The 120,163-nt window shown below is 40.4% G+C and overlaps 1 protein-coding gene and 2 pseudogenes across 1 annotated transcript; all 3 read left to right on the top strand.

The window, feature by feature from the left end:
* The first annotated feature begins 18,847 nt into the window (after positions 1 to 18,847).
* LOC137282254 (beta-1,3-galactosyltransferase 1-like) lies at positions 18,848 to 20,896 on the top strand (annotated as a pseudogene).
* Positions 20,897 to 26,496: 5,600 nt separating this feature from the next.
* LOC137282253 (platelet endothelial aggregation receptor 1-like) lies at positions 26,497 to 47,951 on the top strand. Its single transcript, XM_067813985.1, has 6 exons — positions 26,497 to 26,519; positions 28,202 to 28,378; positions 32,169 to 32,227; positions 32,835 to 33,830; positions 45,553 to 45,667; positions 47,651 to 47,951. The coding sequence occupies exons 1-6, from the start codon at positions 26,497 to 26,499 to the stop codon at positions 47,949 to 47,951; spliced, it is 1,671 nt and encodes a 556-aa protein (XP_067670086.1).
* A 2,416-nt stretch (positions 47,952 to 50,367) lies between these two features.
* LOC137282250 (uncharacterized) lies at positions 50,368 to 110,033 on the top strand (annotated as a pseudogene).
* The last annotated feature ends 10,130 nt before the right edge of the window (positions 110,034 to 120,163 follow it).

Below are 120,163 nucleotides of genomic sequence, written 5' to 3'. Positions count from 1 at the left end.
GAAACTGAGTGCGCGGAAGCACTACTCCTACATCCTGTGTGTGAAGGAGCGATCTCCATAGCAAGCGGTTCAAATACATTTTGAACCGACACTGGCTCTTCTAAATGTTGAAGAGACCTAGTCTTCTTTTTTAACTTTTTCTTTTCTTTACTCGTTAGTTGAGCAACGCCCTGAATATCTGCAGATGATACAGTCGCAGGTAGTTTTTCTGTCTGTGGCTCTTCAGTCTGGGATGCTGAGGAGCGCTGACATGTTTGTGACGTCTGAGTTGTGCCATCCAACATTATCTGAGCTCCAGTGACCCAAGATATCACAGTTTGACAAGAAACTGAAGAAGTGTGTTTAACAACAGAAGTTGGTGTAGGAGAAGAAACAGTGGCTGAATACGTGATGCTGGTATTTGGTCTTGTTGGAGCAGGAACTAATTTCTTAGCTTCAAAGTATGAAATATTATGTGTACTTTTCAGTTTGAGGATTTTACTTTCATACTCGAATTTTGGGCAGGACTTAGATGACGCCAGATGCTCACCACTGCAGTTTGCACACTTCATGGCATTGGTACATTCTGTACTCTCATGACTACCACTACAGCGTGAGCACACTGACTTACCAGTGCAGGACCTCGCACCATGTCCGAACTTCTGGCAGTTGTAACACCGGAGTGGATTTGGGACATATACCTCCACTCCAATATTGCAATAACCGGCTTTAATGAACTTTGGACGATTAGTCAGACCAAACGTAAACAGATAAGTGTTGGTTTTTATAACATTTGATTCCTGTTTCTTGATAAAACGTTTCACAGCAGTAACTCCTTGCGCTTTCAATTCAGCCACAATTTCTTCTTCAGTCATATCTGAGAGACAGCGGGCCCTGTCTCTAACTATTCCTCTGCAAGTGTTCAGGGTTTTATGTTCCGAGACAACAACCTGTTTGTTCACAAAATGTTTTAGTCCTAGCAGATTGACTGATTGCTGCCTCCGTACACATTCTATCAAGAGAGAACCATTCCTGAGACGTATGACATTTTTAACCTCCCCGCAGATACCTTGAATGCCCTTGGAGATGGCAAAAGGGTTGATGTTTAAAGGACTTCTATCAGCACTTTCTATCACTAAAAACCTTGGCCAGGAGTCCTTGGCATATGAAGATATCTCTTCATCAGAGGAAGAAGACATATGTCTGCGTTTTGATGTTTTGATGGAGTGTTAGTAGTCATGGTAGATAAATATAATTCGGCAACCCTGCCCCCCATCCGCCATCGAATGTCAACAAGGACGGTAATACAGTGGAAACCAGACTGCAGTACCAGGGTTACAGGGTTGTTATACTCCAGAAAATACAGACTTGAAAAGCCACGATATCTTACAGAAAATGTGTCAAGCTGGTTCTGCCTGTGACACAGTTCCAAAGAGCACGGAATTCAGAGGTCTTTATATCCAGATTGGCCCATGAGCCACCGCCTTCTGGCATAGGACCCTAGGCAGTTAAATATATCAAATATGTTTGCTAAATATCAAAAGGACCAATACCCGTAAATATATATGTGCAAATAGTATGCTATGCACAGGGCATGGCGTGACCAGCCGATTGATAGAACCGGGCCAGTTCTACCACCCGTCTAGGTGAAGTAAGGGCCAAAGTGATGTGTTAGGCACCAGGAACATAAGGTCCTAGTCCAAGTGCCCTCAATCACCAGGATCCCGTCCTCCACCGACACAGGGGCGCAACCCACGGCCAACAGGTTGGTGGACCAAATATTCCCCCGGGTCCACAACGGGGGGTTGGCAAGCACTTAGCGTTACCCAGCACCCACCACGAGGAGGTGGCTTGCCACGGGTGCCATATGAAAATGTAAGCATGAAATAGGGTATTGAATAACTTCTTGAAAGCTATTATCCTAAGTGATGGGTATAGACATACAACGTATGAGAAAAATCCTTGAAACCGGGAGTCTGGTTTGTTTGGGAAGACTCGGATCCCGCAGATAACGTTGATCTGCACTAAATGCGTAAATGCGTAGGACGTAGGACGTAGGACGTAACCATATCGTACCGTAGAGTAAGAACCTAGCCGATTTGAACAACTTCATCTGATAAAAATGTATGTCTGATAACATCACATAGATTGCAATACGTACTCAGTATATGAAACCATGACAAACGTGAACACGACAATTCAGTGACCGGTGAAGATACAACATAACTACTAACATACCTCGCATACACAAGAATGTCCTTCAGAAGTTCACATACACAGTTCACGGTGAGAGTCAGAACCAAAGTTCACAGATATGGTCACAAACATCGGAAGAGACTTATAGATGATTCTTGAGGTTTGCCGAGGTTGACTTGATTTTGAAAGTTGATTCACTCACTTGATTGTCCAGAAGGAGTTGATGATTTGTTGGTAAACGGCTGACATCTTGATGATGTTCGGGTTGTAATGGCTTCTGCTTCTGGTCTCCTATTGTTATCCATGATGACGATCGAGGTGACGCTGTCTTTGTCGTCCCTAATGTCAACCGGCTACCGGTGCTTCACTGCGAAGTGGACACTTAGGACGTAATACCCACAGATCGTGACTAGGGGGGTGGGGGGTGGGTGGGTGGGGGGGGGGGGGGTGGGGTGGGTGGGGGGGTTCCTGTGGAGTTGGTGCCCGGGGCAGTGGTTTGTATGATCCTCCAGTTGCTGGTCTGTTCCACCCGGTTCTGTGGTGGAGTCAGGGGGTCGTCTGTGGATGGGTCATCTGTGGATGGTTCGTCTGGGTCCTGCGTCCGTTGTTGCCATGTGTGTGGGTTGGTGAGCCGCCATGGCCACTATTGGCCCTCTGCCGCCCATCAAGAACGAGCTGAAGTTTCAACTCGCTCAGCAGAGGTGCCAGTGGCACAACCAACCCACACAACACACGGGACCCTCTGAGTGAATAAACAAGGAGTTTATTACGCCACAGTCACAGGATGATTTGTTGTTAAACGGCTTCTGCTTCTGGTTTCCTATTGTTATCTATGATGACGATCGAGGTGACGCTGTCTTTGTCGTCCCTCATGTCAGCCAGCTACCGGTGCTTCACTGCGAAGTGGACACGTAGGACGTAATACCCACAGATCGTGACTGGGGGGTTACTGTGGTGTTGGTGCCCGGGGCAGTGGTTTGTATGATCCTCCAGTTGCTGGTCTGTTCCACCCGGTTCTGTGGTGGAGTCAGGGGGTCGTCTGTGGATGGGTCGTCTGTGGATGGGTCGTCTGGGTCCTGCGTCCGTTGTTGCCATGTGTGTGGGTTGGTGAGCCGCCATGGCCACTATTGGCCCTCTGCCGCCCATCAAGAACGAGCTGAAGTTTCAACTCGCTCAGCAGAGGTGCCAGTGGCACAACCAACCTACACAACACACGGGACCCTCTGAGTAAATAAACAAGGAGTTTATTGCGCCACAGTCACACGATGATTTTTACATAATTAGGTACAAATAATTATTGGATCATATTGACACGGTAATCAGGTGTCAAAATACATTATCATTATAGGCCGATATACAAAGTACATAATCATCATACGTCGATGTACACGACACATACTACATAAATCAAGATACATTTCTAACAGATAACATCAACACAATTTCGTTCATACATCTTATAATACTAGCATATCCAAAACAACATTACGCAGTACATAATGAAATACACAGTGTCGAACACACTCTATACATTATACCAGGATCATTCAACACGGGAAAGTATTTACTCAAAATACAATAATTTAAACAATACACGACACGCTCTACGACAGCCACGAAACCACTATTATCAAACAGACAAAACATGAACAGCAATACAGGGAGCGATTTGGGTTTTACAGCGCTTTTAACAATATTTCAGCAATAGCTTAGGACACCAGAAGTGATTTAACATATTGTGCCCACGTGGGGAATCGAACCTGGGCTTTCAGCTTGATGAACAAACGCTCTAACCACTAGGGTACCTAGCCGCTCCTGAACAGAGCAATAGAGAGTAATACAGTCTAAAAGATATTAACGACTACGTTCCACATAAACATAACGACCTTGCCAAGGATCTTAACATGTGGTCATGATAGCAAAAATGTATTGCAGAAAACATTGAACAGTAATGGTAACGATTTGCCAAGGTAGAAGAAAGTAAAGGGTCTTACCTGAGTGAATAAACAAGGAGTTTATTGCGCCACAGTCACAGGATGATTTGTGACTGTGGTCGTCCCTGTTTTATACCCTTTCCCAGTTGTCATAGCTAATCGGGTTTACTGATAATATTGCTGATAAGTTGTTGTATCTCAATCCTATTGCCTAATTCGAGTACCGATAACGTACCTACTGCGAAGTTAAGTTACTCTATCTGTCAGAATTACATAAAGATTTTCATAACGTATTTGACCACAACGGCGTTGACAAGCGAAAGACACGATGCATCTGCTGACACATACAAGATATTGGTCTTGGACATTCGTTATCGGTGTGACCACGAGTGAAGTTCACGATAAATTGGATTAGCCTATCTCTATCTGTTAACACTTACAAGATACTGGTCTTGGACCTTCGTTATCATTGTGACCCTTGGAACCCACTGAACCACTGAAGATGTGGAACGAGTAGCATTTCAATATTTCAATAAAATATTCTGTCATAGAATCTTTATAAAATATTGTGCATTTCCACCATGTTAATAGATGTAACAGTCGATGGGTTCTCGTGTTGAGTTTGTGAGGGAGTATCAGTCCGTATGATCCCCGACGTTATGTTATGTCAGAGCACACACATTCTGTCAACACGAGTTTACCATGAGGAACCTGATGTGGTGTGAAACATCTGTGGATGGGTCGTCTGGGTCCTGCGTCCGTTGTTGCCATGTGTGTGGGTTGGTGAGCCGCCATGGCCACTATTGGCCCTCTGCCGCCCATCAAGAACGAGCTGAAGTTTCAACTCGCTCAGCAGAGGTGCCAGTGGCACAACCAACCCACACAACACACGGGACCCTCTGAGTAAATAAATAAGGAGTTTATTGCGCCACAGTCACACGATGATTTTTACATAATTAGGTACAAATAATTATTGGATCATATTGACACGGTAATCAGGTGTCAAAATACATTACCATTATAGGCCGATATACAAAGTACATAATCATCATACGTCGATGTACACGACACATACTACATAAATCAAGATACATTTCTAACAGATAACATCAACACAATTTCGTTCATACATCTTATAATACTAGCATATCCAAAACAACATTACGCAGTACATAATGAAATACACAGTGTCGAACACACTCTGTACATTATACCAGGATCATTCAACACGGGAAAGTATTTACTCAAAATACAATAATTTAAACAATACACGACACGCTCTACGACAGCCACGAAACCACTATTATCAAACAGACAAAACATGAACAGCAATACAGGGAGCGATTTGGGTTTTACAGCGCTTTTAACAATATTTCAGCAATAGCTTAGGACACCAGAAGTGATTTAACATATTGTGCCCACGTGGGGAATCGAACCTGGGCTTTCAGCTTGACGAACAAACGCTCTAACCACTAGGGTACCTAGCCGCTCCTGAACAGAGCAATAGAGAGTAATACAGTCTAAAAGATATTAACGACTACGTTCCACATAAACATAACGACCTTGCCAAGGATCTTAACATGTGGTCATGATAGCAAAAATGTATTGCAGAAAACATTGAACAGTAATGGTAACGATTTGCCAAGGTAGAAGAAAGTAAAGGGTCTTACCTGAGTGAATAAACAAGGAGTTTATTGCGCCACAGTCACAGGATGATTTGTGACTGTGGTCGTCCCTGTTTTATACCCTTTCCCAGTTGTCATAGCTAATCGGGTTTACTGATAATATTGCTGATAAGTTGTTGTATCTCAATCCTATTGCCTAATTCGAGTACCGATAACGTACCTACTGCGAAGTTAAGTTACTCTATCTGTCAGAATTACATAAAGATTTTCATAACGTATTTGACCACAACGGCGTTGACAAGCGAAAGACACGATGCATCTGCTGACACATACAAGATATTGGTCTTGGACATTCGTTATCGGTGTGACCACGAGTGAAGTTCACGATAAATTGGATTAGCCTATCTCTATCTGTTAACACTTACAAGATACTGGTCTTGGACCTTCGTTATCATTGTGACCCTTGGAACCCACTGAACCACTGAAGATGTGGAACGAGTAGCATTTCAATATTTCAATAAAATATTCTGTCATAGAATCTTTATAAAATATTGTGCATTTCCACCATGTTAATAGATGTAACAGTCGATGGGTTCTCGTGTTGAGTTTGTGAGAGAGTATCAGTCCGTATGATCCCCGACGTTATGTTATGTCAGAGCACACAAATTCTGTCAACACGAGTTTACCATGAGGAACCTGATGTGGTGTGAAACAACTTGGTTGGTTTGTTTTTTGCTTAACTACACACTCAGCAATATTCCAGAGGCTATCTGTAAATAATCCGTCTAGTGATCAACATCATGAGCATCGATCTGTGCAGCTGGGACACGATGACATGTGTCAACAGAGTCGGCGAGACTGAGCCTGATAGTCACACCTTGCTGCAAGCATGGCTTGCTCAAGACCAATATCAACCCGGATACATGCGATTTGAACTAGTTTGGGATAGCTGTAAATGCGGGGTTGTAACTATAGAACATAGAGGAGATAATACCCCATCCTGTAGCCTCGGAATACTGATAAGAGTGTTAAACCACTGATGGTCGTCGCTCACACGCAGCGTGGAATATTTCCTGATGTGAGCGCTGATTAAAGGCAGGGTTTTTCACTGTGTAAAAACGAGGCCTCCCGCCTGCCATACTGAATCATCAATTCAGACGCATAAAAACATTTCCTTCATCAACGTTGACTAATTATCACAGGACATTCCTTTGCATTTCAACATGAGATCACCATCATCATCAACTCATCGAAATTTACACTAATAGACTGTGAAGTAGCCATGTCAGATATAACCCTATTTGATCCCTACATGTATTAAACAACGAGGAAGTAGAAATGTCATCACGTGCAGCCACAGTGTCGTGTGTTTCTATTTGTATGCATGTCAGTACCACCCCGTTCTTCTATGACCGAAACGCAATAGAAAGAGAGGTTGTATTAAGCAATTCAACATGAGGTTATTTCAATGCGCGTCACACTGTCGTTTATGTAGCAGCTATATATAGCCAGCCAGGCAGAGAACTTTAACTGCATGAGCATAGAGCATCTACAGACCTACACCAAACTTAGATCAGCAGGTACACAGATACACATACATAAACGCACATACACTACCCATCAAAAGTTTAGACTCACGTAAAGCCCTCATTATATGTTATGTACATATAGGTGGTTAGATTGGAGATGAATTTCTCCACTAACTTGGGCAACCAGCTGCAAACCCCATGTAAATGAACTCCATGGGGATCATGCAACAAACTGCTGAAAAGCATGTGCAGAACAGCTGAGTTTGGGTGTAAACGTTTGCAAAGAACTGGCCAATTTTCACTGATGTTCATCATTTACTGAACTCATGACACTAATATTTCTCATCGGTACCAATTTGTCTTACAACAAATCAGTTCATGCATAAAAAATACCTTTAAGCAGTATGGAATATTTTGTTAAATCCAGTTTAGAACTGTTCACTTAAGGAAATGGCTACATTTACACTAGTGAGTCTAAACTATTGATGGGCAGTATATATGTTATAGATAATGGTAACAGGCTTCTTTGTAATCGTTATCAATGCTACGTACCTTTGTGGCCTTAATTTTCTTAATGTACCCATGTATACACATGCAATGTTACAACATATGTACTTCAAATACATATACAAGGACATTGGCTGTAGGAGTAGTAGTAGTAGCAGCAGTAGGAGTAGTAGTACTCGTCGTAACAGTAGTAGTAGTAATAGCAGCAATAATATTAGAAGCAGCAGCAGCAGTAGACGTAGCAGAAGTGTTAGTAGTATCAGTAACTGTAGCAGTAGCAGTAGCAGTAGCAGTAGCAGTAGCAGTAGCAGTAGCAGTAGCAGTAGCAGTAGCAGTAGCAGCAGCAGCAGCAGCAGCAGCAGCAGCAGTAGTAGTAGTAGTAGTAGTAGTAGTACCAGGCAGGTTCCGGTGGATTGCACTGATAGTGAGTGATTTAATATGTAACGTCACATCACCAATATCTCAGCTATATCGTGACGAAAGCAATTTATATGAGAAAAACGAAAACATTTTGAAGAGTGTAACCTGTGAAGAATGGACAGTAAAATACTAGGGTATCACAGATATGGTACTGCTATACTGGAAAAAAGGTTCTTAAAGTGAAAAATCAAGAAATATAATGACATGGAACGCTGAAGATAAGTAATACAAGACACTATTGTGGATGACAACTTCTTTAATTCTCATCCACCTGACGAAGGGGCAAGAATTAGCCTTGAAACGTCGTGTTAAAAGAATAAAAGACGTTGTCATCCATATTAGTGTCTTGTATTACCTCACCATCTTCTAAATGCCGCTGAAGCTAAGGAAATGTAGACTTGGCACATTTTCTAGACTTACGTAGACTTTCTTGGATATATATACTTCAGGGTCTGTACGGCAGACTATGCTGATGGCTGTGGACCCTGATGGTACGGTAGACTATGCTCATGGCTGTGGACCCTGATGGTACGGCAGACTATGCTCATGGCTGTGGACCCTGATGGTACGGCAGACTATGCTGATGGCTGTGGACCCTGATGGTACGGTAGACTATGCTGATGGCTGTGGACCCTGATGGTACGGTAGACTATGCTCATGGCTGTGGACCCTGATGGTACGGCAGACTATGCTGATGGCTGTGGACCCTGATGGTACGGTAGACTATGCTCATGGCTGTGGACCCTGATGGTACGGTAGACTATGCTCATGGCTGTGGACCCTGATGGTACGGCAGACTATGCTGATGGCTGTGGACCCTGATGGTACGGTAGACTATGCTGATGGCTGTGGACCCTGATGGTACGGTAGACTATGCTGATGGCTGTGGACCCTGATGGTACGGTAGACTATGCTGATGGCTGTGGACCCTGATGGTACGGCAGACTATGCTCATGGCTGTGGACCCTGATGGTACGGTAGACTATGCTGATGGCTGTGGACCCTGATGGTACGGTAGACTATGCTGATGGCTGTGGACCCTGATGGTACGGTAGACTATGCTGATGGCTGTGGACCCTGATGGTACGGTAGACTATGCTCATGGCTGTGGACCCTGATGGTACGGTAGACTATGCTCATGGCTGTGGACCCTGATGGCGCAGTAGCACAAGTACTGGTAATGCTGGACCTCTCGGCAGCGTTCGACACAACAGACCATTCAATCCTGCTGTCATTGCTGGAAGACCGAGCTGGACTGACTGGCCAGTTTTTATCATGGTTCAGATCAAATCTTAGCAACCGATGTCAAGCAGTTAGCACTGAGGGTCAAAGTAAAGAAAGATGGTGCTACAGTAAGGGGTATTGCATGGTTCTGTTTTGGGCCCCATACTGTTTAGCCTGTACACTTTACCTGTGGGCAACATAGTTAGGACTCTAGTTAGATCTATATGGGATTCAAACCGAAACTCTACAGCACTAGGTGACTCATTAACTACATGTGTCAACGTGAGATTGACACCTCACTTCTGACAACTGAAAGCAGATAAGTCAGAGCTTCTCATATCTGGATCAATGTCTACACTGTTATCCCAGTACCACCTCTGTAACTCCTTTCGAGTGCTAGAAATTCCACTGACAAGAAAAAAGGATTTTGGTGACAGAGCTTTTTATAAGGCACGACCATGAACTATTCAAACATGTCCTGAAAACGCATGTTTGTATATGGCTGAAATATTCCCGAAGTGACTCACTCACATATCGTAAGTGCTCCAATTTTAACTTCCGTGTTTATTCATTATAAATTGTAAATAGGACTGCCATACAAAATTCCAATACAACGTTTGAAAGTGGACACTTGTTGTGTAACGCCACTGCATGGCAACAACAAGAGATTTACACAGGCAATGAATACACTAGAGTCATAGTTGAATAAGCATGGGGAAAAATACATGAAGAATTGGTCAACGAGTTGTGAAAATCGGTCCATCGCGATTAAAACATCTGAAATCCATGCAGTTATTTTGGAACACTCTTAACATTGAAACTTATACCACTGACCGTAGGATCACTAGGATGTAGTATTTCCTTCTGTATCTAACATTCTAATATCTGATCTCACAAGCTATGTGATGCTTTGTTGAAAAACACAGCAATTTCTAACATACAAATATTACACTAACGACCTAGATGAAGCGGTTTATGTATCTCTATTTAAATGAGTATAGATATTGTATATGTAAAACGTCATGTTGGAACTGAGCCACACACTGTTCACACTCTTCCAGTGAATTTTTCGAGGAATATACTGTCAGGGCACTAAATACATGGCTATAAATGTATCAGGATAGAGATCATAGACTCTGTGTGTTGCTGAGTCAGGCTCGTGTGTAATACATGACACAGTAAATATTATTGATAAAGGTGCTGAAATCTGTCATTTCCACAGTGAGCTGATGCCAGGGTTTGATGTAGAAATCGTTTACACGGTGTGTGAATTAGGTAACAATGAAGAAAAAACATCGATCTATACCGGTTCAAGCATCTATAACGAAACATGTAGAATAAAAAAGTCCATAAGCATACACACTTGTCATTCCTACAACATGCATACAACGCGTACCCGATTGCAACGTCCTAAATAGCATCTCTCAGTGTCAACTCAATATGTTAAACACTTATATCATTACAAACACGTACATCAACACTGAGTCACATATTACAAAGTTTCGTGTAGATTTTACGGTCTCTGTCAGGTTAATCACGACAATAGAGCATAAAATAACATCCATACTGAAACATAATGCTTCTCAGACAAGTTGCTGAAGATGTCCGACCCACACAATCCTATCCATATAACATCACTAGTTTCAACATGTTGTCTCAAATCATTTGTCTTTAGGATTTACCAATCATTACTTGATATAAAACTGAACAATTCTTTCAGACTATGCTGCATATGTTTCAACGTTAAATGCCATTTGATATGCAGAGGAGCCGAAAATGTACAATCGAGCTGTTACAAAACCACTGGTAAATGACATCAACTTTGAGGTTGTCAGAAACCTGACCATACTTCAGCGATAGTCAGTTTCTATCAATTCATGTTGGAAAGTAATAAACCGAATACTAAACTCGCTTCCGTGTAAAACTATTTTCATTACACTCTTGGAAGATTTAGTATCAAAATTCTCAGCAAAGGAGGCGACAGATACATTGGGGAAACCTTCGGGCTACAGATTCAAGACCACCAAACATCCGTCAACAAACTCGAAATCAAATCAGATCTGCTGTTTCTAAATGCATCAACAAGAACAAGAACCACGCCTTCGTATGGGGAGCCACCAAAGTCCCATCTGTCAACAACTACTGGCGGTAACGAAATTGCAAGGGGTCATATACATCAGGAGAAGCCAATGTCGGAGTCTGCTAACACCTGTAGGGAACGCACTTGAAGCCGGCAGTCTTATATGAGAACCTGTACGTACCAATGGTTTTCAATTTTACTGCTTTCAGTCCTTCATTAGAGAGGTATGTTCTATGGAGTATGCACTTTTGCCTACAGCTAATACGAATCAACGACTTTCTGTGTTGATGAATCATTTATTCGTCATTCATTTTGTGTTTCATTCAGTTTTCGTACATCTTTTTCACTCCAAGTTTGAACATCTACAAAATTACAAAATTGTAACAATTATTTTATCCCTAATTTTCACACATTTTCACACAGTCAAAACATGAATGTTTTACGCAATTTACATATATTTACGCCTAATTAAGTGCGCGGCAGCTGACGGGAAATCCTGTGGTGTCTTCCCTTGAGATGGTGCCGATCCTTGAGTCGTGTGAGCCTCTTGTTGAGTTCTATATGTACTGTTTCTTGCTTGGTGGAGGAAGGGCACCATGCACCATTTGGACCAACTTGTTCCCCTCAACTTCCTTCATCCTATGTAACACTATCACAGAGGAGAAAATGTTCGGTTGTGTTGGTTCGACGATCTTGCTGAATCTTGAATGGCATCCCTCGAAATGATTATTCGTACTTGGGAGTGAGTGAGTGAGTTTAGTTTTACGCCGCACTCATCAATATTACAGCTATATGGCGGCGGTCTGTAAATAATCGAGTCTGGACCAGACAATCCAGTGATCAACAACATGAGCATCGATCTGCGCAATTGGGAACCGATGACATTTGTCAACCAAGTCAGCGAGTCTGACCACCCGATCCCGTTAGTCGCCTCTTACGACAAGCTGAGTCGCCTTTTATGGCAAGCATGGGTTGCTGAAGGCCTATTCTACCCCGGGACCTTCACGGGTCTCGTACTTGGGACTTGGGTCTCATGGTGATCAGACACGAAACTTGGCATGATCGTCCACCCAGGTGATAGTCACCCAGACATGGAAGTCATCTTTCTGTCAAACGGCAGGGATGTCGTCCATGATCGCATCTCGGACCAAGACCACTGGGGTGGCGGTGGGGAGGGATTGGAAAGGGATGCCGCACTTGTTGCATGGCTCTAAATCCCCAGATCCTGCTGAAAGGCTTCATCGAACCTAAGGTTCTGAACCTTCCTCCAGAGTGCCTCTGTGCGGTGGAAATAGCACCCACGGAAATAAGCGTTGGAGAAGACAGTCTGGAAGACGTCAGGCTGAAGGAGCGATCCTGTTGTCAGCTGCACCTTGTCATTCAGGAGACGTAGTAGACGTTCTTAGATTGACAGAGGACCAGCTGGGGAATCTCTCCTCCGACTACAGCTACAGATGATATACAGCTGATCTCAGAGAGGAGGACAGGAGTATAATGATCCTTCCGTGTAGATGATGGCGGTAGGGCAGTCCACCAGAAGTCTCTCTGAAGCAGTCTGGTAGGTTGACCGTCTGTGGAAGTGGTGGCATCATCGTCTGCTGGTAGAGTGTGCTGTTCATGGAATGGAAGGACTTTACTATTGCCGCTTCATCACTGTCCAGTCTCGAAATTTCCTCATTATATATGACTTGGGCCTGTGGCAGGGAAGGAGAAATCTTCAGAGCTACTTAATCTTCCTATGAGTGGTTGTGTCGTGACTTATTCCGGACAAACTATCCGACATGAGTACACTTGTCTGGGCAGTCGCTCTGGATACAACTCCAGTACGGGCAGATCTGTCGTCTATTGTTGAGTTGATTTGGGCGTCTGTCCATGATGATCTGCTGTGATTTCTGTGATATGAAATAGTCCACTTACTTTTGATTTGTCTTGATTTGCTTGCAAACGTTTGGTTATAAGAATTTTAAAGCAATGCATTTCCTTCTCATTTTGAATAGCCTCAAACATTCTACTCTTTAGTATCACTCTTGTGGGAGGAGGTGCTTTTAAATTATATGCGTGTATGTGTTCACAACATAAATGGACAATTAAACTTTTCTCTCCTAGTCTCATTGTAGGCATTAGTGTACACTAATTGGACAAGTCCACTTGTGTGCAGGTAAGCGTATCGCTGTCACAAAAGAAATGTAGATATTATTCCCTGTAGCTATATAAGTAGACGTACCCTGAAAACCAGCGATCAATCGGGAGCAGGAAACATACTTGCCTAGTGCTTTGGGCCTATTTAGTTATTTTTAAGCATTACTGCTGGCCTCGTGATTGTTGTAATTATCACTGTCAGGCCCGAGTTAGTATCCCTGTTAAATGCCACTATTGTTACCTCATCAACCGTGCCTGGATTAACTGGATTAACAAACCCTGGCTTCCATTTGTCCATCTACCATTTAGCGCTAATTTAGCTACTGGTTTCCAATGTTGTAACGGTTGTGGTATTACACGTATTTGTTCCCTAACTGTTTCATTCACCCGATGAAGGAGAGCATACCTGAAAACGTGTCCTTCAAAATATATCATAAGTTCACATATCCATACAATTCTTGCCTTTATGTATTTCACTTTTAAAATTCCATTTTAATCATCTCTAAGGATCATCTGAAAATCGTGTCGAAGAGGATATTATTAAAGTGAACAATAACACAGCAAATAAAGATTAGAATGGATAGTGATACCCCACCGAAAACAGCCAAGCCCTATCAACCCTACCCCACCGAAAAGAGCCCAGCCCTATCAACCTATTGTCTCCCTTGTGCTCTTTGTGCATTATCGATTACAACCCAAGGGAGGTCACCCATTTAGCGCTGGCTTGGATCTGTTAGAGCACAAGGGAGACAATCCATGCATGCAGGCAGCCACTGTGAGAAGTTTCTGTTGAATGTGGGGTAGGGTTGATAGGGCTGGGTTGTTTGGGGTGCGGTAAGGTTGATAGGGTTGGGACTGTTGGCGTGGGGTAGGGTTGATAGGGCTGGGGTTGTTTGGGGTGGGGTAAGGTTGATAGGGCTAGAGTTGTTTGGGGTGGGATCGTGTAGGGTTGATAGGGTTGGGGCTGTTGGAATGGGGATAGTTGATAGGGCAGGGATTGTTGGGGGTGGGGTAGGGTTGATAGGACTGGGGTTGTTTGGGGTGTAGTAGGGTTGATAGGGCTGGGGTTGTTTGGTTTGGGGTAGGGTTAATAGGGCTGAGGTTGTTTGCGGTGGGGTAGGGTTGATAGGGCAGGGGCTGTTTAGAGTGGGGTAGTGTTGATATGAATGGGGTTGATTGGGGTGGGGTAGGGTTGATAGGCCTGGGGTTGGTTGGGATGGGGTAGGATTCATAGGGCTGAGGTTGTTGGGGTGGGGTAGGGTTGATAGGGCTAGAGTTGTTTGGGGTGGGGTGGTGTAGGTTGATAGGGTTGGGGCTGTTGAAATGGGGATGGTTGATAGGGTAGGGCTTGTTTGGGGTGGGGTAGGGTTGTTTGGGCTGGGTTGTTGGGGGTGGTGTAGGGTTGATAGGACTGGGGTTGTTTGGGGTGTAGTAGGGTTGATAGGGCTGGGGTTGTTTGCGGTGGGGTTGGGTTGATAGGGCAGGGGCTGTTTAGAGTGGGGTAGTGTTGATAGGGCTGGGGTTGTTTGGGGTGGGCTAGGAGCGTCAGCGGGTTGTTAGGTATTGGATTATTTAGGGTCAGGTTGGTAGTGATGTGGCTGATTTGGGTTGGGTCATGTTGTACTCTTGTTAATAGCTGAGGCTCTGAGGGAACAGTCCATGAATGTCATAATATAGCTAGGCTGATATTCTTTGTTCTGTATTCAGAATATGTTGCATACCCGCCCAAAGAAAGGCACGTATAAAATATGATATTTTACGGGAACTATATGGAGAGGAGATAAAAGACACGCATAGAAAAGTAGTCACACTGTGGGTGAGTCCTTAAAGGCGGCAATAACGTACGTTCACTACTCATGACAATAGAAATTGACAAGCATGTCCTTGGCCATAGGATCATTCCCGCATAATGATCTGACATAACTGCAGAACACGAAAACGATATGCCATTTGTTACCTCTGGGATGAAAAGTCAAACAAAATGGGGATCGTGAGGCTGGAACTTAGTGAACCATTTTGCTTGAGGTTGACAGATATTATGTAGAAAAAGAAAACATAAACACAGCTGCATCATACCATTGTCCTGGTGAGGGTCGCTACTTATCGATATCCCCTCTTAGGTACAGTTGCTGATAATATCAACGGTATTGTCATTATTGTGCACCACCACCACCATCAACACGAACACGATTACTCTCAACCGCACCTGAACCACCATTACCTTCACTTCGCTGCCACCCTCACAACCACCACCATCCTCACCACCACCGCCGCCACCATTCTCACCACCACTACCACCATGATTACGCTCAACTGCACTATCACCATTACGTTCACCCACAATACCATCATTAACCACACCATCATCACCAACACCCTCACCGTCACGACAACCACCACCATTACCGTCATCTGCACCACAACCACCACTACAACCAACATTACCCTCACACCTACCCCCAACACCACCATCATAACTACCATCACCACTACCCTCACCACTACCCTCACTCACAACACCACCACTACCATCACCAAGATCACCCTTACCACCACCGGCATTAACCTCACCACAAACACCATCACCCTCACCACCATTAACCTCACCACCAACACCATCATCACATTCACCACCACTAACCTCACCATCACCCTAATCGCCACTAACTTCACCACCATTATCACCCTCACCGCCACTAACCTCACCATCATTACTAACTCATCACCACTTTCACCACCACCGTCACCCTCAACACCTCATCACCCACACCACCACCACAACCATTAACCTCACCACAGCAACCACCATTGTCTTCGCCACCTCCCTCTCCCTTTGTCCATATACACACGTCTGGCAATATTAGGGTCAGATAGGGCAGTGAAACTCCTGTAATACATAGTGTGAATGAGTGATGCAATACGAAATGACCATTACGTGCAGGCGTTTTAATGATATTTCTATCTATTTAAGCTATAAAGCAAGACATTGCCCATCAATGAATAGTCACAATTCTGCTCATAGTATAGCAGTTATTGCACAACGTATTGCACCGTCAGAAGACAATGCTCATACAGATTACGAGGCCATTCACTTCAGAATGCACTGAGCATTATCCTGCTGTGCATTAGACTTGTATGGTGGTGTACTGAAACTGAGTGGCGATACCCACCTGACAAGCGTTCTTTGCAGACCGTCACATGCTGGCACTTTTGTTAGTTTGATAGTGAGCTGGAGTGTAGAACGTCGTCAGGATAAATTTTCCTTTAATGCTGTGAGTATTTAGTTTGACATTTTACTTGTAAAAATGAGACTTTGTCTTACATGCAGTGCTGTGAATCGCTTAAATTGCTCCAAGGTACACGTTCGTTAATAACATCACCCTTTACTGACCACGACCGTGTGTTGAAATGTATGACTAACAGAAGAACTGCTCTTTTTCACAAGTACCAACATCGCGTTGTGAGTGAATTAATGAAAATAAATAAATCATTATAATTGTTAATACTGAATATTTATAGAGCGCACTTATCGACGCCCTAATGCTTGCTCAAGGCGCTGGAATTTTTCCCTCGAACACTGGATGTCAACCTCAAAGGTCATATCCTATTATCAATGTCAGCACCCTGGCGCATACGGCTCTTGCTACCATAAGTTTTGATAAAACCTATCAGCGAAGGACAGTACAATATACAGATATGAATATAAAACTGGTATGCAAATCTAATTTATCTAAAATTACGGAAGACAATACAACATTAAACAGTTTATATATTGTACAAACCCGTGAAGGTCCCGGGGTAGAATAGGCCTTCAGCAACCCAAATTTGCCATAAAAGGTGACTATGCTTGTCGTAAGAGGCGACTAACGGGATCGGGTGGTCAGGCTCGCTGACTTGGTTGACACATGTCATCGGTTCCCAATTACGCAGATTGATGCTCATGTCGTTAATCACTGGATTGTCTGGTCCAGACTCGATTATTTACATACCGCCGCCACATAGATGGAATATTGCTGAGTGCGGCGTAAAACTCAACTCACTCACTTATATAATGTACATAACAACTGAGGTGGTCAAATGTAACATATGTAGTATCTGAGATTACACTTTCTAAGTGAAGTACCCGCGTGGGACCCAACCTAAAGAGTACTAGAATTTGTACTTCACTAAATAGTGTAATCCTAAATATGACATATGTTAAACCTACATTTACTCTGTAGTTGATTCAGTGATGGCTTACACTGTAATTCATTAGTTTCTGATTTTCGAAATGTTGTCAACGTTACGTCAACCTGTGGCCTAACTAATTTCCAAGTAGGATAAGAAAGAATAAGGGCATAATTTCATGTTCAATGTTAGCAGCAGAAGCAAATGGCCGAATACCTGTGAAATAAGCAAAGATTGTTTAAATACAGGTCCTCATATTGCGGACTCAGTTGAACAAAGTTGTGTAGCTTACTGATAACTAATTACGGTGTTGGTTAAGTTAAAGTTCGTTTGCTGTACAAAACTACATTTCAGTTGATTACTTATTATGCGTTCTGTGGTTTTGCATAGACAACTTCAGACGGTGAAATTGGTCTGTAAGGTCACGTCCAGGTTTAGGGATGGTTCCACGCCATTGAAATATCCAGGTGTCTAAATGTCACAACAAATATGTGTCAGCGTCTGTAATCATGATTCTGCTAAGTGCTTCAGGAGTTGATAATGTATGATATCAGCTCCCGAAGCAGTGACAGGAGTCTACTCACGAACAGTATTAAGCGCATGTATCGGAAAGGTTTCGTTGTAATTTTCCCCAATCTCAATTGAATAGATTTCTTTTCTTGTCGTTTTTGATATTCTACGAATTCAGATACATGGTTAGATGATGAATATTGTTTCGCCACCTTTATTGGTAATATCTGATTTAATAGTCAATAACTTGCTACCCTTTTTCAGATAGTGAATGGAACACTTGGATCCCATCAGCTCACCTCACCTCACCTCACCTCACCTCACCTCACCTCATCATATTGCATACCTTTGATATGGATATGCGAATTAATTTTGGATACATAGTTGCGCCACTTTGGCGTATACTTTGCATGAAAGTACGCCGTGCTTTGGCTTTAAGAATTCTGAATTTGTCCATGTGGACCATGGGATGGCGACTGAAATAATGTCCAGCTTTCCTCTGTGCCTTCTTAGCCGGTTTGCATTCACTGTTAAACCATGGCTTTCGCTCACGAGGCATTTCACCTTGGGATACACTCGTCAGCTATGTTAGTTCATCTGAAAGGTATGTGATGGCATCAGGAATATCATTAAGAAGTTCCGGTTTCATGTAGAGACAAGTTAACCTTTTCAAGATTCCATCTTGATGATGAAGGAACATCGCACGGCTGAATTCACGGTTTTTGATATTGTTGGGAAATGGTTACTTCCACAGAGGTCGTCATATACTCCTTGACTGCGATCCAGCAACTGACAAATCAAGCACAGAATGTATTCCTGTCCCAGGATGTTAGTACTTATTTGAACCGTTATTATGAATGCATGAATCATTACTTGAAATGAAATATGCTGTAATACAAACACTTTCCCTTTGATTGGCTTCTAATTATTGCACTGAATCCTGCAGGAACTGAAGGTGTGGCGTGGCGTGGCGTATTATATAAAAAAAATTATGCATAGTATACTTATGTATATACTTTACTTCCCCTACATGGGCATTATGTAGGAAGCCCATGTTTGGAGTCCACAACATATGGGAAGCCCATGTTTGTAGTCCACAACATATGGGAAGCCCATGTTTGGAGTCCACAATATATAGGAAGCCCATGTCGGGAGTCCACAACATATGGGAAGCCCATGTGTGGAGTCCACAAAATATGGGAAGCCCATGTCTGGAGTCCACAACATATGGGAAGCCCATGTGTGGAGTCCACAACATATGGGAAGCCCATGTCTGGAGTCCACAACATATGCTAAGCCCATGTTTGGAGTCCACAACATATGGGAAGCCCATGTTTGGAGTCTACAACATATGGGAAGCTTATGTCTGGAGTCCACAGCAGTCGTATTGCTCTAACATTAAAAAGCGACGTAAAAATATATCTACTCACTGACTCACACCGTTACGTCCACTGGTCGTGCATTTCTCACATAGACATTAAAGCCACACCGTTTAGTGTCGTTGGATCCAGTGACAAGTATCAACAATTCTGAAAATGAAATCAGATTTTGTCGAATGTCACAAAGGTTTTATCGAATACTAATTAATCTCTTCCAGGATGGCGAGCACCATCCGACTGAGTACACACAGAAGAAAATCATTTCGATGCACGTTGACACTGATGTTTTTTGTGGCCACTCTGATCTATTTGCTGAGCAGAGAAAACGTTTCTGTCGCCAAAGATGATATGACAATGGCAATCACGGGAAGCTTAAGAAAGACTGTGCATGTATCGAGTCAAATAACTATTCCAAAGACTATCAGTAAACACATGGCTGATATTACTAGATCTTCTACAAGAACCAAAAGCGTTGTCTGATCCCATACTGCGATACTTAAGCATTACACAAAATAGAGATGTTTGGGATAATATGCATATGTACAAATTCTCAATGAACGTCGACAGTTGTAAGGGTGGGGCCCCCGTAGTTGTGATAGTGCACACTGCCATGTATAATGCACAGAAACGACAAAAAATTAGGAAAGGCACAAGTGGCGAGGAACCATTGTTAATTGTTGTGTTTTTAGTTGGAGAAAGTACCAACGCAGAAGTTGAAAAAGAATCGCAGAAGTATCAAGATATTGCACAAGGGAATTTCACAGATTCTAATCATAATCTGACCCACAAGCACATCATGGGTTATCACTGAGTTATCAATCATTGTAAAATTGTTCGCTATTTTATCAAGATTGACGATGATGTCGTTGTCCACGTTGACAATGTGTTGCGGTACCTGTTGCTGAACCCATTACCTGAGGACCATAGTATGTGCCACGTGGAGAAGTCGAGCAAGACGAAAAATTCTGAACAGGAATACCCCTTCATCAGGTACCCCCGATATTGTGCTGGATTTGCATACATAACAACGCTGTCAGTTGTCAAGAGACTACACGCGGCTTCAACATGCATCTACGCAACTGGCCTTCTTGCACTTGCATCCAACCGCACACTGATAGGCTTTCCCAGTGGACAGCACTATAACGGGATGAGGAAGCCGCCTACACGATTTGAAACAGAAGGAATGTTTTTATTGTACCGTAATTAATTGCGTCACAAGTAGAAGACACGAAGGGGATAATATAACTTTGTTCACTGGTCACGAGGGGACCGTGGGTTGAGGTACCCTCGATGTTTGTTTATGTTCCCTGAGCCTGATGTGCGCTTCGAAGATATACAAACATCGAGGATACTGCGACCTATGGTCTCCGAGGGACGAGTATTTATCTTACCGAACACTTCCAAGTTAACTGTAACTGAATATCGGATCGTACACTTCAGCCAACCTGTGTAAATCAAAAGATTTGAATCTTGCATCTTGCTGTTTTTTTCCGTAAGTATTGCCTTAGTAAACTTAATAAAGTCGCCGCGATGTAATTCGCCTTCTAAATATTCACAGGGATTACATTTGCACGTTTTGCCACAATTATTTATAGGAAAGCGAGCCAATGTTTTCATAGCCATCGCTAGATGTTTAGAAAACATTACAGTAATCCCCCTTTCATCGATTTCCATTCTACAGGTGATTCTGCTGTTATAAAGGAAGTATGTACACAAAGGTGATTCAGATAGTATAAATCACATTAGGCATACATGTGTGTTGTCTGTGTATGTGTGTGTTTGTGGGCAGGTGGGGGTGGGGGGAGTGTTGGGGGAGATGTCGAGCCGCAATGTTTTTTGATAAGGGGTGGACTTTCTTCAAAATTAGGAGCATGTCTTTCTCGTGCTTTCTGATTTAATTAGGTATTTCATTTGTAGCAAACATCTTTAATATGAACATATCTACAATATACAGATTAATTCCACTTATAAAGGGCAAGCATGATCTGTTGGATCATTTTAAGGTAAATCGGCCTGAATGGTAAACTAGCAAATACACATGATTTCAGTAAATATATTTATTTCATTTTATGATCGATATATATCAGCGGAGCATGAAGCAATATAACAAACCCCACACAAACGTGAGAGACAGTAAAATGATGTATATTTCTTGAGAAAGTTCACATAAACACTATACGTACTTTGATTTAAGCCGGTTGACATCAATACCGTGCAGGGACCCTGCTGCTGATGGTTTACTTAATATTGTGGCCAGCAATATATTTTTTAGATGGACATTTGACCAAACCAAAGCATCTTTTGCAATGAGCATATCTTCAGCTATATCATCTGAAGATCATACGTACGTTTGATTGGCACTGTATGCATGAAATACCATTACCAGGAAACCAAAGTTGGTATTTTCAACTTTTTTTTGTATTTAAACCACCAAAGTGTTAGATAATTTCAGTTCCATGTTTTACAAAACGTCACCCGTACCAAATATGTGGAAGATTCTGTTGGACTGTCATACAAATTTACTTTTATTGACAGTCTGGAAGACACAGGTCTGTAGATGTCAGAAGGTTTTGTAACACATTTGTGTCACTTGAGGCTCCACTGCACTTCACTACATTAACATGCTGTAAAACCATTGAAGCTGATGGATAATAATATAACATCCTTATGGAAGGTTTCGATGTGTCGTGTTATTATAGCGTGCAGCTCTTCACTGTTCACTGGTGGGGTGGAGTTGTCTATGGGTGTCAGGGGACTCATAGGGTGATATGATTTGTTGACTGGTTGGGATACGTTTGGATATACTAAGGACAAGGGAGTGTTCTGCCCTACTGGGGGGTCTATATATAGTGAAAGAAAAGTGCCCAAGTCTTAACCATTACGTTAATACACAACGTCGTCATTGTTTTATGGCGCAAATTGGGTGCTTAATTATTAACGACGTCAGCGATTGGTTGGTCATTATCACACACATATATATAGGACCATCAGCGTTCAAACCACTTGTGCGTTCCACGTCGTCATTTTGGTCTGAAATTTACGCTAAAATCGACCAGATAAGAGAGAACCTCACCCAGGGGTCTGCTGGTATTATTTGTATCTACACGAGTTGATAAAGTTACAAATATTCCAGGCTTGCCGAGGACAGTTTTAGGTTTAGCAACGGGTGTTGGTATATGTGATGTCAGAAGAGACGAGGATGAGATTATATTTATCATCAAAGATCACTTTTTACTGATTTTCTTTAAAGGATGTACATCTCTGAACACCGTCAAGTTTATAACGTCAAAGCATTGTGAGTCATGTAGCTGATGACTTCAGGGTAGTGCACAAAATCTACTGTCACAACGACATCTTTTGATCTCACACAAGCAATACGTCCTTTGGAACACAGTAGCTTTTTATGACAATTATATTGTACCTATGTACGGATGCATATAGGAATGTGTGTATGTGTTTTTGTGTGTCTGTGAGCGTGTGTGTGTGAGAGAGAGCGAGAGCGAGAGAGAGAGAGAGAAAGAGAGAGAGAGTGCATACGTGTGACTGTGTTGTAACGGACCCTCCTCACGGTCGCAACGTGCATGCGTGCATGGATTGTCTCCCTTGTGCTGTAACAGATCCAGAATATTAATACCGTTAAATGTATACGGGTCCTCCTCTGTGTTGTGAGAGATATTCCACGAAGTCACCATCGATACACGCGATCGTTTATGCACGCGGCGAGGTTGGAGTTGCATGGGTGGGGCGGGACTGGTAGGGATGGTGTTGCTTTGTGTGAAGCGGGGTTGGTAGGGATGGTGTTGCTTTGGGTGGGGTAGGGTTGGTTTTGGTTCACCTTAGGTAAACACGTCAAACACCCAATCGACACAGAACGGAGCTGAAAGGAACCGTATAACCAACTCGAATTTAACTCGGTTACAATTTATTGGGGATTTTTTGTTCGTATGTTATGTTTTTAGTTTGTTCTGAAATATTTTACTTATAATCAATAAAGTTTCATCACAACTGAGCTGAAGCTCGGAGGTGTTTGAACTGAAGCTCTGTGATATTGTAGATGCACACGAGGTCTTATAACCTTCAAAGGGGCAATGCATATTAACTAGCCTGATACTTTCATTTGAATAAATGTTGATGTAGGTTTCTTACTATTTATAAGGATGTAAAATCGAAAGTGAATCATCTTTAAAATTTTGCTTAATCTCTGACCATAATTAAGTTTCAAAACAACTTGAAATGTTCATCTTTCAGTTTCCTCATCACGTACATAAATGAACGCATGCTGACAATGTTTTTCTCTAGATTCCAATAATTGATTTTCACAACTATTCAATTAAGGTCCGTATAAAAATGTCCTTACTCCATCTCGGCTTGGTTTCTATTAGCGTTGGTGAGTCATAGATCCAATACAAATACAAATGATGCATGGATTACACGCGGGTGTAAAGACATTACAGAGAGAGAGAGAGAGAGAGAGAGAGAGAGAGATGAGATAGAGAGAGAGGGAGAGAGAGAGAGAGTTAAGTTTTACGCCGTACTCAACACTATTCAAGCTGTATGGCGGAACTCTGTAAACATTCGAGTCTGGACCAGACAATACAGTGATCAACAGGGTGACCATCGATCTACACGATGTCACCTGTCAGCCAAGTCAGCGAGCCTGACCACACTATCTCATTAGTCGCCTCTTACGAAAGGATACTGAAGATCGACTCTAACAAAGAAATTCAAGGGTCAGTCCTGAAGAAAAAGTGTATTGAAAATGGAGATATGATATTGAGAAAATACACGGGCAACACATAAACCATACTGAGAGAATACATGGACATAAAGAGCTAATAAACAGAAAATACACTGGAAATGCATAGACCATACATAGAAAATACATGTATATGGCATCGACCATACATAGAATTTCAAAGTATTTCTTATGTCAGGGATAAGTCATGCATAGAAAATTCATGTATAACCTACAGTAAACTCATACATGGAAACTAGGTTGAAACCTTCAATAAACTCGCACGTTGAAACCAACTGGATCCCGCTTGGAGGAGTGGGTAATGGAACGAACTGGAAACCATCCTGAAATGGTGCAGTTTCAGTTGCATGAAAACCACAATGAAACTATAGGAAACTCCCTGGAAACCAACTGGAAATGTTGGTTTATATGACGTTTCTTCTCGGTTTCAGTGTTCCGGAAACCAGCTTATTTTTGCTGTGAACGTCTTAAAGCTAAATTCACGTACACAAAACTTTTGAAAGGTGTTCACTTCCATTCTGGTTCCCGTCAATATTAGGACTAAAATGATGCATACAGTGACTAAGGCGCTGCTACGTCTTTTATGCAGTTGTTAGTACAGGACAGAATAACGTGTGAAGGACACATGCACTTTGTTACCCGTATTTATAGATAGTCCAAATATAACCGTTATAACAATACATGCCTAAACGGTCACAGTGACAGCATTCTGGTTGTTCTTAAGCTGCTCTTTCACTCGTACACATTCTTACAAACATAACCCACACCTCCCGGCAACATCAGGCATAAGTGTGTTCTCCAACACTCAACACTGCCACACTCAAATGCATTGAATGTTGCATAACCCACAGTCAAAACTTCTCGGGAAGAAAGCAGACCCATTTACAAGTAGAACACTACCACAGCTCAGCTTGGGGCTATATATTTACACTGTACCTGTACAGAACTAACGCTGTACACTTGAGTTGATACTCCCTGTACCATCAGTGTAGATGGTACATCTTCTTTAGCAGTGAAACGGTGTTGAAATCTGACCTGCAAGAAAACATTTTTCATCAGCATAACTAGTGTTTATGCTAGTTATAAATAAACAATTTAACCTCACCACTACCGATACCGCCATCATTACCACCACTACTACTACGACTACGACAGACACTAACACCATCACCACAACTTCCACTGATACAGCCACAAGCACCACCACCAACATCACAAACGCACACACTACTTATGCAACAGCAGTAGTGTGTTGCCCACATTCACACAATCTAGCAATATATATGGGTCGACCACTGACACTAGTATAGCATGCACGTGTAAATTCTGTGTAGTGACCTATACACACAACTACCAGGAAAACGGTGTCGCCGTCTTTGAATGTAGTCACTACCATCGTCACCAAAACCACACATAATCAACATATCGGCAACCACCGTAATATATATGTGCAGTGTCTTCATACACAGTCTCTTTGGAACTAATCAATTAAATCTCTGAAATATTTCCAACCATGTGTGAAATTATGCTATGTTGGAACATCAGATTGAGTGAGTGAGTAAGTTACGATTTAACGTCACAACTGCAATATTCAGCTATATCGTGACGAGAGCATATTTGACATTTAGGTGAAACAAGTTTATGAGATAGAACCTGTCGTCAAAGGACAGCAAAACAGCAGGAATAGCACAATTACAGCTATACACTAATATGAGAGGTTAAAAATGAATAGGTTTATTTGGACTGTTGGGACATGTATGTAGTTGTTCAATGTTTCTGTGTTTGTATATACACAAACACAATACATAGGTTTCTGTTGCTACAGTCACACCCACGTCACAGTGACAGAGGCGGTGTTTCCTGTACAGCGGTCGGAGAGTATATTGAACACACCACAGTACCACTGCATAATCCACGGTCATAGCTGAAACTGAAACTGTCTTGAATATCACTTAATACGAATGAATTTTAAACTGTATAGGCTTTAAGGAAAACTGCAGTATGCATTCCCCATCTGACATCTGATTCATAACTACGTTATAATTCACAAGATGTTTCTGGACTACTTCATCGGGTGAATGACAGAATATGATTTACAAACAAAATATAAAATGCGTAGATAATTAAAGGTCAAGTCTCCCTTCATCATTTCGTTATTCCATTAGAGTCAAATGTCATATTGCGACGTCTAGACTTTAGCTACTTCTATGTAAGGTCTTTAAAAGGGACTTGGAAGGGAACACACACAGGAAGAAATGCCAACCTGTTTTTATGAGGAAATGCACGTTTCGCAGAACATTCTTGAAAGTAGAACATGGCCACTTGTACATTCTTGGATACAATAGAGGTGACCTGTTGTGAGCGCATAGAACATGATGGGCACTGGATACCCCATGCGAGTCAATTGATTTATCCCAACGTGTACCCATTTTCTGCTAGGTGTACAGAAGCAATATTGAACAAACTCAAATATGTGTGCCTCGTTGTTCGGCATGACAGAACGTTTAGAAACTCTCAGGTGTCAAGCTACCAATCCAAGTACTCTCCGTGACCAACGTTGCTTGACTTTAACTGATTTTGCGACCTGAACTTTATGTATTAGATCACACACCACCTCATTTCCCTTCAGTTTGAAAACATCATATTCCTTTTAACAAAGAAGTTGGTATTCACAGGTCCCCAGTTACCTGTACGATAGTTATAGATGGTCCCACATGTCATCAATATTTATTACAATAGTATGTGCTTATCATGGGTACTATTCTACCAGTTATTGTGCTTGTCTTATCATTGATATAATATATGTCTATACTACCACCTTTTTTAAAATGTTTAATATCAAACTATCGCGAATATTGTCACATGTGTTTTGATTCAGAGATCACAAGGACATAGGAATGCGTCATCGCAAGTTCTGTGTTCGTGAATCACATGTACAGATGTGACAAAGTCGAGAGTACAGTATTTTACAGAGTGCACAGCTCCATTTCGTTGAAAGGGAAATACACACTGAATTAATGTTGTCATATATACATAATGAGTAATTATGAACACTATGAGGTCGAAAGAGAAGTTAATTTAAATTAAAGACATGTTTCAGCCTTGACCATGAACACATTTACAGTCAGTCTTTAGGGATTTCACCAGGACGTGACACAAGAAAACATTATTCAGTTGCATTCCTCGTAATAGACATTGAAACTATATTCAAATACTGTCAGAAAGTTTATCAATACACAATTTGTATTACGTCAGTGCGTTCAGTCCTTGAAATATTTCCTCCACACTTGTCAGTTGCCTCACATCAATCATGTCGGACGCGTTAAAGCTCCTAAGCATGACTTTGATAGAACGCATACTTGATCCCTTTTAGACATTCATTTATTGAGATCGTTCTGAGTCTCTTTGCATGTTTCCTCCCCAATACAAAGACATGCTACATAAGCCACCAACATTGTTGTTGGGAGTTGTGGCCTAACTATACGTCAATGTTGTAGGTCATAACACCCTCTCTATTTGTAAATGTTCCCTGGCTGTAGGAAAATACATCTGAAGAGGTCGCAATTGTAGGGAGATCACAACTGTAGGAAGATCACAACTGAAGGGGGATAGCAACTGTAGGGAGATCAAAACGGAAGGGATATTCTAACAAAGTGAGATCACAACTGAAGGGAGATTTCATCTGGAGAAAGACAACAACTGTTGGGAGATCACAAATGAGTGGCGATCTCAACTATGTGTACATCACAACTGCAGGGACATTACAAATGAAGAGAAATATCAAGTGAAAGCAGATCTCAGCTTAGGGAGATCACAACTGAAGGGAGATGTGAACTATAGAGAGATCTTCGGAACTGAAGGGAGATCAGAACTTCAGGAAGATCTCAACTTACGAAGACCTCAACCGTCGGGAGATTTATTGAGATTAGAACCGTAGGTAGACCTCAACTGTAGGCAGACGTAGGGAAACGCAAATGATACAAATGAACCTATGGAGATCTCAACCGCCGGAGATCACAAGATGAATCATTAGAATGAAATCAAATGAAACAATTCACACACAAAAATGACCATCACAGCACACAATCCCTTTCCAGTCAGTCTTAATTAGTATGTTTTCATGTCAGAAGCCAATGAGATAAATCTATTTGTGCATACTTTCGTAATAGAGGCCACTGGCTGCATTTATATACATGTCTCTATGATAGCAGTTTGTGTTTTAGTGTTTGAAAATGGACATACTTTAACAGTAACGTAACAAGGGAATTAAAATCTAATCAGATGGAGTTCTGTCCACTAGAGGGCTACAAATAAGAGGGAAGGGGAGTGGGAATGTTCAAGAAAAATTGCATATGGTCGGTGTATGACGACAATGGACAAAGGAGAATCCAGTTCTTGTTACATCTCACAGTCATCAAGTCATATTTCAATTAAGATGCATAAAGATGATGCTGTTCTAGAGTGATGCTCTATATGGTTACATGCACCAAGATACCAGAATAGTGCATTAGTTTTTGAGATTACTTTGAATCATTTTATTACTCCTCTATAAGGAAAAAATACAAATGTCTGTTTAAAAAAATAACTGTATGTCATTTTTGTGCTTTTGTCGGCAAAATGCAGACATTTTGTTCTATGGGATTTTGTCTGGGTTGGATATTATCCTACCCTCAGTTTGGAAAACATTGTATTTCATCTTTCATTGGCGTCTTTGAAGTTGAGGAGATGAAGGATGAAGGCAATTTTTATGGATAGAGAACTTCTTTACTCTATTTAGGTGACGTTTTGACATTTTGTAATTATATTCTAATGCCTAATGCAGATATCCCATCCTCATATGGAAATATTGATGACATAAATTAACACTCCCAGTTGATTTGGTCACCATAGTACAATCAGGAAGTTAAACATGAAGAAGACAGGGAAGCTCATGCAGCGATTTGAATGTTTGTCGACACCGGGCGTGTCAATAGCAGTATGCGTGAATATGTCCTGTATGACGTAGTTTGAATAAATCTTAGCTGTGGAACATATTCCCAGGGAAAGAATTACTACTTTGATCTCACAGCCATATCCAGCTAGCACGTGGTGAAAAAATCACCTTTTCATTTCAGTCTTTTTCATTTTTGGTCATTAATAAACAAACAAACAAAAATAGATAAAAACTATCTGATTTCTAATCGACAATACGTTATAATTCAATCAGTGTTACACCAAAGATAATGTTTTGGTGCTTTTTAAATAAATCCAGGTTAGAGCAGCCAAATGGCAATTGTCAATAAGCAGCCAAGCGAGATCCCATCACAAATGTGTATGTGTAGGGGTTTACATACGGTTCGATACAGATTCTTGTATCGTGCTTGAAAACGGTAGAAATAAAAACGTCTCGAAACGTCGCACTCACGAAATAAACAAGTTGTTATCCATTCAGTTTGTTCTCTACTTCTAAAATACCTCTCAAACAAGATGTGTATATTATTGTCACCATCACTGTATACACAGACAGTCCTGAGTGTGTCATGTTGGGAATATAACACTGTATACACTGACAGACCTGTCTAGAGTTGAGTGTGTCCTGTGGGGAATATAACACTGTATACACTGACAGACCTGTCTAGACGTGAGTGTGTCGTGTGGGGAATATAACACTGTATACACTGATAAACCTGCCTAGAGGTGAGTGTGTTGTGTGGGAAATATAACACTTTAAACAATGACAGACCTGTCTTAAGTTGAGTGTGTCATGTGGACAGAATAAAGAATCAGACATATAAACGTTTTCATCTTACATTCATGACATAATTTACGTATAGGTACACCTCAAAAGAAGAAAGTATTAAAATATCACCGCAAAGAAAATCAAACATATGACAGCGTACATTATCAGATGATTAACCTCGCAAACTTGAACATACAGTTTTCCTTCGAGTTGATTGTCGACGGCAAGTCGAAGAAAACTGACTATTGGACTCAAAGTTCGAAACAAACAGTGCTTATGGTGGATAGATATACAGTATTTAACAGGCCTTCATTATTTCAAAAAGACATAAATCGAGACAGGATTAATTGACAAACAACAGTAATGCCTCTGCTTCTGTCTTCACGCATACCCGTAACAGGCGTGTGAACAATTAGTAACTATTGTATACACAGGTTAAAAGGTTACACTGCTTAGGTAGCATTAACCAATAACTAATAACTAAAATTGTGTAGCAATATTGGATCAATATCACGATGCGATGCGGGACTCTAGGATTGGGCTTCACACATTGTACCCATGTTGGGAATTGAACCCAGGTCTTCAGCTCGACGAGGGCACAGTTATACTAGTAGCCTACCCAATGCTCAAGGACGTGAAAAGAACAAGTACATAACCTAATTCATGAATACATACGCCTCGAAAATATCATTGCAAAGGTTTTGGTTTATTTATGTTTAATGGAGAAAAACCACAATAATCAGGTCATATGGCGGTGGTCTGTAAATAATGGAGTCTGGACCAGACAAGCCAGTGACCGCATAACACGCAATTAGGATGCGACTGGGTTGAATTGGTTGTTGTTTATTCTAGCCGACAATCCAGTGATCAACATCATGTACCTCTATCTGCGCAAGTGGGATGCGGTGACATGTTGAACCAAGTCAACAAGCTGTTGCTGAAGACCACTTCTAGTCATTGCAAATGAAAGAAACGAAAAACACCCAACTAACTAATCTCAAAACTGTCATGCACAGTACTATGACGTCATTGCCCTTACCCACGTCAAGATCATATTGACTCAAATTCAGCGTCCATAACGGAACCTGCGTTGGTGACGTCAGCAGTGGCAGCAAGTTGTTGTCTCAGGTATTCAATGTTTCGTAGGTAGCTGATACGATGGTTAATCTATCTGCTGTCTCGTGCAAGCTGCCTGGGTGGGGACAGCTATCTTTGTGTGGGGAGGACTCTTCTTATGTTCCATCAGTATTTTACCCGTGTCGTATTTCCTCTGTTGCTATTCCTTGATATTATCCAAATACAATTCATGGCCTCCACGCCATCGCAATTCACGAACACCATGCCTTCCTTTACCGGTTAAGTAAGTTAGCATTAGACGCCTGAATGGAGACTGAATAAATGTGTTACATCTCATCTTTGGTTCAGTATCCTCGTACTATTTCTGTATGGAAACAAGCCTAAAGTGATAATGAAGACCAATAATATATAACAAAAAAAAACCATCACGACGAAATGCTTTCATATGCGAATGATAGTTGAAGTCTTTCCATCAGCCCAAAGGGTTGGCTTAATGCTAAAACATCAGTTCGTGAAGAAACACATTTAACGCATTCTTCTTTCACAACATACTTGACTTGAACATATGACAATATATGATGCATCATATAACTGACTGGCTAACGTACAACACAACTCAATAACACTGATATCTTTTGCCAAAACTGATAGCAAAAGTGTGGTCATTAATTTAGCTCTCTCACCTTGTGCTCATGGACCAGTTCATTTATATTTCCCCCTTGAACGGAAGATGACAGTTAACCGGCAGTATATACTCCGAGTCTTCATTTCACACATTAAGCTGTACCAGTCACCTGGATGCACCAGCAATGGAGATGTTTCCCTCTCGTCACCAGTAAGTAGACTTAATGCATAAAATAAGTTTACAAAATCTCTTTGTGTTGATGACATTTGGAATGTGAGCATACAACTGCTTTCTGTTTTTAGATACATCATGACCTCTTTGGCGATTCTGTGTTTAGCATTCACTCTACTGATTACACGAGGTAAGTTTACTGAGTCTTCATGATTCATCATCAAATGATAAGATCAGTAAATGAGAAATTTTATTTCAAGAATGTTATATGTGAACAGATATCAACAACTATAGTCGAACTGAACAAAGTTCGACTTAAAATCACCTACGGGTGTAAGTGTTTGTGTGCGTGTGATATGAATATTCCAGTTGTTTACCAGATTGAAAAGCAATGAAGTGTTTGTGTGCGAGCGCGATTTTCGTGGCCGCGTGTGAACTGTATATTCCAGTTGTATTTCGTACTGGATACTAGTAATTCTCATCTTGTGTCTGTTCAGGTGTTAGCACTAACATTTTACACAGTTTACAAAATTTGGAGAAAAATACGTTTTGGCTGCAGTGAACTCAAGCTTAAAACATCAATTTATTACCAAGCTCAGTTTGCTCGTTCACATTTCATAAAACAGTTGAAATCTTGGTATCACGGTGTTATGCGCGAGTGACGAAATAAACAAGTCGATGCGTATTAAACAAGTTTAACTGTTCTATGTTTGATCAGACCCACGATCATCGTTCGTTGTATGCTTCCTCATCTGTATCTTGACATGAATACTGATTCTATTATTCTTTGTTTACAGCAACGCAATGCGGTAGTGGTCAGCATTGTCCAGTGTGTGACAATAACGGACACTGCTCAGAGCCATGTGATGATGGATACTTTGGCAAGACATGCCTGTTGGAGTGCAGCAGCAGATGCCGGGATCAGTTGTGTGAGCTCACAGATGGAGGCATTGAAATCTGCACTAAGGGTTGTGTTCCAGGATACATGGGTACAAGCTGCATGATACCATGTGACAAGCCAGAGACACAGTGTACGGTGTGTGAAAGTGGATGTGACGGAGGATACTGCTGGCTCAGTTCCACATTCTGTGTTTTTGGATGTGTTGACTCCTTCTATGGCTTTGGCTGTAAGAACTGCTCTGAGAGATGTGAGTCATGTAACAGGTCTTCAGGAATGTGTAGCGATTGTCATGATCCATACAGGGGTCTGAACTGTGAGATGTCATGTGAGACCTGTGCAGGATCCTGTATGTCTGGATGTGAGGAAGGCTGTAAACCTGGCTTCTATGGTCATTGGTGTGATGAGGTGTGTAGTGAAAACTGTCGTCCTGGACCCAACAAAACTGTAGTCATGGAGTGTGATCAAAATGCATCCACCAACTGCACCTCCGAATGTCACAACAACACAGGAGACTGTATCCACGGTTGTAATGATGGATGGTATGGTAGAAACTGTTCCTCTCGATGTAGCCGAAAGTGTGCAAATATGTCCTGCACTGAATCAGGGTCATGTTCAGCTGGTTGTGCACCAGGGCATGCTGGAACTGACTGTTCCTGTCTTGAGAAATGCTTTGATCAAGTTTGCTTTGGAAATGGAACCTGTGCCAAAGGTTGTATCATAGGTTATTATGGTGCATTTTGTAACAAGTCCTGTGACGCCTGTCTTGACGGGATTTGTGAACAAACACATGGGACATGTGTCAGAGGATGCTACATTACTGACCCAGGATGCACACCTAACTGTACTACAGACTGTCCTTTGGATGTCTGCCTTCAGGTCGGAACATGTTCTGGTAAGGCTCTAAAATCAGAGGAGCAGGTTTTTTTTAATGAAAACGTGTATTAAAGTATTCAATATTACAGACTACAGATATATACATACATGCTTGACTTAAATGTCATTCTTGTCAAGGTAAAGCATTCAAATATTCATTTGTACACAAAATGCCTGCCATATAGAATGATCATAAATGTTTGCACTGCATGTTTGGAGTTTATTATTCAGGATTTAGCAATACATTTTACAAATTCCTTTTTTTCTAAATACTTATATTCGGTCTAGGAGTAGACACACACACACACACACACACACACACACACACACACTTGTGCATTAATTAAGCACCACCAATACTAATTGTCGACTGTAACAAGAAAAAGGTCAAAACAAGAAAAACAGAGAAGTCAACCACTTATATCTAAATACACATGCATTTAGCAGTTAGTTCTGACTCAAATGCGTGCTTTTCATGCTAAAGTTCAGTCATGGTAAGAGCGACTGAGTGGTATAACAGGAGTAGTGGTTAGGGGGCCCCCAACGGCGATTAACATAGGATCTACTACCTCCGACAAGTCGAGGCAAGTCGACCGAAACGAACACGTCCTGGTGGTAAGTGGTGCAGAACGAGCGGGAACCACCGCACCACTCGCTGATTACGGGTACTAAATTGGGTTGTCGGGGAGAAATAAAGGTCAAACCATTTTATGGTGCGGCACAATGTATATTGTTATGATTAAACCACATCAAGAGTTAGTTGCGGCGCTAGGCGTGGGTATGTGTATGTGTGTGTGTGTGTGTGTGTGTGTGTGTGTGTGTGTGTGTCTGTGTGTGTGTCTGTGTGTATTGTCAGACGACCACCGCCGAGCGGTTCACCCGAGAATCGAGGTATTGAAAAGACCACGCACCAAAGCTCAGTGTATATTGTCACTGTCAGGACTATCAAAAAGCTCGTAATACAACAGTAGGACATCTTTACAGTTAATGTCTGTCTCGTTGGAGCCGGGTGCTTGTGGCAATACCCAGATATATTATGATCATGTTACTAATAGTTTGTAATGACTGATTTTAACAGTGAAAATATTACTATTTATTAACTAATCATATGAATGACAATACAACATAAAGCAATAAAATCTCTAATGATAATGATGGGCTGCCCTACGAATCAGGGGTGTCTATTTAGTTTAAATGGGCGTTTGACATCTTCAACCCAGTCAGGTCTTGTTAGGAATGTGATTGTTGAAGTTATAATTTCGATTTCTTCGCCGTAACGTTGTCTGTGCTTAGACGGTGGTATACATGTGTGCGTTCGCCGCGTGTAATAGAAATGTGAATGACTGAGAATTCTGGTGTGTATGATAAAATATTTATAGCTTTGTGCAATAAAGCGCAATATCCTTTTTTTGCCGCAGGCTAAGGGAGTATATTCTTAGCCCTTGTATAACTCGTATGCAATATGTTCCTTGCTTTCATAACTCGATCGGTGTCATATAACGGGGTATCCAGTTACAATTTACACCACAGATGTTACTTTTGTGGATGGTGGGGTCGACTACGAAAATTATTTTGTGTGTTCCCCCTCGCGTGCTTGGGGCGTCGTCCGCAGTTGCCTGGATATAGGCAACCGAAGGTAAAATGAGTGAGTGAGTGAGTGAGTTTGGTTTTACGCCGCTTTTAGCAATATTCCAGCAATATCACGGCGGGGAACACAAGAAAATGGGCCTCACACATTGTACCCATGTGGGGAATCGAACCCGGGTCTTCGGCGTGACGAGCGAACGCTTTAACCACTAGACTACCCCCACCGTCCCTCGAAGGTAAAAAAGGTCAGAGGTCACCGGGGTCGGGTCGTTCCGCTCCATTTGGAGAGGTAGTAAATCCAATGTTAAATCTCCATTGGAAAATGTCGTAGTAGCAGCACAAAACAAGTATTGTGTGGTTGTTGTGCAATGGGGCTCGCGTGCGGGGTGGTGCGGTTGTTTACACAAGCGGGACCTGTTGGGAATGTGGTAAATGATGCTGTAATTTCGACTTCTTGCCCATATCGTTGTCTGTGACTTGGGGGAGGTATACATACAACACTCCACCAATATTGAGACATTTGTTGTAACCAGGAATGTCTAGCAAGTTCAGGATCAGTTTGGTAGCATCGTCTCTTTTTCGTTTGCTGGCATTACAGCTTATAGACACTACTCACACGCCATTGTACAGCATGCTCTCTAGTGAGCAGCCAACGATATAAAGGCGTGGTATCTATGTTCTGGATCTGTCTCAATACACCCAGAGTTTTGGGCTTATGGGATAAGGCGAAAGAGTCAGACTTGACCTGTAGAGGACATCCAGGGAATCGCGCTCAAACGGCAAATTAAACTGCACCCAGTCTGAATCATGGGACAGATGTCCGAGTTTCTGATCCAATTAAGGAATCATCTCCATGCAGCTTCAGGCCCGTAGCTTGTACCATTACTGAGAGAAAACCAAACAACATGCATGAGCCATATGTAACAAATTGTTTTACTACTAAAACCATAATGTAAGTTAATATACATTCTCACAGTGATAGATACATATATAGTTTACATATACAAGAAACTGAATTCTATTCAGTAAAATGTCACTATAGGAAAACCAACGCAGAGTTCCAAGTTCCATGTAACAAATTTTCAACGATTCCGAATTCCGTGTAACACTTTCAGCATATCAGAAACACTTAATTCTTCTGGTCATCACCATTCTCATCATCTTCTTCATCATCAGAGGCAGAGTCACTTTCCGCCACCGCGACCCTCGCTGCTTCGGGCATATCTATACGAGTCAGGATGCCTTTCATTCTGGGTCTTAAAGAGAGTTTAATTTTGTTTTTTTTAGCATTAATGGATCCGTGGAAGGATTCATATTATCCAGACTGCGCAGAATTGGTTGAAACAGAGGTGACTGTTTAAAGTACTGAGTGTATTCTAACACGCACCTGAGGGTATTCACCATTTCATTTTCCCACAACTGCATCATATATCTGTCCACCCAGTCGTCCATTCGACCCTGCTGCTGGTGCTTATTTCTCTTGAGTTTCATCACGTCATGACGCAAGTTGTACAACCGCTCCCAGATGCATTGCAAACCCACATCTTGCCACTCCTCGGCTTCCTCATCAGCGAGTGGTGTTGGCTGCTGCTTCCTACCACAACGTCGATGATGTTTGACAGCAGGACTACTTTCTCCACCGCGACCATCCTTCCCGGGGAAGCCTAAGTCACTGACACTATCACCATCACTGTCCATCTCTTCATCATCACTGTCATGCTTTCTCTTTGATTTTAAGGTAGTATTTTCTGGACACCAATATTTGACAGGGCGCTGTAGATCGTACATGGTATCTATCAGCACCCCGCAATCAGCACAAGCCTTGGCCATTTTAAGTAGACCCTGACTGCTGCTACTACTACTCATGTCAGAATCCGTGTCTTCTTCTTCCCGACTGAGTTGATTACGATGGTGATCGTTTGAGCCCTCTTCTTCTTCAGTAGTGGCCAGCTTGGGAGGGGGGATACTATTTGGCGAGGCACCCCTCACTATGCTGCTGGTGGTACCTGTGAACTGCTGCTCTTTCACTGTACTCTGAGCTTTAGTAGCACCTTCCTCCGTGGTGTTTATAATGTTCACGAGCAGACGGTCCTTGTCATTCTTCCTGTTAGGTTTCAGATCAATAGTCAGTTGTCCAAAAGGATGTTCTGCAGCCCGTTCATACATGGGCATAAAGCGATCAATGTTTTCAGGGAAGATTCTATGAGCAAAGACCTTGATTTGTGGTCTATCTATAGGCGAATGAAAAAGTGTGACATAACGAGCATTCAAAGCAATATCTCTGGATTCCTTACCTCTCGGAAACAGGTTTTGTACAAGAAGAAATATCAGCACATTCTTGTGATGGGAGGTTTGGGTAAACAGTCTGGAGATACGTTTGTCGTGTTTAGCTTCAGCCAGGAAATCGTCCAAGACCAATACGTTGCACTGACTAGCATCAAAGTAATCCTCCTCTAATATATCATAGGGAAGTCCTTTCACAAATGTCACTATTCGAGACGATTGCTCCTTTATGGTCTGATATAGTGGCTGCCACTGTGTGTAACACCAAACGATATGGTCGGGGAGGGGTTTCATCAAGCAGTGCTGAAGCAGCACACGGTAGGTAAACACAGAATTTCCACAACCACTGGGTCCAACAACGAGAACATTCGAAGGGATCAGAAACTTGAATCCCTCATGTCTGTCCATATCATCCGAAGGAAGAGGAGTAAGAGGAGGATGAGTAGGAGGAGGAGGAGGAAGCGATAATGCTACGAGATAATACGCAACATATTGTCCACAGGTTTTTCCCGAGAGACTCCTGACTCTGATGTGACGCCACACAAGTGCTCTTTTGCTGATATGACGATGATGATGGTTATTGTCGTTTATATACTCCACAAAATCCCGTACCTCTTTTAGTCTATGGACTATTCCTCGATCAAATCCAAGGCTATAAAAAATTTCAATACTTTCCTCGTTTACGTAGACAGCAAACCAGTGTTGACCATCCTCATGGGCTCTCTCTGTATTTACTATAATAGCAGATGGAAGAATGTTTCCCCTTGTCATACGCCATGCTAGGTCTTTTGTTAAATGATTCAGGGCGAATACACCCAAAACGTGGTGTCTAAGTATGGGGTCGCACTGTATGATCCATTCTAGTTGACGAGTGTTCATGCCGCCTCGTTTACCCCCCTCTATTTTGCTCACTGTTCCTATTTGCTCATACGACAACGTTTGCTTTTCTCTATTTGGAAAATGCCATCACATTCCCCATAAACGACGCATGATACCGTCTCGGGAAGCAGTGTTCCAAACTGTGCTTCAAGTCTAAGAGTACCCTGCTTTTGAAGGCGTAGATATGTTCCGTCATTGTTCTGACCAAACACGGGATCCAATGAGAAGACATACAGCGCGTAACCTCCGTGGAACTGATCTCTTGAGATGTCTACCCGATTGAGACCTCCACCGTCATCCGTCAACCACCATCCGGTGGATCGCAATAGGTTTACAAATGCCGGGATGAAGGCTCGTCCAGTTGTCTTCCCGAATTGTAGTTTCATGGGACCGGACTCGCCCACGATGGTCCCATCGCAGAACAATACAATTTGGGATAAGCCCCAGTTGGCAAAGTTGTAGGGATTCCTATGGTTGTCGCCCATCCCTGTTGCTTTGGCGGAGACGAACCCCACTACGATCTTGTTAGGACGATTCCCTTGCAAAATGTTATCCCACGCAAAGCTGGTTTGACCCTTGACGATGGAAAACATCTTAACTTCCGTCCTGCGATATTGGTATTTCGCTGGGATCTTTGAGAGCGCCTCATTGTGACCCCATATGACACCGGGATTCACACACGCTTTCATTACCTTCAGAACTATGTCTTCAATGTGAACCACATACGAGATGTCTGTTTTGTTGCCATGAGCATGAACTGGGGTGTAGATCTGTACAATTTTACTTGTACGTCGACCTGGTTCAGTATGTAGCGTTTCATCTGAAAAAGGTCATGCATCAGGGGGGATTCGAGGTCAAACGTTTAACTCTCGGAAGTAAACTCATACCTGGCAAACATCCCCGTATTAGTCCCATTCGGGTCAGTTACGTCTAACTCCCCTGCTGTGTCTTTGAAAAACAGTTGTGCCTCCATTTTTGTCTTGCAGTCAATGTAATTGGTGTCCAAAAGCGTTTGAATGATGGACTTGTATGGATAATGATTGGTGGTGGAGTTAACCAAGTGCCCTTGCAGCCATACGTCTACTTGAGAGAAAAGGGAATGAAGGAAGAGGTTAATGGGGGCGCATTCTTCATCACCCCCCAGATTCGTGTTGTCCGCATGAGTAATGAAAACTTGGGATCATTCGTTAGTGCGGTCATGGTTGACTACTTAATAGTCGAAAATGTCCTTGATGGTTCTCTTCTGTCCCAGCCCGCGTTTGTTCTTCTTTTTTTTCCCTTCACCAGTGTTCTTGCACTTTTTCTTCTTTCTCGTAATCCCCACAGCGGCCACACGCCTACCAAGACAGTTTGTTTTCCTTCTTTTACTCGTACTTCTTCCCTTCCCAGTGAGAGTCCGTCCTGCACTGACCCTTGTGCGACGGTGTCCTCGTTTTGTCTTGATAAACCCCATTGCGCTGGTAGAGACCGAGTCCGGGTGTCGTCTAATCTCTGCCTTAGCTTGATCTACTACCTGTTCACTCGGGCTCACTATTCTTATGTCCCTTTGTGGAATGGTCTTGTCATCCGGTGTTAATAATGTCGTCTTTGTGGTAGAAGAGGTCGGAGGTGGGGGTAATAGGTCAAGGGACGATGGGTTCCGTTCCATTGTGATCATGTGATACTCTTTTTCAAAGGCTCTTTTGCTGATGGATAGTCGTACGAGGTCTCCTACCTAATACGCATACCTGGAGGGATGGTGGTGCTTCAACGATGATTCTCGCTCTTCTCTCTTGCTTGAGGTGGGGTTGATTTTTTACTGTCGTACATATTCAACCATATACGGGCTTTATTCGCGTGATTAACGTCGGCTGGGGTTCTCCCATTCGGGAGTGACCTGTGTGGACGGTGGTTATTATTGTAAACAACGTTCTGTAGAATGTTGGTGTATCTATAGGTCCTCTTGTGTGTGAAGTATCTGTATAGAATAGTACTCAACGTTCTAATAAAACGCTCTGCGTAGTTGGCTTTTATATCATCGTTTTGGGTAACAAAGTGTTTGATGTGAAACCGTCTATAAACCTTTTTTACAGCATTATTTTGAAATTCCTTGCCTTTGTCCGTCCTCAGTGTGAACGGTACCTTCGACCCCATGTTTGTGAACAATGATTTCATTGCCCGACACACGTTTTCTGATGACTGGTTTTTTATCGGCTTGATCCAAACAAATCTGGAGAAACAGTCAATGATAATAAGCAGGTATCGTAATCCATCATTGCTATCTGCGATGTTGGCCACATCACATAAGTCGGCGTCTGCTTGGATCCCGACTCCACCGACTATAACCCTATTTCTCTTGAATCTTCTCTGGGGTGTTTTGTGTAAGGTGTAGGCGTCTTGCTCGTTAAGCCACTTCCTCACACGTGATGTCCTGATTTGGGGATGATTTCTTTTCAAAGTATGTACAAACTTTTGATACCCCCAAAACGCACCGGGTTCTCTTGGTTGATAATACTTATGAGCCAGTATCTGTTCCATGTTGTTTCTTCCCCACCCTGCTTGTGATCCGCCTCCTTTCCGTCATCATCAATATACAACGATATAGCTGTTCTTGCCAATGATTCGTTTTATAAACCGTATCACGATAGTTCTTGCATTCATACTTTAAATAATACAGTGGTGATATAGCGCGTAGACTGAGAATGGCGTTTATGTGGTCTCTCCACTTGGTAATAACAGCTTCTTCGTTTATAAAGAACAATGCTTCTTGGAATGATTCGGGTGTTGTTGATTTCAAGTCTTGAAAGATGATCTCAGCATAGGCCAAAGTCAATAGATAATCCAGTGTTAGTGTGATAAGACCCGATTCCATTTTTGATATTGTACTATGTCGTCATGCTTTTCATAAGGGTTGGGAGTAATGATTGAGGTGTCCTTTCTCTTATAATAATGATAGGTTGTCCCCAGGAATCATGGGTGTCGAGATCTGTTTTGTTTAATGCACGTGCGATATCTTCCACACAGGCGGGTCTTGATGTAAACGTGGTTGTTGATGATATGATTTCAACTTCATCGCCGTAACGTTGCTTGGATTTGCGTGGTGGTATGCATACCACACTTCACGAATATTCAGACATTTATTGTGTGTGAGGAAAATAGAACTATCTAAATAATGGAAAAAAAAGAGAGCACTCCCAGTATATCGTTCTAAATATTATTACCGCTTGCACGATTCGACCTGATATAGGAAAAGGGTACACAAATAAGAATTGTAATGTCACTTTGGTGTGCTTTCCTTTCGTCTACAATAGAAATACCTCCATTAATTCCAACCACAACGATAATACTCGTATAGTGATTAAATCAGTCTTGACGCGATATGTACACATATTCTTTCTATAGCTCTTTTTGTGGCGACTTATTCAGCGCTCGGCGGTGGTCGTCTGACAATACACACACACACACACACACATACCCACGCCTAGCGCCGCAACTAACTCTTGATGTGGTTTAATCATAACAATATACATTTTGACCTTTATTCCCCCCCCCCCCCCCCCCCCCCGACAACCCAATTTAGTACCCGTAATCAGCGAATGATGCGGTGGTTCCCGCTCGTTCTGCACCACTTACCACCAGGACGTGTTCGTTTCGGTCGACTTGCCTCGACTTGTCGGAGGTAGTAGATCCTATGTTAATCGCCGTTGGAAAATGTCCGGCTAGGGGCCCCCTAACCACTACTAACAGGGTGAAATGAAGTATTCTCATTGCTTTCTTTTCGACGCATCAATAAGTGAACATTGCTGAAACAGAACTTTTTTGGACATGCCGAGGCGTAGACTTTCTGAAAATAGTGAATGAGTGAGTTATCATTTATCGTCACATCAGGAATATTCCAGCCATATCATGACGAGAACGAATATTAATAAATGGGACACTATGAAAACCTGTTGACGATGGACAGTAAAACCAACTAGAATATCACAGGGAATGTAAAACTAGTAATTAGATCTAAAACAGTTCAACTATAGAGGACAATACAATATAAAAATGGGCTATAGATTGAAAGCAACTGAAGGTAGATCATCACACTAGGGACCATGTGGTTTTTGAAAATACCAGATGGCAGGTTATTGGTATGCATGAAGCTGGTTTGTCCTGTCGCAGCATTGGGTCCAGATTGAATATCAATCACACTCTCAGTAGTCGCCTTGTAAAGAAACATGCGGTCACTGGTTACGTCAAGGATCGTCCACGATCAGCTCCTTGTGATGACCGTGCCCAAGTTCGCCGAGTGGGACGCAAGCCCATGACCAATGCCAAGATCTCAGAGAACAATGGAGAGTGGGTGTTCGTCTCTCAACCAGCACCATCCGAAGGAGGCTCAGGTCCGCTGCACTCCGTGCACGTCGTCCAATCAGACGTCCCTTACTCATTGATGGGCACAAGCCTCAACGTTTGGCGTGGTGTAATCAACGGCAAAAGCACAAATCTGAGGACATGCCGCAAGATCCACTGGTCCGATGAAAGCCGTTTTCTTCTTCGTGTTACTGATGGCCGTTTGGCGAAGGAGTAATGAGGCTTATCAACAGCGGCTGGACCCTTTGGCGGTGACTCTGTAATGATGTGGGGGTGTCTCGCCTATGACTGTAAGCTGAATCTTATCACCATTCAAAGGACACTCAATGGTCAGAGATACCAACAGGAAGTACTGGAAACTGCTGTTGTCACGCATTCCCTGGCTAGTCGGCCATTATTTACGGACGATAATGCTATGCCCCATCGTTCCAGAGCTGTTATCGCATACTTGCAGAACAATGCTGTTGACACATTACCTTGGTCTGCGAGAAATCCTGCATGTTTCTCTAATAGTAGAAAATCCCTTTTAAAGCCGTGACTTAGTAACGAAGTTTAGATGAGTAAAGTAGTGGTTAAACCATAATGGTCCTCCTAAAATATCATCTACCTTTCCCTTCACTTTTATACAATCTGTAATAAAGAATCCAAGATTCCAATACATTTTGTCAAAAATGGATTTCCCAGTAAAATAAAGGTATTTATATCAGTTTACGTATATCATCTGCGCAAAAAAAGAATTGTCTATGTCTATTATTTATAATTATGTCTTTGGACACATGATAATTTTAAGGATGTGACAAATGACGTGATGTCTCTCATTCTAAGCCCTTCCTCGTCATAATATGGCAATATATTTTCCTGTTTAATTTTATTTATTTTTTTACCGTTCCATAAGAAGTAAAACAATGATCTTATTAACTAATATTTTACCATATAAGGTTAAATTGTATTTTCTCCTGGACCAGACAATCCAGTGACCAACAACATGAGTATCGATCTCATGATATCGAACCGATGATATGTGTCAACCAAGTCAGGGAGCCTGACCACCCGATCCCGTTAGTCGCCTCTTACGACAAGCTGAGTCGCCTTTTATGGCATTGGTTGCTGAAGGCCTTTTCTACCCCGGGACCTTTACGGGTCTTTTGTACAAAGTGTCTATAGTATTCAGCGCTGCCTATAAACTATTTTCGGACCCATCTAGGAACAATTCTGTATCATCCGTGTATTGCCCATCTTATGATCATTGTGCAGTAAAACAACACCTTCGATTTCTTTATCTGTCTGATCAATATCGCCAATATTTTACGAATAATGAAAAAGTATGGGTACATCGGATCACCCTGTCTACAACCTCTTTCGTTAATAAAACATTTGGAAAGATGGCCGTTCTCAGACATGCAGGATTGATAATTATCAATTAATATTTGAATTCATTTTACCATACCGTTCCCTACTGAAACTATTTGAACACATCAAACAGCATCATATACTTTTTCAAAGTCAGTTAATAGCAGATGGCTACGCTGTCGTCTTGATTTAATTAAAAGAACTAATATCATACAACAATTGAAGATTGTCGCTTTTACATCTACCGGATATAAATCTTGTTTGGATAGTATATATTGAAGCTGGTAAAGCTAATTTGCATCTGTTTGCAATAAAGAATGTTAATATAATCCATATATAATATGTTTAAGAGTGTAATAGGCCCTTACTTATTTAACAATGTCTTATCTTTACCCGACTTAGGTATACTAGTAATTATGCCCTGGTTAATTGTAAAACTTAATCTGGAATTGGTAGGTACTTCTAAGATATACTTGTACACCCATTGTTCACAATCTCTCAAGGAAAACTAAAAAATTCTAAACTAAAACCATCAAACCCTGGGCTTTTGTTATTTTTCATGGCCTTTACTGCTCCAGCAACTGCTTGTTTTCTAACTGGTGATCTTTGAAACAAATCGTGTATTGTAGGGGTAGTTATAGTACGTTGAATCATGTGTTTCATTTACGGGTATAGCGTATTGTTTTAGGGGTTTTTTTGGTAAAAAATTCGTTTGCTCCTGTAAAATATCTGTCCCAAATACATTATCATTTCCTATTTTTGTAATACGTCTACTAGTATAATTCCTGTTTTCCAAATGACAGAAAGAAATTGTTGGGTTTTCGCCATCTTCATACCACCTATTTCTACGTTGTATTTCTTGTGTTTTACGTCCATCCTCTTTAATACTTTGTTTTAGATAATTCTGTTAGAAGACTTTCGTCTGCATTTAGAAGATCATCTCTGATTTAATATTCTAGCTTACCAATAGTTTCTTCCATTTCCAACGTTTTCCTTAATTTATCTTTTTTATGCCATCAAAGGTGATCACTAATACATAGGTATTTGTCAGCCTCTAATGCATAGGTTGAAATGAATCCTACTCATAATGCAGTTTATGCACCTAGCTGCGAATAAAACTGGTTCCGTAATGTACACGTAAAACGGTTATATCATGAAATACAGAGTACATCTCGTCCGGGTGATACATTGCTATGCGTACGATGTTGAGGACTTAAATATGTAAAATATGACAAACGTTATTTTACAAACTTATGCTTTTCCTTCGAAACGGCGAGTCACACTGTTGGTGTTTTGTTATTCAGCAGGTAGTCAACCGAAGCGTGATATCAAGTATGTCACAATAGGACTGTTAGCAGTGATTCTTCTCACCGGCATCATGTGTGCATTTTGTTTTGAGAAATACCGGTCAAAGAGACGGTGAGTGGAGCATGTGTATTACCCTAGCTCGTGCCTGTATTAACACTTTCTACTTTAGAATTAGGAACGTTTGCTTTGCGTGCATGTACAGAGGCATTTGAACGAAGAAATAAACAATGATGGTATATACTACCGACAGAAAATAAGGGAACCAAGAAATTGAATGTAGATGACTTTGACTGTGACAGGGTCCGTTATCGTGGCGTATCTCCCAAACGCAACACCCAATGACGATGGAACGTGCATACAGAAGTTAACTCCTGTAAATGTGCTAGAGAAGTCGCAATCACTAATGCAATAGATATTGACTCTTACTGACAGAAATGCCTCCCAGGCAGTATCTCGGTGAATGGAGAATTGTGGGGATGATAGAGGGGGGGGGTCATTATGTGAAGTTGCCCGGTAGATGGGTAAATCAAAAAGTGTAATTTCACGCGTATGGGATAAGTACCGTCAAACAGGTGGGGTTGAAACGAGACCTGGGCGTGGTAGACCAAAATCAACGACACCACGACAGGATCGTCTCATGACGTTAATTGCTCTACGCGATAGGTTTAAATCGGCCCCTGCCATCAATAGAGAATTCCGCACACTCCCTGGAAGACGCATTTCAACCTCAACCGTTACAAACCGACTCTATCAAGCTCGTCTGAAAGCAAGACGACCTTTTAAGGGTGTCACCCTGTCAGCTCACCATAAGCGCCAAAGATTGGCATGGGCTGGGCAGCATCAGGGACGGGCTATGCGCCACTGGCGTTACACCATGTTCTCTGATGAGTCAAGGTTTTGCCTACGAGTCACAGATGGCAGAAAACGTTGTTGGCGTCGGAGCGGGGAGCGATATGCCAGAGCAGCAATTCTTGACCATGATCGATATGGAGGTGATAGTGTCATGGTGTGTGGTGGGATTACACATGACAGACGATCAGATTTGGTCATCATTAACGGAGCCATGACTGGTCAGCGATACGTTGACCAAATATTGCGTACTGTTGTGGCTCCATTGGCTAGAGTTATCGGCCGAAATTTTGTATTCCAAGATGATAATGCCAGACCACATGGGGCCCGAATTGTCTCCGCTTATCTCCGACAAGAAGGTATCCAGACATTGGACTGGCCCTCTAAGTCCCCAGACCTGTCCCCAATTGAAAATCTCTGGGACGTTCTTGGTCGAAGGGTGTACGCCAGGGACCCAGGACCCGCCAACCTGGCCCAGCTTGGTGCAGCTCTCCAAGAGGAATGGCGGGCAATACCACGGGCAACCATCCAGAAATTGATTAACAGCATGCCATCGAGGTGCCGTGAATGTGTTGCCCAACATGGTGGACACACCAAATATTTGATTTAGTGGATATTTAAAGCAGTTTCAAATTCGCTATTATTTCATTAGTTCCCTTATTTCTTGTCAGTAGTATATATATCGGCTTGCCTTTTAAGTATCAATATATCAAGCGGTGTAATGGACTCGGATATAACGATGCATATAGCGGGACACAATAACAGTGTATCATTTGTTTATTGTGGGAGGCACTATTGCCAATACGAAAGCCATTTGCAAGTAAACTCCTGTCTCACTAAATGACTCTTTATGCACATTTAGAATGAACTCGATTTGTGTAATTGTATCATTTGAATTTAAGTTAAGTTAATGGAACATGATTTGTTTAACGATGGTGATCACGAATCTATTTTCTGGTCACATGAAGTCGGTGATAACGTGATAAGTCAATTCTTTTCCCCCGTAATTTACTTGAGTCTGGACAAGACCATTAAGTATTGATATCATGGGCATCGATCTACCACACCAGAATGAGCTGACATGCATCAGCCGTCAGCACGATCTGGTCATTACTTCTGACGGAGATCTTGAAACCGGATGTTCACCATTAGATGTTATATTCTTATTTACCTCTTATCGTTTCCTTTTTCTTTTGCTCTACTCTCTGCAACTAATTACACGAATCTTTTCAATTATATCTATAGGAACGATGAAGCAGACGATTACGTGGTAGAGTACCAGCCTCCATCAAACACATATTACGAAATTAGAGATGAAGATGTAGACGAAGAATGTGACTCCTCTGAGCCTGGGCCGAGTGATGTTACTCCTCCGTTGGCAGGACAGCTGCAGGTAGCTTTCGACAATGGAACGAGCAGTGATGTTTCTTCAGCTAGTTCTCCAGAAGACAACCCGTCGTACACTGGGTTAGTCAATGACAACGGCGTAGATGCAGAACCAACGTGTGTATATATAACACCAGCTGCTGAAACGACTGCCCAGTGAAATATAATTGTGAATGCAATCTTCCTCACCACCACTTTCAAGGTGTGAAAGGCCAATGTCCCCCATAAAGCATGTAGACTACAGAGGGCTTTTTGGATCATATCTGCTTCAAAGATGCCCACACATTTAGAGACATTATCGCACTATCGCTCGCCAAACCGATGCTCACATCGGTACCTTTGCAACTGGTCAAACCACTGGGATCACATTAACTTGTAGGCAAACACCTGCTATGATCAGTATTTGGCAATGGTACACGGACACGTTTGTACGATTTAAAGGACTTTTGTTTTGCGCCATCCAGAAATCTACCAAACGCTTATTGTACTCCGATGCAAACTTGTCACCTTACTTGATTTATCTGTCCCTGTAAATAACTGATGTATTCTTGGTCTTAGTGAATGAAGTAAGCTCAAGGAAGGGCTTTGTAAAATATTTGCAATGATAATTTTGAGTCTAGTTCACTTTTTGTTTAAGTTTATGTTTTGGATTGTTCAGCTGAGTTCTTAGGCTTGTATATTTGCTATAATTCACTGTCTCATAAGTTCTCTCACACATGTAAATGCAGTATCCCTTTGACTTTGACATTTATTGTTTGGGTAAACACGGTATACGGCTCGAATAACAGTTAATAGACTTCATTTTGAAATGCATTTTTTCAAATTCTTTGTGCTGATAAAGTGTTGTTCTTTCCATTTCAAAGTTAATATTATCGCGGTATCTTGTGCCCCTTCAACGTAATGCCCTGGGCCGACTTGTACAGAACCATCTTAGCTTTAAAGTTATTGTAAATCTTTAAAATCGCGATCTTTGGCTTCAGCTACAATCACCATCAACTTACACAAAGCGATTGTATGCTAAGATCATTGTAAGTTACAACTTACAGTTGATCCGGGCCAGTTGTAAGGAGCTAAGATCTCTTTAGTCTGTGACAATATGGCATTCAGGTTAGTGTCTGTTTCACGCAAATAATCAGCTTTACGTTTGGAGATTGTATTTAGATTGCATAAAGCTGTATGATTCGCCTCGACACTTCAACATCATGGAGATTGCGCCACCGATTTAACGTCGGGGACATCGTTATTTGTCCACATAATTATCGAGTCGATGTGATAAAGTGCTATTCCCCTTGGGTTCAGTGTTGCAAAAAGTGTGAAACAACATACCTTTGGGATAATTAAGGAAAGGATAGTACCGACCGAAAGGTGTCTGTGTCTGTCTGCGATTAGCAATGGCCGTGACCTTCTGATAACTCTAGGCCAGCTAAGCTTCATACGCAAGATGGAAGTTCTTTCCCTTGGCATGTTGTAGAATCTGCCATACCCAATGCGAGGGTTTTAATCTAAGCATATTAAATATATTACAAATATTCATCAAACGGGAAATATACTTGCTGAAAAATTTGAAATTTGTGTAAAAAGCTATCTCATCAGATAAAAAAATACTTGCCTTTGAGACAGATTATAAAAAATTTACATACCGTGAATTAGTATTTGACAACACATACCACACACGATATATTATTTGTGTTCACATTTCCCTGTCATGTATTTTCCACAACATTCTTGCAGTCATGTCACCTTTTCATATCTGCAAAACCAACACTTGTATCATATATGTAGGATGTTACACTAAATAACCCCGAACAGATGCCCACTAGACAATGTCTCATTTGCTATCACTGGCAAATCATGATACATTTAGGTGCTATATCATAACGAATACGAAATAAGACCCAGATTTGTTTACGTATATTTTTTGTGCTTCAATATTTTCTGAAAACATGATATTTCTGTGGTTGTAGTATCACACTCTTAATCGTAAACCAAGACAGTAAGAATGTTTTAGAACGAGGGGCTCCAATAAGGTATCCTCCACGTACTCGTTTCCTAAAATATTCTTCAAGCTGCTATCGATGGAGGTGTGTGTTTTGGTCAGTAGCCAGTTCTACTTTTTATTTGCGTAGCTTGCTATACGCACTTGCAGACAAAGAATTTTGTTCCTCCACCTTTGATGAGTTTCATGTTAGCTAATATTGCGATATAAATAATATATTTTTGTTGTTGATAACTAAATACGGATGATATACCGATACTGATTTCTCAATTGTCATTTGATTTTAAACTTTTGCAATCTCGTATAGTCCTTCGTTTGTCTAAGTGCAAGGGATAAACCATTACTCCACCAAACCAGCACACTATTCTGACTACTACGCCACATACATATCTACCCCTAGCCGCAAAGGGTAAATTGTGGTTGCCTTTACATGCACCCACTAATTCTGAATATTTCAGTATCTATTCGCATACTTCATTCGTAGCAAAGGAGAGATTAAGACCGCGCCGCGATAGAGCTCAGTTCATCCAGGCCATTATTGGAGCATCTTTTGTAAAAGAACAGTCCATCTGGATGAGACATGAAAACAGATGCTGGTGGCGAGAGGTTCAAGAAACCTATGATGAACAGCAATGGCATCAAAACTTCAGGATGTGCTACAGGCTATTTGCCAACGCTTTCAGCCTTCTTCAAGGGTCAGACGGTTACGAACGGTCACTGCGTACCTGTAGAAATCTACTTTCTGGCAACAGCTGCTGCGTACATGACCGTTGGGAAACTTTTGGGCATTGTCCATTCCACAGTCTGCTTCTGCGTCAACGATGTTTGTAAAGCCATTAGTATAGGGATGTTTGTTGAGATTGTCAGGTTTTTTGAGAAGACACGCACAGCAAGATGATACAAGGGGATTTCCAAACTTTACATGAGCTGTCGATACCACACATATTTCGATCCTTGCTCCATCACTGTGCCATGCCTGCTTAGTCAATAGGAAAGGGTGGCACTCCAGGCATGCAAGCAGTGTGTGGTGATAGATACAGGTTTACCAATGTCTACATATAAGACTGTTAAGAAGATCGATGTCTGTTCCTGTTGATAGTGTTCATTCTCAATCTACAGGCTTGACGTGTAGTGTTCCACAGGGATCGGTTCTTGTCCTTGGTCTTGTCCTTTTCTTAATTTACTCTCAACATCTCGGAATCCTGATAAGAAAACATACGTTTCTGTTCAACAGTTATGCAGATGACTAACAGCTCAACGTCTGCAATAAACCCCTCAACATTCAGAATAGTATTAAGTAGGGGATGTCACCCAACTGTTTAAACTGAACATTGACAAAACACAGTTCATTATCCTTGGTTCCCCTCATCCACTTGCGAAACTAGGAAGCCCAACACTTTCGACGGAACGTCACCTATTACACCAAGAAGTGCTGTAAGAAATCTGTCAGTTGAAATGGACAAACAATTGTCTGATCGAGTGCAGGACAGAACAGCTTGATCAACGCTATATATTGTTAAAATAGGTTTATATGCATGAAATACCCCTGGGGGTAAATATACCCCCATAGGCTAATAATTTGCCCTCCTTCTGAAGCACGGGCGAATATACCCTGTGAGGTAAATTTATCCCCGAGGGTATATGCGTTTTCGCGACATAAAATACCATCGTGGGGGCAAATATACCCCCGTGACAAATATATCCGAGCGTATTTGGGTGTATGTAGACACGGCTTTCATAACCATAGAGTGTAGTACATACAATGGATTTATGCATTTTGGATTACACTGCTAAACATGTCTTATATATACATAGTCCATAGCTGTGCGTGTGTGCTCATTTCAATGTACAAGCTGGCTTTGACACGCATGCTCTGTTTAATAGCACATTCCAGGCATGCAACCATACATAGGAGTTGTTGAGTAGGAGAAGGTTGTGACGCCAGATTGTGAGTATTTACATGAACGTTTTCTTTGTACAAATGTGAGAGTTTTGCCAACGTTTACATGCAGTTACACTGTTAAAGGGGAACCAAGGTACACGTTAATTGAAAATAGGATATTTGTCTGGCCACTGCTAAAATATCATGAGTATACGAAAAACAAGTATTTCACACGTGAAACAACATGAAGTTAGAAACGGATTCGGGATTTGGGATTGGGGTCTCGAATCACGAACCTGAATATTTTAACAGATTCGGGATTCGAATCCCAAATCTGATTATATACAGGCAGACAGACATATTTATTCACTAAAGAGGCAATGGCCCCATGATACATACACTTCTATCGAAATATAAAGATATACTATGCAAGGTAGAAACATTGCATGATTTAAAGTAAATTCAACATATCTTGCGACACATAGTAGGAGTTAACATAAGGTATACGCAGGTATATATATTTCTTTCTAAGAATCATAAGTTTCACACACAAACACTACATTTAGTTCATCTTCAATAAAGTATTTTTCCGTATATTTACAAAATAAACCAACTCTATCCTTAAATTCTTCCTTATTGTATCTACCGGGGTCTATAGCAAGACCATAATTTTGACATCTAAATCTAGTCACTGAAGATAATAAGGACTATCATCTGACAGATATAATTCTACATATAGCCGCGATTTGAACTGTCTACAGTAGTTACACTTGGAGGAAGTCCCTAAACTTGAAGTCCATCACTGTTGCAAATTTTCTGATAATCTTTGTCTAAACAAAGAGATGAAAGATTTTATGCAACCAGCCTGCTGGTAAACCCAGACAAAACCAAAACAGGTCTAAATACGATATCTGAGATGTGTGTGACTCAAGTAGTACTGCCTTCATTTTCGAGGGATATAAGCATCTGGTTTTGTAACCTACAAGGAGGTAAAGTGATAAATCGACACCAGTATTTAACTGCTCTGGACACAGTTTGCACGACCATTTTGTCAATTATCTTCAGTAAATCCTTACATGACATACCTCCAACCATGTTAGAATACCCGTAAATTGACATCATAGCTTTGTTTTTGTTCAGAATACCCGTAAATAGCTTTGTTTGTTTATCAGCGAAGACAACATTGTGCCTTGCACCAGGGTAATTTGGGAGTGAGTACAAGCCATAAATATCTACATGTATATGAAGAAACAGTACCTATTCGTTTTCCTTGCAAATACCATTTTTCATATGATCGAAGTGGATCACCATTGCGGAATACCATCATTTTAGTTTCAGCCAAGTTTATCTTCATTCAAGTTTGATCACATAATTTTTCCAAAGCACCTATAGGTCTTACAGTCAAGAGCTGGTTAACGAAGATGCATCATCAGCAAACATGTATCAGTATGTATGTATGTATGTATGTATGTATGTATGTATGTATGTATGTATGTATGTATGTATGTATGTATGTATGTATGTATGTATGTATGTATGTATGTATGTATGTATGTATGTATGTATGTATGTATGTATGTATGTATGTATGTATGTATGTATGTATGTATGTATGTATGTATGTATGTATGTATGCGTGTGTGTGTGTGTGTGTATGTATGTATGTTTGTGTGTGAGTGTGTGTGTGCGTGTGTCTGTCTTTCTGTCTGTGAGTGTGTAGGTGCGTACGTGTGTGTATGAATATATCTATGCGAAAACTGTTCTAATATTGATAATAATGATGACTTATGATATTTTCTAAAGCAATGGTGAAAACTTTGGTTCACTTTTCAGAAAAAGGCAACTGTGATTGTAATTGAGGACACATTGGAACTGAAACTAGAGGCTTTGAAATTTGAAGGATGGAAAACCCCTTCTGAACTTATGTAAATTAATTTACTCACAGCACATCATTGGATAGTGACGATACCTCGATGCCATCTGTGTGCATTCTTGCGTTCAAACCATTTTAGGCTGGGTGACAATGTCATCGGAATATATCTTCATCAGAAACAGCTGTCATGTAACACACTGTTTTCCTATAGTGCAGGTGGAAGATGAAAGGGCAGGATATCTGTGTAGAAATGCTGATGCTCATCCTATTATCGACCATACTGGGTGAGTGTGTGAATAACAATGTCTTTGATAAGCATTGACATATATTTTGAATACGCAATTAATATTGAAGACCGAACGTCACTGAAATAAAAACTGAATACTTTTGTCATTTGTAGATGGCATATATACATTTATCTTGCTCCTGTATTTGTTTAGGCAGTTGTAGTTGGTGTAATCCGGAGGAAGTTTACTTTGCTTGTTAAGTTGTTCATGCTTTTGCAGCACTGAACGTCAGAGGTAATCCAATCTGTCCACCACACTGTCCACCAACAACTGTTCTGAACGGTGTAGGGTATATTCTGTTACGAACCGAATTTACTGTGACAAGACCAGTGGGAGTTGTGCGGAAGGATGTATTCCAGGCTGGTATACTGACAAGTGCAACATGAAGTGCAGCAAGGGCTGTATCAATAACACCTGCAATCACCGAAATGGAGAATGTACTATTGGATGCATAGATGGCAAAAAATTAACATTTTGTGAAACTCAAGGTATGAATAATACACGAAATAAGTGTACCCTTTTCACAAAGTGATATATTTGTGCATGACAAAACATAACGTCAGACCTGATACGAACTTTTCCGCCTTTCCTTTCTTCGAAAAGACAAAAGAATATTATTGATAACATATTAATATGTTTCCAAGCTTCAAATTCATGAAAAGGTAAACAAAGGAGGACATGGCTACAGGGTTTTCTCGAGCAAATAATTATATCAAACCCAAATCGCGTTTTTGTTTCCCATATCATTATGGATATAGTATTACTCATTTTGGTATCTTTTCAGTCACAGGTGCACATATATTTCTAGCAAACTTGGGGGAAGGTTGGGGTGGGGTGGGGTGGGGTGGGCGGTTGTGGCAGCGCGTAGCCCAGAGATTGAAACGTACGCTGTGTCACCTGCCGTGATATTGCTAGAATATTGCTAAAATCGGTGGTAAACCCAACTCACTCACTCACACCAGCAACATGAAAGATTATTATTGTTTTGCAAACAGAGAAGTAGAGTAGAGGATGTGTATGTGCACCTACTACGTGACGCACCTGTCCACTTCATTGATCTGCAGGAGGCTCGTAAGTACACATTGTCTCTAGTTATGAATGTAAATAAAACACACCATCGTTTCAGAAATAACCGCCACAAATGGTTATGCTATGAGTCTTGTAATTATCATTACACAGATACGAAGGAAACATCCGCAGGAAAGGCACATGAGAAACCAGAAGAGTGGGTAGGACTTGTGTGTGGTGTTGCTGTCAGTATGGTTCTAGTCGTCCTATTACTAATCGACGTTGTGTATGAAAGGTAAGAATACACGTGCTCACACATTCATGATTGTTTGTTTAGTCAGCTAATGTACATCGTACCCACAAAAAGTTTATATTCGGGCGGTTCATTACGGAAACGTCGACCTTCCAAAGCGTGTCAAAACAAAATGCCGAGAGAGGAACCGACAGTCTCCACGGATCGCGGACTAGTTACAGTGGACTTTAACTGTTGTTACAGTCACTTGAGTAATACAGAAAGGAGGAGCGACAAAAAACGGAGTCATCATATTGTCATTTATAAACAATAAAGCACTGTAATTGTAAACAGAATCATAAGATTAAACAGTATCAATACAGTATCAAATTGCATGGAGGGGAAGTCACCAGTGGCACTGATGGTTGCTGATCCAACGTCCTGCGTTTCTCTTGCTTATTCTGTACATATATCCCCATACACACGGGTATCTATGACCCCAGAAGGAAAGAAGAAAGTAGACTAGTAGTGTTCAAGCTGTGTATTTGCCATGATGGAAATGATGTCTGAGGTATATGTCATGCTGCCTTATACATGTCATATGATTGGATTAATAAGTCGCATTGAGTGAACTCACTAAATGATAACGCGACTATAACCTGGAGGCACCATGGATCAGTGATTGTGACCATGCAATGCATGAGAAAGTAACTAGATCGTTTGTCTGTTACATCCCACAAGATTGCCTGAAAAGTGCCATTAAAAAGTCCAAGTCTACCTAAAACGCTCCAGGGCCTGATGGCATTCGAAACCGGTATTGGAAACTCTTTCCCTGCGTCCAAACACTATTACTTCACTGTTATACTTCTATTGTGGACACAGGTGATGTTCCTCCATGGTTCTGCAAAGGTTTCACGATACTTCTCCACAAGAAAGGAGACCTGACTGATCCAAAAAGCTTCGGCCCTTTCACACGTTTGCATGCGCAATACAAAATATACACAGGATGTTTGACAAACTTTGTGTCATCTTACTGCTCTTCCAATGACATTATTTACAAAGAACAAAAGGGGGATAAAAAGGGATATTTGGGTGCAAGTATCAACTTTTGCACAGAAAATAATTTTGGAAGGGGCTAACCTCTCCGTGGGCTGCATTGACTACAGACAAAAACATAACAAAACGAAAAAATCCATACGTCCCTCACGAATGGGTTTTATTTAATCTCTACAGCGTAGTGATCTCCCTGAGCGACTACTTGATTTATTCAAGCCTTGAATGAGTTGATGGTCAACTCAACTTGAGACGTACTCACATGTACTCACAGGTGCAGACTCACATGTACTCACAGGTGCAGACTTGGGAATCTGCTCCACTTAGGAGGGGAATATTCCATGGGGACTCCTTTAGTCCTTTGCCTTTTTGTTTGTCTTTAAATCCTTTCAGTTTTCTGCTCAATAGGGAGGAGGGTTACAATCCCGGACTTCATCAGCACAGATCCCCAACACATCTGACTCATCTACTCTACAAAGATGACATCTAGCTCCTTTGGAGGCATAGGAACAGGACCAGTGTTCCTAATGCTCAACCCACCACATTGGCCCTGACTTCACCTAGACGGGTGGTTGAATGGGTCCAGTTCAACCAATCGGCTGGTCATGCCAAGCCCTGTGCATGGATTTTGTGTCATTGCAGAAAATTTGATTGGGAATTGTTTAAATTTTAGTCTTGACTCCCTTTGTTCATTATTTATTATTTCAATTGAAATTTGTTTACATGAAGCTTGCCTAGAGCCTTATGCCCAGAAGGCCGGGGCTCATGGGCCATTCCGGTGGAAGAATTAATCTTTTGATTTTTCTGCTGGAGTATATCATCCGAGTATCCTTGGTGCTGCAAGTTAGAGACCCACTTGTGTTTAGCATTGTTTTCATGATACTCCGTGGTGGGTGGGGAGCTTGCATGATGAATCTTTAAACACTAACCATGGCATACGAAACTCCCCTAAAGAAAAGAAAACGTCCTCTCGACACTGATCCTGATCATGATGACCATAGACAGCCAAAATCAAGACTACTGGCCACGTTTATTTAGCAATGGAAACTAAAGATAAGACTCGATTGAAGTTGAAGTGCAAAAAGGCATACACGGCATAACTGATGATGTGAAAAACATTAGACTTTTGCGTTCAGGGTCATTGCCCATTGAGTGTAGCAAAAGGTAACAAGCAACTAATTTTATGTCTACTGACACGTTCGTCGACATTCCGGTATCAGTCTCTCCTCACAGATAAAAATAAAAAAAAACATCAGCAAAGCAGTTGTTAGAGACCGAGATCGATTGTTTGCTGACATGTCCGAACTTGATATTGTTTCAGAAATGAAAGACCAGGGAGTCATTTATGTCAAGCGTTTTATAACACGCAAAAACCAGGAAACCATTCAGACGAACACTTACCTGTTCTCATTTTCTTCTCCTAATGCTCCCATATCAATAAAGGCAGGATATTGTAACATGACTGTTGACACCTACATACCAAATCCACTTAGATGTTTTAAATGACAGATATTTGGTCATGGTGTTAGCACTTGTACATTGTCTGGTGTATGTGCTCACTGTGGTGAGAAGACATACAACAGAAGATTGCGAGAATACTTTTAAGAAATGTACCAACTGCTCGGGTACTCACTGATCTTTTTCCAAAGATTGTCCGATTCGGAAACAGCAGATGTAGATAAACAAGATCCAATTTACTCAAAACATCAGTTTGTCTGATGCAAGAAAGCTTGTCGTAGGTTCTGAGATTAAGGAAACGTATGCTTCCACTGCAAAAACACCGTCTGATAAAACCTGATAAACCCGTACTGTATCCACGTCATCTGCAAGCTGTCAAACGAACTTGACGTGGCTTAAAACCGACTCTCCTACGATATTACCGCCTGTAATATCTACACAAACTGTGGAACCACTTCCTGGCATGCCCCAAACCCAATCAGAACAATCTTCTGCTTGTGATACATCTTCTCAGGCATCGGAAATGACTCAGTCTAACAGGGGTCAGATGATTAGATCAGATTATTTAACAGATACGGATCACTTCAGTACATGGACCTGTCTGAAAACGTCCATTCGTGGGCACATAGCTTGTCGCCTACGAAAAAGGTACGGTGCAGATTCCCTATTAATCCACCTAAAAGACAGGTCCATCTCAACTTATCGTGCAGTGGAACTGTAGAGGACTACGAACAAATTTTAATGAAATACTGTTGTTAATCAAGGATTTAGCACCATCAGCGTTCTGTCTGCAAGAGATATATCTAAAACAGACAGATAATTTTAGTTTACGTCAGTTCGAAGTGTCATATTATTTTCCCCTCCATGTGATAGGGCCACTGGATGTTCCACTGTCCTTAAACGACAGGATGTTATTTACAGCCCTGTTACACTTAAAACTAATCTCCAAACTGTTGCTGTGCGACTGACTCTGGGAGTAGCATTTTATACCATGCTCTCTGTATATTTCACCTGCTTGAAAACTACAACAGATTGATCTTCAATCACTCCATGACCAACTCCCGAAGCCATGTGTTATTATGGGTGACCTGAACGGTCACAACCCACTATGAGGCAGTACTAACACTAATACTAAAGGCAAAGTACTTTAACATTTCATTTCAAATAATGATCTGCGCATAGTTAATTATGATTCCAGCACCTATCTGCACGTATTCGTCTCTAGATTTGTCTCTTGCAGATTCAAACCTCCTCAATTAATTTGATTGGTCTGTTCATAATGACCTTTGTGGAAGTGACCACATCCCATTCAAACTTTTGCTGACATTTTAAATAAAATAGCTGATGTGTGTATACCAAAGTCCTCTAAGACTCCACATGTACGAAAACTATGATTCAATGCAGATTGAAGACAGGCCAGAGAAGCGAGCAAAAAGGCAGAACATTATTTCCGCCGTCATCCAACTGTCCATAACTTAAATACTGAGTGCAAAGGCACCTCCAACGTTTAAACAAAACAAACGACAGTCCTGGAGAAATTATGTCTCCAAACTTTATTCATGCACGCCAACGTCCAAGGTATGGAACATGGTTCAAAGAATAAAAGGCAAAGGTTCCAAATCTTTTGCCAAAAATTTATCATCGACAAATTATGTTCCTGAGTTTCAGAGACAAAACTTAATTTCGAATCAAATAACGGAGAAGATTACAATGAAGTGTTTTCATTCCATGAGCTACATACGGCTCTTGAGCCAGCTCATGACACTGCTACCGGTGATGATAAGATCCATTACCAGCATCTGAAACACTAACCTGAACCATGTCTGATGTCACTTTTAGATATATTTGATAAAATATGGACGTCTGAATTTTCTCCTTCATGGCACAATGTCATTCTAATCCCAATACTAAAGCCTGGCCGGGATCATAAAGATCCGTCAAACTAAATGACGATATATCCAACTAGCTGTGTCTGTAAAACCATGGAACGTATGGTGAATAATAGATCAACTTGGTATCTTGAAACCAATAACCTTATATCCAATATTCAGTGTGGTTTCAGGAAAATTCGTAGTGCCACTGATCATCTGGTACGTTTAGAATCATTCGTTAAAAATGCTATAGTAAATAAACAGCATGCTGTATCAGTTTTCTTTGACCTTGAGAAAGCTTATGATACGACTTAGTATTTTGAAGGATTTGCATGATTTTGGGTTGAGAGGTCGTTTGCCTCTTTTTTATATCAGAGTTTTTAAAAGACAGGCAATTTCAAGTTCGAGTTGGTTCAACCCTGTCTGATAATTACATACAGGACCAGTGTGCCCCTCAAGGCAGTATTTTGTCAGTCACTCTGTTTAGCATCAAGATAAATAGTTTATCGAAGGTTTTAAAAGATTCAATTGATGGATCGTTATTTGTGGATGGTTTTAATATCTCCTATCATGGTAAAACATGTGTACAATTGAAAGACAATTGCAGTTATGTTTAAATAAAATAAATAAATGGCTTCTTGAAAACGGCTCCAATTTTTCTAAATCAAAAACGAATTGTATACATTTTGTAGAAAATATAAACCCCATAAGGACCCAGAGCTATTCTTAAATGGAACACGCATAATTAAGGAGGCAAAGTTCTTGGGTCTAATTTTTTATTTCCATTTAACATTCCTGCCACATATTAAATCCCTTAAAGTCAAATACCTGAAGGCACTCGATTTGTTGAAAGTTGTTTCAAACTCAAAGTGGGGAGGGGATCAAGCAGCCCTCTCACACTTATATCCATCACTGGTCCGTTCAAAACTCGATTATGGCTCCATCGTATATGGTGGGGCCTGCTAAAGTAACCTTAAACTTCTTGATTCTGTCCACCACCAAGGTTGAAGACTTTCTCTTAGGTCTTTCAGAACTTCAACTATTGACAGTCTATACGTCGAGGCCGATGAACCATCTCTTACTCAACGTCGTATAAAGTTGTCTTTACAATACATTGCTAAATTATATTCAAATGCATCTAACACTGCCTATAACTCTGTGTTCAATCCGCTTTATGAGGATTTGTATAACAAAACGTTTTCTCTTGTTCCGCCTCTTGGGCACAGAATTAAACCTTTCATTTCTTTTGCCGGCATTGAGCTGCAAAGTATATCGCTTTCTCGTCTTCTTTCTTCTCCTCCTTGGCAACTGGTTAGGCCACAAGTTGACCTAACGTTAACTTCATTTAAAAAATCAGAAACTAATGAATTACAGTAGAAACAAGAATATCATCAATTAAAAAACAAATATAGCAATTACAAATCCCTATTCACAGACGGGTCCAACGACGGTGGCGCAGTGGCTTGTGCCACTATCACTGGACTGACAGATAATTTCTCTATTTTTACAACTGAAGCAAATGCCACATTAACAGCTCTTAAATATATTCAGAGACACCCTAAACGTAAACAATATATAATATATTCAGACTCTCTTTCGTGTCTTCAGGCGATTAAAAATTTAATTGGCCACACCAGATATACGCATGAATATCTTTTGAAAGGTGAGGATCCTCCGTTCTGCATCCCTTGTGATGAAATAATGTCTTGCTTGACTGTGTCGAATATTCCACCACAAGGGACAATTATTTCAAATCAAGAACTGTGAAGGAAATTTTTAGTAACGTAAGTTCGCATTTAATTATTGCATTTTAAAAAGAATTAGCTTTGTTGTCTGGCTAATGTTGCATACACTCACCGGCAGCTGAAGGGATGGTGTAAATCCAGCTAGGGATCATGCAGGTAGCAGAAGTACTGTAAGTCCCCATGGCCTCTAGTATGGTAATCTACCTTTAGCTGTTGGTGATCTATAGCCTGTTTTTATATAGTATTTTCTGAGTAGTGATATCAGTTTTAACTTTTCACGCTAGTTTTATTTCTTACTGTGATATTCTAGTTGTTTTACTGTCCTTCGTCGACAGGGTTTTACTATATACATCCATACCTTTTTTCAAGAATGTTCTCGACACGAAATGGCTGCAATACTGTCGATGTGACGTTGAAAATTAACTCACTCACTCACTCACTCACTCACTCACTCACTCACGTTCACATGATAAATTTTAACAGCCTGAAGACAAGAGAGTCTGAATATATTATATATTGTTTACTTTTAGGGTGTCTTTCAATACATTTAAGAGCTGTAAACATGGCGTTAGTTTCTGCTGTAAAAATAGAACTATTAACTGGCAATCTAGAAGATATTGTTCTGGATCCAAAGACAGTGGCACAAGCCACTGCGCCACCGTCTTTGGACCCATCTGTAAATAAGGATTTACAATTGCTACATTTATGTTTCAACTAATGATACTCTTGTTTCTACTGTATTTCATTCGTTTCTGTTTTTTTAAATGTAGTTAATGTTAGGTCAGCCTTTGGCCTAACCAACTGCCAAGGAGGAGAAGAAAGAAGACGTGAGGGAGCCATGTTTTCCAGCTCAATGCCGGCTGCAGAAAGAAAGGGTTTAATTCTGTGCCCTAGATGTGCAGCAAGAGAAGACTTCATGTCGTACCAATGCTCATAAAGGGGATTGAACACACAGTTATATGCAGGTTTAGATTCATTAGAGTGTAATTTAGTGATATATTGTAAGGATAATTTCATACGACGCTGTGTAAGAGATCGTTCGTCGGCCTCAGCGTAAAGACTGTCAATAGGTGAAGTTCTGAAGGACCCAAGACATAGATACGATAGAGCCATAATCAAGTTTTGAGAGGACGAGTGATCTATATAAGTGAAGGAGGGTACTCTGCTCCCCTCCCCATTTTGAATTAAAAACATCCTTTAATAAATCGAGTGCCTTCAAGCATTTGGCTTTTAAGGATTTAATTTGGGACAAAAGGGTCAAATGTGAGTCAAAACTAATTCCCAAGAACTTAGCCTCCTTGACAACTTTGATAGGGGTGCTACTTAGAAATAGCTCTGGGTCTTTATGAGGTTTATATTTACGGCAGAAGTGTATACCATGGGTTTTTGATTTAGAAAATTTGAAGCCATTTTCAAGACACCATTTATCTACTTTGTTTAAACACAGTTGCAGTTGCCGTTCAATAGTATGCATATTTTTCCCACGACAAGAAATATTAAAATCATCCACAAATAACGATCCAACAATTGAATCGTTACAACTTTTGATAAACTATTTATCTTGATACAAAAAGAGTGACAGACAAAATACTGCCTTGTGGATCACCCTGATGCTAATTGTAATGATCAGACAGAGTAGAACCCACGCGGACTTGAAATTGTCTGTTATTTAAAGATTTGGCTATGAATTCATGTAAATCTCTCAAAATGCCATATTTCCAGGTTGTGTCATATTCCTTCTCACGATAAGGAAGATGGACACAGCGTGTTGTTTATTAATCAGCGCGTTTTTCACAAATGATTCCAAATGCACTAAGTGATCGACAGTACTTCTGTTTTTACGGAAACCACATAGTGTATCTGTTATAAGGTTATTAGTTAAACAAGTCGATTATTTATCATGCGTTCCATGGTCTTGCAAACACAGCTAGTTAATGAAATCAGACGATAATTGGATGTATCCGTATGATCACGTCCAGGTGTAGGTACTGGTACTGCTATAGCGTCACGCCATGAAGAAGGAAATTTCCCGGAAGTCCAAATATCATAAAAATTGATAAGAGCGTCTCTAAACAGGATACTGGTAAGTGCTTCAGGAGTTGATAATGTATGTTATCAGTTCCTGTAGCAGTGTCATGAGCTTGATCAAGAGCAGTATGGAGTTCATGAATAGAAAACGTTTCACAATAATCTTCCCCATTATCAAAATTGAAATTAATAGTTTTCTGGGGTTTTTTTTCCATGTTACTGAAATTTAGGTATATAATTAGAAGAGGAATAATGTTTAGCGAGGGTTTCCCCCAGTTTATGCGTAATATCTGATTTATCAGTAAGTAACTGATCTCCATGTTTAAGATGATGGACAGTGGATTTAGTACCTTTACCTTTAATTTTCTGGACCATGTTCCATACCTTGGACATGGGTGTCCGAGAATTTATTTTGGATATATAATTTTGTCAAGATTGGCGTTTGTTCTGTTTAAAAGTACGCCATGCTTTAGCATTTAAAATCTTAAATTTATTTAAATTGTGCACCATAGGATGGCGACGGAAATAATGTTCTGCTTTTTTCCTTGCTTGTTTGCATTCACCGCTGAACCATGGTTTTCTTATGTGTGGAACTGCAGAGGAATTTGGTATACATTCATCAACTATGGAATTGAGTTCATCAGAAAAGCATTTAATAGCATCAGTATCGTCAATACAACGTTCAGGTATAAGTTTGTCAGCACATAGTGTTTCATATAAAGCCCAGTTAACCTTTTCAAAATTCCGCCTTGATGATGGAGGAATATCAGATGGAGTTACAGCTTTTAATATGGTAAGTAAATGGTCACTTCCACAGAGGTCATCCTGGACTGACCATTCGAATTCATTTAGCAGTTCTGAATTTGTCAATGGCAAGTCGAGAGCAGAATAGGTCCCTGTACCAGGGTGTAAATATGTGTTGGAACCATCATTATAAATACATAAATCATTGTCAGAACCAAAGTCCTCCAACAATTTATCTTCAGTGTTTGTATTTATACTACCCCAGAGTGGGTTGTGCCCATGTAAATCTCCCATTATAATACAGGGCTTCGGGAGTTGGTCATATAGAGCTTGAAGATAGGTTTTGGCAAACATCGAAGACGGCGAAATATAGAGAGAACATAGCGTAAACGCTACATGTAGAGTAATTCTCACTGCAACAGCCTGCATATTAGTAATAAGTGGAACAGGGCTTTGAATAACGTTTTGTCTGACTAAAATGGATGATCCTCCATTGGCCGTATCACCCGGAGGTGAAACACAATGATATGCATTAAAATGACGAGGGTCAAATGTATCTGTTTGTTTTAAATATGTCTCTTGGAGACATATCGCTGAAGGTGTAAAATCTCGGACTGATAGCTGTAATTCATGTAAATTAGTCCTCAATCCTCTGCAGTTCAACTGTATAATATTATTGGAATCTTTTGGGGGGATGTATTGGGGATCTACCCCACACTCTTTATGGAGGGCGACAAGCTATGTGCCCTAGAATGGACGTTTTCTGCCACTTTGTTGTTTTGAAGCATCAGGCTTTGTCTTCGATTTACTTTTCACAGTTTAGTGGCTATCAGATGTCGACTGAGATTTTGAGTATAACTGAGATGATGATGATTTGTAATCAGACGAAGACTTTGATGTACCAGGAAGTGATTCCTCAGTCCGGGATGATATAGCAAGACACAAAAGCCGTGGAGAGTCGCAATTTAACTAAGTGAAGGTAGTTTGGCAGCCTGTGCATGATATTGTTACTTTAGAGCTAGACTCAGATGAAGTTTTTGCTACTGTGGCATAACTGTCTGGAAGATCAGATTTCTTTACCAGTTTTTGGCCTAAGGAAAACGGATATTTTGAGTAAATTTGATTTTGTTGATCTCCGTTTGTTCTTTCCAAATAGGACACTGTTTAGAAAATAAGGAATAGTCGCCTGAGCAGTTGGTGCATTTTGTAGAATCACTGTCGCAATCTTCTGTTGTGTGTTTTTTCTCACCACAATAAGCACACACAACAGACAATGTGCAAGTATCCATATTGCTGGCATTTAAAACACCGTAGCGGGTTGGGGATGTAGGTATCAACTTGAAAGTTACAGTAGCCTGCCTTCACTGATCTGGGAGCATTTGGACATGAAACAGTAAACAGATACGTGTTCGTTTTGATGGTTTCATTGTTTTTCCGAGTTGAAAAGCGCTTGACACAAAGGACACCTTGATCCTTCATTTCTGACACTATATCAAGGTCCGACATATCATCAAACAATCGATCACGATCTCTCATGATGCCTTTACTTGTGTTCAAGGTTTTGTGTGCGGAGACCGTGACCGGAATGCCCACAAAAGATTTAATGTTCATCAAGTTGGTTGATTGTTGTTTTTTCGCGCATTCAATTAACAGCGCACCCGAACGTCACCTGCAATACCTTGAATACCCTTGGATACAGAAAAGGGGTTAAGCTTTAACGGTGTCTTATCAGGAGTCTCAATCACAATGGAACGCGGCCAATACTAAATTGATGCAGACGGTCTGTGGTCAGTATCAACAGGCTCATTTTCAAGTGGACGTTTTCTTTTTTTAGGGGTATTTCGTAAGCCATTTTTAGTGTAACATGGTTCATCATCCGAGCTCCCCACCCACCACGGAGTATCACAAGGACAATGCTAAAGCAAGGGGGCCTCCAGCTTGCAGCACCAAGAATACCCGGATGATATACTCCAGCAGAAGAATTAAAAGATTAATAATTCCACCAGATTGGCCCATGAGCCACCGCCCTCTGACATATGACTCTAGGCAAAGTTCAGAACAATATATTTCAAAATCAAAAATGTTTTAGACAATAAAACCAAGACCAAAGTTACACCAATTCCACATGTGTGCAATGATAAATATGATTACACTCCATGCACAGGGCTTGGCATGACCAGCCGATTGGTTGAACCGGGCCCATTCAACCACCCGTCTAGGTGAAGTCAGGGTCAAAGTGGTGTATTGAGCAACAGGAGCACGGCTGCAATCCCTTATTGCCCTCAACCACCAGGATCCCCTCCTCCACCGACACAGGGCCGCAACCCACGGGAAACGGGTTGGTGGACCAAATATCCCCCGGGTCCACTACGGGGATGTCGGTGAGCTCTTAGCGTTACCCAGTACCCACCACGAGGAGGTGGCTTGCCCCGGGTGCCAGATTTGTTAAAAGTCGTTTCAAATTCAAAGTGGGAAGGGGGTCAAGCTACCCTCCTTCACTGAAACAGATCATTAGTACGATCTAAACTTGATTATGGCTCCATCGTATATGATGGAGCCTGTGAAAGCAACCTTAACGTTGTTGATCCTATCCACCACCAAGGTCTCAGACTTTGTCTTGGGTGAATGAGTTAATATTTAACGTCACATCGGCAATATCTCAGCCATATCATGACGAGAACCACGGATATTATGCACAATAGTGAATGGTAAAAATGTCAGCGAAGCACACTAAAACAACTAGATTATCACAGATAGTTATTTAAAACCAGTAATTTATTCTAAAACAGTTTAACTATAGAGGACAATACAATATAAAACACGGGCTATAGATCGCCAACAACTGAAGGTAGATCACCATACTAAGGACCATGGGGACTTACGGTACCTTTGCTTCCTACATGGACCCTAGTTGAATTTACATCATGTCCTCAGCCGATGGCGATTGTAGGAAAGTTTAGCCAAAGTTTGAAAAATGTTACGTTTGAAATCGGGTAGGCAAAATTTAAGCTGTGAAAGTTTTAGGACTTAGGTATCCTCTCAGGAGGACAATAATTTTACGATGCTTTAACCCCCTTTGAGGATACAGCCACTGACAATACCAGTTGCTAATTTCCACTGTCAATCGTTAAAATAGATCTGTCTACAGCATATAGTAATAAAAATTCAGCCATTGAATCAATTTCTTTTAAGAAAAGAATTATCAAATGATAACTAACAGCAGTAAAACTGTCTTTCATAGTTCTGACACTGAAATATTTATCCCTTGTGATGGTTTTTCTTGGGTCTTTCAGAACCTCACGTGTTGACAGTCTCTACGTTGAGGCTGATGAGCCATCTCTTACACAACGTCGTATACAATATAGTATCAAATTATACGCTAATGAATAATTAAACCCTGTGTTTAATCCCCTACATGAGGATTTATACAACAAGAAATCTTCTCTTGTTCCGCCTCTCGGGCACAGAATTAAACCCTTTCTTTCTTCAGCCGGCCTTGATCTGGAAAATATAGCTCCTTCCCGACTTCTTTCTTCTCCTCCTTGACAGTTGGTTAGGTCACACGTTGACCTAACATTAACTACATTTTAAAATTCAGAAACGAATGAATTACAATATCAACAAGAATATAATCAATTAAAAAATAAATGTAGCAATTATAAATCATATTTACAAATGGATCCAAGGACAGTGGCGCAGTGGCTTGTGCCACAGTCATTGGATCCAGAACAATAACAGTTCTATTTTCACAGCAGAAGCTAACGCCATATTAACAGCTCTTAAACATATTGAAAGATACCCTAAACATAAACAGTATATGAGTCATTCTCAAAAGTTGCAGCTATTTGGTGTACAAAAGACAACATAATTCAAATACAAAATAATCAATCACTGTTTACACAAATGGCAAACTACATCGTTAAGGTTCACATATCAATAATATTTGAGGGTTAATAATATTCAGTACTGTCATGAAGATTAATTGAACTAATTAGGTCAAAGCCACAATGTCTTTCCTGTAACAACGAAAATACTTATATTTTTCTTAAAAATACATTGATACCTATAGATATTGCATTGTAAATTCTACCTTACCTGTTATTTTGTTACACACACTTGAAACTTCAGTTCTAAGATTGCATGTTTATGAAATAAACGTGATCTACACTGTGTCAGATGAAAAAGTGAAATCTGCTGGTACTTTTCAATGTTCCTGATATCCCCTCAACTGTCTGTCATAAACAATTATGGCACTGAAGGCGATTTGAAGAGAATATTTTGATATTTCTGATTGATTTCTGACAATGATTTCAAACATTTACTTTCAAGTCCTGCTATATGAAAGACAGTATCGTTATGCCAAAGACACTCTATGTTATTGGAAAGAAAATATGTGAAATAAATTTGAAAAACTATTTAATTGTAACAAACATCGTTGATCTATCTGTAACGAAAGAAAGAGGTCTTTGCGTGTTATCCTCAGAAGTATAGTAAGTGTTTCATGTTATATCCATATCTCCAAATAAGGTGACTAACAATGACATGTTTGTTACAGAGAAGACAATGTGATTGTATATTTAGTGAGGACAAGAATACGTGAGTGGCACTGATGATAAGCTAGATTCATATCAATCAGTTTCTAAACGTATTGCTTTCACCATACTTGTAGACCAAAATATATAGTCTACATTTTAGAACCTTGCCTATTTGTTAGTCTAAAGGCATGTCAGTGTTACTGGAAAGACATTTCAGAACAACGCAATGGAAGACAAAGAAGAATTAAAAAACTATAGACTTCATGCTCTAAATAAACAATTAAAGTAGCAGTAAACATCTTGAAATTTGCTTCTTTCAGGAACTCAGAAAAAAATATTAATGACAAGTTTGACAGTATTTGTCATGAATTTATGAAACTGTCAAACAGGTTTACAACTAACAAAAAAAATCCAAGTTTTGAGCATCTGCCTCAAACTGTTAAACAGGCTTGCTGCTAATAAAGTATCAAAGTATCATCTGCCTCAAGCTGTCGAAGTAACAAATTAATCTCTGTATTTGTCATACCCATTTTGCTAGTTCTGAAAAAAAGACATACAGAAATGAATGTTTCACGAATTTTATCACCAATTAACTTTATTTAGGAAACTGGATGTTCAACGCTTTGATTGTTTTTGCAGACTGATTATTACAGTGTCTTTCAAATAACAGTCTTTAAAGTGGATATAAGCATGCAAAGTTTCAAGACCAGACTTCTATGTTAAACATAAGGTAATTTTGTCTCATATCTTATGCACATCTGAATAAATCAGGAAAGAAAAACAAAATTGAAAGATCATTTATATTAAACTGTCTTTGCAGTAACAACATAAGTCCTTTAAATAACAGGTATTTTTGACAGGTGTGAAACATATAAATTGTTAAGTAAAATATCAATTGTTCAAATATAAACTTAATGGTCCTAATGTAAGGACATAGCAAATCCAGATGAACAAAGACCTTCGAGATATATTGGGTATTTTCCAATTTGTATTGAATTCTCTTTGTAGTCACATAACTTTTCTCTCCAGTAACGACCTCTTACACAAATAAGCATAGCTGCATTCAGGAGAGAAAGTGTAAAACACGTTTCAGTTTCTGCATATGTACACCTTAGATCCTTATCACAATTAAGCTGTTAATGACACTGACATTAAAATAAAAAGAATATGTGACTAATCAAGACATTTTTCTTTGAAGTAGCACTGATGGTCTTTCCAATAACAAAATAGCTGTTACAGAAAAAACTGTTATTTGAGAGACAAATTGTGAAAGTAAATTCAGAACAAAATAATCACTATTCCCTTTCCCATTTCAGACAACATCCTTGTGTTGTAATTCTGGTTCCAAATGCAAAGAGAAACACATATTTTTGGAAAATTGTTTGTTTCTTTTGTTGATTGATGTTACACCCATACAAAAAATACTTGCAAATGTTTACCCTTTCTACTTGATTTTCCTTAAAAGTTTTGTCTTAAACTTAACGCCTCATGTTTATCACTCTCAACCAGAAGTTCTTTATGAGCATGATAGGGAGTTCCACTTTCACAAGATGAGACATGCCTGATTATTTGATACTATTATGGAACTGTTACAGGAAACAGATTTGTCATGTATACAAGAGAAAAAGGTTGTTTTTTTTATTTCAAAATTCACTTTCAAAATCACAAACATCTGCCAGGAATGGGAAACAGTTTATTCTTTTCAACTACTCCAGAAACAATATTTTCTTAAATGAAATTTTTGTGCACCGCAGACACCCGATGTTAGGTTTCTACAACCGGATACATAACAAAACGCATATCCTTTGTTGCAAAAAGGAACAAATTAAAAAGTATATGGTCATTTTGCTTGTCATAAACAAAATTCCCAAGATAGATTAGATATTGCTAATGAAGGAGAAATCAGATTTTTAACATACTGATAAAATTTGACGGTTATATTGAAGTTTGAATCCTGATACGTGAAAACGCTGCATCTTTTGAGAATGACTCATGTAATCTATTCAGATTATCTTTCTTGCCTTCAGGCTCTAAAACATATTTCTGGTAAAGGTCCACTTTTAATAGAAAATATTGAATTATATAATGATCCTGCTACTGGCCTATACGACATCGTCCTTTGTTGGTTACCCAGTCACGTTGGCATTTCTGGTAACACAATGGCCCATCTTGCTGCCAAGGCAGCACTCAACAAATCTGTGACACCACTTCTTATTCCATACACTGATTATAAAGCTACTATTAGATCTTATATACGTGTTCTAATGCAAAAGAAGTGGGACATCCAAGTAGGCATCAATAAATTACTTAAAATAAAACCCTATATCGGATATACCTACTTGGGTTGTCAGTCCACATTGGAAGAGACGATGCCGTATTGGTCACACCAGATATACACATCAATGAGGATCTTCCATTTAGTATCCTATGTGATGAAAGAATCACAGTCAAATATGTCTTCCTTGACTGTGTTGAATCATCCATCACAAGGGATACCTCTTTTAAATCATGTAGTATGAAGGAGCTTTTTACAAACATCAGTTCTCATTTGATTATTGCATATCTAAAAGAATTGGATTTATTGAATGAATTGTAAATATATATATTTTTATTATTATTGGCAGTTTAGATTAGTACCTGAGACTGTTAGTGGCTATACTCTCAAAGGGGGTTGAAGTATTGTAAAATTATTGTCCTCCTGAGAGGGTACCGAAGTCTCAAAACATTCGATGTAGATTTAAGTCTACAAAGATTTTAATCGAAGTATTCTTGTTATTTATTTTAATTATGGTTAGCATTTTGTACACTCTCCAGCAGCTGAAGGGATGGTGTAAATCCAACTAGGTTCCATGCAGGTAGCAAAGGTACTTTAAGTACCCATGGTAGCTAGCTAGTTCAGTTGTTGGCGATCTATAGCCCATGTTTTATAACGTATTGTCTTCTATAATTACAATGTTTCAGTTTTTCGTGGTAGTTTCTTATTTACATCTGTGATATTCTAGTATTTTTACTGTCCATCGTCGACAGGTTTTTATAGCATACATTTTAGTGTTAAATGTTCTCGTCACGATATGGCTGAAATACTGCCGATGTGACGTTAAACACGAACTCACTCACTCACTCACTTTGGAGTAGTGGATTAGACAAAAAGAAGACGGTTGTTGGACACAATTTGAAATTTGAGCTTGATTTCGTTGATGGAGGTGTACTGCTGGACGACACAGCGATGGGAGTAAACGGTGTGAAGTCCTTCACCAAGTCTGCGCAGGGTCTGTGCTTTGTGGAGAAGCTGTCTGAGAAGCCATTGTGCATCGTGTACATGCAAAAAATCGGGAAAAGCATGATAAATATGCAGACCTTGCATTTGAAATGTATTGCTTGCATCCCAAGTACAGTTTCGTCCGGCTAACCATCTCGGTATCCTTGGTTTGGTACCTCCTGATCTCTTGGCGCAGATCAGGAGAGTTCCCGGGTTCTTCACCGGGAGCACAGCTCTTCTGACAATCTGGGTGATGCAGAAGGCTACATATTCTACGGAAAGGTCTTGGCGGGTTCGACAATGCAGTGTTTACTGGGAGAACTCCCATTGGCTCTCTCGGCTGTGTGTGCAGGGGCAAGGGCCCAGAGCTGATGATGAGCCTTACCAGTCCGACTGTGCCAGGATCACCCAAATCCTCTGTGCTGCATATTTCAACTTTAATATGTACAACATAATGATAATATTTCAGAGGGTGAACGGGTCTCAAACTTAAATTGGTGATCTTTTTTCGCACCAGATTTGAACTTTGGGTGACACCCAGAGTTTAGTCCCTTGAAACAACAACACTAAAACAACATATCACATCAAAGGATTTTTAACCTCGACCCTAGGGTTCGACGTTTCGGTAAGACACCTTCGTGGCGTCTGAAGTTTTATTTGAACGGGAAAACATGATACATTAAAGCAGAATCCAGTTTATGTAGGGAGGATGACATTTCTGCAAATTTGTATTTAGACCATTATCGGTATTGTTTTAACAATCTCGAGTATTTTCTCATGTGTAAGGGATTGCAAACACTTATTATCTTTAAAATGCCAGAATGGTATAATGGCATGTTGATTTTTGTCAAGTATTCAAGTTGGTTAATTAGTTTTTTAACTTTCCTTTACAGGCGAAAGACAATATGTAAGTATTATTTCATGTTCTGTTTAGATTTAAGATATAGACATTTAAAATGGCGGGTTTAAACGAGGCTTGCCAAACGACGTAATTCTTCAACTGGCTGGGAACTTTTTAGAAGTTTAAGAAATAGAGTGGTATCACCTATAAGGAAATCAAAAGAAACATATTTTTTCTAGATTGGACAATAATATCAATGAAACTGTGAACGTAAGACAATAATATAGTTTACGATGATCCAGAGTCAATAGCAAATATTTTAAACTTCTTTGTCAGTCATTCTACTCTTCCAGCTCCAGACCTCCCCCTTCCTTCCCCAGTTACGATAACAGAAACTAGACCAGATTGTATTGGATTATCGATGTCCAAGGTATATTACTTTGCTTAAACAATGAAAAAGCGACGGGCGTAGACGGAATTGGAAATACCTTTCTTAAACATTATCATTCCCCCGTCTGTGAATTTTAATAAATCGCTCCATGATTCATTCCTGGCGGTTCTACAACTTATCAGTTAATGGATTTGAACAATTTTATTGCAAGTGCCTTAGATAAAGACAAAGAAGTAAGAGCAGTGTTCTGTGACATAAGTAAAGCATTTGACAAAGTATGGCATAGGCGACTTTTAAATGAATTACAGACATTTGGAATTAGTGGTAAACTGATAGAATGGCTAAGTAGTTATCTAAGTAACAGAGTCCTGTGTTGGCAGGAGTTCCTCAGGGTTCAGTTTTAGGGCCTCTATTATTCTTAACATATATTAATGACCTTGTGGATAATATTGATTGTAACATACGTCTTTTTTTCTGATGACACATTTGTGTATGTAATGACAGAAGATCCTTACTTAACAACAAACAGTCTTAATGACGACTTACAAAGAATATCAATTTTGGTGAATAAATGGCAAGTGAAATTCAACACCGAAAAAACGGAAACAACTCAATTTAGCAGAAAACGGATTGCCCGCCCCAAGCCCCCATTATTTATGCAAGGGATTCCTATAAATGAAGTTGATGAACATAAACACAAAGGTCTTATATTTCAAAAGGATGCTAATTGGGCTGCACAAATTAACAATATTGTAGATAGAGTTACGGCTTTGATAATCTGATTGAGAATTTTGAAATATCGTTTATCAGGTAGGTCACTTCAGGTTATGTTATTTGATTATTGCAGTCACGTTTGGGACAACTGCACCTCTGCTCAGAATACCGCTTTAGACAAAATACAGTTAGATGCATTAAGGACAATTTGTGGGACAAGAAGAGGAACAAGCCATAACAAAGTATATGCAGAAACTAAGTTCATTTCACTTAGTGAGAGAAGACGTATACAAAAATTAATCCTCTTCCATAAAATGATAAACGACAAAGCACCAGACTACTTATGTACTCTTGTCCCAGATAGCGCTTCGGCCCGTAATTCATACAACTTAAGAGATTCACCAAACTTACAAAACATTCGCTTAAAAACAATTCTTTATTCAAGATAAGTTTTACTAAGTACAGTAGATCTTGGAATGCTTTACCAAATGACGTTGAAATGACACAATCCCAAAAAACATTTATTGAAGAAATACCCCCACTGTCTGGATATACATTTGGATTTGATCTGAATTATGGAAGTCAGATTTTGTCAAATTATTCACTGCAGGCTTCGTGTAGGCTGTAGTGATTTGAACTATCATAAATTTGACAGACATCTTTCAAACGATCCTTCCTGTTCTTGTGGCGCTCATCGCGAAGATACCCAACACTATCTACTTGTCTGTCCTAACTACATTGCACTAAAAAAATGATGTAGAATATTACAAACATGGATACCGCTTAAAGACAATCTCATATAGAAATAGTGAATTATCTGATCTTGATAATCTAGCCATCGTAAAATCTGTCTACCTCTTCGTCACTGCTTCTTGTAGATTTGATACTAAATATGGCTGACAATTACTAACTCAAAGAAACATATTGGTTGCTTTTGAAATATTAACCATTAACTAGTTTCAAGTGCATTTACCTTGTGGTTTCTCATGTGACTATCCTGTATTAGAACTTTGGTTTATTTACTTTTGTAAAGTGCATCGGAGAGGCATTAACATAAGCTTCTAGCTTGTTTGCCTATCCACTCGTTTTCAAAATATGTTTAAACCAAATGACAGAGTTCAGAAGGTACCTGTAAGTGGATATACCTCAATTTTTTTTTCTGTGTTGACAGCTGTTCCTCGAGGTTCAGTTTTAAGACCTCTGTTATTGTTAACATGTATTAATGACCGTGTGGATAATATTGATTGTAACATACGTCTTTTGGGTGATGACACATTCTTGTGCATAATAATAGAAGATCCTGTATTAACAGCAAACACTCTAAATGACGACTATCAATGTAGGCAGATAAATGGCAGGTGAAGGTCCATTCCAAAAAATGGAAACAATTCAGTTTAGCAGAAAATGGATTGCTAGTCCTAAACCAAAGTTATCTATGGAAGGGATTCAATGTTGAAGAACAAAAACACTTAGGTATTAGGGATGTTAACTGAGCTGCTCAAATTAATATAGTTACGCCTGTGATAAATTGCTTGAGAAGTTTGAAATACCGTTTATCACGTAGATCACTTCAGATTATGTCTTTTATACTAGCGCTATTTGATTATTGTAGTCATGTTTGGGACAACTGCATCGCTACTCAGAATACAGATCTAGAAATGATGCGTTAAGAACAATATGTGAGGCAACAAGAGGTACAAGCTATAATAAATACGCAGAAACTTATTTCATATCCCTTGCTGAGAGAAGGCGTGTATACAAATTAATCCCTTTCAAGATCATTTTACCAAGTACAGTAGGTTTCTGGAATGCTATACCAAATAACGTTAAAAATGATGCAGTCTCAAAAACATGTACTGAAAAAATAACACGTCTAGCAGGATATTCATTTGGTTTTCATCTGAATTATGGATGTCCATTTTGTCAAGTTATTCACTGCAGGCTTCACCTAGGCTCACCTATCCAAATTATCAGAAATAAAGACTTACCTCAAAACAATCCTTCGTGTTCTTGCGGCGCTGATAGTGAAGATTCATAGCATTATCTACCTCTCTGTCTTAACTACATTGTGTTAGAAATCATGCGGTGAATTACAAACGTAAGTACAGCTTACAGTCTACATGGAATTAGTGAACTATCCGATTTCGATAACTATCAGATTCTGTTCACCACCAAGGTCTGTGACTTTGTCTTGGGTCCTTTAGAACCTCTCCTGTTGACATTCTCTGCGTCGAGGCAGATGAACCATATCTTACACAACGCCATATAAAATTTGCTTTACAATATATCACAAAATTATTCTCTAACCGAACTAACCCTGCATATAACTGTCTTCAATCTTCTGTACCCCTCGTGGCTACTACTTTAAATAAATCAGAAACTATTGAAATACAATATAAACAACAAGACCATCAATTAAAAAGTGAATATAGCAATTGCAAATCATTATTTAAAGGTTGGCCTAAGGATAGTGGTGCAGTAACTTGTGCCAGTGTAATTGAATCCAGAACAATATCTTCTCGTTTACCAGATTTCAGTTCTAGCTAACACCATATTAACAGCTCTTAAATATATTCAAGGATACCCTAAACCAACAGTATATGATCTATTGAGACTCTCTGTCTTGCCTTGCAAACATCCACTTTTAATAGAAATTATTGAATTGTGGAATCATCCTGCTTTTGTCCAATACGACATCGTCTTCTGTTGGTTACCCAGCCACGTAGGAATTTCTAGTAACACACTGGCTTACTTTGCTGCACAAGCAGCACTCAACAAATCTGTGACATCACTTCTTATTCCTTACTCTAATTATAAAGCCACCATTAGATCTTATATCCGTGATCTGATGCAAAAGGAATGGGACTCCCAAGTAGGTATCAATAAATTACATGCGATAAAACCCTATATTGGTTATACCTACTGGGGTTGTCAGTCCAGATTTGAAGAGGTCATCATGCGACGATGTCGCATTGGCCATACGAGATATACTCATGAATACCTTTTACACGCTCGAATATATACTAAAAGGAAAGAATCACAGTCAAGTTGAGTATTCCATCACTAGGGACAACTATTTAAAGTCAAGAACAATGAAGGATCTTTTTAGTAATAATAGTTCTGATTTAACGATAAGATGTTAAAAGAATTAGATCTGTTAACTGATTTGTAAATAGATAAATATTTTATAATTGAATGTTTTCCAGGTTTTTAATCGTAGCATTTTTGTGTATGTAGTCATTTTAATGTATGGTTAATTCTCCACATAAAAGCCAATGGCTGAAGGGATGGTGTAAATCCAGGTACGGTCCATGTAGGTAGCAAAAGTAATGTACGAGGGGAAGTCAATAAGTTCATAGAAGTGAGTATCAATATACCCTTGATGATATTGTCATTGGTGTCATTATTGAGTAAATTCATCTGTGACTCTGTACACTCATACACAGCATCTCTCGGTCATGTGTTTAAGGATTCTTTCATCACAAGGGATACAAAACGGAGGACCTTCACCTTTTAATAAATATTCGTGAGTACACCTCGTATGGCCAATGCGACATAGTCGCATGATGACCTCCTCAAATCTAGACTTACAAGGCACCCGTGGCGAGCCACCTCCTCGTGGTGGGTGCTGGGTAACGCCAAGAGCTCGCCGACACCCCCGTAGTGGACCCGGGGGGATATTTGGTCCACCAACCCGTTTGCCGTGGGTTGCGGCCCTGTATCGGTGGAGGAGGGGATCTTGGTGGTTGAGGGCAATGGGAGCAGTACCAGTGTTCCTATTGCTCAACACACCACTTTGGCCCTTACTTCACCTAGACGGGTGGTAGACGGGTGGTGGTTCATGGGCCAGTCTGGTGGAAATATTAATCTTTTGATTTTTCTGCTGGAGTATGTCATCCGGGTATCTTTGGTGCTGCAAGCTGGAGGCCCCCTTGCTTTAGCATTGTCCTTGTGATACTCCGTGGTGGGTGGGGAGCTCGGATGATGAACCATTTAAAACCAATTATGGCTTACGAAACCCCCATTAAAAAGCAAAACGTCTACTAGACACTGATGAAGATAATAATGAACACAGACCAACCCAATCAATTGACTACTGGCCACGCATTATAGTGATCGAGACTCATGATAAGACACCACTAAAGTTGAACACGTTTGCAGTATCGAAGGCTATTCAAGGCAATGCGGGTGATGTCAAAAATGTTAGACGCTTGCGTTCAGGAGCTCTTCTCACTGAATGTAGTAAACGACAGCAAGCTACAAACCTGATGACAACTGAAATGTTGGTAGGAATTCCCGTATCAGTCTCAGCTCACAGGACGCTCAACACTAGCAAAGGCATAATTCGAGATCGTGATCAATTGTTTGCGGACATGACGGAATTAGATATTGTGACAGAGATGAAAGATCAAGGTGTCATGCATGTCAAAAGGTTTACAACCCGGAAAATTAAGGAAACTGTTCCAAACACCATTAAGGTGTTTTAAGTGCCAAACATTTGGACATGCAGTGAATAGTTGTACATTGTCTGTCACGTGTGCTCACAGTGGTGAGCAGACACATACAACAGGAGATTGTACCAACAACTTTAAGAAATGCGTTAACTCCGCCGGAAGTCACTCGTCTTTTTCAAAAGACTGTCCAGTTTGGAAACGGAACATGGAAATCAACAAATTCAAATATACTCAAAACATTAGCTTTGCAGATGCAAAAAAACTTGTCCAAAGATTAACAGAAACTTCTGCTACCGGAACATCGCCTTCGCCAACCGTGAATGTAATCAAGTCTTCTGTTTGCTGTCAAACCAACTTAACATGGATTAATACTGACACTCCTCAGACTTTGCTACCTGAATCATCCACTCAAACTGCTGACGTACTTCTGGAGCCCATAGGTGTTCAGGATGTACCTTGTACACAGGAGAAATTATCTCAGACAAATGCAAAACGGACGTCTCAATCCAATGTGAAAATAACTGAAAAAAAACAAGCTTAAATCTAGGTGTGAATCTTCAGAAAAGGGTCAAAGTGGAAGAGCCTCAAAGGGGTCTAGTAACAAAATCCAACTTTTAATAAGTTCGGACCCTTAGAAGATATGGACGTTTCCGAAAGCATCCAAACAAGAGCACATAGCTTGTCGCCCTCCAAAAGAGTGCTGGGTAGATCCCCAATAAATCCCCAAAAAACATAGTTTATTCCAATAATATTGTACATTGGAACTACAGAGGATTGAGGACTAACTTACATGAGTTACAGCTATTAGTCCAAGATTTTACACCTTCAGCGATATGTCTCCAAGAGACATATTTAAAACAAACAGATACATTTGACCTTCGTCATTATAATGCATATCATTCTTTTTCACCTCCGGGTGATAGGGCCACTGGCGGATCATCCATTGTAGTCAGACAAAACGTTATTCAAAGCCCTGTTTCACTTAATACTAACATGCAGGCTGTTGCAGTGAGAATCACTTTACATGTAGCGTTTACGCTATGCTTTCTTTATATTTCAACGTCTTCAACGTTTGCCAAAACTGATCTTCAAGCGCTATATGATCAGCTCCCGAAGCCCTGTATTATAATGGGAGACTTAAATGGGCACAACCCACTCTGGGGTAGTGTAACTACAAACACTAAAGGTAAATTGTTGGAGGACTTTTGTTCTGACAATGATTTATGTATTTGTAATGATGATTCCAGAATATTTACACCCCGGTACAGGGACTTATTCTGCTCTTGACTTGTCACTCACAAATTCAGAACTACTAAATGAATTTGAATGGTCAGTCCACGATGACCTGTGTGGAAGTGACCATTTTCCTACTGTACTAAGATCTGTAACTCCAACTGATGTTCCTCCATCATCAAGGCGGAATTGTAAAAAGGCTAACTGGGCTTTATATGAAACACTGTGTGCTGAAAAACGTAAACCCGAACGTTGTATTGACCTCCCTGATGCTATTAAATGCTTTTCTGATGAATTGAACTCTATAGTTGATGAGTGTATAAAAAATTCCTCTGCAGTTCCCCATGTTCGAAAACCATGGTTCAACGATGACTGCAAACAAGATAGGAAGGCAAGGAAAAAAGCAGAACATTATTTCCGTCGCCATCTTATTGTGCATAATTTAAATAAATTTTAAATTTTAAATGCTAAAGCACGGCGTACTTTTAAACAGAACAAACGCCAATCTTGGCAAAATTATGTATCTAAAATAAATTCTCGGACACCCATGTCCAAGGTATGGAACATGGTCCAAAAAATCAAAGGTAAAGGTACTAAATCTACTGTCCATCATCTTAAACATGGAGATCAGTTACTTACTGATAAATCAGATATCGCAAATAAACTGGGGGACCCCCTTGCTAAACATTCTTCCTCTTCTAATTATTTACCTAAATTCCAGCAGTATCAAAAACAACAAGAAAAGAAAACTATTAATTTCAACTCAGATAATGGGGAAGATTATAATGAAACTTTTTCTATTCATGAACTCCATACTGCTCTTGATCAAGCTCATGACACTGCTACAGGAACTGATAACATACATTATCAACTCCTGAAGCACTTACCAGAATCCTGTTAAGAGACGCTCTTATATATTTTTGATGATATTTGGACTTCAGGTAAATTTCCTTCTTCATGGCGTGACGCCATAGTAGTACCAATACCTAAACTTGGACGTGATCATACGGATCCATCCAATTATCGTCCGATTTCATTAACTAGCTGTGTTTGCAAGACCATGGAACGCATGATAAATAATCGACTTGTTTCGTACTTGGAAACAAATAACCTCATTACAGATATACAATGTGGTTTCCGAAAAAAACAGAAGTACAGTCGATCACTTAGTGCGTTTATAATCATTCGTTAATAACGCACTGATCAGTAAACAACACGCTGTATCTGTCTTTTTTTTATCTTGAGAAGGCATATGATACAACCTGGAAATATGGCATTTTAAGGGATTTACATGACTTCTGTTTGCGAGGTCGTTTGCCTGAATTCATAGCCAACTTTTTAAATGACAGACAGTTCCAGGTCCGTGTAGGTTCTACCCTGTCTGATCATTATAATCAGGATCAGGGTGTCCCAGAAGGCAGTATTTTGTCTGTCACTCTTTTTAGCATCAAGATCAACAGTTTATCTAAAGTTTTAAACGATTCAATTGATGGATCGTTATTTGTGGATGATTTTAATATTTCTTGTCGTGGTAAAAATATGCATATCATTGAACGACAAATGCAGCTGTGTTTAAACAAAATAGATAGATGGTGTCTTGAAAATGGTTTCAAATTTTCTAAATCAAAAACCAATTGTGTACACTTCTGCCGTAAATATAAACTGCATAAAGACCCAGAACTATTTCTAAGTGATACCCCTATCAAAGTTGTCAAGGAGGTTAAGTTCGTGGGACTTATTTTTGATTCACATTTGACCTTTTTGCCGCATATTAAATCTCTAAAAGCGAAATGCTTGAAGGCTCTCGATTTATTAAAGGTTGTTTCTAATTCAAAATGAGGAGGGGATCAATCTACCCTTCTTCACTTATATAGATCAATCGTGCGATCGAAACTTGATTACGGCTCCATCGTATATGGTGGAGCTTGTCAAAGCAACCTAAAACTACTTGATCCTGTGCACCACCAAGGCCTAAGACTTTGTCTCGGTTCTTTTACAACTTCTCCTATCGACAGTCTGTACGTCGAGGCTGATGATCCTTCTCTCAACCATCGCCGTATAAAACTATCTTTACAAGTACATTACAAAATTAGCTTCTAATGAGTCTAATCCTGCATTTAATTGTGTCTTTAATCCTCTTTGTGAGGATTTGTATAACAAAAAGTCTTCTCTTGTTCCGCCTCTTGGACTCAGAATTAAGCCATTTATTGCTGCTTCTAGTATTGAGCTGGAAAATATAGCTCCTTCCCGTCTTCTTTCTTCTCCTCCTTGGCAGTTGGTTAGGCCACAAGTTGACCTAACATTAACTACATTTTCAAAATCAGAAACTAATGAATTACAATACAAACAAGAATATAATCAATTAATACATAAATATAGCAAATATAAATCCTTATTTACAGATGGGTCCAAGGACGGTGGCGCAGTGGCTGGCTTGTGCCACTGTCATTGGATCCAGAACAATATCTTCTAGATTACCTGACAACAGCTCTAGTTGTACAGCTGAAGCTAATACATTATTGAAATTGAGAACAGTAGGATGCCGGCGAAAGCATTTCTCTGCCTTCTTCCTACTTTTCCTGGCCTGTTTGCAATCATCAGTAAACCATGGTTTACGAATGTGTGGTGTTGCAGAGGACTTAGGAATAGTTTCATAAGCTATTTCAATTAGCTTGTCCGAAAACAACTGAATAGGATCTATAACATTATCAAAACATTCACAATTCATTTGGTCAGAACAAAGAGTCCGAAATAAAGTCCAGTTGACCCTTTTAATATTCCGTCTTGTTGGGGAAGGATCATCATTAGGGTTTATAGCAGAAAGTATTGTGGGAAAATGGTCACTTCCACCCAGGTCATCGTGGACTGACCATTCGAATTCGGTATAAATATCTGGTTCTGTTAGTGACAGATCAAGTGCAGAATATGTTCCTGTACCAGGATGCAAGTATGTGGCTGATCCATCATTACATATACATTATTATTATTTGAAATGAAATCCTCAACTTTATGGTTAGTTGCGGAACTTCCCCACAAAGGGTTATGGCCATTAAGATCACCCATGATGAGACAGGGCTTTGGGAGCTGATCAAATAGATCCTGAAGATCGGACTGCTGAATAACCGAAGAAGGAGAAATATACAAAGAACAAAGTTGAAAGGTTATCTGTAAAGTAAGACGGACAGCAACAGCCTGAAGATTGGTTTTAAGAGGAAAAGGGCTATGAATAACACCCTGCCTCACCAGAACAGAAGCACCACCATTGGCTTATCCCCTGGGGGTGAGAATGAATGATATGAATTGAACTGACGCCATTCAAATCTATCAGGACTTTTCAGGTATGTCTCTTGTAGACTGGTGGTTTAAAATCTTGAGATAATAATAACTAGATCGTTAAAATTGTTCCTAAGACCCCTGCCATTCCATTGTATTAAATTGGTAGTACTATTCATGGCGGTCCAACAGGGGATCGCGTACGAGAAGAACGAATTCTCCCATGCACTGGTTGTGAAGGAGTAACCTCCATATCGAGAGGTTCAAATGGATTATGATCCGTTACAGACGTAGATGGGGTGGACGGTACTTGTAAATGCTGTAGAGCTTTTGCCCTTCGTTGCTGTTGTTTTTCCTTTATTCATCAAACTGGCTCTTCCTTGTCCTGACTGTTTGTTTGATTCGATCTCTAGGTCTACTTCTGTCTGTGAAGCCGACGTTATTGAACCTGGCTGATTTTCAGAAATTCTGTTTTGTTCATTGAGAGTGATGTGTTTGTCTTGCACCTACATATATTCTGAACATCATTGAAAACGCACCACCCCTAAAATTGTGGATTTCTAAGAGCAGAAGTGAGCAATCTATGTAAATTTTACATATTTGTGTAGACCAATGTTTGATAAAGAAAAGAAGCAAAAAACAATCAAGCAAGTGAAGATTTAATGCAGCTGACAATGACATAAAGATGGGGTCAAAATGGAAAGTCAGTAGCGTGTATGACCCCCGTTAGCAGCAACACAAGCTGTGCAACGTCTCCTCATTGAACGGATAAGTCTCTGAATAAAGTCCTGAGGCACTGCATTCCACTCTTGCTGCAAGGCATTGTCGAGTTTTTCAAGGTTGTTGATCTGCGGACGACGTGCGAGGCGTTGGCCGATGTAATCCCACAAGTGTTCGATGGGTGACAAATCTGGTGACAATGCAGGCCAATGAAGTAGAGGAATGTTGTTGTTAGCCAGATACTGTATCGAAACACGTGCAGTGTGGGCTCGTGCATTGTCATGTTGAAATGTGTGCAGATCTTGATGCTGGTGAAAGAAGGGAACGACGTTGTTCTGCAGAATGTTGTCACGGTAGTAAACGGCATTCACTCTGCCACGACAAACAATCAGAGCGGTTCTGTGGTGATAACTTATCCCTCCCCACACCATAATGCTGCCTCCACCCCACCGATCGGTTTGCACAACACAATCCTGATGATAACGTTCACCCCGTCGACGCCATACCCGTAGACGCCCGTCAGCATTTCGCAAGTGAAAACGCGACTCGTCGGAGAACACCACACCATGCCAACGTCGTAACAACCACACACGATGCTGTTCAGCCCATTGTCGGCGTTCACGGCGATGCCTGTCAGTCAGGATGGGTCCAACGTAAGGACGTCGACAACGTAACCCTGCCGCACGGAGACGGCGTCGGACGGTGGAAGCGCTGATCAAACCACGTCGACCCTGGACAGCGTTGGCGGTTCTGGCAGCGGGCAAGGTTCAATCCCGAATATGGCGTCGTACAATGTCTCGATCTTGACGAGGGGTGGTAACACGTGCCTGACCTGGGCGTTGCCGGTCCCTGCTGGTTCCTGTTTGTTGGTATCTGTTAGCAAGCCTCAGAATGGTCGAATGATGACACCCAAATCGTCGTGCAATGTTTCTGCTTGAAGCGCCGACCTGCAACATACCCAAGGCCTGTTCTCGTTCCTCTGGTGACAATCTTGGCATGGCGAAAAAACTTTACTTACGAAAGTACTGCGAAAATGAGAACGGTTTTGTGCCGAAGGTCATTTATACCCCTGAACAGCATGCTTTCTGCATGCAATTTGTGCCCTTCGTGTGTGATGTGCATGAATTTTGTTGTTTTCATGTGATGTGTTCGATGATGTGTTCGAACGATCCGTTTTTTACTGTAGAGCGTTATTTACGATCTAGTGTGTTATTATCAAAATTCCCACCATTAATTTTCCATTTTCAAAAGATTCTATTGCCTTATTTCAAAATTTACAGGTGGTGCGTTTTCAATGATGTTCAGTATAGTTGTCTGACATGAAGTGGAAACCTTTTCAACAAGACTATGAACAGGGGCGGAAACAGTAGATGAATATGTTCGACTCTGAGACTGCAAGGATAAAAACTTTTTGGCTTCTTGGTAGGAGAGGTTGTTTGTGATTCTTATTTTTAGAAGTTTTTCTTCATACTCGAAATTTGGACAGGATTTTGATGATGCCATGTGCTCACCGGTACAGATGGCACATCTAATGGCCTCTGTGCATTCACTGTTATCATGAGCCCTACTGCAACGGGCGCATACTATCTTTCGTGTACATGACTTGGCACCATGACCGAATTTTTGGCATCTGAAGCATCTCAGTGGATTAGGTATGTACACGTCCACCGGGATGTTGAAAGAACCTGCTTTAAGGGCTTTTGGCATAGTTGACAGTCCAAACGTTAACATCTTGTTTTCTCGTAAAACGCTTTACAGACGTCACTCCTTGATGCTTGAGTTATGTAACAATGTCTTCCTCCGACATATAAGCCAGACAACGAGATCTGTCTCGGACAATGCCTTTGCAAGCATTCAATGATCTGTGTGCAGAGACAACATCTGGAGTGTTAACGAACTGTTTTTATCCTAACAGGTTGATAGACTGTTGCCTTCAGGCACATTTAATAAGGAGTGAACCAGAACGGAGCCTTGTTACGTTTGTCACCTCACCACAGACATCTTTGATGCCCTTAGAAATGGCAAAGGGATTCAGTTTCAATGGACTTCCATCTGTTGCTTCAATGACTAAGAATCTTGGCCAAGTATCCACTTCTGCGGAAGACAATTCATCATCAGATGATGTTGAAAGATGTCTACGTTTACTTTTGTTTGAACCAGAGAGTAGGTTTACAGCCATGGTAGATTAATAATTCCGCATCTCTGCTCTCCAACCGCCATCGAGTGTTAACAAGGACGATCCTACAGTGGAAAACAAACTGCACGATCAGAGCTACAGGGATGTTATACTCCAGAGATACAGATGTAAATAGCTAAGATGTCTAAAAGAAGAAATGTCAGACTGGTTCGGCCCATGCCATTCCCCTTAAGAAGCTCAGAATTTAGAGGTCAGTATCTCCAGATTGGCCAATTAGCCACCGCCTTCTGGCATCAGACTCTAGGCAAACATACATAACATGAATTTAGAGTGTGAACTTTCGTTATCAAAGATTCACAGTAATTAAAGTACATACTTTCCAGAATGTTGTCCATGCACAGGGCATGGCATGACCAGCCGATTGGTTGAACCGGGCCAATTCAACCACCCGTCTATTAGAGGTGAAATCAGGGCGAAAGTGGTGTGTTGAGCAACAGGAAGACGGTTGCAGGCTCCTATTGCCTTCAACCACCAGGATCCCTTCCTCCACCGACACAGGGCCGCAACCCACGGCAAACGGGTTGGTGGACCAAATATGCCCCCGGGTCCACAACAGGGGTGTCGGCGAGCCCTTAGCATAACCCAGCACCCACCACGAGGAGATGGCTCGCCACGGGTGCCTATAGGACACAGAAGTCGACATCACCAGATTGGTCCATAAGCCACCGCCTTCTGGCATAGGACTCTAGGCAAGTAGATATATCAAAAAGGTATTACACTAGACACTAGGGGACGCAACCCACTGCAAACAGGTTGCCCAATTTAGTCGTCTCTTACGACAAGCAATGGGGTGCTGTGGACACATTTTGCCCCGGGTCCACACGGGACTGAAATTCAGAAGACACTCTCTGTTTGTAAAAGGGATGAGCATGTTTCCTGTTCCTTCTGGTAGCAGTCTGTGTTGTGTGGTGCGGTACAGCAATGGTCGCGCCATGCGTCGGTAGCAAATTCCAAAGTATCCATTTTAAGTAGAGAATATGCCTGGCATACGGGTCCACACGCGGCGTACCCAGATCTGATCGACAAGATGTCATGACTGCAGCGCAGAGCAGGTACACAGGGGCCTTCACTGTCGTGATAGATTTATCATGGCCACCTCTACAGCTACAACAATAACAGTATTGTCATGTATCAGCTCATGAGGAAACGTCTCTCTCTCTCTCCCATGCTTGCCATAAAAGGCGACTACAGGGATCGTATTTTGTTAAATGACCATTGAAACTCGGGTGGAAATGAGGTGTGCGCACATACTCATATGCGCATCTGCTCGTTTTGTACAATGGCGGGATTGATTAGAATGCTACAAACATATCCTTGTAGTTACTTGTAGTGATCGTAGCTATTAAGTAGTTCATGGCTATCTGTCCGACATGAGAAACATCCTCTAGGTTTACGTAAACACACAAAGTCATCACAGGACAATTACGTGAATATCATTATCACTGTTTTTAACATCTCTATAAAAACTCGACTCCTGTCATAGTAATTGTGATGGCATTGTGGTTGTTTGTGTAGTCATTTGTGTTCTGGAAGCTTCTAGACTTACATAGATTGATCTAGCATAACATAGAGTAACTAGAAAGGTTTCAAGATAACCACATGCGTCTGTCATCTCTCATCAAGACTAACGTTCACTGAAGATATTCTTATCGCCCTTAATAACCACCATAGGAGTATTTTCGCTGAATTAGATGTGTCTCCACTGTTCTAATAATTTGAATACTACCATTGTAGTTGTATTGGTACTCTACACTGTTTTGCCTTATTACTTCGTACTCAAAGAAAATTAATGTGAGAACCAATTCTTTGTAGATTTGAAATCGAAACGTAACAGTTACAAAACCACTCTTCAGTGCAGTGGAGATTTAATTACGTTTGGCCTCAAACTGATTGTTTGTTGATGACTCAGCAAAGTTTCTAAGTGGAAGTAATACTAAATCGTGGACTTCACAGCTGAAAGGAAAAGTCAAGACATGAACAATGAGCATAAATAGTCTTGGTACTCCTCAGAATCATCAACTGGGCGTAAAACAAATCGCAATTTCGTTCATTAGCACTTGTACTGGATTCACAAACTCATTCATGTACTTTTTGTTTTCAGGCACGGACAGATCAGGCTCAGCTACAGGTGAGAGTACGATATAAATCACCGATTTGTTGCTTCAAACGTCAATTCATATTGTAGTGTCAGAATGTGCCCTTATGTGTATTTCCTTTTTCTCGAGCCTAGGTATCGACCTGATAGAAAGGTCTGCTTTTTGCAGTCCATTCCTAAGTCGTATTCAATAATCAAGTTTTGTATCAAGTTTTAAAAAGTATACGGTATTACATTAGCAGTTTTGCCTGTATTATGCACTTGTGACAAAGAAAACACACCATTCACAGTCAGATGTTATATTATATTATATTATATTATATTATATTATATTATATTATATTATATTATATTATATTATATTATATTATATTATATTATGCTGTCAGGTGGAGTGACAGAATCACTGATAAGAGGTAAGAGCAGAACTCACATACAAACTGATCATTGATAGGTAGATAGATTTTCTTTATTTCCTCCATAAAATGAAGAATACATTCATGTACTAAACAACAGTATATAAAAAGGTTCTAACAGTTTGTAATTATGTAAGACAGTAGTATTCAGTTGTGAAAGAACAGTAGTTATTTATGAAGATAGGCGGAGTGTGTTCTCCCAACAGCAGACTGAGGAACTAATGATCACCATCAATTCTGACCAGATGTTACAATCTAATACATCTATACGGTGGGAATACGTCGTCTTCCGCCCACATTTCAACAAAAATGTATACATCAACATATTCTTACAATAGAGAATTCCTGTCTACTAGGTTATACCGACATGACATAAAACATATTTCATAATATCGTTAGCAACCGTTCTTGAAACACGCTCCCTTGACTCTACTGGAGTTGCACTTACTCTTATAACTGTCGCAGTGTCAAGTTCTGGGGCGTTCTAAAGCAAATATCCATAGTCTGTGTTCTCGTCCTGATCTTGTTAGATATCTGGAGACGGATAACCTGGTCTGCAGTACATTTACCAACTACATTTGATCATAATTATGTAGTTACCCTTTCTTTGACAAGTTCCGACCAAGCACTTTTCTTCATAAACATAGAATCACAAATGTAGTAACGGATTTCACTCAGCAGAAACTATTTGGAAACAAGCCCGTAACATTTTGAAATAGATGATTTGTAGAAATAATGCAGTCACTGAAGTAGACTGCAGGGATTCCACGACCGCCATCTACCGACACCCCAACCTAACGTGGATTTGACCTCTATTCCCCAACACAAAACATTTAACGTATGATTTAAAAGAAGACAAACTCCTCCATACCTATATGTATCTAAGAATAAGGAGTGCATATTTAGTTGTCAGTTTTGTATTTTAAATATCTTCAGTTCCCCTATTGTCAATAGCGTGAGTTTTATTATGGACCTTAAAGCGTGTATGCAGCATTCATGGAGGCAAAAGTATGAATTCAAAGCGGGAAGTTTAATGTTGTTTTGAACGCCCTTGTGTTACCATTTTCAAAACAGTTTGTTAGAGACGAATATTGATGTGTACCAAGTCAGTGTTCGAGAATTTACCAAACATTCTTTTTTTTATTTGGCAATCCTGTTTGCAAAGTATTCACGTGATAAGCCCCTTAGAGAAATATACAAGACCTGAATAAAATCTAGAAATTAATATGTTAATGATGAGAAACAGCAATAAACAGAAAATACGAGTGTCACGTGTATGAATTTCACTCGTGACATCCCATCCCCTTGATGGACCTCATCCCAGGTTCAGATGACAAACACCCGCCGTCCCCCAATTCGACCCCAACCTTAATATATACATTTTGATCATCAGCAGAGTGACGTTACATCCATAGACATTTTTTTCCCTGATAGCAATGCTCATCTGATATCACTATTAACTATATAACGTACTATTCTCCGCGGCGAGCACTGAAGACTCATGCTACTTGACAGAAATCTTGGATTTGAGAAAACAAAACCCAAACAGCAAACATATCTGATGGTTATTTGTGAAAGTGTTATCAGTGCCATTCTTATTGAAGAAAGAAATCTTTGTGTAATTACGTCTCCTGGTCGTGAAGTCTACAGTGGTCTTTGTTGTTCATCACGTTCTAATATAAACACAGCGCTGGCTTTTTTGCAGGTACATGAAGTTGACAATATACCTGTAGTATTGTTTGAAGGAATATGTACATATTTCCCTTGTAATACAATTATATATCACCTGACATCATGTCATCAGCTATTCATATAAAGAACGAACAATATCCGAATTTCACCACAGGGTTACGTCAAGGGCCAGTTAAGGACACCCCGCTCCATAAGGCCAGCGTTGATGGGGACCTCGATACCGTGAAACAGCTCATAGATGATGGTAAAATAGATGTCAACACCCGAGGTTTGTATGGAGTCACACCACTGATTAGACCGTTGCGAAACAGCCTCCATGGTTGCAAAACGTGCACAACACATAGAAATGTATAAGCTGATAGAGTCAGTAAGATCAAGAACTGGTAAATTCTCATCACTGACGTGTTTCTCCTGTGCGGGAAGCGAAGTTTAAGACAAATTATGTTGATTGAGAAGGTAACCACATTCTTACCATTGGAACTTATCAACAGAAAGAGAAACGACGAATGAACGTCCTTGATGTGGGCAGCATGGAATAGGAAAGAAACCATATTTTGATGTCTGCTGAATAATGGGGCTGATTATATGTTAATTAATAACCATTAATTACGAACACCATCCTTCAGTATGTAAGTCATGGAGGACACACTGGATTCATGAAGAAGACCCTCGCTAAGGCCGAAATAGACATCAACACTGGAGACAGATATGGAAGGTCAGTACTGATGGAAGCAGCAGAGCAAGGATCTACAGAGTTTTTGACATACTTGTGAAGAATGGAAGTCACGCACAAAACGTTAAATCCCATTCACCTTACCTCAGACTTTGAGTCGACACACAAGAATACTGGTCATGTAATGCACTTGGTAACTTTGTTGTTCGAACCTCTCCCTTGACATGCTTGTTTATCCTCTTTTCACAGATATTTCAACTTGACCTATGTCTACCATTTGCGACATTTAATCGTCACTATCAACTCATGCTTGTCTGCCGAGAACCTTTCCAATGTTCTCAAGCAATGACAATAAGAACATGCCGTCTTTATGGAGGACTATTATAGGACTATTATGACGGTTCATGATTTCTTAATTCTCTTTTATGCAAATACTTATATACTTATATATATGTGCATGTAATATTGTACCGTTTCATATTTGTTATTTCTTTAGCGCCTGGTTATAAATATGTTACTTTTGCTTCTTGCAAATATGACCAAACGTGTTGTCTTGCCAACATTATTGTCTTGTTTTCCGGTGTCCCTCGTTGTGATATTGCTGGATTATTGCTAAAATCGGTGTAAAACTAAACTCACTCACTGTCTTGTTCGTTACACAACTCCAGTAGAATATGGATTCTCTTGTTATTGGGTCTTGCTTATCACCACCTGCTGTAATACCTGAACACTGAGTAGCGATCACAGCCAGATGTTTGATCATAGGTGTGTGGACATATGGAATTATTTTTCAACACCAACAATCAACGTATTACGTTTCAACTATCTGATATTTCACTTTTGTTTCATGATTAAATTCCATAATGCTTATTTGTTTCTACATAACTAATTAGTTGTACATATAGATGCATTGTGTCACTGGGAATATTAGTTCTGTATCAGGTCATTTGTTACATGTTCACACACGCCTGTTTGTACCTAATTGGTGCATATTAAGTTGATTGAACCAATTCATTGTACTTGTGTTTGGAATAATTTTAGGTGAGTACTTAAATATGTCCTTAGCATGGTGATCTACCGTCAGTTGTTGACAACCTATAGCCCATTTTTACATTGTCTTGTCTTCTGTAGATACATTGTTTTAGATCTAATCACTATTCTATTCTGTGATATTCTAGTTTTACTGTCCTTCGTTGACAGTTTTTTTACAACGTATGTGTTATTAATTCATTTGTATTTCTATGATTAATAGTTCTCGTCACGATATGGCTGCAATATTGCCGATGTGACGTTAAACACTAACTCACTCACTCACTTAAATATATTTCATACCAAACAGTGTTAAAATCTGGTTCATGGTGTTACCTCTAGATCAATCTTTATTAAGGGACTGAAACACGGACTAGTCCGACTTCTTAAGTAGTATAAACGATTGGGGTACAAGACAGGCCCCCCCCAACAAAAGCCTCATTTACTCCAATTAAGCCTTCCCGAAACACCTAACCAATCTCCCCATCGGGAGTTATCCCATCGTGAACTCACAGTGATCCTTCTACTGTGTACACCGTGTGTACCCGTATGCGTGAGTGGTGACTCCATCGATGATGACCCATTGTTTAGTGCTGGTAGGAAACAGTGACATCTTGTTGTCTGCCATCCCGTATATCGTGAGTCCGTTGCTTCTCAGCATGTTTGAGTGTTTTATTCTTGAACAGGGCTTTCTTGAATCTGGCAAGTTTTATATGTTTTTTGCACCACATGTTTTTTCATGCCTTTCAACTTTCTGATTTCATCAACATTTAATTTCTTGATGGAATACATCTTGAGTCTCAAGCCTACGTATTTGCCAACTTGCCGAGCACCTTTTTTGTTGACTTGGTTGTGCATAAGATGATCTTTAGGGTAGTCCCAGGTGTTATACAAGTGCATGTTTTTCTCGGGATGAATTTCCATCAGCAGGGAAGCCATGTCAGTGTACAGAACTTCACACCTGTCACTGTACTGCTTTTTTAACTCTTTGGACAGGTCGAGAATGCTCATTCACTGAACACTGAGATGTTCATAAGCTTGTTCCGGTCGCTGGTGGCCAGTTTTCTTAACTCTGTGTTCATTTCATGTATGTGTACATTGATCAAACTTGGGTGCCCTGTGTATTTTTGTGAGTTTCATTCCCAGTGATAAGTACAGCTGCAGGCTGTGATAGTGAGCAATGTGTTTTTTAAACGCTGACCAGCTTATTGTTTCCCAGTAACGTTTCTTGATATTCAGACATCCAACCCGGGTACACCGTCAATCGTTCAGAAGCAAGCTGATAGCTCTGTGTGAATTGTGTAATTTTCTGCACTTAGCCCAATCATACATGTACTGTTTTGGGTGTCATCGGTGTATCAAATGGTGATGGCTAAGTCGTTTGTGTTGTTGGGTGTAAACAAACTGTCTAGAGACGACAGCAGGAAGTAAACGATGCATATGATTTGCATAACGTCCAAAGACAACGAGATATATTTTTCCATGTTTTGGGGGATGCACGCCAGGTTGCCATCGACCTTTGCAATGGCCTACGTGATCAAGTGAGAATCTCAAACACCAAGATTGTAAACACGATACTGGTGATTTTGGAATTGGTTTCAAGTTACATGAGTTTTGAGAGGCGCCTCTGTATCAACCGGTGACATAGTAGTGATCTCTACTGCAATGCACGTTTAGTGGTTCGTTGCAGCATGGCAAATTTTGTGTTTTTGTAAGCTCGCAAGTCGTCCATCGTCACGCAAATCCTCAGGCTTTGTGTACATGCATTTTTTGTGTGAAACTTTTTTCTGGGATGGAGGGACGGTGTCAATGTTTTAGATGAGGACCTCGAAGTCAGCATAGATGACATACGGCACAGACATTTGGGTTTTGTGGTTGACAAATTTTTAGGTGTTGTTGTTTTTGTTTGGCATGTTGATTTCGGATGGCCGTCTCTCCAACGCATTGGCAATCCTCCCGGTGGGTTTCCAGTTGGTCGACTCTTAAGAAACCATGCGGGCACTGTTCACAAAAGTGTGACTTTCCTTTGTCTTTCAATTTTTCATGCAAAAGTCTGCTGAAATATTTTATGCATGCATAGTGATACTTGGTCATACGTTTGCGTACACCCTTGTCCACGATGCTGTTGTTGGCTTCGTGTCTGAAGATAGCTGATAGCTGTGTGGTAGTTCTATTTTTCTACTTTTACGACCTGGGAGTGGGTTCTTCTATACCATCCAGTTAAGTCCGCCATGTTTGGGATCACTCGTAAGTCTATCGGAATGTGTGTTGGCTGGATACAAAGCGGATGTGATTGCAATCATTATCTTTGTTTTTGATGCTGATCATGGGTTGTATTTTTCCTATAGTACTCGGGTAGTTCCAGGTAGGATTCATGGCATGTAATTTACTATGTACAGGTATACCGTATGTATACTGGCAACCCATATGTGTGTAGCATGCCATGATTTCTCGTATTTTGTAAACGAGGCATCGATGATTGTATTGATGTCCTCGGGTCATGTTACCTGAGAAGTAAGGTTGAACGTTCTTAGAGGTGCCGTTCATCTTTTGTTCGCCTAGGGACATTTTTTGTATGCGAGTTGAAATTTGAGGCTTCCATAAACGTCTTGTTCTTTGTCTAATTTGTTGGCATCAGCGGTTTGATGTCAGAGATGTTATTGTCAATCTCCATCCTCTCAGATAATTGCCAATGGGGTGTTCCGTTTGAGGGAGGTCGAGGGGTCCATGTTATTCTAGCAGTTCATCTTTGGCTGTCCTCATACGAGAATAACAACGGAACCCACATTCTCTAACTTGAACTTTGAGGTCCTGTACAGTAGGGGCCTATCATCGGCCATTCAAAGAGGCTTGTAGTCAGGCTTTCGTCCTAGTGGAATAATCTTGGAGCCCACGTTCTTTAGCTTGAACTTTTAGTTCCCATACAGTAGTGGGTTTCACACAGTCTATAGTGATCAAGGCCAGTAATTCGGCGGCTTTCTTCATACGAGAATGCTATACATATCAAACTCCTCTGGCAGTGCTTTGAGTTCACTAACAGTGATCATTGTGTATAGCATACGGAGGTCAAATCTATAATTGGTTGTATTCCATATGCAAGTTAAATGTTATTTTTCCAGAGTCTCCTTAATTCATGTCTTAATCTGACCGCCTTTTAGTGATTGGTTTCATTCTGACTATGTTAGCAATGGCTAGTTATGTTAGCCCGTGATGCAGGCACAAAAGTGGACCCACCTTTCAAGAGCCACCTTGCCTCTCTGGAACGTTTTTGTCTACTGGAAGTCTCACAAGAAAGAACCCCACCAAATGCCCTAGACGTCATCTCTTATGCGCACAGGTACACAATAGAGGGATTATTGTGAGTTCACTATGTGGTAACCCCCAATAGCGGGGATGGGGCTAGGTGTTTTAGGAAGGCTTAGTTGGGGTAAATGAGGCGTATGGTGTAGGACCTTGTCTCGTATCCCCATAGTTTATACTACTTTTTATCGTATGTCTGTGTGGGGTATCCTTGTGGAACTGTTTCTGCGTTGGCCAGTACCATAAACGGGCAGTAGTTCTGATCATACCGAATGGGGACACACGTGCATGTCGTTATATGCGTGAAACGGTCAGCTCCAATTTGAGTTCATGACCTGTGTTACTCCAAGAGTGTGGAGCGGTGGAATAGTCTACTGGTTAAAGCGCTGACTCGTCACGCCGACGACCAGGGTTTGATTCCACACATGAGTACAATTGTGTACAGCCCATATCTGGTGTCCCCCGCCTTCACATTTCTGGAATATTGCTAAAAGCTGCGGAAACAATACTCATTCATTCACTATTCCAAGAGTAAGGGAGAGATTTTTTTTCTGTTATGAGAAACACAACGTTTCGGAGTGTGTCCCTTTTTCTCACCAGGTGAAAACGCTGTGTTCCTCATTGTAAAGAAGTTGGCATCCATAAAACTCTCTCAATATTTATAAACTCAGCAAAAATGAAAACTTAACACTCGTTTCAAAGTCAATAATTTGAACATTTTGGAAAATGGGTTTGAAATAACGATTGTATTCAATTCTCTTGTCATTAAAGATGCTATAGCATACAGATCATGTTTGTCATGGAATCAGTTCCACCGGAAATGCGACTACAATGTCCATGATCAAAAACTGTGAGTCACAACTTAATGAAATCATGTCAGCATCGGGTGTGTCCTCCAAGAGCGTTCACAATTGCGATACAACATCTCCTCATGGATTGGATGATGTGTTTGAACACAGCTTGGGGAATGCGCCGCCGTATTTGTACCAACATGGCACCAAGCTCCCGCAAGTTCTCTGGAGGGTTCCTTACTTGGTGGAGCCGCCTGCCCAACACATCCAACACATGCTCTGTGGGGTTGAGGTCGGGAGATCTTGAGGGCCACTCGATGATATCGATGCCAACGTTCCTGAGGAAATTCGTTGTTAAATTGGCGTTATCCTGTTGGAAAGTCAGACCTGGGCCATGAGCTGCCGTGAATGGCAAAAGCTCTGGAACGAGCACCTGATCCCTGTATGCTGCCGCATTAAGGTTTCCCTGGATGACAATGAGTCGGGATCGAGCATGACCGTTGATAGAACCCCAAACCATAAGGCTGCCGCCCCCAAATCGATCCACTTCCTGTAGGCAACACTGGGCATTGCGTTCTCCTTGTCTTCTCCAAACTCTAGCCCATTCATCAGCAAAGGTTAATGTGAACCTTGATTCATCACTAAACACAACCCTATTCCAATCTCGCTGGGTCCATCTCAGGTGCCGTCGTTGGCAGACGTTGGCGTCGACAGAAACGGATTAGAATTGGTCAACGATATGGTTGCCGTGCATGGTTTGGGCAGTCACTCCACCTCCAAGCAGTACATTCCGAGTGGATGTGGCAGTGACAAACCGATCACGCAAATGACGTAAGACAATTTGTCGGTCTTCTGCGTGTGACGTCACACGTGGTCAACCAGGACGGGGGCGGTCAGGTGTGTTGCCAGTTTGATGGACACGTGTCTGGAGACAATGGATGGTCTGTCGACTGCATCTCCTAACCGTCAGTGACATCAGTGACGGACGTCGCCGTATTCAGCATGCCAATGGCACGTTCACGCCGAATGTTTGAATGTTTGTCACTCTGTGGCATTGCAAATTAACGAATAAGTAACCATAAAACTGTGTTTTTCTGAGATGATACTCTACTCTGATACCGTGAGATCCATTGCACGTGTATCAATAGGTCACGTGTCTTCTCATTGTAGCGTGCAGTGCTCTCGCACCTGCTACGTAAGCCCGACCAATAGAATGAATGTGTGACGTAATGCCCTTGACAATGCATTTAACCATCATCACAACAAGAACTCTTTCAAGAAAAGTTTCAAAACACTATTTCAAAAAATAATGAGTGTCAAGTTTTTATTCTTGCTGAGTTTTAGTTTAGGCAACGTAGCGTAAGATAAACTGTAGCTATCTTCTTACCTTATTTTCATGTACATTCAGATCTAATTTATGAATGCCTACCATGTACAAACTATGACACATTTAATTACTTCATCCATAAAATGTACAACAGTTCATTTGATATTCATTTTCATTCATCCTCATTCAAGTTGCATTGTTAACACTTGAGCGCAGAATTACATGTAATCACAGAATTGTGTCGGACAGTTTAATCTGAAAAGACGTTGAAATGCCAAAGGTCGAGGAAACTAGAAAACTATTTAAACAATATAATTTAGACAATTTTTACGGCTTCGGGTGAGTGTTTTGCCTTTGTTTATATTTCCACATAAGTAAGTTAGTTTATTTTCTTTTTTTATATTTCCTGTAAGTAAGGTGTACAATATGGAGTACATCACACTATATGTAATACATACACTTTGCAAAGGAATGTACACAGTTCCTACAGTGTGGAATACAACATGTGGCAAAGCGATGGACACAGTTCTTACAGAATGGAATACATGATATGGCACGACAATGTACACAGATCGTACAGCATGATGTAGATTAATGGCATAGCAATGTACACAATTCTTACAGTACGGAATGCATCATAAGACGCAGGAATGTACACAGTTCTACAGTATGGAATACATCATATGGTATAGCCATGTACACAGTTCTTATAGGAGCATATTACTGAACATTTTTATGCAGTCTAATACAACAGGTATTTCACCTGAGATTCGAAACTGAAGAATTCACTATAAGCATTCAGTGTAGAGTGTTACGTGTCAAAAGTTGCAAAGATAGTGTGGACCAATATCTATAAAAAGATGAGAACTGAGAAATCAAAAAATATAAAAAATAGTTTCTCTGTTTACAGTTTCTCTGTGTATACGCTGGAATTTGGTTAGTCTATAAATTGACTGTTTTACAAATGATCATATTGCATTTAAGGGATTGTTATTTTCCCCCCTAAATGCGAAGATTATATTTACACCTGAAAAAGTATTGTGTCTAAAGATATTGCGTTGAACCAATCAGTCATCTTTCCCACATACCCTCAACATGCTCACAATCACAAGAGCTATCTATATTTGTTTCAGGTACAATAGTGCAAAAACTTTATGGGGAATTCATATATTTTATCTAAAAGAGATATGTTTTTGTAGCTATAATATTGTTCATTTTGAAGTGAAACAATTGTTAATCAACACGTTTTGTACATCTATAAGACATACGATTAAAATTATGAGTTCATCTACATTTTTTGTCTTTTTAAAGATATTTTCCCATCGTATTTGACTTTGCGATTTTGTAACTTTTATGTCGCACATAGAGGTTACGCAGAAGGATTACAACATTTCTGGGATATTCCCAGACAGTTTGAATTAAAAGGCAGAAAAGGACGCATGAATTTTCCTGACTGTCTTTCAGTGTATTTCAAAATTACTGATTTTAGTCCTTGACATCTCAAAAACTGAATTTGCAAGTCATGTTTGAATTAAAATTCTTCTAAGCTACCGACGCTCCAGGCATTGTTCATGAACGCATTAATAAATCGAAACAGAAATGGGTTTTCTATCAGTAGCTATGCTATTTTGTGCCATACTGATTTGGACAGAGTATCTAAATAGTTAAGGATGTTCTGGTGTTTTTTTGGTAAGAAATCTGCCCATGCATTAAAACATCGAGCCAAAAGACATTTGAGATATATGGTAACACTTATTTTCTAAGACAAGATGGATCAGCTAACCAAAGATTTCTATAGGCAATAATGTTATCTGATATGTATGTATATCATTTTGGATTTTATCTAATCATCACATCCAGCTAAGATTTTGTGCTACGATAACGTGTCTTATACCGGGGGCATTTATACCACCAATTTCAGGTGGTTCTACCGAAACGTTTCTTTTACCTCTGTCTCTTTCATCTTTCCAAAGGAACACTTTTTCCGGAAATCGTTTATAAATTCTCTTGATGGATTAGGTAACGAACTGAAAAGATGGTTTAATTTCGGGAGGAGAACTGATTTGAGAACTACATTTCTACTTACCCGTAGACATTATTGACATTATTTTGCTTTTGTAGTTCAAATCTGCCATATTTTCTCAAAATACACTCCTAGTAGTTTGAAACCTCTTCGCGTCCAATCAAATTTGCATTCCTTGCATTGTTTTATACGATATCATTTCTTCGCTCCTATCCATACTATCTTAGTTTTGCTCGCACTAACGTCGAGAACTGAAAATCTAGCAAAAAATCGTAGAGTATTTAGAACTGCATTCATTCCCTTCACTGGTCCATCTATGGTGGGTGTGGTATCATCAGCAAAATGTTAAAAAAATGTTCTATATTTCCCATTCTGATCCCTTTTACGTTTTTATTCTTTCTGAACACGAGGGTTATGATCTCAACACATAAAATGAATATATAGGGGGATACTGGATCACCTTGGCGACAGCCTCTTGCTATTGGAAAACAGGAACTTCCATAGCCAATAACTAATACACTTGATTCAATTCCATTTACGAAATAGAGATCCGTTTTTTGTTTGCTAGGCTCAGAAATTTAATACATTTTATAATACATTTTCTATCAATGGAATCAAAAGCTTTCTCAAAGTCTAGGGTTTCCATCAAATCATATGTATGTCTGGTTATCTTTCCTATGTATCTACATGTATCTTCAACAAATCCCTTTTGATCCTCATTTATAATTTCTGGTTGCACAGGTTTGATTCTATTTGCAATTACTGTTGAGATACACGATATATTAAAAGTGAAATTGGCGACTTTGGTCAATGTGAGGAGCGTTTAACCTGAATAACCTGAATCGTTGTCACGTTACGTTGTGGACCGAACAGGCATAATGATGTACAACTTTAATATAACCAATGAGACATGATAAAGTGTACAGTCTTCACGTCTTTACAACAAGACTCATGGACAACACCTATCATACGTATAAATAGTCCATGTATTCCTAGCTAACACTCAGGCGTTAGCTACTCCTTTCAATGCTGAGTTCACAAGGGCTTGGAATCTTGTGAACATCTGCCTGCTCAACAACAACACATTGTGGAAGGCACTTTGAGTATGAATATTAGGCTGTAAATAACTTGTCGTATTTTGATTACAGGATTTAATCTATGCAACTGAAACACAAAGACACTTCCAAGCTAACAGTTGTGATAGTCGGTGAAAGCAACAATGTGAATTGACTACACGCGAAGATTGGCCTATGTTGTCAACTTACGTTGTCCGTATGTCATTTTTCACAGGCCATTTTTATTTCTCGGGAAAACTAAAGGTCATTTCGATCATTGCTCAATATCGTTCACAGGAAATGTCGCCGTAAGGGTTGTTTATGTATGTGGTTATTCAAAGCACGAATCTTCTACGCAGTAATATGCTACACCATTTAACCATAAGTCATTACGCAAGTCTCTTTATCACATCATTCACCGCAATAGAATGAGACCTTTTGCTATCACTTCTCTCACACTGTTGCGCTTTAGAACTTGATTATAAAAGACTAGTAGTAGTGATCACCTGAGTTCACAACAGAACGTAAAGGAGACGTGAGAAGTACCTGCCTTGTCTGACCCACCGAGATGCACCCTACACAGCCTATGAGAACGCTCGGTGATGAATTCACCCTACTTGTAAACAGGAGATTACAAATTTATGCCACAAACACTCTGTTGCAAGAGCAGTCGGGTAACGTGCATCTGCCAAAACAGGAAAAGCCGTGCTGTGAATATCCATGGATAGGTTTAGAATCTGAGTGAGAATCAGAACAACAAAGGTATCAAGTAATATGTGTTCAGTAGCTCTTTTTTCGAAAAGCTGTACATGTTCATAGATGTATCAGTCGGTGGGTTTTCGTGTTGAGTTTGAAGTAGATATATAAGCCCGCACGATGCCTGACATTTTGTCAGATCACACAAAAAGCTCGCGTTTACCAGGACGACTCTGATGTGGTGTGAAACACCTTTGTTCAGCAATATTCCAGCGGCTATCTATAAATAATCCGTTCAATGATCAGCATCATATACATCGACCTGTGCAGCTGGGATACGATGACATATGTCAACGAGTACGGTGATCTACCTTCAGTTGCTGGTGATCAATAACCTGTTTTTATATTGCATTGTCCGGATAGTGATATTAGTTTTAACTTCCCACGCTAGTTTTAATTCACCACGCTGTGATATTCTAGTTGTGTTACTGTCCTTCGTTGACAGGTTTTACGATATACAGATATTCCCTTTCGTTGTTAAATGTTCTCGTCACGATATGGCTGAAATATTGCCGATGTGACGTTAAATACTCACTCACTCACTCACTCACTCACTCACTCACTCACTCACTCACTCACTCACTCACACACTCACTCACTCACTCACTCACTCACTCACTCACTCACTCACTCACTCACTCACTCACTCACTCACTCACTCACTCACTCACTGTGTCAACCAAGTCAGCGAGCTTGACCAACCGATAGTCACCTCTTACGACGGCTTGCTGAAGTACAGTTTCAATCGAGATACATGCGGTTTTATCTAGCTTGGGTTAGCTGTAAATGGAGGCTTGTAAGTTAGAAAACAGAGGAGCTAACGCAAGATCAGGTAGCCTTTGCCCACGACTCGGCATATTGATAAGTGTGTTAAACCACTGATGTCTCCTACACAGCGTGGAATATTTCCTGTTGTAAGCGCTTTTTAAAGGCATGGTTTATCACTGTGTCAAAACGAGGCCTCTCGCCTGCCACACTGAATCATCAATTCAGACGCTAAAAATATTTCCTTCATGAACGTTGACTAATTATTATCACAGGACAACCCTTTGGAGTTCAGCATGAGATCACCGTCAACTCATCGAAAATGAGTTTACACTAATAGACTGTGCAGTGTCCATGTCAGATATAACCGTATTTCATGTAGAGGAAGTAGAAATGTCATCAAGTGCAGCCACTGTGTCGTGTGTCTCTGTTTGTATGCATGTGTGTACCACCGCTTTCTTCTATGACCGAAACTTAATGAAAAGATTGGATTAAACAATTCAACATTAAGTCACATACTTTAAATATTTTTATTTTCATGCGTGTCACACTGTCGTGTATATAACAACTATACATAGCCAGGCAGAAAACCTTAACTGCATGATCAAAGAACATATACAGACGGACACCAAACGTGGATAAGCAGGTACAGAGATACACTACCCATCAATAGTTTAGACTCACTTAAAGCCCTGACTACATGTTATGTATATATAGGTGGTTAGATTCGAGATGAATTTCTCCACTAACTTGGGCAACCAACTGCAAACCTCATGCAGATGAACTGCATGGGGATCATGCAACAAATTGCTGAAAAGCATGTGCAAAATGTGTTTGGGAACAGCTGAGTTTGGGTGTAAACTTTTGTTAAGAATTCGCAAATTTTCACTGATTTTCATTATTTACTGAACACAAGACTATAATATTGTGATCGTTACGAAATTGTTTACAACAGATCAGCTCATGCATAAACAATTCCTTTAAGCAGTGTGGAAAATTTTGCTATATTTAGTTTAGAACAGTTGACTTAAGGAAATGGCTGCATTTACACTAGTGAGTTTAAACTATTGATGGGTAGTGTATATGTTATAGATAATAGTAACAGGCGTCTTTGTAATCAACGTTACCTTTGTGGCCTTCCTAATGTACCCATTTACATGCATACAATGTTACAACACATGTACTTCAAATACATATACAAGGACATTTCTACACGTCAAAAGACACCATGCTAGTGTTCGATCATAAATCAAATGACGATATGGCTGAGATATTGCCGATGTGAAGTTAAATATAAACTCACTCACTCACTCAATAAATCAAATGACAGAATGAATATTGACCGGTCATACCATCTCCGCATTTGCTACATAATATGACCTACTACTCTAACACAGTTAAAGAACACCCTCCACTGGCAGGTGGTGTAATGAGATGTAGCAGTGTATAGATATATTTTTCCAGGACTAGTATTTCTTACACTCGCCAGCGGTTGAAGGGATGTTGTAAATCCAACTAGGGTCCAGGCAGATGGCAAAGGTACTGTAAGTTCCCATGGTGCCTAACATGGTGTTTTTATCTTGTATTATCTAGTTTAATTACTAGAATGTTTTACTTTTCCATGTTAGTTGTTAGTCTACCATGATCAGATGATTTTGTACTCTCAGAAGGGTGGATTCTATACTGTGGCCTATTATGCTGCATGGTCTCATGGTAGAAATAGTTGTAGTAGTAGCAGTAATAGTGTTAGTAGTAGTAGCAGTAGTAGTAGCAGTAGAAGTAGTAGGAGGAGGGGATGCAGTAGTAGTAATAGTAGTAGTAGTAGCAGTAGTAGTAGCAGTAGTAGTAGGAGAAGGAGGAGGTGGTGCAGTAGCAGTGTTGGTAGTAGTAGTAGCAGCAGCAGTAGTAGTAATAGTAGTAGTAGTAGTAGGAGTAGCAGTAGTAGTAGAAGTAGTAGCAGTAGCAGTAGTAGGACTAGCAGTAGCAATAGTAGTAGAAGCATCAGCAGTAGTAGTACCAGAAGTGCTAATAGTAGTAGTAACAGCAGAAGTAGTAGGAGGAGCAGTAGTAGCAGTAGTAGTGGTAGTAGCAGCAGCAGCAGTACTACTATTATTATTTACAGATTAAGATTGATATGCAGCAGAGAGGGTTTGGGTGATTCTGGCACAGTCAGGCCGGTAAGGCTCATCATCAGCTCAGGGCCCTCGCCCCCTCTACATGCAGCCCAGACAGCGAATGGGACTTCTCCCAGGAAACACCGCCTAGTCGAACCTACCAAGAACACTCCGGAGAATATGAAGGCTCCCCAACACTGCAGCCTTCTCCATTACCCACATTGTCAGAAGGGCTGTGCTCCCAGTGGAGAACCCGGGCACTCTCCTGATCTGCGCCAAGAGATCAGGAGGTACCAAACCATGGGCACCGAGAACAATGGGGAGCCTGACGACAGTGTACTTGGGATGCAAGCAAGACATTTCAAAGGCGAGGTCAGCATATTTTTCATGCTTTTCCTGAATCTTGCCAATCACATTGCTGTCAAAAGGGACAGAAAATTCAATGATATAAATAATTTCATTGCTTTTATGAAAAAGGACAAGATCAGGTTTGTTAGTTTGTTAATTCGTCTCAGGCTGTATATTGGCCTATTCCAGAGAAGCTTAAAAGCATCATTTTCCAGGACGCCATGGACATGTTCAGTGTCATACCATGGATGGACCTCGGAGTCAAAGCCACAGGCATGGCGGAGACGATAATAAAAGCAGCGAGCCATGCCATCATGTCTTTTAAGATATGTTGTTTGTGCCAAGGAAGGGCATCCACTGACAAGGTGTTGGACAGTCTCTGTAAATTCATTGCAAAGACGACATTTCATATTGATATTTTCTTTAAGAATAACATTCTGACGATTGCGAGTGGGAAGTGACTGGTCCTGAGCAGCAAAAAGGAAGCCCTCAGTTTCACATTTGAGACCAGCCGACTTCATCCAACAAAATCAACTTCAAATTTCAGATTGTGTCCAACAACCTTGGCACGCTTAAAATAGCTGTGGAATTCCTTGCTTTCATCGTGACGTGCATCACCAGAGGATCATCTGACAAATAAATATGTGTAAAAGTACACAGTAAAATTCTGTCATGAAGAGCTTCCACATTAATCAAACCCCGACCTCCAGAATTGATTGGCATATATAAACGATTAAGAGAGGAACGAGGGTGGTATGCTCTGTTATCAGACATGATCCTCCTGGTCAGGCGGTCAAGACTCTTGATGTCTTGTTTTGTCCAATCAACTACTCCAAAGGAATAGGAGAGGACTGGCACAGCAAAAGTATTGGTGGCTTTGACCTTGTTTTGAGCATTTAGTTCGGAGCTCCAGATTTTCTTTAAACGAGATTTATACTAGGCCCGAAGTTTATCTTGAATCTGGGCATTCTGGAACTTGTCTCGAACTTGCATTCCAAGATAGGTATTATTATTATTGTTGGTAGTAGTAGTAGTAGTAGTAGTAGTAGTAGTAGTAGTAGTAGTAGTAGTAGTAGTAGTAGTAGTAGTAGCAGTAGTAGTAGTAGTAGTACTAGTGACACAGAGACACAGTGCAAGGGAGGTAACTCCGGCATACCAAGGTACATGAGATAGCTCGGTACAAGAGCACCGACAGCCACCTGGAAGGGAGGTAACTCCGGCAGGTAAAGATACACCAGTTCAGTACAGTGTATTCACATCTCGCGTGCACGGCGTTCTCTGTACAGGATGCAAGGGAGGTAACTCCAACAGATCGAGGTTCAAGAGAGGATAGCGAATGTGCACTGACAGATCGGTGTGAAAGGAATGTTGAAATGTTTTCACGATTTACATTGTCGTGCATAAATGCAGTTGTTTTAAGAATAAAGCTGGAAAAGTAATCGATTTTGTATGGTCCTCGTGAGGAGTTAAATGGAAAACAACATGACATTTTCTAGACTTACGTGGACTTTCTTGGATGTATTTGCTTCAGGGTCTGTACGGCAGACTATGCTCATGGCTGTGGACCCTGATGGCGCAGTAGCACAAGTACTGGTAATGCTGGATCGCTCGGCAGCATTCGACACAACAGACCATTCGATCCTGCTGTCATTGCTGGAAGACCGAGCTGGACTGACTGGAGAGTTTTTGTCATGGTTCAGATCAAATCTTAGCAACCGATGTCAAGCAGTTAGCACTGAGGGTCAAAGTAAAGAAAGATGGTGCTACAGTAAGGGGTCTTGCAAGGTTCTGTTTTGGGCCCCATACGGTTTAGCCTGTACACTTTACCTGTGGGTAACATAGTCAGGACTCCCAGATCTATATGGGATTCAAACCGAAACTCTACAGCACTAGGTGACTCATTAACTACATGTGTCAACGTGAGATTGACACCTCACTTCTAACAACTGAAAGCAGATAAGTCAGAGCTTCTCATATCTGGATCAATGTCTACACTGTTATCCAAGTACCACCTCTTTTCGAGTGCTAGAAATTCCACTGACAAGAGAAAAGGATTTTGGTGACAGAGCTTTTTATAAGGCACGACCTTGAACTATTCAAACATGTCCTGAAAACGCATGTTTGTATATGGCTGAAATATTCCCGAAGTGACTCACTCACATATCGTAAGTGCTCCAATTTTAACTTCCGTGTTTATTCACTATAAATTGTAAATAGGACTGCCATACAAAATTCCAATACAACGTTTGAAAGTGGACACCTGTTGTGTAAAGTCACTGCATGGCAACAACAACAAGAGATTTACACAGGCAATGAATACACTAGAGTCATAGTTGAATAAGCATGGGGAAAAATACATGAAGAATTGGTCAACGAGTTGTAAAACTCGGTCCATCGTGATTAAAACATCTGAAAGTCATGCAGATATTTCGGAACACTCTTAACACGGATAACAATCGCCAACAGCTGAAGGGATGGTGTAAATCCAGCTAGGGTCCATGCAGGTAGCAAAGGTACTGTAAGTCCCCATGGTCCCTAGTGTGGGGATCTACCTTCGGTTGTTGGCGATATATATAGCCTGTTTTTATATTGCATCGTCTAAATAGCGATATTAGTTTTAACGCTCCACGCTAGTTTTATTTCAAATTGTGATAATCTGGTTGTTTTACTGTCCTTCGATGACAGGTTTTTATAATATACATATAGTCCTGTTCATTCTTAAATGTTCCCGTCACGATATGGCTGCAATATTGCCAAGGTGACGTTAAATATTAACTCACTAACTAACTTAACACTGAAATTTATACCACTGACCGTAGGATCACTAGGATGTAGTATTTCCTTCAGTATCTAACAATCAAATATCTGATCTCACAAGCTATGTGATGTTTTGTTGAAAAACGCAACAATTTATGACATTCTAATATCTGATCTCACAAGCTATGTGATGCTTTGTTGAAAAACGCAACAATTTATGACATTCAAATATCTGATCTCACAAGCTATGTGATGTTTTGTTGAAAAACACAACAATTTATGACATACAAATATTACACTAACGACCTAGATGAAGCGGTTTATGTATCTCTGTTTAAATGAGTATAGATATTGTATATGTACAACGTCATGTTAGACGTCACAGAGCCACACACTGTTCACACTCTTCCAGTGAATTTTTCGAGGAATATACTGTCAGGACACTAAATACATGGCAACTAATGTATCAGGATAGAGAGCATAGACTCTGTGTGTTACTGAATAGGCTCGTGTGTAATAAATGACACAGTAATTATTATTGATAAAGGTGCTGAGATCTGTCATTTCCACTGTTAGCGGACGCCAGAGTTTAATGCAGAAATCGTTTACACGGTGTGTGAATTAGGTAACAATGAAGAAAAACCATCGATCTATACCGGTTCAAGTATCTATAACGAAACATGTAGAATAAAAAAGTCCATAAGCATACACACTTGTCATTCCTACAACATGCATACAACGCGTACCCGATTGCAACGTCCTAAATAGCATCTCTTAGCATCTCAATATGTTAAACACTTATATCATTACAAACACTTATATCAACACTGAGTCACATATTACACAGTTTCATGTAGATGTTACGGTCTCTGTCAGGTTAATCACGACAATAGAGCATGAAATAACATCCATACTGAAACATAATGCTTCTCAGACAAGTTGCTGAAGATGTCCGACCCACACAATCCTATCCATATAACATCACTAGTTTCAACATGTTGTCTCAAATCATTTGTTTTTAGGATTTACCAATTATTACTTGATATAAAACTGAACAATTCTTTCAGACTATGCTGCATATGTTTCAACGTTAAATGCCATTTGCTATGCAGAGGAGCTGAAAATGTACAATCGAGCTGTTACAAAACCACTGGTAAATGACATCAACTTTGAGGTTGTCAGAAACCTGACCATACTTCAGCGATAGGCAGTTTCTATCAATTCATGTTGGAAAGTAATAAACCGAATACTAAACTCGCTTCCGTGTAAAACCATTTTCATTACACTCGTGGAAGATTTAGTATCAAAATTCTCAGCAAAGGAGGCAACAGATACATTGGGGAAACCTTCGGGCTACAGATTCAAGACCACCAAACATCCGTCAACAAACTCGAAATCAAATCAGATCTGCTGTTTCTAAATGTATCAACAAGAACAAGAACCACGCCTTCGTATGGGGAGCCACCAGAGTCCCATCTGTCAACAACTACTGGCGGTAACGAAATTGCAAGGGGTCATATACATCAGGAGAAGCCAATCTCGGAGTCTGCTAACACCTGTAGGGAACAAAATTGAAGCCTGCAGTCTTATATGAGAACCTGTACGTACCAATGGTTTTCAATTTTACTGTTTTCAGTCCTTCATTAAAGAGGTATGTTCTATGGAGTATGCACTTTTGCCTACAGCTAATACGAATCAACGACTTTCTGTGTTGATGAATCATTTATTAGTCATCCATTTTGTGTTTTCATTCAGTTTTCGTACATCTTTTTCACACCAAGTTTGAACATCTACAAAATTACAAAGTTGTGAAAATTATTTTATCCCTAATTTTCACACATTTTCACACTGTCAAAACATGAATGTTTTACGCAATTTACATATATTTACGCCTTTATTAAGTGTGCGGCAGCTGACGGGAATTCCTGTGATGTCTTCACTTGAGATGGTGCCGATCCTTGAGTCGTGTGAGCCTCTGGTAGAGTTCTATATGTACTGTCTCTTGCTGGGTGGAGGAAGGGCACCATGCACCATCTGGACCAACTTGTTCCCCTCAACTTCCTTCATCCTATGTAACACTATCACAGAAATATATTTACTCACTGACTCACACCGTTACGTCCACTGGCCGTGCATTTCTCACATAGACATTAAGACTACACCGTTTAGTGTCGGTGGATCCAGTGACAATGGTCAACAATTCTGAAAATGAAATCAGATTTTGTCGAATACCACAAAGGTTTTATCGAATACTAATTAATCTCTTCCAGGATGGCGAGCACCATCCGATTGAGTACACACAGAAGAAAATCATTTCGATGCACATTGACACTGATGTGTTTTGTGGCCGCTCTGATCTATTTGTTGCCCAGAGAAAACGTTTCTGTCGCCAAAGTTGATACGGCAATGGCGATCACGGGAAGCCTACGAAAGACTGGGCATTCATTGAGTCAAATAACCATTCCTTCAACGAGCCAAAGACTATCAGTAAACACAAGGCTGATACTTCGAGATCTTCTACGAGAACCCAAGCAGTCCCATACTGCGATACTTAAGCATTACACACAATGGAGATGTTTGGGATAATATGCATATGTACAAATTCTCAATGAACGTCGACAGTTGTAAGGGTGGGCAACCCGTAGCTGTGATAGTGCACACTGCCATGCATAATGCACAGAAAGGACAAAAAATTAGGAAGGGCACAAGTGTCAAGGAACCAATAACAATTGTTGTGTATTTAGTTGGAGAAACGATCAGCTCATCATTAAAGGCAGAAGTTGAAATCGAAAGTTGAAAGTCGCAGAAATATCAAGATATCGTACTTGGGAATTTCATAGATTCTTACCACATCCTGACCCACAAGCACATCATGGGTTATCACTGGGTTATCAATCATTGTAAGAATGTGCGCTATTTTATCAAGATTGACGATTATGTCGTTGTCCACGTTGACAACGTGCTGCGGTACCTGTTGTTGAACCCATTACCTAAAGGACATATTATGTGCCACGTGGAGAAGTGGTGCAAGAAGAAAATTTCTGAACAGGAATACCCCTTCATCATGTATCCCCGATATTGTGCTGGATTTGCATACATAACAACGCTGTCAGTTGTCAAGAGACTACACGCGACTTCAACATACATCAAAACAATCTGGATTGATGACGTCTACGCTACTGGCCTTCTTGCACTTGCATCCAACACCACACTGATAGGGTTTCCCAGAGGACAGCACTATAACGGGATGAGGAAACCGCCTGCACGATTTGAAAGAGAAGGGATGTTTGTATTGTACCGTAATTAATTGCGTCAAAAGTAGACGACACGAAGGGGGACAATATAACTTGCTTACTGGTTACGAGGGGACCGTGGGTTGAGGTACCCCCGACGTTTGTTTATGTTCCCTGAGCCCGATGTGCGATTTGAAGATATACAGACATCGAGGATACTTCCACCTATGGTCCCCGAGGGACCAGTGTTTATTTTACCGAACACTTCCAAGTTAACTGTAACTGTTGGAAGCATGAATATCGGATCGTACACTTCAGCCAACCTGTGTGAATCAAAAGATTTGAATCTTGCATCTTGCTGTTTTTTTCCGTAAGTATTGCCTTAGTAAAATTAATAAAGTCGCCACTATGTAATTCGCCTTCTAAATATTCACAGGGATTACATTTGAACTTTTTGTCAAAATTATTTATAGGAAATAGAGTCAATGTTTTCATAGCCATCGCTAGATGTTTAGAAAACATTAGAGTAATCCCCCTTTCATCGATTTCCAATCTACAGGTGATTCTGCTGTTATAGTGAGTGAGTTAATATTTAACGTCACATCGGCAATCTGCTGTTATAAAGGGAGTATGTACACAAAGGTGATTCTGATAGTATAAATCACATTAGGCATACACGTGTGTTGTCTGTGTATGTGTGTGGGGGGAGATGTCGAGCCGCAATGTTTTTTGATAAGGGGTGGACGTTCTTCAAAATTACGACCATGTCTTTCTCGTGCTTTCTGATTTAATTAGGTATTTCATTTGTAGCAAACATCTTTAATATCAACATATCTGCAATATACAGATTTATTCCATTTATAAAGGGCGAGCATGATCTGTTGGATCATTTTAAGGTAAATCGGCCTGAATGGTAAACTAGCAAATACACATGGTTTCAGTGAATATATTTATTTCATTTTATGATCGATATATATGAGCGGAGCATGAAGCAATATAACAAACCCCACACAAACGGACTGTGAGAGACAGTAAAATGATGTATATTTCTTGGGAAGGTTCACATAAACACTATATGTACTTTGATTTAATCCGATTCAGGAACCTGCTAATGATGGTTTAATTTAATATTGTGGCCAGTAATATATATTTTTTAAATGGACATTTGACCAAACCAAAACATCTTTTGCAATGAGCATATCTTCAGTTATATCATCTGAAGATCATACGTACGTTTGATTGGCACTGTATGCATGAAATACTATTACCAGGAAACCAAAGTTGGTATTTTCAACTTTTATTGAATTTAAACCACCAAAGTGTTAGATAATTTCAGTTCCATGTTTTACAAAACGTCACCCGTACCAAATATGTGGAAGATTCTGTTGGACTGGCATACAAATTTACTTTTATTGACCGTCTGGAAGACACAGGTCTGTAGATGCCAGAAGGTTTTGTAACACATTTGTGTCACTTGAGGCTCCACTGCACTTCACTACATTAACATGCTGTAAAACCATTGAAGCTGATGGATAATAATATAACGTCTTTATGGAAGGTTTCGATGTGTCGTGTTATTATAGCGTGCAGTTCTTCACTGTTCTCTGGTGGGGTGGAGCTGTCTGTGGGTGTCAGGGGACTCATAGGGTGATATGATGTGTTGACTGGTTAGGATACGTTTGGATATACTAAGGACGAAGGAGTGTTCTGCCCTACTGGGGGTTTATAGATAGTGAAAGAAAAGTGCCCAAGTTTTAACCATTACGTTAATAAAAGATTCTAGCGACAACGTCGTCATTGTTTTATGGCGCAAATTGGGTGCTTAATTATTAAAGACGTCAGCGATTGGTTGGCCATTATCACATATATATATATATTAAAGTCTTAATATCAACAGGACCATCAGCGTTCAGACCACTTGTGCTTTCCACGTCGTCATTTTGGTCTGAAATTTTATGCTAAAATCGACCAGATAAGAGAGAATCTCACCCAGGGGTCTGCTGGTATTAATTGTATCTACACGAGTTGATAAAGTTACAAATATTCCAGACCGAGGACAGTTTTAGGTTTAGCAACGGGTGTTGGTATATGTGATGTCAGAAGAGACGAGGATGAGATTATATTTATCATCAAAGATCACTTTTCACTGGTTTTCGTTAAAGGATGTACATCTCTGAACACGGTACTGACATTATGTTGTGGTACAGCGTTGTCAGAGCATTGTGAGTCATGCAGCTGATGACTTCAGGGTAGTGCACAAAATCTACTGTCACAAAGACATCTTTTGATCTCACACAAGCAATATGTCCTTTGGAACACAGTAATTTTTATGACAATTATTGTACCTATGTACGGATGCATATAGGAATGTGTGTATGTGTTTTTGTGTGTCTGTGAGCGTGTGTGTGTGTGTGCGTGTGTGTATGAGAGAGAAAGAGAGAGAGAGAGTGCATACGTGTGACTGTGTTGTAACGGACCCTCCTCACGGTCGCAACGTGCATGCGTGCATGGATTGTCTCCCTTGTGCTGTAACAGATCCAGAATATTAATACCGTTAAATGTATGCGGGTCCTCCTCTGTGTTGTGAGAGATATTCCACGAAGTCACCATCGATACACGCGATCGTTTACGCACGCGGCGAGGTTGGAGTTGCATGGGTGGGATTGGTAGGGATGGTGTTGCTTTGTGTGAAGCGGGGTTGGTAGGGATGGTGTTGCTTTGGGTGGGGTGGGGTGGGGTTGGTTTTGGTTCACCTTAGGTAAACACGTCAAACACCCAGACGCAATCGACACAGAACAGAGCTCAAAGGAACCGTATAACCAACTTGAATTTCGGTTACAATTTATTGGGGATTTTTTGTTCGTATGTTATGTTTTTAGTTTGTTCTGAAATATTTTACGTATAATCAATAAAGTTTCATCACAACTGAGCTGAAGCTCGGAGGTGTTTGAACTGAAGCTCTGTGATATTGTAGATGCACACGAGATCTTATAACCTCCAAAGGGGCGATGCATGTTAACTAGCCTGATATTTTCATTTGAATAAATATTGATGTAAGTTTCTTCCTATTCATAAGGATGTAAAATCGAAAGTGAATCATCTTTAAAATTTTGTTTAATCTCTGACCATAATGAAGTTTCCAAACAACTTGAAATGTTCATCTTTCAGTTTCCACATCATGTACATAAATGAACGCATGCTGACATTTTTGTTCTCTAGATTCCAATAATTGATGTTCACAACTATTCATATAAGGTCCGTATAAAAATGTCTTTACTCCATCTCGGTTTGGTTTCCGTTAGCGTTGGTGAGTCATAGATCCAATACAAATACAAATGATGCATGGATTTCACGCGGGTGTAAAGACATTACAGAGAGAGAGAGAGAGAGTTGAGATAGAGAGAGAGAGGGGGGAGAGAGAGAGTTCAGTTTTATGCCGTACTCAACACTATTCAAGCTGTATGGCGGAACTCTGTAAACATTCGAGTCTGGACCAGACAATACGGTGATCACCAGGGTGACCATCGATCTACGCGATGACACCTGTCAGCCAAGTCAGCGAGCCTGACCACACTATCTCATTAGTCGACTCTTACGAAAGGATACTGAAGATCGACTCTAACAAAGATCTTCAAGGGTCAGTCCTGAAGAAAAAGTGCATTGAAAATGGAGATATGATATTGAGAAAATACACGGGCAACACATAAACCATACTGAGAGAATACATGGACATAAAGAGCTAATAAACAGAAAATACACTGGAAATGCATAGACCATGCATAGAAAATACATGTATATGGCATAGACCATACATAGAAAATACATATATAAGGCATCGACCATACATGGAAAGTATTTCTTATGTCAGGGATAAGTCATGCATAGAAAATTCATGTATAGTGAGTGAGTGAGTGAGTGAGTTTATATTTAACGTCACATCAGCAATATTTCAGCCATATCGTGACGAGAACATTTGACACTGAAAGAGATAATATGTATTTCATAAATAAACCTGTCAGCAAAGGATAGTAAAACAACTAGAATATCACAGTTACAATTTAAAACTAGTGTGGAAATTAAGATCACTATTTGGACAACACAATATAAAACACGGGCTATTTATCACCAACGACAGAAGGTAGATCACCATACTAGGGACCATGGGGACTTACAGTACATTTGCTTCCTGCATGGGCCCTAGCTGGATTTACATCATCCCTTCAGCCGTTAGTAATTCAGGAAATCTAGCCATAAAGTAAAAAGACAGTTATTCTACGATTAGAAACAGTGGAACGTTTTCATGTACTTTAAATGTCTTGGGACTTACGTACCCTCTCAGGAGGACAATAATTTTACTGTGCTTTAACCCCCCTCGAGGATACAGCCACTAACACTCTAAGTTACTAATTCAAACTTCCAAGAATAAAATATTTATTTATATACAATTCATTTAGCAAATTTAAGTCTTTTAAAAATGCAATAATTAAATGAGAGCTAACATTATTAAAAAGATCCTTCAAAGTTCGTGAGTGAAAAAAATTATCCCTTGTGATGGAATATTCAATACAGTCAAGCAGGACATGCTTGACTGTGATTCTTTCATCACAAGGGATACAAAACGGAGGATCTTCACCTTTTAATAAATATTTGTGAGTATACCTCGTATGGCCAATGCGACATCGTCGCATAATGACCTCCTCAAATCTGGACTGACAACCCAAGTAAGTATAACCGATATAAGGTTTTATTTCATGTAATTTATTGATACCTACCTGGGTGTCCCACTTCTTTTGCATGAGATCACGGATATAAGATCTAATAGCAGATTTATAGTCTGAGTACGGAATAAGAAGAGGAGTCACAGACTTGCTGAGGGCTGCCTTGGCAGCAAGATCAGCCATTGTGTTACCAGAAATGCCTACGTGGCTTGGTAACCAACAAAAGACGATGTCGTATAGGCCAGTAGCAAGATTATTATACAATTCAATTATTTCTATTAAACGTGGATGTTTACATGACAGGTTTTTAATAGCCTGAAGGCAAGAAAGAGAGTCAGAAAGGATGATATATTGTTTATGTTTAGGGTGTCTTTGAATATATTTAAGAGCTGTTAAGATGGCGTTTGCTTCTGCAGTAAAAATAGAGCTGTTATCTGGAATTCTAGAAGATATTGTTCTGGATCCAATGACAGTGGCACAAGCCACTGCACCACCGTCCTTGGACCCATCTGTAAATAAGGTTTTGTAATTGCTATATTCACTTATTACTTGATGATATTCTTGTTTATATTGTAATTTATTAGTGTCTGATTTTTTAAATGTAGTTAATGTTAGGTCGACTTGTGGCCTAACCAACTGCCAAGGAGGAGAAGAAAAAAGTCGGTAAGGAACTATATGGTCTAGCTCAATGCCAGCAGCAGCAATGAATGGTTTAATTCTGACTCCAAGGGGTGGAACAAGGGAAGACTTTTGTTATACAGATGCTCATAAAGGGGATTAAAGACACAATTAAATGCAGGATTAGACTCATTAGAGGATAATTTTGTAATGTACTGTAAAGATAGTTTTATACGGCGTTGATTGAGAGAAGGCTCATTGGCCTCAACGTAAAGGCTGTCAACTGGAGAAGTTCTAAAGGAGCCAAGACAAAGCCTTAGACCTTGATGATGGACAGAATCTAATAGCTGTAGGTTGCTTTTGCAGGCTCCACACATATACAATGGAGCCATAGTCAAGCTTCGAACGGACAAGTGATCTATATAAATGTAGGAGAGTAGCTTGATCACCTCCCCACTTTGAATTAGACACCACTTTCAATAAGTCAAGTGCTTTCAGGCATTTAGTTTTTACGGATTTGATATGTGGCAGAAACGTTAAATGTGAGTCAAAAATTAGACCTAAGAACTTGGCCTCCTAGACAACTTTGATGGGAATGCCATTTAAAAACAGTTCTGGGTCTTTATGTGGTTTATATTTACGGCAGAAATGTATGCAATTAGTTTTGGATTTAGAAAATTTGAAACAATTCTCAAGACACCAATTATTAATTTTGTTTAAACACAACTGCAGTGGCCTCTCAATAGTATGCATATTTTTACCACGACAAGAAATATTAAAATCATCCACAAAAAGTGATCCGTCAATCGAATCATTTAAAACTTTTGATAAACTGTTGATTTTAATGCTAAATAAAGTAACAGACAAAATACTCCCTTGTGGGACACCCTGATCCTGATTATAATGGTCAGACAGGGTTGAACCCACTCGAACTTGAAACTGCCTGTCAGTTAAAAACTGAGATACAAAATCATGCAGATCCTGCAAGATGCCATGCTTCCAGGTGGTATCATATGCCTTCTCTAGATCAAAGAATATTGATACCGCATGTTGTTTATTTACTATGGCATTTTTAGCAAACGATTCTAGTCGTACCAAATGATCAAGGGTACTACGATTTTTCCTGAAACCACATTGAATATTTGTTATAAGGTTATGGGTTTCAAGATACCAAGTTAATCTATTGTTGACCATTCGTTCCATGGTTTTACAGACACAACTCGTTAAAGAGATTGGTCTGTAATTCGCAGGATCAGTATGATCCCGGCCAGGTTTGGGAATAGGGACTACAATGGCATTACGCCAGGAAGCTGGGAAATTTCCCGAAGTCCATATTGAATCAAAAATATGCAGCAGTGTTCCCAAACATGATTCGGGCAAATGCTTCAGGAGCTGATAGTGGATGTCATCAGCCCCTGTTGCTGTATCATGAGCTTGTTCAAGTGCAGTATGGAGTTCATGTAATGAAAATAATTCATTATAGTCTTCACCATTGTCCGAGTTAAAATTCAATCTCTTATTCTCCTGTTGTTTCTGATATTTTTGAAATTCTGGACTGTAATTTAACGAAGACGAATGTTTGGCAAGAGTTTCCCCAAACTTATTGGCAATGTCAACTGTATCTGTCAGTAAACTGTCACCATCTTTCAGATGATGAACAGTAGATTTGGAACCTTTGCCTTTTATTCTTTGAATCATGTTCCACACCTTTGAAATAGGTGTACGAGAATTTATTTGGGAAACATAGTTTCGCCAAGAATGACGCTTATTCTGTTTAAAAACACGTCGAGCCTTGGCACTATTTATTTTAACATTATGGAAATTGTGAACTGTTGGATGCCGGCGAAAGTATTTCTCTGCCTTCTTCCTACATTTCCTGACCTATTTGCAATCATCAGTAAACCATGGTTTACGAATATGTGGTGGTGCAGAGGACTTAGGAATAGTTTCATCAGCTATTTCATTTAGCTTGTCCGAAAACAACTGAATAGGATCTATAACATTGTCAAAACATTCATATTTCAACTGGTCAGAACAAAGAGTCCGAAATAAAGTCCAGTTCGCCCTTTTAAAATTCCGCCTTGTTGGGGGAGGATCATCATTAGGGTTTATAGCAGAAAGTATTGTGGGAAAATGGTCACTTCCACCAAGGTCATCGTGGACTGACCATTCGAATTCGGTACAAATAACTGGTTCTGTTAGTGACAGGTCAAGTGCGGAATATGTTCCTGTACCAGGATGCAAGTATGTGGCTTATCCATCATTACATATACATACGTTATTATTTGAAATGAAATCCTCAAGGAGTTTACCTTTATGGTTAGTTGCGGAACTTCCCCACAGAGGGTTATGGCCATTAAGATCACCCATGATGAGACAGGGCTTTGGAAGCTGATCAAAAAGATCCTGCAGATCGGACTGCTGAATAACCAAAGAAGGAGAAAGATACAAAGAACAAAGTGTAAAGGTTATCTGTAAAGTAAGTCGGACAGCAACAGCCTGAAGTTTGGTTTTAAGAGGAACAGGGCTCTGAATAATACCCTGCCTCACCAGAACAGAAGCACCACCGGTGGCTTTATCCCCTGGGGGTGAGAATGAATGATAGGAATTGAACTGACGCAATTCAAATCTGTCAGTACTTTTCAGGTATGTCTCTTGTAGACTAAAAGCTGATGGTTTAAAATCTTGAGATAATAACTGTAGATCGTTAAAATTGTTCCTAAGACCCCTGCAATTCCATTGTATTAAATTGGTAGTACTATTCATGGCGGTTCAACTGGGGATCGCGTACGAGAAGAACGACTTCTCCCATGTACTGGTTGAGAAGGAGTAACCTCCATATCGAGAGGTTCACATGGATTATGATCCGTTACAGACGTAGATGGGGTAGATGGTACTTGTAAATGCTGTAGAGCTTTTGCCCTTCGCTGCTGTTTTTTTTTCTTTATTCGTCAAAGTGGCTCTTCCTTGTCCTGACTGTTTGTTTGATTCAATCTCTAGGTTTACTTCTGTCTGTGAAGCCGACGTTATTAAACCTGGTTGATTTTCAGAAATTCTATTTTGTTCATTGAGAGTGATTTGTTTGTCCTGCACCCAAGATATATTTGTCTGACATGAAGTGGAAACCTTTTCAACAAGACCATGAACAGGGGCGGAAACAGTGGATGAATATGATCGACTCTGAGACTGCAAGGATAAAAACTTTTTGGCTTCTTGGTAGGAGAGGTTGTTTGTGATTTTTATTTTTAGAAGTTTTGCTTCATACTCGAAATTTGGACAGGATTTGGATGATGCCATGTGCTCACCAGTACAGTTGGCACATCTGATGGCCTCTGTGCATTCACTGTTATCATGATCCCCACTGCAACGGGAGCATACTATCTTTCGTGTACATGACTTGGCACCATGACCAAATTTTTGGCATCTGAAACACCTCAGTGGATTAGGTATGTACACGTCCACTGGGATGTTGAAATAGCCTGCTTTAACGGCTTTTGGTATAGTTGACAGTCCAAAGGTAAACAAGTAGGTATTTGTGTTAATGATATTTTCATCTTGTTTTCTCGTAAAACGCTTTACAGACGTCACTCCTTGATGTGTCAGTTCTGTAACAATGTCTTTCTCCGACATATATGCCAGACAACGAGATCTGTCTCGGACAATGCCTTTGCAAGTATTCAGTGATCTGTGTGGAGAGACAACAACTGGAGTGTTAACGAACTGTTTTAATCCTAACAGGTTGATAGACTGTAGCCTTCGGGCACATTCAATAAGGAGTGAACCAGAACGAAGCCTTGTTACGTTTGTCACCTCACCACAGACACCTTTGATGCCCTTAGAAATGGCAAATGGATTCAGTTTCAATGGACTTCCATCTGTTGCTTCAATGACCAAAAATCTTGGCCAAGTATCCACTTCTGCAGAAGACGATTCATCATCAGAAGATGTTGAAAGATGTCTACGTTTATTTTTCTTTGAACCAGAGAGTAGGTTTAGAGCCATGGTAGATTAATAATATTCCGCATCTCTGCTCTCCACCCGCCATCGAGTGTCAACAAGGACGATCCTACAGTGGAAACCAAACTGCACGATCAGAGCTACAGGGATGTTATACTCCAGAGATACAGACGTAAATAGCTAAGATGTCTAAAAGAAGAAATGTCAGGCTGGTTCGGCCCATGCCATTCCCCTTAAGAAGCTCAGAATTTAGAGGTCAGTATCTCCAGATTGGCCCATGAGCCACCGCCTTCTGGCATCAGACACTAGGCAAACATATATAACATGAATTTAAAATGTGAACGTTCGTTATCAAAGATTCACAGTAATTAAAGTACATACTTTCCAGAATGTTGTCCATGCACAGGGCATGGCATGACCAGCCGATTGGTTGAACAGGGCCCATTCAACCACCCGTCTAGGTGAAGTCAGGGCCAAAGTGGTGTGTTGAGCAACAGGAACACGGTTGCAGGCTCCTATTGCCCTCAACCACCAGGATCCCCTTCTCCACCGACACAGGGCCGCAACCCACGGCAAACGGGTTGGTGGACCAAATATGCCCCCGGGTCCACTACGGGGGTGTCGGCGAGCTCTTGGCGTTATCCAGCACCCACCACGAGGAGGTGGCTCGCCACGGGTGCCAATTCATGTATAACCTACAGTAAACTCATACATGGAAACCAGGTTGAAACCTTCAATAAACTCGTACATGGAAACCAACTGGATCCCGCTTGAAGGAGTGGGTAATGAAACGAACTGGAAACCATCCTGAAATGGTGCAGTTTCAGTTGCATGAAAACCACAATGAAACTATAGGAAACTCCCTGGAAACCAACTGGAAATGTTGGTTTCTATGGCGTTTCTTCTCGGTT

Source organism: Haliotis asinina, chromosome 4 (assembly GCF_037392515.1).
Source record: "Haliotis asinina isolate JCU_RB_2024 chromosome 4, JCU_Hal_asi_v2, whole genome shotgun sequence".
Classification (NCBI taxonomy): domain Eukaryota; kingdom Metazoa; phylum Mollusca; class Gastropoda; order Lepetellida; family Haliotidae; genus Haliotis; species Haliotis asinina.
Note: the sequence above shows the minus strand (reverse complement) of the source record. Positions and strands in the feature narration are given on the sequence as shown.

What these genes read in the sequence shown, in the direction of transcription:
- LOC137282253 (XM_067813985.1), top strand. Translation starts at nt 26,497, where the DNA reads ATGTTTCTGGACTACTTCATCGG. An exon ending in GATTTATTGAGATTAGAACC is followed by an intron (nt 28,379 to 32,168) that starts GTAGGTAGACCT and finishes TTCTGTTTTTAG; the next exon opens with ATACATCATGACCTCTTTGG. An exon ending in TCAGGTCGGAACATGTTCTG is followed by an intron (nt 33,831 to 45,552) that starts GTAAGGCTCTAA and finishes TTTGTTATTCAG; the next exon opens with CAGGTAGTCAACCGAAGCGT.